At 44.8% G+C, this 126,508-nt stretch overlaps 2 protein-coding genes across 3 annotated transcripts; both read right to left on the reverse strand.

The window, feature by feature from the left end:
- Window positions 1-5,432: 5,432 nt before the first annotated feature.
- On the reverse strand, window positions 5,433-6,461 carry LOC148535480 (uncharacterized). Its single transcript, XM_088462616.1, has one exon. It carries the CDS (start codon window positions 6,459-6,461, stop codon window positions 5,433-5,435), a length of 1,029 nt encoding a protein of 342 aa, XP_088318742.1.
- Window positions 6,462-38,672: 32,211 nt separating this feature from the next.
- RIC8A (RIC8 guanine nucleotide exchange factor A) lies at window positions 38,673-109,146 on the reverse strand. 2 transcript variants are annotated; one of them, XM_088462655.1, is made up of 12 exons: window positions 108,903-109,086; window positions 90,572-90,619; window positions 79,263-79,280; window positions 72,052-72,144; window positions 67,443-68,057; window positions 57,602-57,696; window positions 55,669-55,819; window positions 54,990-55,085; window positions 53,451-53,595; window positions 45,793-45,937; window positions 42,020-42,139; window positions 38,673-39,829 (listed from the first exon to the last, which is right to left on the reverse strand). In XM_088462655.1, the coding sequence occupies exons 1-12, from the start codon at window positions 108,984-108,986 to the stop codon at window positions 39,709-39,711; spliced, it is 1,731 nt and encodes a 576-aa protein (XP_088318781.1). In that variant the 5' UTR covers window positions 108,987-109,086; the 3' UTR covers window positions 38,673-39,708. The 2 variants fall into 2 exon arrangements, with proteins under 2 accessions (XP_088318781.1, XP_088318780.1); XM_088462654.1 differs by lacking the exons at window positions 72,052-72,144; window positions 79,263-79,280 and having other exon boundaries at window positions 108,903-109,146.
- Between the last annotated feature and the right edge of the window lie 17,362 nt (window positions 109,147-126,508).

Below are 126,508 nucleotides of genomic sequence, written 5' to 3' on the forward strand. Positions count from 1 at the left end.
CACTTTCAATTTTACCTTGCTAACTATCTACTAGTAGTAGAGATAACAATAAGATACCAATAAGATAACAATGAATATTTCTAACTCAACTTATCGTTAACTTTAAACCTTAGTCCGGACTAATGTAACTCTCCCTTAAAGTCTACACTTATTGGCCAATTTGCTGTCGGTGGTGCACAGTTGAGGTAATGGACAGTTTGACAAACTGAAGAATATTAACTGAATCCTGAGCTTCCTGACAGCTGATATCGTGCTTAATAATAATGTCAAGTTATTACGGTTCTAACAATCCTGAGCTCAACTTAATGTTATTAAATCTTTCCGGTGTGAATTTGATCACTGTGTGTGTGTGGCTTGTTAAACAGTTCTCTCCTGCTATGAAGATATTTCACAGTAACTCTCTACCTTCTGGCTAACAAGGGGTTATCCGAGCACTACTATCCTGGCTTTGTTCAGTGAAGAAGTTTTCTGTTACTTTTGGGGCTCATATATGCGGAGAAGTGATTATAAAATAGTCTCTATATCACTGCCTAATAATTTCTAGTCTGCTTTTGCCTAGGTAATTATTTCTCAGTCTCTGAATGTTATCTCCTGTATCTTCTAACAAATGCTGCAGTAGGAGGAGTAAAGTAATTCGTCCCCTAGTACTCACAGATCAGAGCCTGTTATCTCCCCTTCAATCAGCAGGGATTCCATGCAGAAGCAGTGACAGCTCCTGCTGTCACTCACTAGAAGCTAGACACTCCCCTCCAGCTCTATTGGAGTCCGGAGTCCGCCTCCTCTCACCAGGCCACGCCCGTCAGTCCCCTCCGGTCGCTGATAGACAGCTGTGCTTCCACCCCCGGCTGTTAGTGATCGATCGGGAGGCGGATCAACAAGCCTGGTTCCACCCACCTAATGGCCGCCGAGATGCAGGGTGAACCACCGCACTGAGATCTCCAGCACAGCTCCGCTTTCCGCACCCCAGCCGCACAGTCACCTCCAGAGGATCTCCCCAACTGACCCCACCAACGGTCAGTCCACCTATTTAACTCCGGTGCTCTTGTACCCGGATGTTTACCGCTGGGCCCGCGGGACACTGTGCAACTGAGCACGTGTTGCTCCAGCATCCCCACACTCATGCCGGCTCCCGCACCCGCCACTCCAGTGCCCACTGACACCAATACACCCCAACGCAAGGCTGCATATGTTTAATAAAATCAATAGGGCATACATGCTCCCATGGGAATGCACCAATCCCAACACCCAACCCTCTAGTGGGGTATCACATACTTCCTTGCTTGAATTTTGCGTGTCCTCACGCAACTATCAATTGTCAAAGTTCATTAAAGAATAGTTTGTTCACATATTTTTCATGAAACATATTTACAAGGAATACATATAATCATATCATACAATTTGTATCAGAATGTTACCATTAAAAGTAGGAATTTTAGCATCTGTATCTGAGAGGTAGAATTCCTTTGGTAGTTCGTTCTGACCTTCTCATCACAGATGTAGGATCTGAGATAACATGACTCTCTATTGACACATCACACTCTGAAACATCTGACATGGGAGTAAATTCCTTACTAGCAGGACTTAGAATATTCCCCACAACAGGCCACAACATATGCATGGGGTTAATTAGGGTAACATCAAGGGGTTGTCCAGTTATTAACGTCAACCTCTCTGCCTCATTGTACTCATTGTCTTTCTCATCTTCTTGTAAAGGGGCCGAATGGATGCATTTCTTAAGTTGGTTTCGATGGACCACCAGAGAGTAACGTCCATCATTCTTGGTGATTCGGTATACAGCAATATCAGGTCTTGGTATCTCAGTTACAACGTAAGGGTTTTTTCCCAATGACTATCCAGTTTGCTACATCGTTGGTTGTTTTTCTTCAAAACAGTATCACCAATAACCAAAGGTGTGGCCAAAGCGTTTTCATTATAATGTTCAGCTTGTCTCTGTCGCACCTGGTCCATTCTTCGGCCTACAATAGTTTGCGCCGCTTTCAATCTTCGTCTGTGCTCTTTTACCCAGTCAGTCTGTGGAATTATTTCCTGAGCAACCTCTTGAGGTACTTCTAATCTTACATCCACTGGCAATTTGCCTTCCCGTCCGAACAGTAAAAAGAACGGCGTGTATCCAGTCGAACTGTGCTCTGTATTATTGTAGAGAAAGGTGATCTCTGTCAGTAGTGTAGGCCACTCCTGTCGTTCCGGCGATGGGATAACTCTCAGCATATTTATCAAGGACTGATTCATCCTTTCACATAGGCCATTACACTGCGGGTGGTAGGCAGTAGTCCTCAATTTTCTGCATCCGTATAAGTCACACAATTCTTTGAACAATTTTGACTCGAATGCGGGTCCCTGATCTGTTAAGATATTTTCCGGATATCCGTAGGGGCGCACCAATGCCCTCCAAAATATCTCAGCTGTTGTTTTGGCTGATAAATCTCGAACAGGGAGAGCCACTGCAAATTTGGAAAAATGATCTATCATTGTTAGCGCATACTGATATCCGGTTCGACTGGCCTCCAATTTCACATGATCAATGCATACTAATTCCAGAGGATGACTGCTGACGATGGGATGTAATGATGCTTTCTGGTTAATCCGTGATTGCCTTCGAATGGCACAGTTGAGACAATTTTTGCACCATCTTTCGATATCTTCACGCATGCCAATCCAGAAGTACCGCTTACGTAAGTGGGCTTCCAATTTTTGGGTACCGAAATGACCCGACTGGTTATGATATGCCTGAAGAAGGAAGTGGGTCTTTTCACGAGGTATGATAATCTGAGTGGTAGGACAGTGTGTTTTAGGGTTGACACTACGGCGGATTAAGAGACCCCTTTGAATCCGAAGGCGCTCTCTCTGTCTCCACAGCTTCATAAGTTCAGGATCCGTGTCCAGTCTCTCTTGTTTTGTTAAAATCCTTCTAGAGTGTAAGAGAGTCTTTAGTTGAGAAAGTAGTGGACTCTCTTCCTGTAGCTGTCTCCACTCCACAGGAGGTTCTTTTTTAGCCATTTCTTGACATTTACCCTTAGATGGGGAATTAACTTTTGCTGACACTGATTGCTGATGGGTGAATAATGCGTAGAAGGCTGGCATCTCCACTTCCTCCCACTGATCTTTCTCCTCTTCTCTTTTGCCCTCGTGAGGAAGTCGTGACAACGCGTCTGCATTAAGATTACTTTGCCCACTTCTATATTTAATGGTAAATTGGTAGTTGGCCAATCGCGATGCCCACCGTTGTTCCAGTGCTCCCAGATGGGCAGTTGGCCGATGGGACAGCGGGTTGTTGTCTGTAAAAGCTATAAAAGGGGTGGCCGTCAAGTAATATTTAAATTTCTCGGTGACGGCCCAGACCAAAGCCAGAAATTCTAGCTTAAAAGCGCTATAATTGGAGTCATTACGTTCAGTCCTTCTTAAGCTTCTACTGGCATAAGCGATGACACGCTCTTGTCCATTCTGCATCTGAGATAGAACAGCTCCTAATCCCTGGTTACTGGCATCGGTGTGTAGAAGGAAGGGCTGACTATAATCAGGGTAGGCCAACACTGGCGTTTCAGTCAACAGATGTTTTAGTTGATCGAATGCGGCCTGCTGCACCTCTGTCCAAACCACTGGGGCATTTTTACTGTGCTTAATATTAGAGATTCCACGGAGTAGTTCATGCAGAGGGGCTGCAATCTCAGCAAACTTCTTCACGAACCTCCTATAATATCCGACAAACCCCAGGAATCTGCATACTTCTTTATGAGTCCTTGGAACTGGCCAATCTCGAACGGCTGAAATTTTCTCTGGATCCGGGGTAACTCCTTCTTCGCTCACAACATGCCCAAGGTATTGTACACTGGTCTTCAAGAGATGACATTTGGAAGGCTTTACTTTGAGGCCGTATTCTGCCAGCCTGATGAAAACCTCCCGGAGGTGCTGTAGATGTTCATGGTAAGTCTTTGAGTAGATTATGATGTCATCTAAATACAATAAGACCATTTCGAAGTTCTTGTGGCCCAAACAGTGTTCCATCAGTCTTTGAAAAGTTCCCGGGGCATTACATAGGCCGAAGGGCATCCGATCAAATTCATACAATCCCATTGGAGTAATGAATGCTGTTTTTTTCCTATCTTCAGGTGCCATTGGGATTTGCCAGTATCCACTTGTTAAATCGAGTGTCGAGAAATAGGTTGCTGATTTCAGTGCTGTTAAAGACTCCTCTATTCTGGGCAATGGATAGGCATCTTTATGGGTAATTTGATTCAATTTCCGGTAATCTACACAAAAACGTAGACTCCCATCTTTCTTTTTCACAAGGACCATAGGTGCTGCCCACGGGCTATGGCTTTCTCGTATAACTCCCGTGGCTTTCATCTCTTCTAACATTTTACGGACCGGCTGATACAATGCTGGTGCCAGAGGTCGGTGTCGCTCCCTAATGGGAGGGGCGTCTTCCGTCGGAATATGATGTTGAATATGGACGACTCTCCCAAAATCGGATGGGTTCTTGCTGAAAGTGACGGAATTCTCCTTCACTACACGCAAAACACCTTGTTTCAGTTCTTCTATTGTGTCGTGGTCCCCGACTTCAATCTCCTCCCACCATGCAAACTCTTTTTCACTTCCTTGGTTCTTCTCAGCTGTTAAGCTCATTTGAATTGTGTCTGGAACAGGGTCAATTACATCTTGGAATGTAGTCCAGGTCAATTTTGCCACTGCATGGTTACGATATAACTTCACTGTATAATCATGAGGATTGAGAATCCTCATCGGAACTCTTCCTTTCTCTACAGTGACTAGAGCACGGGCTACTACCACATCATCTCTGGAAGAAATAATACAAGGTTCCACTAAAGCATAATAGCTTCTTCCTTGAGGGCCACAACGAGCTTTTCCCCAAACTATGGTTTCTGTGTTAGGATGTAAGATCACTGGTCTTCGGTCTGTAATTCTTACTTTTCCAACATCTCCTGTGGGGCTGACAAACTGCTTCTGATTTTTAAGAACTTTAATGGTCTTTTGCATAACCTGTCGAGCTACAGGGGATGCATTGGACAGCTCCGTTGTCAGAGCAGTGATTAGTTCCTCTAAACAATTTTGTAGTACGTTCATCCCTATTATAATAGGCGGCATAGTATCATCATCTACTTTTGTGATAATACAACCTTGCCGTGATAGATTAACTTTTCCGATCTTGATATTGGCTTCACAGTACCCTTGGTAGGCAATACTCATCCCATTGCTGGCCATTAATTGCATCCAAGCAGGTGGTGGGGGAATCACTTCTTTCTCACCCCACAGTTGTTGAAAGGTCTTTAATTGAATGGTTGTTACTTGAGATCCGGTGTCAAGGATGGCAGGAACTTCAATCCCATCAATTTGGATTCTGATAACGGGGCATTGTCCCACATAACGGGGCCACCAATCTTCTCGACGCGGACCTATTCCATCTGTTCCCCCCGAGGAGTGGTCTCCGGCCTCGGGGTGCTGGCGTTTAAAGTCTCTCGGTTACACACCCGCTCCACATGGCCACTTCGGTTACATCTCCGACAAATAGGCCTTCCCTGCGAATCAAAGCGGTCAGTTGGTCTACGCCCTCTCCCTTGAGGTGGTTCCCACCAGTCATTCTGAGATCTACGTCTCTCTGTTCGCCAGCTGGATTCAAATTGCTCTTGAGGTTGACGTTGGATTAACTTCTGTAGTCCTTTACTAATTTCAGTCACGCCCAAGGTAAGTTCCTCCATCTGTCCCTTTAGTGCATTAATAGGGTCTGGTGCTTGAGTCTGTGCGCTTTGGACTATAGCATTTTTTATCTGGTGTAAGTCTCCTGAAGTACAATAATTAGTTGCAGAATCGAAGTTTCGTTCTTGGTATCCCGGCATTTCAGGGAAAGATGTTTCTTTAACATGAGTATGGCCGACCATCTTAATGGCTGCTTCCTTAAAATCCAGAAATTCACTATTAGGCATTTGCATCTGCAAGAGACGTAACTGAGCTCTAACAGTTTCACAGCTGGTCCCTTCTATAAACTGATTTACTAGTGTTTCGTTTACTCTTCTCATTTCCGTATCGTCAATTTCTTGAATAGATCGTAAAGCTTCTTGTAGACTTAACGCAAAGTCTCGAAGTGATTCTCTGGGCTGTTGTTTTCGAGCATAGAACCGAGACTTTAACTCTGCTATTGTATTAACATCAAATGTTGTTGCTAATCTCTGAAATATTTTATCTACAGTATCTTTTTCTTCTGGAGGCCAAGAGGTCACCTCCCTTAATGCTGATCCTTTAAGTTGACCGATTACGATCTCTACTTTCTGCTGCTCAGATAGTGGGTACAGGCGGAACATAGACTGAATCTTCGTTTTAAATTCTCTATATACATTCGAATTTATCCCGCCTATATCTCCCGAGAACGTGGGGAGCCATGGGGCCCCAAAATAATAGGGCAATGTAATGGGGTTAATATTAGCCATGGCTGGACGCACGTTTGATGAATCTCCTATCGACATGCTATATTAAGCTTTTCCTTCACCTTCTGTTCTGCTAATCCTGTTCGGGGACGCCAATTTTTTGTCACTCACCGAGGGTTGTACTAATCTCTTCTTCTGGACAGAGAGGTGAATTACAAAATTCTCTAACACTGTAAATAACACTTTACACTTCCAACAATGAATATATTTTAAACAATATACACACAAGTAAAGTAGGTAACGCTTTACAATAATCAGTTTTATTAGACAGGAACTCCGGAACTGGAGCTATGAATGGAAAAGTTATCATGTGACAGAATTAACAATAACAATACATGTCATTTCCAAATAACATTGCTTCATAAATAAACATTCTTCCACTTTCAATTTTACCTTGCTAACTATCTACTAGTAGTAGAGATAACAATAAGATACCAATAAGATAACAATGAATATTTCTAACTCAACTTATCGTTAACTTTAAACCTTAGTCCGGACTAATGTAACTCTCCCTTAAAGTCTACACTTATTGGCCAATTTGCTGTCGGTGGTGCACAGTTGAGGTAATGGACAGTTTGACAAACTGAAGAATATTAACTGAACCCTGAGCTTCCTGACAGCTGATATCGTGCTTAATAATAATGTCAAGTTATTACGGTTCTAACAATCCTGAGCTCAACTTAATGTTATTAAATCTTTCCGGTGTGAATTTGATCACTGTGTGTGTGTGGCTTGTTAAACAGTTCTCTCCTGCTATGAAGATATTTCACAGTAACTCTCTACCTTCTGGCTAACAAGGGGTTATCCGAGCACTACTATCCTGGCTTTGTTCAGTGAAGAAGTTTTCTGTTACTTTTGGGGCTCATATATGCGGAGAAGTGATTATAAAATAGTCTCTATATCACTGCCTAATAATTTCTAGTCTGCTTTTGCCTAGGTAATTATTTCTCAGTCTCTGAATGTTATCTCCTGTATCTTCTAACAAATGCTGCAGTAGGAGGAGTAAAGTAATTCGTCCCCTAGTACTCACAGATCAGAGCCTGTTATCTCCCCTTCAATCAGCAGGGATTCCATGCAGAAGCAGTGACAGCTCCTGCTGTCACTCACTAGAAGCTAGACACTCCCCTCCAGCTCTATTGGAGTCCGGAGTCCGCCTCCTCTCACCAGGCCACGCCCGTCAGTCCCCTCCGGTCGCTGATAGACAGCTGTGCTTCCACCCCCGGCTGTTAGTGATCGATCGGGAGGCGGATCAACAAGCCTGGTTCCACCCCACCTAATGGCCGCCGAGATGCAGGGTGAACCACCGCACTGAGATCTCCAGCACAGCTCCGCTTTCCGCACCCCAGCCGCACAGTCACCTCCAGAGGATCTCCCCAACTGACCCCACCAACGGTCAGTCCACCTATTTAACTCCGGTGCTCTTGTACCCGGATGTTTACCGCTGGGCCCGCGGGACACTGTGCAACTGAGCACGTGTTGCTCCAGCATCCCCACACTCATGCCGGCTCCCGCACCCGCCACTCCTGTGCCCACTGACCCAATACACCCCAACGCAAGGCTGCATATGTTTAATAAAATCAATAGGGCATACATGCTCCCATGGGAATGCACCAATCCCAACACCCAACCCTCTAGTGGGGTATCACATATTTAAGATTATAATTGTGCAATTCATCAATAGTCGAAAATGGGGACATTACCAGGGCCAAAAGTTTAAAATGGGAGACCGTCCCTGGAACCTGTGCACAGTCGGCCTGATTCAGAGACGGACAAATATCACACACAAATTTGTACGCAGCGACTGCGATATGCTAATGCCGCAAGAGGCGTCTTGTGTAAATAGAAGGAGCATCAGATCGTCTGCATAAACCCTCAGATTACTCAGGACAACCCGGAAATGACGCAGCTGAAGCCAGTGAAGCTGTGTCCAAGGATGCAGCCAGCTTGCCTAGAAAATGGGGCCGACATTTCCCCGTTTTCTGTAACGCTGCCTGACATCACCCCATTGCCGCTCCCAAACACCAGCAGCATGTCAGTCATGTTGCGGTGTTTGGGGCATTGCGAGCGTTTTCACAGCTCCAGATCATTTGCAGAGCCAAAAACATGGGAAATGTACATAAAACATAGGGGACGGGATGTACTAAAGGTAAAAAATGTGGTAAACCCTCCAAAAATTCAGTTTTCAGGGGTTTTACCGCATTTCCCGAATGTACTAAGCACCTGGAATGCGGTACATTTCAGTGCTTCGTTCCGATGGGTAACTCCACTTTCAGGTGATGTTACCCAATAGAAGCCTATGGATCCCTCCCATCACCGCGCCGCAGCTTTCTGGGCATGCGCAGAAGGACACCAGAGGGACTTCTGGGTGTTAATCCCGGAAGTTCGTCTGCCCGGCAGCATCGCAAAGGACAGCTCTTATCGGCAGCGATGTCCTTTGTGAAATTCTTGATACCGCGTTAATGAACCGTGGTATGTACCTGAAGTCAGGGGGGATGTACCATATCGCTAATGCGCTGCTTAGTACATCACGCCCAGGGTTTGACTTTCCATACATCTCCGAATTAGGCCCAGTGATTGTTGGCAAGGTTACTGCTGTATGTCTGTAGGGAGCAGCCATTTTGCTGTACTGTAGACACCCCTTAGCTATATTGTTATTTTAACCTGAGGCAATTGCAAGAAATACATAATAAATCCTAGTTAAAGGCATGACCATAACAATGTGATTAGTAGGTGCTATAACATGATCTCATGAATAAGGTGGAATCCATGTTGGCTTATGATTGCAACAACAACAACAACAACAACAACACAGTGAAGGACGTTTTTCCTAGAAATTAAATGTTTTCTTGATTTTTAACTAGAAGTGGTGACAGATTTAAGCCTCAAATAGCTTCACTTTATCTAGGGATAATTATAATAGAGGAATACTAAAATCCGTCAAGCCTGACATGAGCAGTCCCATTACAATCCATGTTTAGGTAATCATTATAAGCAGCAGACTCAGTGTCAATGGATTAAGTAAACTAAAAGATATAATTATGTCTGAGAGTTGTCCTGATTTCACACTTCGGAGCTGGTGACATGTCTATGGCTCTGCAGCATAAGAGTGATTGCGGAACGCTGGGAGAGACACGGTACATTACCCTGAATGCTCTGACTCAGCATCCTGATAAATAATATACTCTTACCGATAAATCATAGCTTTTACTCGCACTACATATTTCTGATCTGAACATTACAATGGCTAAAGTCCTTTTTTGTATAACCTAAACAGTCCAAAGCATACCTATCACTTGTACTCAGCTGAGGTCCTTTTATGAAGCACACCTAAATATGCACTGCACTCCGGTGATCCTGGATGTTCCGCCTGCAATCTAAGCTGAGTGCCTGGAGGTGCGCGGAGTGGCAGGAACTTTGAAGAGGCGCATGGTGCAAATGTCACAAAACTGCCACCTTTTCCATTAATGATTTTTATTCTCCTAAAATGCTGCATGGATATGGCTCATTCCTGGCTTACATTAATCACGGGAGTAAGGGGGCACATGGGTGAGGTCCATGCGGGTGTGATACTTTTTTCCACCCCTCATTGGCGTACAACTAACAACTTGACAAGCAGCTACATAGAGAATAGTTGCCTATACGCCTGGAATGTCCAGAAGATTCCCGATTCTCGGGTGGCTTTCCCAGAAAAGTGGGCAGTGGCGTAACTAGGGTATTTGGAGCCCAGGGCAAGATGAAAAATGGAGCCCCCCTATGTGTGCGCATGCCAAAAAGTGTGTGTGACCACATGCCACAAGGGGCGTGACCACTGAAAAATGGGGGCGTGTCAACATGACACATCACTGTTTTCGTCACTCTGGGAACATTCCTTACCATTCCATATGCACCTTAATGCCCCCAGTAGTAGTGCCCCTCTTGCAATGCCCACTGTAGTAGTGCCCCTTATGCAATGTCCCCAGTAGCAGTGCCCTATGTCGTAGTGCCCTAATAGTGTCCTTTACACATTGCCCCCAGTAGTGCACCCTTATACAGTGCCCCCAGTAGTGCCCGTTATACAGTGCCCCCAGTAGTGGTACCCCTTATACAGTGCCCCTTATACAGGGCCCCTAGTAATCCCCCTTATACAGTGCCCCCAGTAGTAGTCCCCCTTATGCAGTGCCCTCAGTAGTGCCCCTTATACATTCCCCCTTATGCAGTGCCCCCAACAGAGCCCCTTATACAGTGCCCCCAGTAGTGGTCCCCCTGTGCAGTGCCCCCAGTAGTGCACCCTTATACAATGCCCCCAGTAGTGCCCCATATACAGTGCCCCTAGTAGTGGTCCCCCCTATGCAGTGCCCCTAATAATGCCCATAATACAGTGCCCCCACTAGTGGTCATTAAATATTACCTACTAAATAAAAAAAGAAAAGAATATTGTGCAATAATAATAAAGAAAAATAATGAACAATAACTGATAAATGTCACACCTATATTGGGTCTAGAACCCAAGACCTTCTAGCTCCTAACTCGTGATCTTACCATTACACTATCTCTAAATGTATATAGCAATCAATACATAAACAGTCTCTATAATCCTCATATGAGAAATTAGGCATACAGAAAATAGAGCTATTCACAATCGTCCGCTACACTGTCGAGTTACTAGACAGCGCAGCTGACGAACACGGACAGTTCCATAAACTGGGACTTAGGACCTCATTCAGAGTCGGTCGAAGCGGCCGCACGGTCGTACGGGAAAAGGGGCCGGATATGCAAATGATTCCCTCGCAAGTTGCTTCCCTAAGTTCGGATCGGTAGCTGGCCGACCAAGGGGAGGAAGCGGACGGAATTAAAAAAAATACGCCCCCTTCTCGTACGCATTGCACGTCATCTCCGGGCATATAAGGAATAATTGAGACCATCGGGAACCATCGGAACTGGTCGTAGAGTTTAAGGTTGACCATACCCTCTCTTAAACTCTACAATCATGTCAGTGTAAAAACCTCCCATGTCACATGTGCTATGACACTACTTTGTTAATTATGCACTCCCATAAACCGTATGCACTCCCATAAAACGCTGTTCGCATAATTAGGTACGCCTGCGTTCGGATCTCCACTCCCCCGTTTTCAAGCACCTTCCCCTGTTACCACCCACAAACGCCTTAATCTGTCACTCAAACTACCGACCTGGCTGTGTTCAAGAAGAGAGAAATTTCTGATCGTAGCGGCTAGTTTGCGCACGCGCATTGCGAACTTTACGCATTCGCAGTATAGCGAACATCGGTGGCGTACGACCGTGCGGCCGCTTCGACCGACTCTGAAAGAGGTCCTTAGTGTAATTGGAGAAGAGGTGTTGGTAATTTATTCATGTAAAAATAGATATCCTGCACATAAAATAATGGTAGAGTAAATTAGATCAGCATACCACTTCTTAATACTAAAAGTAAGTGACCTATCTAAAAGGCTGAAACCTATTGCATGGCTATAAGAAAAAAGTGTATAATTAATTATCTAATGTATATTGATGATCTGATCTAAGACTCAAAACCTCTACATCCATAAATGTTCAATAGATCTATACCTCATAATGAAGTAACCTAACAAGAGTTCTGTTATATATCCCATAAATAACTGAAAATTTTTCGGCTACAGATATTTGAGTCCTTTGCCCAATAACGATTTTTATGTATTTTTTATTTGTTACGCAGATCTAGTCAAATGTCAGAAAAGGGGGTAGTGGGAAAAAGGCATCGGGGCACAATTTGTGAAAGATGGATTTCAGAATATAAATAATTAAAAAATACACAATTTAATATATAAAACGTGCAGATAAAAAATACATAACAATTCCAATATCAAAGTGACATAGTGCAATACAGGGATATCATTCCCATATAAGCCACAAATGATCTGAATAAAAGTGACAACGTGCAAATGGAAAGAAACTTCCTTTTTAAAAGAGAAGTTCCAATGGATAGATGGACTATAAATCTCACCCCTCGTTGGTGCTGCGGTGGGCTAGCCCTAGGAAGGCAAATGGGTACCGGGCTGGAAAGCTCGGCAACACCGCAGAAGATTTTCCAACCACAAGTCCTGGGGGGAGTTCAAAGTCCTCAAAGTATGCTCCGTACAACGCGTTTCGGTTATTGAACCTTTTTCAAGAACGGATGATCGGGGTATTTATACCCCTCTTCTAATTACTTCCTGTCCGGCTTATGCGTTCCACGTGCGGTCCACAATGAGTGTCTGCCGGATGTGACGCATTCATTCTCTAATGTCACTTCCGGTTTCGATCGTTCCAGGTGGCCGCCGGATATCCCGCGTCTCGTGCATGACGCCTCCTCCGGTTCCAGTCGCCATTTTATTGGTTCCCTGACTTCATACACCAGCGCGCTCATGTGACCTTAAGTCACGTGTATCTTTAAAGCAGAAGTTATTCAATGACATAAAAACATAAATAATTAATACAATATATAAAATCATTCTAAAAACCATTTGATCTCAAAATCAAAATTATGTCCCATTGGTTTAAGTGAGTTTAGTTCAAAGATCCACCTCATTTCTTTCTGGGCCAAGATTTTTTCTGCACTTTTATTTTTCCAATTAGTTTTTATCTGTTCTATTCCTATGAAGCGTTTGATATGACCCTCACATTTGGCATGTTTTAAAGCAAAATGTTCTGATAGAGGGTGTGATACTAACCCTTTTCTGATATTATATACGGTACATGTTCTGCAGATCTAAAATTTAAGGGTCTGGAAGTTTTTCCTACATAGAGGAGACCACAATCACATTCTAATATGTATATTACATTCTGCGAATGGCAGCTGATAAAACCAGATATTTTATATTTTTTTCCATTCACTTCAAAATCTACCATTTTCCTTTCTATATTAGGTTTAGCCGTAGTTTTGCACATCAAACATGCTCCACATCTGTGGAATCCCTTGCTGCAAAACATTCTCGTAGTATTTTCTTGTAGACTACTCCTTACTAAATGATTTTTTAATGATTCTGCCTTTTTGTATATGAAGATTTATCTAAATCTAAAATGAAAATGGGTGAAACTCCATACGAATGGGCTTTTCTGACTAAGGGGCCTATTCATTAAACCTAAAAATTCTCTGGAGATAATTAGCTTTAGAACCATCATGGAGTTCTAGCTAATTATAGGTGGAATTCATCATTCCACCTCTCCATAAGTATCTATTCCGAAAAGCTGTCATTTTTGCGATGACAGCTTTTCGGGAAATAGATACTAAACCTAATATAGAAAGGAAAATGGTAGATTTTGAAGTGAATGGAAAAAAATATAAAATATCTGGTTTTATCAGCTGCCATTCGCAGAATGTAATATACATATTAGAATGTGATTGTGGTCTCCTCTATGTAGGAAAAACTTCCAGACCCTTAAATTTTAGATCTGCAGAACATGTACCGTATATAATATCAGAAAAGGGTTAGTATCACACCCTCTATCAGAACATGTTGTTTTAAAACATGCCAAATGTGAGGGTCATATCAAACGCTTCATAGGAATAGAACAGATAAAAACTAATTGGAAAAATAAAAGTGCAGAAAAAATCTTGGCCCAGAAAGAAATGAGGTGGATCTTTGAACTAAACTCACTTAAACCAATGGGACATAATGTTGATTTTGAGATCAAATGGTTTTTAGAATGATTTTATATATTGTATTAATTATTTATGTTTTATCTTATTTTTCATGTATCTATGGATCCTTATAGAGTATGGAAAACCTCTCCTCTGGTATAGGGTAAGACTCTGTGGGAATACCAAGTACGACAGTAGATGAAATGGTTAGAGGAGAGGAGAGTACTACTCATGTTAAAAGATGAAATAAATGTTTGGAAATACCACTTCAGAAAGAAATATATGAGTATGAAGTTTTTTGCCAGATTCCAAGATGGCGACAAAAGATACTGGGTACTATGAAAATGGAGTCATTGAATAACTTCTGCTTTAAAGATACACGTGAGTTAAGGTCACATGAGCGCGCTGGTGTATGAAGTCAGGGAACCAATAAAATGGCGACTGGAACCGGAGGAGGCGTCATGCACGAGACGCGGGATATCCGGCGGCCACCTGGAACGATCGAAACCGGAAGTGACGTTAGAGAATGAATGCGTCACATCCGGCAGACACTCATTGTGGACCGCACGTGGAACGCATAAGCCGGACAGGAAGTAATTAGAAGAGGGGTATAAATACCCCGATCAATGTGAGGTATGCCATCCGTTCTTGAAAAAGGTTCAATAACCGAAACGCGTTGTACGGAGCATACTTTGAGGACTTTGAACTCCCCCCAGGACTTGTGGTTGGAAAATCTTCTGCGGTGTTGCCACGCTTTCCAGCCCGGTACCCATTTGCCTTCCTAGGGCTAGCCCACCGCAGCACCAACGAGGGGTGAGATTTATAGTCCATCTATCCATTGGAACTTCTCTTTTAAAAAGGAAGTTTCTTTCCATTTGCACGTTGTCACTTTTATTCAGATCATTTGTGGCTTATATGGGAATGATATCCCTGTATTGCACTATGTCACTTTGATATTGGAATTGTTATGTATTTTTTATCTGCACGTTTTATATATTAAATTGTGTATTTTTTAATTATTTATATTCTGAAATCCATCTTTCACAAATTGTGCCCCGATGCCTTTTTCCCACTACCCCCTTTTCTGTCTTATGATTGAAGATTTGTGTTTATCTTCTTGGAATTAGGACCAGCTGCCATATTTGTGTTTACTGCGCATCTATTGTGATATTCCGTTTCAGATCTAGTCAAATGTGCCAATATCTGTAGCCGAAAGATTTTCAGTAATTTATGGGATATTTGTGCAACCAAACACGCTTTGTTAATGTTAATGGTCCTTTAAAGGGACCAATAAAACTAAAATACAAGTCATCTTGTATAACTAAACATGCACCTATTATATATATATATATATATATATATATATACACATATATATATACATATATACATACACAGTACATGTTTCAGGAACAATTGTATTTGTATTCAATAATGTTCTGGTAGCAGTTTAAGCTGCATCAGAAAATAGTTTCATGATCACTTCCAACCTGGTTTTCTTCTTTTCCTGTTGAATTTTCATGTTTGATCAGTGCCAGCTACCAGCGTATGGGGCACCCACATGTCCATCACTTTTTAGGACGAGATACTGTAAGTAAAGTGAAGACAGATTTAATTCATTTGCCACCCAAAGGAGGAGAATTAGGTGAATTCCTTCACAGGCAAATCTAATGCCATCTGGGTGTTCTGGTTTATTTCATCCAGTTGTCCAATCAACAGGGAGGGGAGACACAATATATAAGTGAAGATGTGTTATCAAGGCCGGAGTAGGGGGGGGGGGCGATAGGGGCGGTCGTCCCTGGGCCCCCACACACGGAGGGGTCCCCACACAGGGTTGGTGTGACCCTGCCAGTAGCACCTGTTCCCGGATTGAGGCTCACCCCCATGATCCGGTGTTACTGTATGCAGCAGTACAGTCAGTGCTGCTGCATACAGCGCAGAGCGGCTCCCGAGTCCTCTCATTGGCGTCACGTGACACATTACGTTCGTGACGCTGATGAGGGAACTAGGGAGAAGATCTGCCGGGAGGTCACGGCGTCACTCAGGTGAGTAAGCAGCGGTGGAGCAATAGGCTCCATGTGATTTGGGGGTAGGGGGGACGGTAGGCTCAGGGTATCTAGGTGGGGGTAGGCTCCATGTGACTAAGGGGGGTGTGTGCCTATGTAGGCTCCATGTGACTAAGGGGGTGTGTGCCTATGTAGGCTCCATGTGACTAAGGGGGGTGTGTGCCTATGTAGGCTCCATGTGACTAAGGGGGCTGCGTGCCTATGTAGGCTCCATGTGACTAAGGGGGGTGTGTGCCTATGTAGGCTCTGTGTGGTTTGAAGGGGGCTCCCGCAATATAGTTGCCCTGGGGCCCCCACAAGCCTTAATCCGGCCCTGTGTGTTATGCCTTTCTGTCACATCAACAGACCTTTCAAGACGCTCTTGATCTTCATTTAAGGTAATGGTCCATGCCAGGGTAGTAATGATCAATCTTTAAATCCCACAACAAATTTTAGGAGATGGGCCCACAGTTGCTGGTCCATTTGCTCTCTGTTCTAACCATGAATGGGAACAGGCCCATACGCAATGAACCCTGACCTGGGTTTCTGGACCTGTAGTGGGACACCTGATTTAGAGTTGGACGCAGCTGCTGTATTTAAATATGCTAATGCTGCAGTAGGAGTCTTGGCCAAATAGTCACCTCCAGCCGGCTTCTGTGATAGGCATCAGATCATCGACAAAAACATTAGCCATCTGAGTAAGCCACAGGTCGCGCAGGACGGTCAGAGTTTCCACTCTGCGGGGCCAGGAAATCTGAGTAGGACCTAGCCTCTACACGCCTTGAAAACAGGGTCAACACGCTCCCGTTTTCAAGAACGCTGGCCATCAACGCCCCTTCCCCACCCCCAATTATGTCACTCATCATGTGGCTTAGGGGTGACTGCAATCGTCATTGCAGTCAGTGATTGCCACATGCGCAGTACAGATCCTGCCCACGTGCCAATCAGTAAACATTGGAAATGTGCGCAAAATAAGTGCAACTCTGAATCAGGCCCATAAAAAACAATTACAATGCCCTTGCCTTAACAATCGACTCTCTGCTACATGCCCTATTGCTGAAGTCACATCTACCCACAGAGATCTGCTAAATCATAAAACATTAACCAACATTTAAGTTACTCAGTTTTTTTATAGGCATTTTTATTAAATATCTTTCTGAGTACAATAGTCTGGAGCCATCTCGCCATCACTACTATTATAGCAATGTAAGTGTGGTGTAGAGCCGTTTCCAGGGTTGGACTGTTCCACAGGGGTAAAGGGGAATCCCCCGGTGGGCACCACTGCCTGTGGGCCCACCCCCTCCTCCAGGGATCAGGTTCAAGACTGTGCACTTGAACTATACATTAACATTATACATATGTTACATTATACTGCTCATGACTATGGTGTATTTTCTACAATGCACTGCTGTTATTAATCTGGTACATTATCATGCATGCACCAGCAGTATTCACTAGTATATATACATTTTTAAGGAGCCCAGTCCATGCACTCTCTAATGGATAGCCAAGCCTATGTGGAGGCTGGCCACATCCCCTCTAGAGGCTGGCCATACCCCTAAATATGGGCCAGTCTGACACTGGCCGTGTCTTACACTGCATCCACCTTAAAACTCCCAATGCTTTGTGATGGCCCATTACCTGCAGCCATTTAGTGGACTGATCTAATATTCAGTTCTCCATTCCCTAGGAGCGATTGACATTACTGAGGCACGAGGCACAATGATGCACTGTATTCTCATGAATATTGGTACAGCCCACAAAATGGCTGCCACCCCTGTGTGTGACATATGATGTGCTTTTATTTTCCTATTAACCTGCAGACCTCCTTAGAGCTGCAAGTGTTAAATATCTGTGGAACAACTCACAGGATTGACTGCCATGTTTAGCTTCAGTTTTTCAAAAACTGACAGGGAACAAATACTTTTATGATAAGGTGTGATAAAGATCTTGTCTTCCCAGTCATCATGATAAACATTTTAATTAACCCCTTCCAGTCTCTTGTTACCAGTTAGACAACAGCATCATTTTACATAAATAACACATTTTTAAAGCACTATGGTAAGATGCCCTCAAGTGGTTACTCATGGTATGACAGGTTAAAAAAAGTTGGTACAACCAACCCTGAAGACAAGTCTGGGGTATGACAGCCCCTGCAAAATAGACAATTAGGTAGCTATACTATATGTATGGGCCACCACAATTGGGCTAGATAATTAATTCATTACTCAGTAGGCCAGAGGCTAGTAGTGTAGTTCAGGAACCAGCATCTGAGTTGAAAATACATAATTGTTGCATTGCTTGTTGTATTAGACTGTGGTGGAAAAGCTCTTGATGGAGTGGGGGCGTGAGGTTGAAGGGCATGAAGCCCAGCCCAGGTATCCTTTAAAATTTTGTGTGGCAAAGTTACTTCTAGTTATGCTAATGCACTACTGTATTTCACTGAGTTACAAACATGACTGACAGGTTGTTAAACTTTATATAATGTTGTATTATTATGATTTAGATATTGAAATTAATGCTGCGTTATCTCCCAATCCACCTTATAAATGGCATATATTCCAAAAAGAACTGACATGGGGGCTTATTCCATTATTTGTGGAAACCTCTAGCCCAGGGGTTCCCAACCACGGTCCTCAAGGCACACTAAAGCTGGCCACACATCTAAAGATTATCTGTCCAACCAGCCAACTAGTTGATTGGTTGGAATGAAAATCTGGTAAGGTATGGGAGTAACTGATGATCAGCAATTTGCTCCTAAATGCCAGAAAACAGATGAAAATGGTCAGTCAGACAAGTTTGTTAATTGTTTGATCTAAACAATTTGTTCAAACAACAGTTTTTGTCCATTTTCTGGCGTTTAGGAGCAAATTGCTGATTGTCATTTGCTTTCATACCTTACCAGATTTTCATTCCAACCAATCAGCTAGTTGGATGGTTGGATGTAAGTTGGTCTAGTGTGTGGCCAGCTTAATTAACAGTCCAGGTTTTAAAGATAGCCATACTTGAGCACAGGTGACAATTAGTACTTCAGTTATTTGATTTAACCATCTGTGCTCAATCATGGATATCACTAAAACCTGGAGGCAGATCAGTAAAAATGACAAATAGAATAGATGAACATTTGTATGCAATTAAAATTACATATACTGTATTTACGACAACTAAAGAGCACAACTGACTAGTTGACCCATAAAAATTCTATTCACTGAATTCACACTATGACCCATTATTTTTACATTCACAACCCTGACGATAAGAGGACTGGCATGCTATAATGATCACTGTGCAAACTGCGTAATATGCTGGTGGTATGTAAAGAATACATAACAATGCTGAAATTAAAGCAGAAATAAAATTAGTTTCTAACTAATTAACATAAATAGGGATTTTGGTGCCTATATAAAGGGCGCACACATAGACATTCTGGGCAACATGAATAAAGGCTAGGCCAGGGAAGGGGCACATACTTAGGTTACCGTTAGTCCAATTAAATCCAGATTTGTCCTCTTATTAGTGATGAATCTAGTGTCCGTGTGGGACTTCTCAGCTGTCCCTGCTCCAGTCTATTATTGTAGCCATTACATACTACACATTACCACCATAATGGTCTCTATATTGTACAATAGCCACCACGGTGGTCTCTTTATTCTATAACTGCCCCCAGTACATACCTCGGACTGTACAAGCCACCAGGCTTTGTATATTGGTCACCAGATCTATAATATATAGTAGTCTTTGTTGTACATTGGACATCAGATGGATACTGATATAATTGTAGAAACATCCTCATTCAGTTAGGAATTATGAAGTTCCTTAAGGTAACATTGTTTTATTTTTCTTACTATTTCCTATGCTTAATTACACAGACATGTAGTAAGTTGTTATCTTTTGGCTAAAATGCCATATTTGGCAGATGGCGTAGTAAACGGGGGTGACATGTAAACATTTACTGTGTTGCACCCTATGTGACCAATTTTTTCTTATATTCCCAGATATGGCAACCCTATCCCTTCATTGCCCCAAAAGAGTACTGCTCGGACGTTCTTCACGGGAACCCCTATCTGACATGTTTTCTGAGTGCTTCGGTGCTATTTGATTGTATCCCAGCTCAGATGTCTTACAAAAGATATGAATGGTGACAGAGAGCAGAGCTCCAAAATCATCCGCAGAACAGACTTCCTGCATCTCATCTTATTTGGTCTGAAGTTTCTATCCAACCAGAATTGTACACGCAAGCTCAGCGTTGTCATGGATTGTTCAGAGGAACTTACCTTCTCATTGGTTACTCTTACAAAATGGTATGGAGTCAGCATGTTGTGCTTTTCCATCATTTATCAGATTTGTATGTTAAAAGCATAACCCCATTGCCTCTTCACTGAGGAAGCTGCCATTTTATGGGCTGGACCACAGCTTCACTAAACACCTCTAGAGATAAATGGAGTCACTGAGGCATTAGGACTGCACAGCTATGGACTTCCCAGAGTCCTCTTGGGGGATAATGAAATTCTCGGCTATGTGGCACCACAATGTCCGTCTTCCTCGATCCCTGAGGATTACTGTAGCCCCACATCACTAATATTCTCACTCACCTTTATGGGAGGCAATGGAAAATCAGTGATGAAGATGGCGGCAAGTTGCTTGCATTCCGACTACTTCTTGGACATAACCTGAAATTCATTTGGGCACGAGAGTCACCTTGACCCGCACAATACGTTATTGTGGAGAAAGAGTTGAATATAGGCATTGCTCATTTTACTGGCTTCAAGGAAATAGATTTAAGAAATTGTGCCATTACACACTTACACATTCCTCACCAATAGAAGGATAATTGTGTTCCATCATTGGAATCATTGCAGTAACAGAAGCGTTTATCCCCTAACTGACCCCTGAAACTGCAACACTTGCAACATACGCTGTTGTTCTCCTAGGCAATTTTTTGTTTTCCTGTGAGGCTTCAGTGTGGCGTGTTACATTCCACAGCAAAGGAACGGACAGTGAGGAGGAAGCACAGTGAGGATAACCAGTACAGACCTGCCCTCACCTATCCTCTCTGCACATACAAACCTGACACGGGTCATAGGATTGCCTTACATGCAGTCGTCATTGGAACTTCACCACTGACCAGTTCTTAAAATGTTTCACTCCTGAGACATTTTTGCCCCCATGTCTACCACTGGTTTGACAAACACAGATACACCTGCCTAGTAGTAAACAACATATAGATAGTCATGTGACAAGTACATCCTCTTTGAAATGGGTGTTTTTAATAACAATCAGGACATCATTGACGATTAAATAATCCTCCCCAATTCCTAAAATTGGATACATCTGACCTCAAGTGACAAGGAAAACAGAACACATAGGGCGGGATGCAGCAACCTGAGAAATGCGGTCAGACCCCCAAAATGTGGGTTTGAGAGCATTTCTCATAAGCGCCAAGCCCTGGAATGTGATGCTCTCCGGGGATTGGTTGCGGTGAGTGACGCCATCTTCCTGATGGAGTTACCCATAGAAGCTTATGGGTTTCTATCGGGAAAGTGATGTGAGAGAGATCCAATCGGATTCCTCCCAGCACCCAATGGCGCATGCGTCGTTCTGCGCATGCGCAGAAGAGAGCCAGAGGGGCTTCTGGGTCATAGACACAGAAGTCCCTCCGTCGCAAAGGGCCGCTCTTACCAAAAGAGTGGTCATTTGCATTGCTGGTTATGCATACTGGCGTTACCAATGCAGGGATGCATGCGAAGGTTGGCGGGATGCATCGCATCCCGCCTGCGATGTGTCATGCATCCCGCCCATTGTCATTATTTATGCAACAAATATAAGCCATGTACTATATATCTATATATAAATCATGTAGTACTATATATCTATATATAAATCATGTAGTACTATATATCTGTACATTTATATATCTTATCAATGAATCTGGTGAGCTGTAAGTGTGGCTATTGTGAAGTGTAAACATCTATACTATGTAGACAAAAGTGATTGGACACTGACAGCTAATAGATCAACAAGATGTTATTGATGTCAGTACTTTGTAGGTCCACCACGTGCAGTGATTACTGCAGACACCCTTCTTGGCAAACTGTCCACAAGTTGCTGGATAACAGCAGGCGCTATGTTTTGTCATTCCACCTTACGTACACTGACAAACTATGACACTGAAGAAGGTCAAGTTCGCCTAGAACGTACCCGTTACTCCAATTCATCTCAGAGATTCTCAATGGGGTTAAGATCTGGACTCTGAGCTGGCCAGTCTATCCGGGTTAGCGAATTTTCTGTATACCAGTTCAGCATCGCCCTGGAAACATGACAGGGGGCATCGCTGTACTGATAAGAGCCCGTAGAACTGCCACAATGTAGGGAGTACAGAGTTATCAAGAACATCTCTATACTTCTCGCTTTATACCTTCACGAACACATGTCTGCTGCAGGAGCAACCAATTAGCTTGTGCGGGGGTGTCCAATAATTTTTGTCTACATAGTGAAGGAGCAACAACTTAGCCATGAAGCGTTAGGCCAGACAAGCTCACAACACAAGACCTCCAAGATGTGAAGCGTTTAGCGCGTAAAAAACATCTGTCCTCAGTTGCAACACCCTCTACCAAATTCAAAACAGTCTCTGGAAGCATTGTCTGCACAAGAACAGGTCGCTGGGAGCTTCATTGATCGGGTTCCATAACCGAGCAGCTGCACACAAGCCTCAGATCACCATGTGGTCTATATCGGCTGGAATGGGGCAATGCACACCAAAACTCTGGAGTAGCAGAAAGTCTTTTTCTGGAGTGACAAAATCCAGGTATGTCAGAAGCCACGAGAATGCATCCTGCCCAATTGCATACCGCCCACTCTAATGTTTGGTGAAGGAGGAATAATGGTCTGAGTCTATTTCTCATGGTGTGGCCTGTACCCCTTAGAGCAGGCAAATGTTAATCCTACAACACACAATGACATCCTAGAGAAAATGTTTTTGAGCTTGGCATGGGAAAACCTGATTGGCCTGCACAGAGCCCTGACGTCATCCTCAGCAAATGCATTTAGGATGAGTTGGAATGTGTACTTACACCATATCAGTGCTGGACCTCACTAATGCTTTTGTGGTTGAATGGATGCAAATCCCTGCAGCCACTGTCCAATATCTTTAGTGGAAATCCTTCCAAGAATAGTGGAGGGTTGTTATAGCAAAAAAGGGGTCCAACTCCACATTAATGCCCATGGGTTTGGAATGAGATGTTCAAAAAGCAAATAATGTTTTTTTTTTTTCATAGACTATTGGTTATGGGGAAAGAGAAAAAGAAAGACAGAAAGCATGCACGCACGCACGTACATATACTCACACTCAAAACATTTCACCACAGTCTGACATTTCTCCCTGCAGCCTGCTCTTTTTTTTTTTGCTGTTCTTGCACTGTCTACATATTAAAATGTATGTCAAGCACGTCTTCAATAGCACACACATCACAAATCCCCCTCCCTCTGCACACACAAATACATGAGCTATTTTGATGAATTTTAGGAACTAAACAGCAGAGCACACACAGAATATGACAGACAGTCACCCTACCCAATAATCTCCTAATTTCCCACACATCAGGCACAGTAACACACTATAGAGCGGATTTATAGATTTCATGCATTTCGATGTGCACCTAGTAAATGGCAGCTTATCAGTGTCAAAACGGCACAATTTCAAACTACAATGTTTGTCTCGAGACCAAGCAGCCATACTGGAGACCAGGGAGCCATACTGGAGAACAGGAAGCCATACTGGAGACCAGGGAGCCATACTGGAGACCAGGGAGCCTTACTGGAGACCAGGAAGCCATACTCAGACCATGCCAGACCGCAGAAAAATCATAGATTTCAGATATAGTTCTAATTTCGGTGTGATGTTAGCATGATACCTATGAAGAGTCAATAAGGAAATGATTGGTGAATATTGCGGCAAGTGAAATGTTGACTTTACAATATATGGGGGAGGATCAGCTTGCGCTGGGTACACATTTTGTTGATAATATCATTTGTTTGATCGACGCACGATATATTGTGAGTGCATCAGTGAGCGTGTACACCCAATATGTCTGTGAACGACGTAGCTCACAGACAAATCATGTCGGCCCTGCAGCACAGCCGATGACAATATACTGTATCTGAAAGATATATCAGTGCATCTGCATGTGTGTACAGACGACCCGCCGACCGCCTGTACTCTGACATCTGAACTGGGCGAACATATTTAAATGCCCGCCCAGTTGTGATGTCAGGCCAGACATATCGAGCAACCGATTGGTAAGTGTGTATAGCGTGTGTATAGCTTACCAATCGGCGGCTCTGATGGCGGATTGGTTTGCTGACCGATCTGTCGTCTCAGTGTGTACCCAGCATTAGAAGGAGAGAGAAAGTTGTGTTGCGGGTGTACTGCAGGCTTATAGTCCCTGAAATCCACCTCTGAGGAGGCGGCAGTATTTCAGAGGTTAAGATGGTTTTCAAAAATCCATTTTTGTCTATTAAAATATACTGTATATATATATATATATATATATCTCCGGGTCTCCTGTCTCCACTCTCCTCCAGCCTTTAACAATGATAATGAGCCAGTCTGAGGCCACAATCACACATTAACCGACTGAAAACCGCACAGTAAAAGTGCATGTTTGCTTAACATCCCGTTTGACCCTACAGATGGGATAAAAACTGGAAGCGATTTGGTTTTTTTTAAAACTGCCACAAATCTGATGCAGTGTCATGCAAACTACAGGTTTGTATTTTTACACTGCATCCCATGTTAGAGAACCACATAGTTCACTTGATGATCAAGGTCAGCAAATTCACTTGATCAAAGTCAGCAAATTTATACTGGAACAGCCACTAAGGTCAGGATCACAACTGTGAGCATCAATCACTGCCCTTAATTGCTGAGAAAAATACGTACATTTTATACAGTCATACATGAACATGCTTCAAAAATAAATAAATTACTAAAATGGTCATGATGAAGTGTGTTTTGAAGACATTACTGCCCCCGGTGAAGTTAGGTGATGACAGAGGAGGAGACGCCACAGGCCCAGTCACCTGGAACAGACCTTACAATAATACAAATCACAACAAAGGAAGCTGCAGAAGTGTTTTTACTCATAGTGATCTTTCAATGACCAGTCAGAGCAGTCTGCTAGTTCCTCAGCGGAGTCTGAAAGCTATAGAGGCAGATCAGTTTCATATCCGGATGAGAGCTAATAAGATTAATGTCTTGGTCACTAGTGGAACAATCCAATGTGCTCAGGAAGGAAGACTCCAGTCACTTACTGTAGGTCAGTCCCAACATTCCACAAGAAAATGGAGTAACAGTTGCAATTGTGCCCCAATTATCTCATATAATGATATTATGGAAGTATAAAGCACATTATCGCGGCACAGGGCATAGTTACACAATCTTTATTAAAGTGCACTTGTCACCTTGGGGGCATGGGAAAGGCAGCTGTTTTGGGACAGCACTAGATGCCACAGACTAGTGTGCGTGTTTTTATATATAGTTCCACAAAGCTTGCACTTACAGACTGCTTCCTCAAAGGTCCAGGAGCCATGAACACTCCAAGTGAAACAGTATATAGAAACAAAAAAGAGGACACTCCCTGATTTAAGGTAATAAAAAAAGATGTGTTTTATACCATCTCACGTTTACAGCAATAGGTCATTGTTTCTGACCCTTAATGGGCCCTTAATCAAAATAACAACCACACCACAATTATACTTCATTTCTCCACAATACTGTAACTGTAGTTTATGTGAAGTGACTGAGAAGTGCATTCTATATTGATGGAAACCAGGGACAGACTGGGGCATTAAATACGCCAACATTATTTCTGTGAGGATGCCATAGGGGCTAGTGCACTGGAGAAAGGATCATGCATCATGTGGGTGTGGCCACACATCACGGGGGTGTGGTAACACATCATGGGTGTGCTACAAGTCATGGAGGCGTGGCCTCACATCACGCCCAGTCTAAACATGCCGACTTATCAGAGCGCCGGGAGGCTGTGCTGCTCGGTCAGGCCTCCAGATAGTTAGACTGGCCCATCAGCCCTTCTGGCATTTGACAGAATTGCCAGATGTACAGTCCAGCCATGATGGAAACTTAGAATAATTAAGGGTATAACCTAACATTTGTTAAGAGGTTCGGAATGATTAGTAGCTGTATACAAAAGAGTCCTATACAGAGCAAGGCCAGACCTCTGACATAGTCAAACTGACCAAATGCATTTGGGATGTTACTTGTCATCCCTTTAAGCTTCCAGAAGCTGTTGATCCAATGAAGGGTTTCTTATGTCCATGGCTAGAGGTAGATCGATGTGAAGTTCCCTCTGAGTGGTGTTGAGAAATAGTATGAAATAGTGATGTTTTGCTATATTGTAAGAAACAATGTAATTATAGATGGTTTGGCCCCTCATAGAACTATAAAATGCTGTAATAATGATATTTTATGTATCTTGGAAAACAATTACACCGAAGATATATTTTATAGAAAGGTTTTCAGACAATAGGTACACTGGGTGTATAATATCTGTGCAAGGGCTAGATTTGTTGTTCCACAGAGCTTACAATCAATTTATTGCCTAGATTGCATTTATATCAAAGAACTGACTTGGATGACATCACAAAACAACCAAAACCTGCTATTGAATCCAGGATTCACCTGCTCTCGAGGCAATAGTAGAAATCTCATTAAGCAGAGAGAACTATTTTGGTGACACTGTAGTTGCTATTGACAGTCCTTTGTTTAGTGTCCTGACAGAGTCCAATAATCAAAGCAAGACGTCCTTCAACCTTTGGTATCACACAAAACAATGGGAATCATATCACTCTGAACCTGCAAGTGAATCCACAAGCAGTGTTGTTGCTCAAGACAGCTCCCAAGCCTGAGGGGACATAATTAATGAACAGCTCACACAGCTGACACTGCAAAACTACCTCTAACGGAAAAAGCAATAGAGAAATTCCACTTGCTTGATATATTGTAGCACTGCTACAGCCCTAACTAATCTGCAAGGAATATATACAGCCATGGCCAAAAGTTTTGAGAATTACACAAGTATTGGTTCTCACAAAGTTTGCTGCTTCAGTGTTTTTAGACCTTTTTGTCAGATGTTACTATGGTATACTGAAGTAAAATTACAAGCATTTCATAAGTGTCAAAGGCTTTTATTGACAATTGCATTAAGTTTATGCAAAGAGTCAATATTTGCAGTGTTGAACCTTCTTTTTCAAGACCTCTGCAATTCGCCCTGGCATGCTATCAATCAACTTCTGGGCCACATACTGACTTGATAACCGCCCATTCTTGCCTAATCAATACTTGGAGTTTGTGGGTTTTTGTTTGTCCCCCGCCTCTTGAGGATTGACTACAAGTTCTCAATGGGATTAAGGTCTGGGGAGTTTCCTGGCCATGGACCCAAAATTTCGATGTTTTGTTCCCCAAGCCACTTAGTTATCACTTTTGCCTTATGGCAAGGTACTCTATCATGCTGGAAAATGCATTGTTCATCACCAAAAAGTTCTTGGATGGTTGGGAGAAGTTGCTCTTGGAAGATGTTTTGGTACCATTCTTTATTCATGGCTGTGTTCTTAGACAAAATTGTGAGTGAGTCCACTCCCTTGGCTGAGAAGCAACCCCACACATGAATGGTCTCAGGATGCTTTACTGTTGGCATGACACAGGACTGATGGTAGCACTCACCTTTTCTTCTCCGGACAAGCGTTTTTCCAGATGCACCAAACAATCTGAATGGGGATTTATCAGAGAAAATAACTTTACCCCAGTACTCAGCAGTCCAAACCCTGTACCTCTTGCAGAATATCAGTCTGTCCCTGATTTTTTTCCTGGAGAGAAGTGGCTTCTTTGCTGCCCTTCTTGACACCAGGCCATCCTCCAAAAGTCTTTGTCCTGTAATGGAACAGATAGGAGACTGGCCAAGGAACAAGCCAGAGGTCAATAGCTGAAATTTCATATGAATAGTTGCAGGGTGTGTTCAAGGGAATGTGTATGAAGTCCCGGTGGCTGCCCGAAAGGAGAAGATCCCGACAGGGGAGGCAAGTACCAAATCCCTACCCCTCTCCCCCCCTAACCCTCCCTTAGTGGTGCCGAACTTTAACCTCCCCCCGGGATGCCTAAATGTAACCCTCCCCCCACAAAACCTAACCCACCTACGCTCCCTAAACCTACCCCCCCCCCGCGGCTAACGCTAAGGGTACCCTGGACTTAGCTCGTTCAGGCTGGCGTTCTTTGGCATTCCGGCGTTGGGATTAAGATAGGCGTCGGTATTTCGACGCCTGTCTTAAGTCCCTTGTCAGGATTTCCTTGTCGGCATCGCGGCCGCTAGTCTCATAACTACATCCCTGTTCAAGTGCAGGTTCACAGAACAATCACCTAGCACTGACTTCTAAGTGAAGCCTTATTATATTTGTTAGGGGGTGGAGATCCAATCACAGATTGGACAGGTTAGCAGGCAGCACATGTGCAGACACTTTTAAGCAGCATCGGGATCTGGAGACATGTCTCAGTCTATGGGCAATATCTCCAAACGTCTTGGAGCCTTAGGCTTGCTATAGTAAGTGGCACAAATTTTAAATGACTACTGAGATTATTCTGGGTTCATAACGAGACCCATGTCTCAGGTAATGCAATATATTTGTCATTAAATATACTCACTGATTTCAGGTTGTCAATTTTCAGTATCTCAGCAACGTACACTATCATTATTTTTTCTAATTTGAGAGATGGGTTATTCCAGAGAGAGCAATTAGGTTTGGGCTTCCTGAAGAGAAATTGGTTTCTTTTTTGTCAGGGTAGTCTCAAATAGTAACTGAAACTGGTAGAATGGGAGGAATTATTTTTGTAGCAATGGTCTGAGTTCAGAGGAAAGTATGGAAAAAGTTCCAGGCCTCGAATTCAATCCTACGGATACACCTAATGCAAGATTATAAATAGATAATCCCATTCTTTTAATTGTCTTGACAAATGTAATAATGTTGTCTTTTTAAAGATCGTATTGTTAAGAAAATCCCCAGATATTTTATTATAGTATCACTAATTAAATCTATAATTTTCTTTCTAAATTTCAATCCATCCATTAGGTTTGGCACTGCTGGATTCTTGATGAATTTCTCACCTTGAGGGATCCAATTGAAAAGTACTTGCAGTAAAGGAATTTAGTGTGATGGAAAAGTTTCATAAAATATTGTTGCGAAACCATCAGGCCCATAAGCCGAGGAGTTTCTGAAAAATATAATAGCTGGCATTGGGTCATCTAGCAATATCTCCTTGTTTAAGTGAGCTGAAGGCGTTTGCATGACATTAAAAACTCCTTCACTTTATCTTTATGTTGGGCAAGATTTAAAAGTTTAGGTTTTAAATAATAAAGAATTTTATTTATACTCTGATATTTTTATTTGCAGGTGATGAATACGTTTAATTGTGTTTTACAATCTAATTCTTTTTTTCTAGATAATTTTGTTTTTTATTAATTTATTTATTTGCAAGAAAGCTATCAGTACAAAATGCAAGCACAAAGTCTCCTGTAGAGGAAACACGAGTTAGCTTTTATGTGCAAGTTTTTGTACCTTTTATACAGATTTTTTAAAATATTGATCGGATTTAGATTTCCCTTCTGTTCATTTACTTTGCATTTTGTTAATTGATAAAAAATAAACTATTAACACTTCTATTTTTGAAAGCATTCTTACTTTGAAGGAATTTTTCCACACCTGCCTAAAACTTTTGCACAGTATTGCATATATATACACAGTAGTGGCCAAAATTGTGGAAACCTTTTTGGAAAATGTGTGTTTTTAGGATTTAATTGTGCATAACTGCATTATTTTTAAAGAAAATCCTATGAATGTATATATCACTGGAAAGATAATTTTATACACAATACAATGCAGTTCACTCCAAAGAATTCTTTATTACATAAACAGTTATAGCTAAATAAAGATAAGGAGCACATTTGTTGCTACCAGAATTGATAGTAGAACATCTTGTTTGATTGTTCGAGGTTTTTTATGCGTTTTTATACTTTCATTTCTTGAAGTAAGCTGTGTAACTTATTTAGGTGACAAGCAACGTAAAAGGAGTTGGCTGGCCACCTAGAAAGAGATGCAAAATAATTACTTTATGTGAAGAAGGTAACCAAAGGAGGCATTTAGAAACTGTGGAATAAGTATCAACAGACTCAGTCGATTCAAAACCAAACTAGTAAAAGGTAGAAAAGATCCACAACACCATGCTGTGATAGAATGAAAAAACTGTGCTTGAGTGTCAGAAGAAATCATCTGAGACATTTTAAAATGATTTACGTGAATGTGCTGTAAACATCAGTGCCAGGACTGTTCGACGCAGACTTCAATATATTGGATTAAACACCAGAATTTCAAGGAAAAAGCAGCTTTTATCTCTCAAACAAAAACAGAAAAGATTAGAATGAGCTAAAAAGCACATTAATTGGTCAGAAGAACAATGGAACAGTGTCATCTGGAGTGACAAAAGCAGAATATCCATATTTGGTAGTGACGGGATGAAATATGTCGGCAGACATTCACCATACAACACGTTTCTGACCTAATGGGTCCTTGCTCAGGGTGTATCTTTAGGTCGGAAACGCGTTAGTGTAAGGAAAGGGGGATACTACATTGGAGGACTCACCCTTTTTTTCCATCTTTTGGGCTGGTCGTTGTGCTACTCATTCTGGGTGAGATGCATATATATGACTGTGAGATCACTCCTCTTCGATGAAGTGTATAACCGGAGAGAACACCCAGCTTTTTGTTTTTTGAACATTTGTAACCATTTTAAACCTTTTATTGTGCAATAAATATACATGAAGAATATCGCTTTGTATGTTGAATTCTCCTTGTATAGACGTTGAAGTCTAAAGAAACCTTTTGATGAACGCCCGTACTTACATTCAGGTGAGCTTGGTCCCAATATGGAAATTATCTAGGTCGATAAAAGCATGCTAAACTACAGGAGCTAAACACAAAAAAAGATACCTTTCAGGGAACGCATTTCTTTGTGATTAGGTGAGTGGAGAACAATACTGTACCTCCACCTATAATACGGAATATAGACAGCTTGTGATTAATAGTGTCTTTTTTCTATGGGGATGATGTAACTCAACAGCTACATTCAGACGTGATTCCCCAAAGGACAGCGCCATTGGAACCGCTCATATTTCTGTTACTATCTACTGTGAAGCATTCAGTTAGTGTTATGCTGTGGGGATGTATGACAGCAAATGGTGTGGGACGAATTTGTGTGATCAATGACACTTTAAATAGCAGCAAATACATCAGTGTCCCGCAGTGTGGGGGTGCAGTTGGGGTTAGCACTCAACATTGCTCTGCATACCAAAGCGGCAGGTAAGCAGTGGGTGAATAGATGCTATGCACATGCGCACAGCATCTATTCACAGTGCAGAGATAGCCTGGGGGCAGCCCAGCATCTCAGAAAGAGCTGGGCACACCCCCACAGTGACTGAAACGGGGGTGCTGCGAGGCTCTGCCTCTTTTCCCTAGGCTCCACCCCTGCTCCTTAGATGCGCCAAGGGTCCCGACCCGCTGCCCACCAATGTTGGGAGGTATGTAATGGCAGCAAAAGGCTTTCAAACGAAGTACAAATTAATATTTTGCAAAGCTAAGAAATGTACTTTCCTATAGTTCAGGGTGTATAACGGTTTCCAAAATGTAAAATTTTGTTATAATGTTCATTGCATTATGTTGTAAATGAATTTGCCATTGTAATGATGTATGCTTTGTGGTATAATACTAAAATATATTAGTGTTATAAGCTGTTAAACTTCAAAAATGCACATTTTCCAAAAGATTTCCACAATTTTGGCTACTACTGTGTATATATACATATAAAGATATATATATATATCTATACACACACACTCACACATACTATATATATATATATATATATATATATTGTGATAGGATCACTGGTAAAGTGGTCTGTGGCAGGTACATTTGTCCCAGATTCCTGTCTTATGTGTTCTAAACCCCCAGGAGAAAGTCTGCAGTGTAGCAGGCTTGAGTCTCGGCTTTTTGAAAAGCCGGTTTGGGACCTGGGGGTTGTGGGTGAGAGGAGAGGGAGGGCTCCACCCACGGCCACTCCAGGTTTTGGTTCTCGCAGCCTGGTAACAGGCTTGTTAGGGTTTCCACCTGAGAGTGGCCAATATAAGCCTAGTGTGTTTAGGGCTGATTGTCTCACCTGGGAGAGCAGACAGGGAGTTTGCTCAGAGACACTTGAAAACCTAACTGTAAGTGTTGTGCTGTGCCCTTGTTGCTGGTGAGGGCATTAGGCCCTGCCAGGTTCTGGTAGTGAGGGAACCACCTGTGAAGTTAGTGCCCCGACAGGGCTAGGATTTATGTTTATGTTTCTTTATGTTATTTCTGACACTGTACAATAAAGACTGGCGCCGACCAGCTTGTACTCGCATCCAGACTGGTGTGCTGCTTCCCTGCTGCTGTGTGTGTGTGTAAGGAAGGAGACCTCTACCCAGGAGAGGGACCCCTAATCTGACTGTGTCACAATATGGTGGAGAATGCGGGCACCCACACACACTGAAGTTGCAGCAAGAGGAAAACTTTCCGTTTAAAAATTAAAGGGACAGACATCCAATTTGTGAGTGTGGAAATAACGCTGTGTCCTTGGAGTCCCATAGAGGAGGCGTCAGCCCATGCTCAGAGAGGCAAGGTTCAGCTTCCAACCTACACCCCAGGACAAAATGGAGGACATTATTAAAGCCCTGCTCCAAGCTACAGCAGCTCAGCAGGAATCTACCAGGGCTCTGCAGGAATCCACCAGGGTGCAACTGTCGGCCTTGGAGACAGCCCAGGGGCAACAACAGGTTGCCATCGAGGAAACCGGCCGGGCCTTAGCGGAAAACAGCCGGGCCATAAAAGAGGTGGTACAGCACCTGATCGCCCGGCCCAGTGATGTTGGTACTGGTCCTCCCACCACCAGTAACTCCGTACGAGCCAGTCACTTCCTCCAGAAGATGACTTCGGGCGATGATGTGGAGGCCTATCTCACCGCATTTGAAAGAACGACCGAAAGGGAGAGTTGGCCCAAGGAGCAGTGGGCAAGTCTGGTGGCACCTTTTTTGTCTGGGGAGCCACAAAAGGCCTATTTTGACTTATGCCTGGCTGATGCCAAGGACTATAAAAAACTAAAACAGGAGATCCTAACTCGCTTGGGAGTCACCACCTTTGTTCGTGCCCAACGGGTCCACCGCTGGGAGTTCCATATGGACAAGCCTCCACGTTCACAGATGCATGACCTCGTCCATCTGTCCTCAAAATGGCTACAGCCCGAGACGCTGACGGGACCACAGATCGTGGAAAGGGTCGTGATGGACCGGTACCTGCGATCATTACCTGCGACTCTGCGCAAATGGGTGAGCCATGCAGACCCTAAGTCCGCGGACCAGTTGGTCGAGCTGGTGGAGAGGTACGAGGCGGCTGAGGAGCTGATGGCGCACCGGCGAACTCCCACAGACACTGGTAAGACTGTTCCAGGGGAGAAGGGTGCTGGGTGGTGGAATGTACCTAAGACTGAGGGTGTAGAACCAGGAGACAGGCCTGCCAGGCACGTAAGGTTCTTGCCCCGTAAATGACTAGACATTAATATGACTCAGTGTTTCCGATGTGGTGGCTTCGGCCATATTGCCGCTAATTGTTCACTTACAACTGAACCTATGCAATGTGATACTGCTCATGTCTACCGCAGGGGGTCTTTCTTTGCACAGACAGCCTGTATGGCTGACCGGCAGGCTGAGACTGATAAGCACATGTGTGTACTCACTGTAGATGGCAACCGAGTAGAGGCACTGTTAGACTATGGTAGCTTGGTGACACTTATAAAAGCTGAGCTGGTGAACCCCTTGAGGCATACAGGGAAAACTGTTGGTGTGACCTGCATACATGGGGATACTCGATATTATGTTACGGCCGAGGTGAACATCGAGACACCATGTGGCTCTGCTATAGTTTCTGTGGGTTTGGTGCATGGTCTGGGGTACGATGCAATATTGGGGAGAGACTTTGCTCACTTCTGGAAGTTGTGGGAAAGCCGTTTTGTTCCAGAGGTGAACAACCCCGATCCATTTGAGAAGGTTGTCGATGTAGTGGAGGAGGGAGTTTCTTCTGAGTCAGAGTTATTCCCTTTTTCTACTATGGTTGGCGAACTAGAGAATGCGGAGCGTGACGGTGGCCCGCCAACTGATGTGCCTCCCATTGAGGTGGGAAGTGTTGTTGGGCCAGGTGATCGTCTGCCTGATTTAGAGGTCAGAAGAGAGGTCTTTGCCGTGGAGCAGTTTAATGACTCTACTTTGGTAAAAGCCAGGGAGAATGTAAAAGTAGTTGATGGTAAACCCGTAGACCCTGATAGTCCTTTGTCCTATACCCACATGGCAATGTGTCAGGATTTGTTATATCAGGTGACTAAGAAGGGGGAAGATATTGTGGAACAACTAATAGTTCCCAAAGCTTACAGAAGAACAGTGTTGGATCTGGCCCATGGTCATATAACGGCAGGCCATCTAGGGGTAGAGAAAACCACTGAGCGAATAATGCAGAGGTTTTTCTGGCCCGGGCTTCATAAAGAGGTATCTGACTTTTGCGCATCCTGCCCTGAGTGTCAGTATCATGCTCCCAGGCCACATTTTAAGGGTCCACTAGTTCCATTGCCTATTATAGAGGTGCCGTTTGAAAGAATAGCGATGGATTTGGTTGGACCCTTAATGAAGTCTGCCAGGGGACACCAGTATATTCTGGTCATAATGGATTACGCTACCAGGTACCCGGAAGCGATCCCGTTGCGCAATACGTCAACCAAGACCATTGCCAGAGAGCTAGTTCATGTCTTTAGCAGGCTGGGTATACCCAAGGAGATACTAACTGACCAGGGTACACTGTTTATGTCAAAAGTCATGAAAGAGTTATGCCGCCTGTTCAAAATTGAACAGTTAAGATCTTCGGTTTATCACCCCCAAACCGATGGGCTGGTCGAGAGGTTTAACAAGACGTTAAAACACATGCTTAGGAAAGTGGTCTACAAGGATGGTAGGGATTGGGATTACTTATTGCCGTATTTATTGTTGGCCATAAGAGAGGTTCCCCAGTCCTCCACCGGGTTTTCACCCTTCGACTTGTTGTATGGGAAACACCCAAGGGGGTTACTAGACATTGCCAAAGAGACATGGGAGGGGCAGTCTAGTTCTTACAAAACGGTGATTGAGTATGTTTCTCAAATGCAGGAGAGAATTGCTGCGGTAGTGCCGATAGTGAGAGAGCACCACGAACAGGCTCAACAGAGGGTATACAACCGCAATGCCCGGTTACGCAGCTTTGCTCCTGGGGACAGAGTGTTAGTGTTGGTTCCCACTGTGGAAAATAAACTTTTGGCTAAATGGCAAGGGCCCTTTGAAATCTTAGAAAGAGTGGGACAGGTCAATTACAAAGTTTACCAGCCGGGGAAAAGAAAGCCGGAACAGATATACCATATAAATCTGTTAAAGCCCTGGAAAGATAGAACGGTACTGTCGGCCGTCCGAGCCCCTCCAGTAAATCCAGGGCCCTTAGTTCCCGAAGTGACAGTGGCAAAAACCCTGTCGGCAATTCAACAACAAGAGGTCAAGGAGTTTCTGATCAGAAATAGGGTGCTGTTCTCTGACGTACCTGGGAAAACCTCGGTCATTAAACATGACATAATCACTGACCCAGGGGTTAAAGTTAATCTAAAGCCCTATAGGTTACCAGAAGCACAAAGAGAGTCGTTGTCGAAAGAAATTAAAAATATGCTAGAGTTAGGGGTTATTGAAGAATCACATAGTGAATGGTCAAGTCCCATTGTGTTGATTCCAAAGCCCGACGGGAGTGTGCGTTTCTGCAATGACTTCCAAAAGTTGAATAGTGTTTCAAAATTCGATGCCTACCCGATGCCAAGAGTGGATGAACTGATTGAGAGACTAGGGACGGCAAGGTATTTAACCACTCTTGACCTAACCAAAGGGCATTGGCAAGTATCGTTAACCGAGAGCGCCAAACAAAAGACAGCTTTTTCAGCGCCAGAGGGCTTGTTTCAGTACAAGATGTTGCCCTTCGGGGTACATGGGGCACCTGCTACCTTCCAAAGAATGATGGACAGGATTCTAAGGCCCCATAGACGGTATCGGCTGCTTATCTGGATGACGTGGTCGTTCATAGTCCTGATTGGCAGTCTCACTTACCCACGGTACAAGCAGTGTTGGACTCCATCTATAAGGCAGGTTTGACAGCCAACCCAAAAAAGTGTTGTCTAGGCATGGAGGAAGTAAAATATCTGGGATACACCATTGGCAGAGGCCTGATAAAGCCTCAGCTCAATAAGGTTGATGCCATACAAAACTGGCCACGGCCTCTGAATAAGAAGCAGGTGAGAGCCTTCTTGGGAATTACGGGGTACTACAGGAGGTTTATACCCAACTTTGCCACCATGGCAGTCCCACTGACTGACCTGACCAAAGGCAAACAAAAAGTCATGGTAGAATGGAGTCCTGAGGCAGAGAAAGCTTTTCAGGAGTTGAAAGTAGCGTTGTGTTCCCAACCAGTCCTGATGACTCCTAATTTTGAAAGGGAATTCATAGTACAAACCAATGCATCAGAAGTAGGTATAGCAGCGGTCCTGTCCCAGAACAAGGAGGGTGAGGAAAACCCTATTTTCTATCTTAGCAGAAAGTTGAATGTACATGAGAGAAACTATGCCACAGTGGAGAAGGAGGCGTTGGCCATAAAGTGGGCGTTAGAGGCTCTCAGGTACTACTTGGTTGGAAGAAAGTTCAAATTGATCACTGACCATGCCCCTTTGAAGTGGATGTCCGAAAATAAGGACAGTAATGCGAGAATTACGAGACGGTTCTTGGCGTTACAAACTTTTAAATTTGCAGTGGAACACAGGCCAGGAAGCCAGCTGGCCAATGCAGTTGAATTGTCACGCGTTCATTGTTTGGGGGCTTCAGTTGTTCCGCCCCACAGGTCGAAACAAAGGGGGGGGGATATGTGATAGGATCACTGGTAAAGTGGTCTGTGGCAGGTACATTTGTCCCAGATTCCTGTCTTATGTGTTCTAAACCCCCAGGAGAAAGTCTGCAGGGTAGCAGGCTTGAGTCTCGGCTTTTTGAAAAGCCGGTTTGGGACCTGGGGGTTGTGGGTGAGAGGAGAGGGAGGGCTCCACCCACGGCCACTCCAGGTTTTGGTTCTCGCAGCCTGGTAACAGGCTTGTTAGGGTTTCCACCTGAGAGTGGCCAATATAAGCCTAGTGTGTTTAGGGCTTAGTGTCTCACCTGGGAGAGCAGGCAGGGAGTTTGCTCAGAGACACTTGAAAACCTAACTGTGAGTGTTGTGCTGTGCCTTTGTTGCTGGTGAGGGCATTAGGCCCTGCCTGGTTCTGGTAGTGAGGGAACCACCTGTGAAGTTAGTGCCCCGACAGGGCTAGGATTTATGTTTATGTTTCTTTATGTTATTTCTGACACTGTACAATAAAGACTGGCGCCGACCAGCTTGTACTCGCATCCAGACTGGTGTGTTGCTTCCCTGCTGCTGTGTGTGTGTGTGTAAGGAAGGAGTCCTCTACCCAGGAGAGGGACCCCTAATCTGACTGTGTCACAATATATATATATATATAAAAATAAATATACACACACACACTCAGTGAGCCACTTAAAACTAGCCCGTATCAAGCATGACTTTGCAGCAAAATGTAAGGTACAATTAATACGATAAAGAAAGAAATAAGAAACTACTGTAGTACTTACTTATATTTTCATAATATTAAATGCTTGGTTCTGAATTTGAAGACACGCACCATTAGAGAATGCACTAACCACCAACAGTTGTGTGTACGAGGTTGAGACAGGCACGCCCTGTAATATTAAATTAGGGACATGCTACCCAAATGTTATAGGGTTCAGAGATTTCGCAGATTTAGCACAAAGCACTCTGATTTAGCAAACCAGAGTGGTTTTGCATTGTAAAAAAAAATTGATGTTTTAAGTCTTGCTGCAAAGTCAGCGATAACGTTTTCAGGGGTCTATTTACTAAGCAGTGTTAGGAGACAGAGTGAAAAGTGATAAGGTGCCAGCCAATCAGCTCCCAACTGTCATTTTTCAAACACAGCCTGTGAGATGACAGTTGGGAGCTGATTGGCTGGCACCTTATCACTTTTCACTCTGTCTCCTAACACTGCTTAGTAAATACACCCCTTAGTCTTGCTGCGAAGTCAGCAATATCTGGGCACCCTACCACACTTGTCCATAGAAGTCCAATACCACTGATCGCTGCACTAGTATAGCCATCATGCCAACCCTAATGAAGGTCCTTCACATGTGGCCAAATCAGACCGACACTTGGTACAAGCGACCAGTTCAATCCCTTTAGGTACAGCATGCCCCTGTCCATTGACACATACTCACATAAAAAAAACCAAAAACAAAAATACTTTGAAATAGTTGCCTATTTTTATAAAATAGATCATTGACAATTTGCTACAAGTTTTTATTCAGTGTTTAGAGCATGTTCAGTGTGGCAGGTCTTTCTCTTTGTTCATAGTCTGATCATTCGGAGACAAGTCTAGCGAGACAAGGAAAAAGTGATACACCAGAGACATTGCTAATCTGTCACAGACATGAAATATTGCGGTTCTGAAGCCGTACATCCGTTGTGATTGGAACATTCTGTGGGCGCCCAGCTGCAACAGCTTTCTCATGATCCAGAGCCTGGAGATGACCGCTGCTACTTACATTTTAGATTAATCACCAGTTCATGTCCCTTTGAAGTGAAGACCACCTTGTGTTTCTCCCGACAACGTGTAAAGGAATTGAGTCTAGACAACATCTTTGTGACTAAGTTGCCCGGCATAGGAACTGGATATAAAACTGCGCTGAAAGCTTTTAATATAAAGTATATTTTTAGCTGTGATGTGGTTCAATTGTGTACACGGTGTAAGCAAGAACAATTGCCTCCCCCCCTTCTGTTGTGTGCTATCTTCCTGGTGGAGAAAGTTTGACAGTCTACAACTACCGTAATGGCAAACCATTAAATACACTTCTGGGGCATTTTAAAGTTTAACATCAAAACAATCACTGTGTCTTCTGGAGACAGTGTACAAACGAATCTCTTTCATTGTGCAAAAGCACTGCCCTCTAGTGGGGAATGCTTGTTTTGTGCTAACATCCTTGGACTTCTGAGAAGAGGACAACACTCACGAGCTGGAAGAAAGACACATCTACGTAAGCAGAGCAGCTAGCACTCAGTGCCAAGTCCCACGGGCAGCTGAGTTTCACATCTTCATGTCCTCGATGGCTGAAGGTGCTCCTAGAAGGAACGTGTTACACTACAAGTGTCAAAGTGACCGATCTACAGCCGAGGCCTCAGAGATACATCTACAGTAATCTAGGTTTGGTTTCCCTTGTGGTTTATGGGATCTGAATAACTGTCTGCGGTTCTTATTCTCCGGCTCGGCTTCTGCGTGGCTCGGAATCTAGACCGTGCGCTTCTCTTGTGAGATGGATCAGTCGGAGTCCGTCTCCAGGTCAGAGGACTCCTGCTGCTGTAGCATCTTCTGTGCAGCTTCATCTAAAGGCTCCAACCTACCATCAGATGTCACCCCCATTGGCTGGATGATCTGTTCCCTGTTCCGATAATAAAAAAAATATCTGGTTGTTTATGGGAATACCTTGGATTCATTTATATTGTCCAGCATTGTGTCTATATCTTATTATTTTGCCATAACTCTTTTAGATGGCAGTCAATCTACAATGAAAAGGTTGACAGTGTCTAGGTAGACACCAAATGGTTGACAAGTACAAAAGGTCAACAGGGATATATTATCGACGGGTGCACAATGTCAACATGATCAAAAGGTCAACATTAAAATGGTCAACACAAAAATGGTCGACATGTTTTTGGTTTTCTTTTTAGGCTAATGGAGCATACACACGGTCAGATTTGTCAGATGAACGATTTTACCACAGTTTTGAACGATTTAACGATTTTTGACTGCATTAAAATGAATGGAATCGTCCAAGTCTGACTGCAAACACATCAGATGTCAGATATCGTTATCTGACAAACGGGAACGCGCATCGTTCATCGTCCATCGTTCAGGCATGTCAGATATGTCAGATTTTCCTTCAGATATGAACGACTGAACGATTTTTAAATCGTTATCGTTCAGATCTGAAGGAAAAATCTGACAGTGTGTATGCACCATTAGGCACTGACCAACCGGTTAGGGTTAGACTCTAGCAGGGATACTTAGGTACTTACCCCGACGGTTTGGGTTAGGCACTAGGATGGACGGTTAGGCTTAGGTACTTACCGGTTAGGAACTAGGAGGAATGGTTAGAGTTGGGCACTTACCCAGACAGTTAGGGTTAGGAACTAGGAGCGATGGTTAGGCACTTACCGAAGGGTTAGGCACTAGGAGGGACTGTTAGGGTTAGGCACTTACCCCTATGGTTAGGCACAGTGGCGGTTCTAGGGGTGGGCTAACAGGGCCGTCGCCCGGGGCGCCGGCCCCTAGAGGGCGCCACTGAGTCCCCAGAAGGTAAAAAAATAAAAAAAAATCCCATAATAATAAAAAAAAAACAGCGCCGGTCTCCCCCGCGTTGCCGGGCGCCCGCTGATATTTGTTATCAGCGGACACCCGGCTCCCTCCCTGCAAAGGCAGCCGAAGCTCACTCCAGAGCTCCGGCTCCAGCAGAGAGCACCATGGGAGGGACGTCATGATGTCTCTCCCATAGATCCGTGGTGGAGCCGTGGTCGGACCGGACGGCAGCGGACGCAGGAGCGGGGCCTAAGGTAAGTATTGTGTTTGTATTTTTTATTTTTCAGAAGGGAGGCATGGGGGCATTACTACTGGGAGAATGTCTATAAGGGGGCATTACTACTGGGGGAATGTCTATAAGGGGGCATTACTACTGGGGGCATGTCTATAAGGGGTGCATTACTACTGGGAGCATGTCTATAAGGGGTATTACTACTGGGGCATGTCTATAAGGGGCACTACTACTGGCGGCATGTCTATAAGGGGTATTACTACTGGGGGCATGTCTATAAGGGGCATTACTACTGGGGACATGTCTATAGGGGGGCATTACTACTGGCAGCATGTCTATAAGGGGTATTACTACTGGGGGCATGTCTATAAGGGGCATTACTACTGGGGACATGTCTATAGGGGGGCATTACTACTGGCAGCATGTCTATAAGGGGTATTACTACTGGGGCATGTCTATAAAGGGGCACTACTACTGGGGGCATGTCTATAAGGGGTATTACTACTGGGGGCATGTCTATAAGGGGCATTACTACAGGGGACATTACTACTGGGAGCATGTCTATAAGGGGCATTACTACTGGGGGCATGTCTACAAGGGGCATTACTACTGGGGGCAACTGTGAACTCTCGACCTGAGCTCCACAATGTCTAGAACCGGCCCTGGTTAGGCACCAGGAGGAAGGGTTAGGGTTAGGTAAAAATGGGAGGGGTAGGGTGAAGATTATGGTTGGAAAACAAAAAACCCATGTGTCGACCATTTTTTTGTGTCGATTGTTCCAACGTCAACATTTTGACCATGTAGATGTACCTGTTGATCTTCATACATGTCGACCTTTTGTACCTGTGAACCTTTAGTACCTTTCGACCTATTGCTTGTCTACCATTTGGTGTAGATTTTTTGACTATCTAAAAACTGTTGAAAGTTTAATCCACACCCAACTCCTACATATTAAAGTCACTGTACTTACTTACATTAATATGCATTCATTAAAGTTTTGGAGACACGTTCTATGGACACTATATTACACAGATCTCTCACCTAGATAACTTGTCAAACATGCTGACCAGCTTCATAGCCTCATATTCCTTCTGCTCATCCGTCATCCCATCCATAGGGTTGGGCTGTTTCTCTTCTACACGTCCCGTCACGGGGTTGATGCTACATAAGTAGGCAAAAAAGAAAACACGGTCTTCAAGATGTACAAACAATACCATGGAATCAGCAGCAACATATCGCCGCTATCTAAAAAGCATTAATAATAAAGCATTAATAATTCACAACAGCTACTCCCGAAATAACCACCGTGTTCCAAATAGTGGGATTTATTGCTGCAAAGCGTGAACTGATGCTTATTACAGCATAAAGCAGAGTTCTTGTCTAAGAGGCTGATTCAGCAGAGAACACTGCAAGTGCACAGCTGATCGCAGATTCCTGATTATCGGTAATCTGCGCATGTGCAGGACCCATTCTGCAAGTGTGCAGAATGGGTCCTGCATAATCACACGCAGACCCTTCAATGCTTCTGCCTTACTGACAGAGGCATTTAAGGGGTAGTGCGAGGGCAGGGTCGGCCGGTGTTCCCAGAAATGGGGGTGTATCCTCCCCGTTTTCCGGGAGTGGCAAGCCTACGCTCTGCGTCGATCAGAGTCCTGGGCTCGCAAGCCGGCCAACCTGAGTAAGTTGGCTGGAGGTCCGGTGCCATCCACGAACGCGACCATCAATGGTCGCGATGGTGATCCCAGCCTGCAACCTCCATCGCAGTGCTGAGATCGCAAATGCAGCAGCTAGTGTCGTACACCTCCTGCTGCATTTGCATTTTTGCCGGGATGTAATTGCAAAGCTGCCTGCGTGCATACATCATATCTATAGCCTGCGTGCATACACCATATCTATAGCCTGCGTGCATACATCATATCTTTAGCTTGCGTGCAGCTTTGCAATTGCGATCCTTGCTGAATCAGGAAAAAATGATGTTACAACTTGACGGTTTCCCGACCGCTGAAATCCTTGCGCTACACTCAATAAATAAATATAGTTTTCCCACTCACAGCTGCTAATCCAATCAGCCAGTACCAGCTGCCTAGTTAATTCTCAAAACCAAATAAACCCAAAAGATTTTTGGATTGCGCTTCAGACTGATGCTTATTAAAAATGACTACAATATAATAACCACTTGACTTTGAAACAAAATATTTAGACAAGGGTTCTCTTAGTAAAATAGAACAAATGTAATATACATATTCAAAGTTAGCAATTTTGACACACATGAGATATAACAAATCTACCACATAGTAAAACATACATGTATAAAATAGTGGGCCTCATTCAGAGGCGGTCGTGGGATGCAAGCGGTTGTTCTGAAACAGGGCGGACGCTTGCATCCTGAACGGCCGCCTCCATGTCGGTCGTTAGGCTGTGACTTAACACCCACAGCTCTAACGACCGCTAAGGGTGATGGTCGCGATGGTCAAGACCATCGCGACCATCGGGGCTTACGACGAGACCCTAAGGTAGGGACTCGTTAACCTTAAGCCCCAGGGAGCTTCCTGCTCTGTTTGAGCAGGAAGCTCCCCACTGACATCACTGATGATGTCAGTGGGGCCGCCCCCAAACGGCAAGCGTTCCGACAGGAATGCCTCCGTTTGGCCGGGCATGCCCCCGGCCCGCCCAGCAAACGGAGCGAGCGGTCAATCAACATCAACAGCTTGCCCCGTCTGCTACGAGACCCCTAACGACGGGTCTCGTGCATGCGCACGACGGAGCCGGCTCCCTCGTGCGCATGCGCACTGAGAGAACATCGACCCGGTTGCGAGCTCGTAGAGCTAACGACCGGGTCTGAATAAGCTCCAGTGTCCCTTGGACTTCAATCAGTCCTTGTATAAAACGATGTGAAATATGAAACAAGGTAACTTTTGAGTATAAATCCTCACTAATTTATACTCAAAATCCTCAACTAAACTATCACAGTCTCTGTACATATAGTATGTACATATAGTGTGTACATATAGTGTGTACATATAGTGTGTACATATAGTGTGTACATATAGTGTGTACATATAGTGTGTACATATAGTGTGTACATATAGTGTGTACATATAGTGTGTACATATAGTGTGTACATATAGTGTGTACATATGGTGTGCACTGCTCACTGGCAAGCTGAAAAAGCACAAACTGAGATTCCTTTAGCTTAAGTGCACGGGATCAAGAGGAAATGCTTTCACTCAATGGCCCTAATCCTGATATGTCTCTGATTCAGCATTTATCTATATGCTGCTTATACGCACCGCAGTTGCTAATATCAGTGGTGATATGTAAAGGTGTGCATTCACATTGCGATCGCAGCCTAACATAAGGACACCCACTTCCCCTTTCTCACATCCGTATACTTTGGCAACATAGCAAAACAATCGGTAACATCGGACCCATACGAACAGTTAAGGCAGGTCAGACCTCACTCAGGAATTGCAACTATGAGGCCTCAGGCTGCGTATGGTATCGCAGTGGCAAATTTATGCACGCCCCTGCAACGCCATCCCAACGCACTGGCATGCCTGCGTTCAGCCAACCACCCCCGTCACCCCCCTCAAACGGAACTTCCTATCAATCACTCTGCCATGGAACTGCGTACACATTGCAATCTCATTCCCGCTCGCAGTGGCTAGTTCGCGCATGCACAGACCGTGAAAAATTGGCTGACTGCGCGCGTCTTCGCACTAGCAATCCGCTGAATCAGGCCCCCAGTGATTACTTTCCTCAGTCATTACTGACCAGAGCACCCGCACTCCTGAAATGTGCTTCACATGAGAAAATCAGTTATTGGGATGGGAGATAAACACTGTGGAGCGTAGCAACGAAATCCAAGGCAAAAAGTACTCAGGAAAAAGGTCAAAGGCTACTCTGAGGGCTATTGAATGAACTTGTGGTTAGCAGGGGTTCCATTACAATGGGGGAAATTCAATTCAGCCAGATGCTGAAGAGCTCCGGGAGAGGGGATGTAGTTCGGAAGCCGACGGTCTAAATCCCGACCGCCGGCTTCCAGACGTTCTAATCCCGGCGTGGTACTATTGACAGGCATCTAAATATAACCAGACGCCGGAAGACCGACACCCGGCATCCCAATCGAAGGGATGCCGGGCGCGGGGGGGGTTTAGGTTAGGTTTAGGTCTTTCGGGGGGGACTTAGGGTTAGGCTAGGGGGGGGGGGGGGGTAGGGTTAGGCACCCCCCGGGGGACTTAGGCGCCTGTGTCCTGGTCTGCATGTGTTCGCATCTACACGACTATACGCCCTATCTGTACTCGTCCTATATTAAAGCAGCCCTTCTGTGCCCCAAGGTGCCTCTATAGGCATACGTGGGTGTAAGTATCATGCAAACCTGCATAGGAGCTTATATATGCACCATTTGTTCTTAGCGAGTGCAGAGTGATTTCCTGCATGATATGCGATGCTGATATAATGCTCTGCACCCTGTCCCTTGTGTGATTTCATGAAAGAAACACAAAGCATATAGAAAATAAAGTCTATAATGCATGAGACTAATCAGTCTTATGTAGCGTAACTTTGGAATATGTAACGAACATTTATTTGTTTTAATTTTGTTTAATTCACCCTCTAAGATATGGGACACTGCAAAAACTAAACATATTTCACACGTTCCCTGCTATGCGAACCTGCCAACTCTTCTTCTGAACCAGTGGTCGCCAATGTGTTGCTTACTCTATGTGTTGTTAAATTACAGCTATTACCGTCATCATTCACACTCGCCCCACATGGTACTCTGTTGGACACAATGAGTCGGGAGCTGCACTCACTTAGGTTTGGCTTCTCTGTATTCTTCTGTATCTGTGTCTTCATCCTCAGAATATCGCCCTTCTCCGCGTCCGCCTGCCAACAGTCCGCGAGCAGCAAGTAGCCCAGCGGCATTGCCATATCCTGTGTATTTCACAAAACGGGACACTGTGCACCAAGACAGAAAAAAAATCAGCCATGTGAAATAATGCCAGAAGTCATATATAGCAAATGGTTTTAGAAAAAATGCGATCAACAATTAAATAGTCCCTGTTTAGAGATAGTGAATCAGTATGATTTACCGCCGGACTAACCTAACCCTCCCCCCTTGCGGCTGTCCGCGCCCGGCTTACCTTCGATCGGTAAGCCGGGTGTCGGGCTCCCGGCGTAGGTCTAATGACAGGCGTCGGGATCTCGACGCCTATCATTTGACACTTGCCGGGATTAGACAGTCGGGAAGCCGGCGGTCGGCATTGCGTCCGCCAGCTTCCCGACTGCTTCCCAGAGATAGAGATACAAAATGGATCATGAACTTCTTCTGTGAAAGGTCCTCAATGCTAGCTAGAGGTTTGTCCTTTTTCATGTTGTTTTACTTATGCAACTAGGATATTCCTTTCTGATGCTATAAGAAAACACAAGGGATCGCTAATGCAACTATGTAAGCAGATCGAGCGATTGTTAGCCATTGCGCATGCGTTTAAATCTGCACTGCGCTTGCGATCGCACTGCCATTACGCACGCACAGAGGAATCCTTCGCAGAGTGACAGGCTGTGAGCGTTTGGGGGTGGGATTGACCGGGGAGTGGTCGGAAAAACGCAGGCGTCCCTATCCGGTTGAACGCTGTTGCTTGGGCATGCATAAATTAGCCACAGCAATTGCATACGCAGCTTAAGAACCAACTACGTGCAAGGAGACTTGCAGTGTCTGCAGCTGGTCATACTTGGTGTAAATGCTGCTTGCCTGTGTGATGTGCATCGATGGTACCGTTGTTTACACAGAAGAGCGACATGGGACGGATATGAGAAAGCAGCAGTGGGCGTTTTTATGCCGGCTGCTTTGGCAAGCATTAGCATATTTTCGCCGCTGCGTTCCGTGCGATTTCGCAGCTGCAAACGCAATAGCGGTCTTTACTGAATCAGACCATAATCACATAGTGGTAGTAGATGTTTGATAAGGTAGCTTGCACATATTAAAGGACTGCTAGGGAAAAGTGCAAAATGACTTCTTTACACAATATTTTCTGCTGGATATAAATCCTCAATCTTTGTAAAAAATCTTCAGTTCTTGCAGAATAACTGACTGAGGAAACCAGTGGTGAAACGCGTTGTTACTCCTCTTACCCCTTTATTTCTTTTACTATTTCTATCTTATTTACTACTTAAACCACTAGCAGTATAATCACTATATAAGGATACTTATACTTCTATTGCTGCTATTTTATTGCCAGATGTATGTACTCACAAATCTATGTACTTGTGCCACACTCTTGCATGTTACCTTTGTCTAACCTCCAGCCCAAACCAGATGTCCACCCTACCTATATATTGACCCCCAATTTGTTACCTCCATTCATTTCCTCTGCATAGTATCCTTACCTAGCACCTTTACCTGTCTTACCCCCATCACCTACACTTTCCACAATTGTACCAACCAGTCTCCCAGGAAGATACTAAGGGGTCAATTTACTGAAGGTCGATGTTGATCCATTTAAAATCGATCTAAATTGAACAACATCGATGGGCTTTCCGAATGCAAATTCTGCATATTTATCATCCATAGGGTTTCAACTTCAATTGATAAATATGCTGAACTAGCGTTCGGAAAGCCCATCGATGTTGGTCGATATAGATTGATTTTATATTAATATCGACCTTTAGAACATTAACCCCTAATAGTCTGACTTTCTGCTACATTTACCTCCTTCCATTTCCCTATACCATCTACACACAATCAATCTATCCTGCTCTAATCTTCCTCACACATAATCAATATATACAAACCAGTATTCATACTAAACAACTGTGTCGTCGTTTGTAGTTGGTAGGTTAGGGATCTAGGTATACCTGGTTGAGATGGGTAGAGAGGGTGGGGGCTGGGGGTATTTTTGGGGTTATTGTATGGGATTTTATTTTGTGTTTTTATTTTTTGTCATTGCCATGTTTTACTCACAACTGTTATGCCTCTATTTCCTGTATTCTCAATTCCTATTGTGCCTTTTTTCTGCTGTGCCTGCCATGTCTTGCTGGGTGCCTCAACCTGTGCTGTTTCAGGTGTCTGTATCTCCTCTTCCCTCTGGTGTATGGCTGACCCCATGATGTGTACTAGCTTAGGTCTCCCTCTCCAAATTCTCTCCTGGAATGTCCGAGGCCTCAATGATCGGGTCAAGCGCTTCTTAGTTTTGAATCAGATGAAGGCAGCTCAGGCTGATATTATTTGTTTGATGGAAACACACTTAGTGGGAGGGAAAGTAAACCTTGGATAGGCTGGGCCTATCACTCCACACACTCCTCGTATTCCAGAGGAGTGTCAGTCCTTGTCCGTAGATCCCTCGGTTTTGTGCTTGATGAAGTTAGGGTTGACCCCTTGGGTTGATATGTTTTCATACGGACATCTATTCTCTCCTCCCCACTCCATTTGTTTGCTGTTTATATTCCCCCTACTTATAGTAGTGAGGTCCTGAAAAAGTCTGCCGAATTTCTTTCTTTCTCCCGATACCCCGGTTATTTGTGTGGGGGATTTTAATAATGTGTTACACCCTGCCCTGGATAGGTGGTGTGAGTGTTCAGTTGTGTCTGGTCCCTCCCCGCACTCTTTTGCCAATTTAGTGGATGAGCTTGGTTTGGTGGATATTTGGAGGGTTCGGCATCCTCACCTGGCTCGGTACTCTTGCTTTTCGGCCTCTCATCATTCCTTTTCTAGGATTGATCTCGCTCTGATATCGGGGAGGCTGGTCCCGCAGGTTGTAGAGGTGGAGTACCGGTCCTGTGTGTGTCGGATCATGCCCCTTTGCTATTGACTATTGATGTTGCTGCTCCACAACGTCACTCTTTTTGGAAGCTCAACCCTTTCTGGCTTACATTAATGGGTGCTGGCTCGGAACTGGAGTCCGAATGGTGTGATTTTTTTTCTCTGAGAATACTGGTTGCGTTTCCTTTGATATTTTGTAGGATGCCGACTGTCCTTCGCGGTTCTTTAATTGGGAGGGTGATAGGTATCAAAACTTTTCATAGGAAAAAGGAAGCGGAACTGGAAATCTTGAACAGCAATATTTGTCCTCTGGCTCTACTATTACTAGATCCTCCTATATGGAGGCCGCTAAAGTATTATATGATTTCATCTTAGATAAGTCCAGGAGACGCTTGTTATTTGTACTCCTCTACACCTGCTATTATGAATGTGTTTTATGAGCATTTTGTTAGTCTTTATTGTTCCCAGGCTCACTATACTTTAGAAGAATTATTTGAATATTTGGGACATATACCCCTCCCATCCATTTCCCCGGACAGTAGAGCATTCCTTGACTCCCCGTTTACTTAAGAGGAAATTGGGGTGGCTGTTTCTTCATTTCCGAAGGGTAAGGCCCCAGGGGTGGACGGGATTCCTATTGAGTTTTATAAGAAACATGCCCTTTTCTTTTTCCCTAGACTCCTTGACCTTTTTAATGAACTGTGTGACCTAGGTTCTCTTCCCCATTCTATGACAGAGGCCATTATTTTTATGATCCCCAAGTCCGGCAAGGACCCTCTTGATCCTGGCTCTTATCGCCGATCTCCCGAATTTCCGCAGATGTTAAAACTCTGGCTAAAATGCTTGCACTTAGGCTTAATAGGGTAATTGGTGAGGTGTACATTCCGATCAGATGGGTTTTATGCCGGGGAAGTCTACCTCACAGAATCTTAGGAGATTGTATTAGATTTTGCAGCTGGCAGACTCTGTGGATGATGGGGCACTGGTGGTATCCTTGGATGCCGGCAGGGCCTTTGATTCTGTGGAGTGGCACTATCTATGGGAGATCCTGCATCGTTTTGGGATGGGATCTATATTTATAGCCTACGTTAAATTACTATATTCTTCCTCTCTGGGGCGGGTCTGTATTAATGGGTATGTTTCTCCTTCTTTTCGCCTCTCTAGAGGTACTAGACGGGTTGTCCTCTTTCTCCGACCCTTTTTGCCCTGGCCATTGAACCTTTAGCATGTCTTATTAGAAGTCACCCTGGCATACTGGGGATTCAGATACAGCAAAGGGTTGACAAGGTGGCTCTCTATGCAGACGACATGCTGTTGTTCTTGCCTGATGCATCAGAGTCTTTGTTCGCCCTTCTCTCGGTGGTGGATTCTTTTGGACAGTTTTCTGGGCTGCACATTAACTGGAATAAATCATGCATTCTTCCTGTTCATGGCCCTTCCTCTCCTGCTGGGGCTGCAAATATTCCTTTGGAATGGACCTCCAGGTTTAAATATTGGGTAACGTCATCTATGTCGGATTTTGTCCCACTTAATGTCCAGCCACAAATGGACTTCCTGAAGAACAGCGTTACACGTGATCATCACTTCCGGGTATTATAGGAGTGATGGGACGCGGATGGAGTGTGCGCGCCATTGAATGGAACGCAGGCAAGGTATTTGCATGGAAGGAAGGGAATACTAATGGTGTGCGTCACTTCCGGGCACAGAGAGGAATGACGCAAACCGGAAGGAACGTGCGTTCCACTGGATGGAACGCACGCCGTTTATTTATATACTTTTTACGGCTTTCCACAAGCTGGGAAGTGGAGATTATATATTATAAGTATTACTTGGACACTTAATTGAAGGAGGAAAATAAAACGGAAAGTAAGTAAATTTGTTATTTGTTTTTTTGGGGGTTAATGAAGAATCCACCAATGGAAATAAATTTAAGGGTATATAAGGAAGTAGGAGTCATTACAGTAGTTACACCTTGATAAAGGCTCCTTTAGAGCAGAAACGCATTGGTGAGCTAGCAGAGACTGATAAGGATACCAGGCGAAGGGGCTAGAGGACATCCACACAAAAGACCAAGGGTTACACGGACCCATCCCGGGAGGTGACTGTTTATACCCTATACCTGCTTTATTGGGTGTGTGCTGTCCTACACCCCATTATATCTGGTACGCTGCTTCTCTGTTGGATGTTTTCTTTTTGGATATGTTTTAAAAATAATAAAGCTGTACTTCACTATATATACCTTTATATACCCTTTTTTTGAGGAAAATATCATTGCCCCTGTGAAAGGAGGGTTTTCACCTTTAATAGGAATACTTTTTAAGAACAAGAGGAATACGAGATTGTCTATCAAGAGGAATTTCCTGATCAATTAACCATTCGAACAGTTGTTATTTACTCCAGAGGAGCGCATGTGACCGCAAGTACTGTGTTATAATGCATTCTTCCTGTTCATGGCCCTTCCTCACCTGCTGGGGCTGCAAATATTCCTTTGGAATGGACTTCCAGGTTTAAATATTGGTTAATGTCATATATGTCGGATTTTGTCCCACTTAATGTCCAGCCACAAATGGACTTCCTGAAATCTAAGTTGCATGTCTGGAATAAACTTCCCTTGACCGTTACAGGTCGGGTGAATTTGATTAAAATTATTGTTCTCCACAAATTTTTGTATGTTTTTCAGCAGGCTCCTATTTATATTTCTCCTCGTATATTCCGACTGATCGATAGTTATCTTTACTCTTTAGTTTGGGTAGAAAAACAACCTCGCATTAAACTTAAGACCCTATGTGGGCCAAGAGTGTTGGGTGGCCTAGCACTGCCGAATTTCCGCCTTTATTATTTGGCCTCTCAGTTTGTACATTTGCGGGGGTGGGTTTTGGGGCGAGGGGGGCCAGGATTTGCCTACTTTCTTGGTACATACTGTTTCTAGAAGATGTTCCTCTTTGCAGCTCTTACTTGACAACAGATGTCCTAGGGGGGGAGCTCTACTGGTCACACAGGCTCATACATTGTGGAAACAGGCCTGTGCTTTAGTGGGGGCAGAAGGTATTGATCCTGATTTGTCTTTACGGCATTCTACCGCTCTTGGAGAACTGGCCCTACTTGATGGCAGCTCTCTATGGTCCAGGACGGGGGTCTTCTCCCTTGGACATTTGTATAGTGATGGGGTTTTTAAAACCTTTGACACTGTTAAGACTGAATTTGGGGTCCCGAATTCTATGTTTTTCCGCTATTTACAGCTACGTCATGCCCTATCCGTCCAGTTTTCTTCTGGCCCTACACAGTTTGCCCCTGATCCTGTTAGGGCTTTGTTGCAGGCGACTAGTGGAAGGAGAGTGACTTCCCGAATTTACTCTTATCTCCTTACTGTTAATTCAGATGACGCCCTAGCATCGCTTAGACTTAAATGGGTGGATGATTTGGGTCCTTTAGAGGATGAAGAGTGGTCTTTAATGATGAATAGACCTCTGTCTGTCACCTCTGCAGTGCGATTTCAACAGATTCAGTTCTTTTTATTACACTGGGTGTATCTTACCCCCTTGCTACTGAGTAGATTTGGGTCTGGTGCATCTGATAGGTACCCTAAATGTTCTGCTCCTCAATGCTCATTTTGGCATCTCCTCTGGGAGTATTCTGCTTTCCGGGTGTTTTGGTCCCAAGTCACCATCTGTGTCACCAACATGGGTGGTGGTATTCCCCTTCTATTCCCTAAAATGTGTATTTTTGGTTTGGGTCTCATGGTACAGGGTTCATCGTTTAACGGGTCAATATATAATAAATGCTATGACTCTTGCCAAGGTTTGTATTGCCCGCACTTGGATGGCATCTAGGGGCCCTACGTTTGCTGAGTGGTGTGGGCTGATGAATGAAGTAGTGGGGCATGAACTATTTTTATATAGTAAGCGTAATTGTATTCTCAAATATGATCGGATTTGGGGCTCATGGACTGCTTCTTCCTATTATGTTGCTGGGGGGGGGTACCGGACGCTGAAGGGTTGGCACCCAGCGGGGCGGCTCAATAATGTTTTGGTATTCTGAGTTTTTCTTTGTGATTATTCTGTTTTTTTTTTTTTTTAGGAAGGCTGAGAATTATTTTGGGCAGAAAATTCTAATTTGTTGTATTTATTATATATTGGATATGATCCTGTATTTGTATTAATGTATCGATATGGTATTGGTTGTATATTATGATTTTTGGCTGATATATATATATATATATATATATATATTTATATATACAAATTTTTTTTATTTTTTTTGGGGGGGGGGTTTATTGGGGGTGGGGGGGATTTTGTTTCTTGTATTGTATTTTCTCTCTGTTTTGGAAAGTTTTATAAATAAACTCAATTTAAAACTGTGTCGTCCACCGTTCACATTACCTTCTGTCACAGCCCATAGCAGCTCAGATCTGCCACCACCTATTCCGTTCTCCTAGCCATGGAACCAGATGGCATACCTCGCCCCCACTATCAATGTACCCCTGCCCCCATGCTCCAAAAACCACAACCATCACCCAGAGGCAGCAGACAGCTACACATGGCTTATTGTTCAGGTCTACAAGGTGGAGGAACCCGTGTTACTGGCAGTACACACACAATCTCCAACAACAGCCTAGCGCATTAACGCCCTCTAACAATTTTGTACAGATGACGGGTACAAACCTTTACTTTCCAGTATTAACCCATCGGCCAAAGCTCCTCTAGTGTCACTCACCGTTTTCTTTGCAAAGGACAAAGAGGAATTCGGCAGCGCAGTGTTTCACATCCGTGTCTACGTGGGTCATTAGACGAACCAGCTTGTTGCGCAGGGTGTTCCCCACCTCGGGGCGGTTCTTTACATCTCTCAGAGGGGGTAAAACCTGTAAGTAAGAAACACCTTAACATAACTAGCCCTCGGATTAACATGGATTTGTGATCACTTGGTGGGGCTCCCCTATTAGAATTTTGGATTGTGCTGCAGCCCCACCCCTGGAGCCGCTACTGATCACAACTAAACATTAGCCTTTCCAGGCTTTAAATATCCAGATTCTATAACACCAAGGGGTCGATTCACAGGCGAATGCAGAACCGCCCGCATCTGCTTCTATTGGCGACCACTCGTCTGCTACTGTATGCAAAGTCCTTCCCTTGTGTACATCTGTGCGTCCATATGTGCAAGGACTAAGGCCCCCACTGTCCATGTCCGCAGTAATACCGATTGGTGCATCCTTAGATGCCACCATCAGTCGCACCATTGGAGCTTGCGCTAGTCCCATGGCAGGTGCAGCTTCTCATCTGTGTATGGCCTCCTAAGCGAGTGGTTGAGCGTCTGTGAACGCAACCCCTTTCACCGTAATGCCCGGGACACCCCATAAGTCGCCCATAAGACGGACCTTCTCCATGCGTGTGCTAAGCCACCTCCGTCACTGCCCGCTACATTCTCAAAACACTTCTCCCTGCGCCCACTTACAATTAGATCTGCGACCGCACGGGCATTATTGAGACGCATGCGCGACAGCAAGAAACCACTCCACTACACCAGCAGTGTGCCACCTCTGAATCAGGTGACTTTCCAAACTGCGGGCAATAGACTTAAGGTTCGTGATGCACGGTTTACTTTGCTATTTGACCAGATAGTCACTGAAGGGGGGAACACTGACATGGGCATTAGCGGTGGTGGGAAGTCCGTGCATTGGCCAGCAAAGGATTAGGACCCAACTCTGTCCTTGGCAAATTAAAGTAAAATAACTAATTAACGGCACACACAGCAACTTATTAATATTGATGATCTGATCCGAATCCCCCCATACTCTCCTAACGCTCTTTGGTTGGGGGACTTCCCCTCTAGAGGCACAAATGTAATTGGGGTGTTCTTAGGTAAATCTATTATTTGTTTATATTTGTAATTATATGTATTTGTATTATATGTTTTGATGATTTGTCCTTTGGGGGGCTGTCCCGAGTCGTTTACACCCCAAAATGACGATTTTGCACTTTTTTTTCACCTGCTATTCATAGGAGATACTTTTCCGCCTATTACATTGCATCGAGTTTCCGCTTAGGCGAAATCGTCCTGGAATTGAATATGGAGATACTTGAAAACAGGCAGAAAGTCTGAGTCTGCGGAAACTTATCTCCAAACGGCACTTTTCGCCTCTAATTGAATCCGGCCCTTAGATGGGAATTTAGAACCATTGATCTGGAGTGAAATTAGGGTATCTATAGTTATTTAGCTATATGAAGCTACTGACCGCCTGACTGGCTATTGTCTCACCTTAGTGCGGAGGAACTTTCGTGTCTCACGATGGACACGTGAACTTTCCGTCAGGAGATTCAAGACCGGGGTCAGCGTCTCTCGTAACTTGTGGCCCTGCAGCGGCAAAATGTAAATAGACGATTATTGCAGGAACTAAATGTGTCCTCGTTATAGTTAAATCAGTTAAACTCTAAAACGGTCATTTTTAAATGCGAAGCGTAGCTTAAAAATTCACTATTGTCACTATTATCTTCTCCCCGTCCACCATGCCTCTGTTTAGTTCATCTGTGCTCACTAAAAGACCGCAAGCTGATCACTCAGGCTTCTGCGCTGCTCCACAGAGATTAGATAGAAGTATAAAGGATTACTATTCTATTTACTATAGGCTCATTTATGTCGGCATTACGTATGCTTTGATATATACTAATGTTTGCATTAAATCTCCTCAATAAATACGTTTTGAAAAACTCCATTCAATGATGCTGCTACGCGGCACTGATAGAACAATATGGGGAAGCCAAAGGTTGAGTGGTTGCAGCACACAATATTTCACCCATGTTATTACACAAACATCCAAGATGAATGGGTCCTATGTATGTATGTATGTATGTATGTATGTATGTATGTATGTATGTAGCAGTGCTGAGACCCCGCCCCCCTGCACACACACATTTATGGTTCTCTCCTCCTCACTGACCCTGTCCAATCGCCTGTCCAGGAACTTGAGCAGAACCTCCACTGTGTCCATATTCATTCCCATGTATTCCACAGAGCCCAGGTCCACCTTGGGGGTCAGGAGCACATCCAGACACATTAGCGGCAGGTTCACTAGCAGGTTCACCGTGTGCCTGTATATAGTAACAGAAATAACGAGGTTACCAGCTCTGGATTAGCAGCCCGAACATCAGCCCCCGTAAAGGAACACTATCATGTAATAGCATCTTATTTTATTATTATTATTATTATAATAATTATATCAGTGCCACAGTAATAAACAATTTTATTTTATTACCATCATTTATTTCTATAAAGCCACCAATTTATGCAGCCCTGTACAGAGACTATATGTCATGCATATCATTACCTGTACCGTTGGGAGTTTACGGTCTAAATTCCCTGACATACAATTGCACACATACACCCTAGGGAGATTATTGTAGCCAGCTAACCTGCCAGTATGTTTCTCTGCAGTGTGGGAGGATTTACACCAACGCAAACTCGGGAGAACATACAAACTCCACACAGATTGGGCACCTGGTCAGAAAGGCATCCTGTGTAAATAGACCCCTCCTGCTGGCTTCCCCGATCCATTGCTGTGTCTGAGGGCGCAGTATCGGAATAATCTGCATGACCATCGGATCATCTGTATGACCATCGGATCATCTGAGTAACCCTCAGGATGGTCAGGAAATTCATGCAGCTGAAACCAATGAAGTTGGGTCCGCCACTTGCTTCAGCACGCCCAGAAAAAGGGTCTGTCACACCCCCTTTCGCCACACTCAACTGCAAGCAGCATATCAATTTTTCTCCAGCGTTTGGGGCACTGCGAGGACCCCGGATCTGCACTTGCGCAGTGCGGCTTATGCGTAGATCACAAAACATCGGAGAAGTACATATACACCCGAATTACGTATATCTATGAAGCAGGCCGACTATCCGACCATTAGCGATAATGCTCAGGAAGTAATGTCAGCGGCTCAGGGAAAACTACAGGTCATATAAATTAAGGTAAAGAAGAAACCGTAAAAGAGAAACTGCAGAAGCAATAGCCACAATGACTGGGCATTTATGTGTGCACACAAAGAGAAGAGAATCTAGCAACTATTAGCTTCTAAAGGTTAGGGCTCATCGTACATTCTAAATATACAAGTCTATTTGTTAGATTGTCTCCCACTAATAACTAGACATAGTATTAGTAGGCTATCACCAAGTATAGTCACTTAGGGGTCTATTTACTAAGCAGTGTTAGGAGACAGAGTGAAAAGTGATAAGAAAGTGATAAGGTGCCAGCCAATCAGCTCCCAACTGTTATCTCACAGGCTGTGTTTGAAAAATGACAGTTGGGAGCTGATTGGCTGGCACCTTATCACTTTCCACTCTTGACTCCTAACACTGTTTAGTAAATAGACCCCTATGTGCCTCAGTGGTGCCACTGATTCTAGTGAATCCACACCCGTAAGCTACACACCCCGCGCATGCTATACACCCCGCCGGCTACACACCCCGCATGCCTCCGCTCTTCCGGGAGGAAGCACGAGACTGCCACCTTAAATTAATGGAGGGGTACATACACATTGGCATTTTTAGTGTGGTTCTCCGCTGGTGGTATTACTGTTCGTCACTGATCTCTATGGTAAAGTGCCATCAGACATAAATCGACAGTTGCTGAAGTGCTGACTGGATCATTAACACTTGGGGGGGAAAAAAAAAGTATTTTTAATTATCCCGCTCTTTAGAAAAAAAACCAAATATACAAGAGGACATTTACCATACAGAACGGTGATCCCTATAATTAGATCAGCTCAAGTCCGGTTCACAATGCCTTGGGACACACCTGAATGCCACCAGAAGGAAACTGCACTGAAAACTCTAGTGTGTACATACTCACTGTGTCAGCTCTGGAATCTCACCCATGGAATTCCTCCGTTCGCTCTTCTCCGTCACTTTGCCTGAGCAGGCAGTGCCTGAGGATGGCCGCCAGGTGGCGATAGAGAGCTGCATCTTCCTGCAATCAGGGAGAGGAGCAGAGTTAATAAATGTATGTTACAGACCTGACAGGCTACTAGGTATATAAAGTTAGTGCAGTCACTGAATTACTGTTTTCTAAACCCCACTTATAAAAGGACTCCACAGTTTTGGGACACTTCCATAAAATTGAACTGAGATGTCGGACATCATATTTAGGTTTGCTATAAGCCAGTGACAATCTACTTGCTTTCTGTCATTACAGTGACCCTTCATAGGTATCCAACAGGAAGCCAGGTGTGCACAGGAAAAAAAAAGCTTCCCCGTGATAAAGACTCATTGCCAAAAATCAGCAGCTCTAAAAACTTTTGCATGTACACCAAACTAAGATGTAAGAAACCGTTACAGTGCATCCAGAAAGTATTCACAGCGCTTCACTTTTTCCACATTTTATTATGTTATAGCCTTATACCAAAATAGAATAATTCATTTTTGTCTTCAAAATTCTACACACAATACCCCATAATGACAACGTGTAAAAAGTTTTTTTTGCAATTTTTGCAAATTTTACTTTAAAAAAACCTAAGAAATCACATGTACAGTGGTGGCCAAAATTGCGGACACTTTTTGAAATGTGAATGTTTTTCAACTTCGAATGCTTATAAAAACTGTTACACTTCATGCAGTGCAATGATTCATATATCAAATGAAAGGAAATTTAATGCTGAATTCAACACAATAAACAGAGGTCAAATATTTGCATTACAAGGAAAGTTATGCAGTGAAATCAACACTTATAGGGGTATTCAATATGGGAGCGATAACATCGTTTTTGCGTTAAAATCGCACTTTTGACGTCATTATCGCAGGTTTGACTTTTACACCATATTCAATTTCAAAGAATTATCGCAGTTTTGAAAAGTCTTTGATAAAAAATGGGGATAACTTTTCACCATTGAATAGGTGTCAAAAAAAAGTGCAGAATTGGGGTTTAGGGGTGCAGGCTTAAAAAAAATAGCCTGCACCCCTGAGAATGACATTTAAGAAAGAACTGTGTCAAAAAAAAGTAAAAAAAAAAAAACAGGGACACCCCAAAAAATTAATTTAAAAATTGGGGTGAAAAAAAAAAATGGGAAAAAATTGTTTAACAATAGGGAAATAGGTTCAGGGCTATTCTGCAAGTATGCGGCAGATGTTTTCTAGAATAGAATTATAGCGGCAGGTGCACAATTGCAGAATTTTTTAAAACTTACTTTAGGGACATCAAAATATGCTAGTACCCATTTTCATGTACCCCAAATTTGATGGGATCACTTAAAAAAACGAAAAAAATAACCTAAGTGCTCTTCTGCATCACTTCTTCAATGTCGGGAAAAAACACCTGCTGCGGCTATTTAAATCCCCAACTTTCAATTAAAGGCTAAAACGGGGGTACCCATAGTGTTCCCACATGTTTTTATGACTTTAGGGGGGGTCTTACAATTTAACGTAACTTTACGCAAATCCAACTTCGGAGTTTCCCGTTTTCGTTAATTTTATATTGAATACGGGTATAAGCGGGAGCGCGCCCGATACTTTAACGCAGGTAAAAACTCCGATATGAAACGTTAACTTCGACAGTGAAGTTAACGCTTCATATTGAATACCCCTATTCGAGTGAAAATCCCTATGTACTTATGATGTTACTGTCCTGTCAGTATTTTGTTGGGTATCCTTTATTTTTCAAGACAGCAGCCCTGCGATGTGGCATTGAGCCAACCAATGTTTGGAGCTCTTCCTTCTTTAATATGTGGTACCATGAGACAACTATAGCCTCAATTAATTGTCTTTTATTGGATGGACGCCTCAGATGTACCAGTTTTTTCAAACGGAACCACAAATGTTCTATGGGGTTCAGGTCTGGGCTGTCTCCTGGCCATCCCAGCACCTGTATGTCATTCTCCGTGAACCACTGTTTGCATATCCATGCAGTGTGACAGGGAGCTGAATCCTGCTGGAAAAAAAATTGGGCATTATCTGGAAAAAGATCCCTGATAGAAGGTAGAAGTTTTGGTTGTAGGATGGTGTCAATGTACTTTCTGCTGTTCAGTGTGCCATCTATGACATAAAGGCGGCCTACAGCATCTGCTGTCATACATGCCCAGATCATAACACTTGTAGGATTCTTTGTTGTTGCTTGAATAAAATCTGGATGTACCTCTTACCCAATGCGACGTCTCACACATTTTCTCCCATCACTACCAAATATCGATATCTTAGTTTCGTCACTCCATATCACTTGTTTCCACTGACCTTCTTTCCACGCAATGTGTTCTTTTGCCCACTGTATTTGTTTCTGCTGCTGCTTTTTATTCAGCAATGGCTTTTTTCGGGGAATCCTACCTTTTAGGCCAACCTCCGTTAGTCTTCTCCGTACCGTTCTTGCACTGACAAAAACACCAGTTGCACTCAGGTCACTGCTAATGGCCGCAGATGTCATCCATCTGTCCCTGACGCTAACAGCTGTTATGCACTTTTTCCGGCCTTTTCCTCCTTTGTTTTGTATAGATTGAGTTTCCCGATAGCGTAAACAAAACTTTCGTACTCCTGATGTTGTCACATTCCCACCAACTTCTCTCACAATTGCTGCATACGAAAGACCATTTACACGTAACACCACAATCCTGGATCTCTTCCTGGGTGACCACTCACCACTTTGCCTGTACGACATTGTTGTATTTATTTTTTACACCATCAATAGCAGTAAACAATACACACAAACATCCAACCGTAATTGCACTTGAGTAACCAACTTTATTCTGTAAAATGAAACAGCCAAACTGACCTTTCCCACCTTTGAACATGACCTCGCACCTGCTCATAAACGACAGCTGATTGGTCCTCAGAGCGACGATTCCGATTGGCTGGTAGTAGCTGTTACTACAATGCACTTGTTGAATCTCACGCATCTGTGCTTCTTTATCTGACTGAAAGTAGCATAACTTCCCTTTTAATGCAAATATTTGACCTCTGTGTATTGTGTTGAATTCAGCATTAAGTTTCCTTTCATTTGATATATGAATCATTGCACTGCGTGAAGTGAAACTGTTTTTAGAAGCATACAAAGTTGAAAAACATTAACATTTCAAAATGTGTCCGCAATTTTGGACACCACTGTACACAAGTATTCACAGTCTTTGCTCAATACTTTGTTGATGCACCTTTGGCAGCAATTACAGCCTCAAGTATTTTTGAATATGATGCCACAAGCTTGGCACACCTATCTTTGGGCAGTTTTGCCCATTCCTCTTTGCAGCACCTCTCAAGCTCCATCAGGTTGGATGGGAAGCGTCGGTGCACAGCCATTTTCAGATCTCTCCAGAGATGTTCAATCGAATTCAAGTCTGGGCTCTGGATGGGCCACTCAAGGACATTCACAGAGTTGTCCTGAAGCCACTCCTTTGATATCTTGGCTGTGTGCTTAGGGTCGTTGTCCTGCTGAAAGATGAACCGTCGTCCCAGTCTGAGGTCAAGAGTGCTCTGGAGCAGGTTTTCATCCAGGATGTCTCTGTGCATTGCTGCATTCATCTTTCCCTCTATCCTGACTAGTCTCCCAGTTCCTGCCGCTGAAAAACATCCCCACAGCATGATGCTGCCACCACCATGCTTCACTGTAGGGATGGTATTGGCCTGGTGATGAGCGGTGCCTAGTTTCCTCCAAACATAACGCCTGGCATTCACGCCAAAGAGTTCAATCTTTGTCTCATCAGGCCAGAGAGTCCTTCAGGTGCATTTTGGCAAACTCCAGGTGGGCTGCCATGTGCTTTTTACTAAGGAGTGGCTTGCGTCTGTCCACTCTACCATACGCCTGATTGGTGGATTGCTGCAGAAAAGGTTGTCCTTTTGGAAGGTTCTCCTCTCTCCACAGAGGAATGCTGTCTCTGACAGAGTGACCATCGGGTTCTTGGTCACCTCCCTGACTAGGGCCCTTCTCCCCCGATCGCTCAGTTTGGACGCCAGGCTAATTCTAAGAAGAGTCCTGGTGGTTCTGAACCTCTTCCATTCACGGATGATGGAGGCCACTGTGCTCACTGGGACCTTTGAAGCAGCAGATATTTTTCTGTACCCTTACCCAGATTTGTGCATCGAGACAATCCTGTCTCGGAGCCCTACAGACAATTTTTTGGACTTCATGCTTGGTTTGTGCTCTGACATGCACTGTCAAGTGTGGGACCTTATATAGACAGGTTTATGCCTTTCAAAATCATGTCCAATCAACTGAATTTACCACAGGTGGACTCCAATTAAGTTGTAGGAAAATCTCAAGGATGATCAGTGGAAACAGGATGCACCTGAGCTCAATTTTAGCTTCATGGCAAAGGCTGTGAATACTTATTTACATGTGATTTCTTAAGGCCCCCATACATCAGAGATTGATTGCAGCAATCGTGCAATTTGCCATCGATTGTGTATAAAAATCTTTCCCTTTTTCAATCGATTGCAGAATTGCCACAATTGATTGAAAAAGGGAAAGATTTTTATACACAATCGATTGCAAATTGTACGATTGCTGCAATCAATCACTGATGTATGGGGGCCTTTAGTTGTTGTTTTTTTTTTTTAATTAAATTTGCAAAAATCTCAAAAAAAAACTTTTTACACGTTGTCATTATGGGGTATTGTGTGTTTTGAGGACAAAAATGAATTTATTACATTTTGGAATATAGCTGTAACATAACAAAATCTGGAAAAAGTGAAACGCTGTGAATACTTTCCGGATGCACTGTATCTCATAACCATAGTGACCCGGGACTGGTGACTCTGCCCTCGTGAGTAACCGCGTGGAACAGTTACAGCCACGCAATACAGATGCTTCATTCTTTCTTGGGACAGCAATGTGATGTTCGGAAAAAACCTAACCCAAACACATCAGTCGAGAAAGTCTATTTATAGCCATAACTTCCTACTTAAGTAATGAAACTTATAAAGAGCAAATTGAAACAGTATTGCTAAACAAGCCTCTACTTTCATAACAGAGTTTAGAAAACATTTGGGTTTGTGGTTAGTGAGTTTTTTATGCTTCAGACTTGCATTAAAAATTAAACATTTTTGGGATTTTTTTTTGTTTTTAAACATGCATAAAAGACACAAAGGGGTATATTTACTAAAGTGTGAGTTTTTTAGAAGTGGAGTTATTGCCCATAGCAACCAATTCTACTTATCATTTGCCTAGCACCTTCTATAAGATAACAGCTAGAATCCAACTCCACTTTTAAAAACCTGCACTTTAGTAAATATACCCCAAAAGAGCCCAATTTAAAGTTGGATGCAATTCCATTTTGAAAATAAGCTTTCACACACTGCATCCGAATTTAGGGTCTGATTCAGAGCCGGACGCTATTTGCACTCGCTCGTTCAGAAAAAGGGGCCGGCTATTTATATTGAGCACCCGCTCTTTGCGGTCTGTTGACGCCTCTATGTCTGAGCGAGCGAACGAAACATGTGTTCGCTATTTTGTAAAGACGCCCCCTGGCCGCTCGCATCCTACGTCATCTCCGCTATTTATTAGATTAATCGAGTACATCAAAATGCGTCTGAACTGCTCGCAGTGCTTGTGGTAGGATTTTCCTACCGCAATCATGCGAACAGTTCAGGCTAAGAAACAACCAAGTGACGTGGTCGATGACGCTGCTTTGTTAATTATGCACACCCTTAAAACGCCCGTTTTGACCATTTGGCACGCCTGCGTTCGGATCTCCACTCCCCGTTTTCAAGCACCTTCCCCTGTTACCACCCACAAACGCCTCATCCTGTCACTCAAATTAGCAGGCACTCGCTTTTTTGCGAACACACGATTTCCGACCGCACTGACTGGTTGGCGCATGCGCATTACGACCCATACGCATGCGCAGATGTGCGAACATCGCTCAGAGCGAACGAGCGACCGCTTACGAGCGGCTCTGAATCAGGCCCTTAGAGTTAAGGGGTCCATACATCTGCCGACGGCTGGCTCGGGGGATTTAGAGAAATTCAACATGTTGGATTTCCTGACTCGCCAATTCCAAACAAAAAATGGTAGGGATCGGCAGGTCGGGGAATTTTAACTTGCTGCATCTCCCCGATCATAAATGGGCTGCGATTGGCGTCCGGGAGTCGGGATGCTAACATATGGCCCGCAATACATGTAGGTTGCACAGACACCCGAAGAGGTGGATCAACAGCGCTCACATGTGACGGTGGGGCTCTTATTTAAAGCAAGGCCAATAATCATTAGGATGACTTGAGTCTCTAGTATGTTTGCGACGATAAGGCACCATGTTCTAAAAATGATGTCAAGCTTATTTGAAATTGCTATTTCAATGTACTCAAAGGGGTCAATCCAATCATCTGCGAAGGGTTTGAGTTGCCGATGACATGGCGTTAAATCGCCAGCAAAGGCACCGCATCTCGCACCCCTTGTGGCCCACTCTCAGCCCAAACTCACTCATAGGGCTGCGAGCAGTTTTGAGCAAGTTCAGGCTGCAGTAAAGTGCGTTTCTTGACTCGTTAAATCACCTGCGGTGCATTCGCGGGTAATTGGAGAAGTGCGTCCATATATGTGTTATACCAGAGTCATCGTCATAGCGTATGAATTCCCTTCCTCTCCCACCAGGGAAGACAGGCATGATGCCACACTGTTGGCTTGGCATGTCTGCATAGACAGTGAGTACGCCTAGCTCCCATTGTGATGCATACATTAGAATAACTGATTTATGAGAGATATACTCTGCTTGTTAGTGCATTGAGCGATTAAACGTTACGGGGCCAATTCAGTTACCTGAGAGATGGCGCCGAATTGGCTTCCTCTGGCTTCACTAACCAATTTCTGCTTACAGCCTATGGAGGTGGGAGAAATCAGCCAACGTAATTGTGCTTATATGGGCAGCATGACCTGACAGCGGCATCTAGCGTGCAATTAGTAGTTCACTAGTCACCTAAAGCAGTGCTTTCAAATGCTGTGCCGCGAGCGGTCCTCAAGTGTGCTGCCTGGAGAAGTGCCGCCGGAGATTGGTCAGTGCGCAGCCGCTGCCAATTTAACTTTGCGCCCGGACCTATGAGATGGGGTGACGTAACACCATAGGTCACGCACTTCGTGCCCCGTCCTGCCGCACTCACTGCTCTATCCCCTGCCCTGATTGTGTGACTGAGCTACACCACTGACTGCTGGGTGCCGTGCCACCCATGGCGAAGGGACAGGGATGGCTGGGAGCTCCCATCTCTGTTAACTTCATGTCAGGTATATCTTTTGTGGGGGACTGGGGCAATAATTGGAGTTTTATTTTTTGTTTTCTGTGGGGCTAATTTCCTTGATTTTTTACTGAGAGAGACAATGTCTTTGATTTTTTTATTCAGTGGGGACCAATTTTTGTGTGTCCTTTTCCTGTGGGGACCTATGACTGTGCTCTTTTCCCGTGGGGACCTATGACTGTGCTCTTTTCCCGTGGGGACCTATGACTGTGCTCTTTTCCCGTGGGGACCTATGACTGTGCTCTTTTCCCGTGGGGACCTATGACTGTGCTCTTTTCCCGTGGGGACCTATGACTGTGCTCTTTTCCCGTGGGGACCTATGACTGTGCTCTTTTCCCGTGGGGACCTATGACTGTGCTCTTTTCCCGTGGGGACCTATGACTGTGCTCTTTTCCCGTGGGGACCTATGACTGTGCTCTTTTCCCGTGGGCACCTATGACTGTGCTCTTTTCCCGTGGGCACCTATGACTGTGCTCTTTTCCCGTGGCGACCTATGACTGTGCTCTTTTCCCGTGGGGACCTATGACTGTGCTCTTTTCCCGTGGGGACCTATGACTGTGCTCTTTTCCCGTGGGGACCTATGACTGTGCTCTTTTCCCGTGGGGACCTATGACTGTGCTCTTTTCCCGTGGGTACCTATGACTGTGCTCTTTTCCCGTGGGGACCTATGACTGTGCTCTTTTCCCGTGGGGACCTATGACTGTGCTCTTTTCCCGTGGCGACCTATGACTGTGTTCTTTTCCCGTGGGGACCTATGAATGTGTTCTTTTCCCGTGGGGACCTAAGACTGTGTTCTTTTCCCGTGGGGACCTATGACTGTGCTCTTTTCCCGTGGGGACCTATGACTGTGATCTTTTCCCGTGGGGACCTATGACTGTGATCTTTTCCCGTGGGGACCTATGACTGTGCTCTTTTCCCGTGGGGACCTATGACTGTGCTCTTTTCCCGTGGGGGACTGATGGTTTACCTTGGCAATTTTAAAACCATGATCGGTGTGCCGTGAGCTGAAAAAGGTTAAAAATCACTGACCTAAGGGATGGACCCGCCAATAGGCTTACACCATACAGAGGGGTCAGTTAGGAGTGAGATTACATCATGAACATCACATACATAACATGAAGGTGCGCACCTGAGAAATGCAAGATCCAATTAGAAATGTCAATTTTCTGTAGGCGCAGCGAGGTTGCGCGACTTTTTTACAAAATGTGACCTGGGAGAAGTGCATGAAAAAGTGGGTAAACCATCCTGTACCCCAAAAAGGTGGCAATTGAGATGGCAGGAGAGTATAGAAGGCTGTTAGTGGCCATAAGGAAAGAACTGGAGGGTCTTAAAAGGTGTCAAATGACTAAAAATGTGCCGATATATCGCTAGTGCATCGGCGTGTGTTTACACCAGAACGACGTCTTTCACAGACATATTAGATTGGCCCTGTAGCACAGCCAATGCCGATATATCTGAAAGATATGTCAGCGCATCTGCCTGTGTGTACGGATGACCAACCGACCAACCGTACTCTGGCTGCAGGGACTCCCGACACTGAAATCACAACTGGTGCCCGCCCATTTGTGAAGCCATCTAAGACACATCGAGCAGACGATTGGGAAGTGTGTATAGCTTTCCAATCAGCCCCTCGGACGGCCGTCGTCTAAATGTGTACCTAGTATAAGAGAGAACAGTAGATAACTATAAACATAAATAAATTTAGTCTAAGTACCAACACCAAAAAGCTAAATAGCATACAACCAGAATAATATAGCCACTGCCGCAGGTTTATACATGGGCGTCATCAACAAAACAAGCATCCTAATTCAGTAATGGTAAAATATAAGTAACATTTAAGGATATAAAAGAAAGAACAGGGGGAAAGGAGGAGGATCTGGCATAGAGATTATTTTTAACCATGTAATTTCTACGGTTGTGTTAAAAATCGCTGCTGCCTTTCACAATTAATTAACTGTAAATGATGCTATGCAATTTACATTAGTGCCATAATCACTCATTAATGATAGCAGTGCAGTGGAGTAATTAGAATAATATGAAAACCTCTTCTGAGAGGTCAGCATAATTCTACTCAATTCAAGTATGACTTACTGATGGGGCACACTCAGAAGAGTATGGATTATTAAGCGATTATCCATCACGCCAGAGATTAGCGTGAGTTTATCCTTAATTATAAAAGGTACCAACATGTTCATGCAGTGTTGTGCAACACAGGGAAGAAATAGACTGATAAAAAAGTGACTATATTTGTGTGTTGTTATTTTATGTTTTACGCTTTGCAACATGAAACCAATAAACTTTTTTTTTACGGTAAGTTACAAAAACATCCAGACCTGCATATGACAGCTGAAGAAATCCATTGGTTCTTCTACACTGGTTGTATACTGACATGTGAAATAATCATAGCTAATAGGCAGCCAAAAACTGACCCCGTCTAACCAAAAACACATGTTCTAAGCATTAAAAAACATTTTGGCTAATCCATAGGGGTCAATTTATTGTGTTTTGCCCAAAGCTTACCTCATCAACTTCCCTGCGGCTGATGTCAAAGGTGATGTTGAAGAGGGTCTTCAGAATCTCCATCACTCTTTCAGTTTCTTCTTTGCCTAAAGGTGCGGCAAGATGATCCGTCACCACCTCATAGATATCCGACCACTTCAGTGCCAGAGTGCTCTCTAGAGCATCGGTTAGAAGACTAACCCCTCTCAACTCTCGGGCAAGCTGCCGCCGCACATCTACCCTCAGAGCTGTGAGGAGGAAAAGCAAGCGGAGGTCGAAGAACTTGCTTTCGTGAGAAGACCGCGTTTCATTGTAGAGCTTGAGCCGGCGAGCTAGGCCGCACACCAGGTGTAGCTCTGTGGCCACCTCTTGGGCCTCGACACTGTTGTAAACAATATTACACAGACCCTTAAGAGCTTCTACCACACTCTCACTGTCCGGGATGCGAGGCACCTCCATCTCGTCGAAGTAGTCCAACCCTGCATACTGGGCCAGGATTTGCATCGCTGAGCGGCTGGTGAATGGGGATAATCCATACTTGTCCCGAGAAAGGATGCGGATGGTCTCTAGACAGGCCATCTGACAGGAGGGCTGCAGGTCTCGTTCCAAGAACTTAATCACCACCTCTCCCAGTTTCTAGTGGGACACAAAGACCAAGAAGACAGTAAGCAACTGAGAAAAAGAAATACTAGAGAATTTATGGCAGAATCTATCACAGATTTAAATTTTATCAATATTTCATATTTTTTGAGTTACTAAGCAATGTGATGTTAGCAGAGGCATGGCAAAAAGAATTATGCTCAATACCATCAACTTCTGATTGGCTCAGAAAGTTCAGAGTATCTGGAGAGAGCACGAAAAAGAATTACTTTCCTCTACAAGAATAAAAAGATGTGACCTTTTGTAAACAATTTGGAAACATTCACACAAAAAAGATGGAGAATAATACAACACTTATGTAGTTAAAAAGCTAAGGGGTCTATTTACTAAGCAGTGTTAGGAGACAGAGTGAAAAGTGATAAGAAAGTGATAAGGTGCCAGCCAATCAGCTCCCAACTGTCATTTTTTAAACACAGCCTGTGAGATGACAGTTGGGAGCTGATTCGCTGGCACCTTATCACTTTCTTATCACTTTTCACTCTGTCTCCTTACACTGCTTAGTAAATAGACCCCCAAGTGATTAAAGTAATGCAATTTACCCACCGTTAGTTGGACAGACCCACTCTATAGATGGTACCCCATGCAGTACTTCTATAACATCCTTTCCCACTTGAGCTACTACCATATCCCGACCACAGTGGCCAATCAGCAGCATTGGATAGTAGGAGCTTGTAAGACTGCATAGTTGACGAGATTGAGGTTTGATCCCACCAGAACAAGGAGATGTGTGATGAATAAGGAACTTCATTAGACAGGTACTATGATTACAACTAAAGAGGACAAGAGGAGGTATTGGCCATAGCCACCAATCAGATTCCAGATGTCATTTTATAGAATGTAATACATAACAGATAGCTAGAATCTGATCGGTTGCTCTGGAAACACCTCCACCTGCCCTGTTTAGAAGCTTTGATAAATATCTAGTAAGGGTTTATAGTCCATAATCAATAAAAGCTCCCTGCTCCTCCTCCAGTCCAATTATGGGGACCAACCAGTGGGAAATTATGTCTAGAACATGGGTAGATTAGTCACCTGCCCAGAGTGAAATGTGAGGGGGGAGTTTCGTTATCACATTGTTCTATGCAAGAAGAATCTTTTTGTACACAAACTATTCATCACACCAACAGTTCTTGTGTAATACTTCCAAAATTAGATTTGCCAATAAACTGGGATTGTAGAAGGCTGTAAATAAACTGAATCATACTCTATATTTATCAGACTGTTTACAATTAATGTTGGACTACGAGCACTATGTGAGATTGTATCCAAAACAGAAAGATCCTGTGCTCAGGCATATGAAAGCTTAGTACGGAGTTCACATAAATATTGGTTCATCCTACAAAATGGCTGGCTCCACTGTGGGCACATTAACAATATCATAGACAAAGGATAGCATATAAATACAGCATCCTACGCATTACTGATATTTGCCTGTCGACATACAGAAACCTGACTCTAAACAATTTTCTTTTTTTGCGAGTGGTCATATTCTTTCCTAGCCCGTTATTTTACATATGTAGGATATGATATTATTACCACACTTGCGGAGCACGGGTGTAACCTTTTTGGCCGCTGAAGTCAAAATAAAATAAACCCGCATTGCGAGGAGCCTATGTATTCATTCCTTGTGCTTTGTCACATAGGGCTCGATTCAAAGATGTACGAAGATGCTGCCGCTGCTGCTGCGTCCGTGTGTGCAGCTGCTACTGTGCGAAAACATGCAAATGTTGCAGAAGCTGGTATTTGTATTAAGATGCCTATCGGTACATAGATGCAGCGCTGGTCGCAGATGATTCGATTTTACAGTTCCACAGTAACCCAATGGATACTCAGAATGGCGCGGGAACGGAGACGCCGGAGCCACCTTCACTGCGTATGGGATCGCACATGTAGGCTGTGACACACACCGAACACAGGGCCTGATTCAGACCCGCTCGCGAGCGCTGAGCGCTCGCAAGCGGGTCGATGTTGCCCAAGTGCGCATGCGTACGTCGGAGGCTGCTCCGTCGTGCGCATGTGCGAGACCCGAATAACGACGGCCAAGCCGTCGTTATGGGTCTCTTACCAAAGGGGGCGTGCTGTTGATGGTGATAGAGCCAAAAGCACTCCAGGGCTTGCGGCAGCGAGACCCTACAGCAGGGTCTCGTCGCAAGCCCGATGGTCGCGATGGTCTTGACCATCGCGACCATCATTTTGGCCGCTTGCAATAGCTGTGGGTGGTCACCCACAGCTATGCGAGCGGTCAGGAGGCCGCTCCAAAAAGGAGCAGGGACGGCCCCGATTCAGAGCAAGCGCTCTGTCAGAGCGTCCGGCTCTGAATCAGGGCCACAGTCTCTACACACCGGTGTTCTTTGCCGAATTACCTCGCACAAACGATCCCTCGCTGTTATTCGTACTGCAAATAAAGAGTCACTGCAAGCAACTTTGGTAAAGTAACCGGGCGCATGAGCATTGGGGATTAAACGCCTGCACAAATTACCGATAATCGCTCAACTTCGAAAATAATGTCATTAAGTAAATCTCTAAATCAGGCCCATAGTTCCACTTATCGTGTTCTGTATGCTGGTATATGCGTCAATGTTATATTATGAATGAACGTTTTCATGGCAAATATGTAATATGTTCACCTGCACTGGGATAGTCTCAGAAATATTCATGTTTTTAGTATTATACTAAATACGCTCATGTTTTTAGTATTATACTAAATACGATCATGTTTTTAGTATTATACTAAATACGATCATGTTTTTAGTATTATACTAAATACGCTCATGTTTTTAGTATTATACTAAATACGCTCATGTTTTTAGTATTATACTAAATACGATCATGTTTTTAGTATTATACTAAATACGCTCATGTTTTTAGTATTATACTAGTTCTTCCTTAAAAAAAACATAACTTGTTGTGCTTACACCAAATTAATATTTTAATATGTAGTACTTATTTGTAATAAATAAAGTCTTGAATACATCTACAATGTCATTGGTTATTGACTGGATGATGCTAAGGGGTGTATTTACTAAAGTGAAAGTTTTTAGAAGTGGAGATGTTGCCCATAGCAACCAATCAGATTGTAGCTACAGGTTGAGTCTCCCATATCCAAAATGTTTGGGACCAGGGGTATTTTGGATATCGGAATATTCTGTATTTTGGAATATTTGCATATCATAATGAGATATCTTGGGAATGGGACCCAAATCTAAACACAGAATGCATTTATGTTTACATACACCTTATACACACAGCCTGCAAGTTATTTTATACAATATTTTTTATAATTTTGTGGCCCAAACAAAGTTTGTGTACATACATGAAATTCATTTATGTTTCATATACACCTTATAAACACAGCCTGAAGGTAATTTTATACTATATTTTTAATAATTGTGTGCTTTAAACAAAGTTTGTGTACATTGAACCATCAAAAAACAAAGGTTTCACAATCTCAGTCATGCTCCAAAAATTCCATATTTCGGAATATTTGGATATGGGAGACTCAACCTGCATTATCTTCTAGAAGGTGCTAGTTAAATGTTAAGTAGAATCTGATTGGTTGCTATGGGCAACATCTCAATTTCTAAAAACTCTCAATTTAGTAAATATACCAATAACCCTCAGTTACTGTTTTTTCTTATTCTTTTTTTTTTTTTTTGCAGAGACCAAAAATAAAATGTAGAACACCATTGTTTTTCTTCTGAAATTCTGCATCTGTTTGATATGTCACATGACTACCTTCCCAATTAAAAAATTAAGAGTTGCATCCAAGATGACCAACTTCAAGATGGCCACCATACTGGTGACATACCCTAAAACGTTTTCCCCCACTCCTATTTCATAGGTGTAGACACTGGATTAATATTTCCTTACTCATTTCCTTTTTATAACGGCGTTTCCACACTTAAGGACCACCCTCTACTCTGACTGGATCATTGCACCATCAGTTTTCCGATATTCCTCCATGGCTCACCTGTCGCAGTTTGACATCCTGATCCTCCGAATAATCAATATCATAGTCTGAGTCGGACTTGGGGACCCAGTCCCGGAATTTCTTTTTCTTGAACTACAGGCATGAATGGAGTGAAAATGAAGATGGAAAGTAAAGGTGGAATCAGGACCCGGTGACAAAGGACAACAGAGAGCAGGAGAAAGATCTACAATAGGAGGAAGGAATTCTGAAGCAATCTGAGCACTTGTACTGCCATTTCTTGCGCCTATACCAACCACCCATCGCACTTCAAGGTATGTGCCTACAGATGTAAATACAGTATATAAAATGAGTGTAAACCTTTGGTGCCTAGACACTAAACTCTAGCAGCAGATAGGTTATAAACAGTTATATCCAACAATAACAAAGATAGACAGAAAAAAAGAATAATAACCCCTCAACGCTTGTGTCATAAACTTTATGTAGAATATATAGAACTACCCTTAGATTTTAGTAGCAAGAAGAAAGATTTTATTATCAAAAGTGTTGATTTTATTCTCACTAATAATTATTTTTATTTTAATGGAGACTATTATATGCAAATAAACGGAACTGCCATGGGCACAAAATTCGCTCCCAGTTATGCAAATTTGTTAATGGCGTACTGGGAGGAAGAACATATTGAAAGATGGAAAAATAAAGAATTAAAGTATTGGTATAGATATACTGATGATGTGATTTTTATCTGAGAAGGCACCAAAGAAAACTTGGAGACATTTTATACAGATCTTAATAATAATGATTTTAATGTTCGTTTATCCTTCCAATCAAGTCAATATGAAATACATTTTTTGGATCTCACAATTTATATAAAGAACAATAAACTAGAAACGAAAAGCTACAGTACACCGACAGACGCTAATAACTATATTTCAAATACCAGTGAACATCATAGGAACTGGCTTAGAAGTGTTCCCAAAAGCCAGTTCTTAAGACTCAGACAGAACTGTAGTAAGGATGATATATGTACTGAACAAATTTCTAAGATGCAGAAGAGATTTTATGATAAAGGTTATGATAAAGAAGTTTATGAGGTCCTAGAAAAAGATAGAAATCTGTCGATTCATCAGGAAAAAGAAAATGCTAAGAAAGATGACGAGATTCAATATGCTTTCATCACCGAATACACAGGACATCATAAGAAGATAGAATCTATATTTTGGAAACACTGGCATTTATTATTGAAAGATCCTACCCTCAAAAAAATTATCCCGAAACAACCTTGTTTCATTTACAGGAGGGCACCTAATCTAAAAAAAATATTGATTAAAAGTGCCTTAATATCAGAATCTACACATCCGGTGAGGAATAAAGGATTCTACAGATGTGGGAGTTGTGCTGCATGCAGAGAAATCAAGGCAGGAAAAACGAAATATCTCGACTTTGAAAGAAATGGTAAAAAATTTGACCTACAACAATTTATGACCTGCCATACCACTAATGTGGTTTACGATATAGAATGTAATTGCAATTTAGTTTACATTGGAAGGACAAGTCGAGCTTTAAAAACAAGAATGGGGGAACACCTTAGAAATATAAGGAAAGGTGTGACTACACACTCCCTTTCTAATCATTTTAAAGAGGTGCATAACTGTTCTACAAAAGATATCAAGTGTTTTATGGCTATAGAAAACGTAAAGAATACATGGAAAAATAGGGACTTAGAAACACGTTTAGAAAAGAGAGAGCTGAACTGGATTTTTAAATTGAAAACTTTAGCCCCTAGAGGCTTGAATCTAGATTTCAAACTCGAGTGGTTCCTCTAAAAAATTCCAGATTTTTAAGATTTTTTATTCATTGATTTCATTGACATGGTATATTTGAGTGTTTACATGCAATATTTTGCTTTATTAATGTCTAATATTTATTATTTTTAATGACGATAACGCAAAGAAATCATTTTAAAGTTTAGGGTTTATATGTAATATTTTGCCCCTTTTTATAACAATATTAATTTTAGATTTAATATAATATGAAGAAACTATTTAAAGAAAACTACAAGTGATTTTTGCCTACCTGATGCCCACAAGCTAATGTTTATATTGTCCTTCATTAAGATGGCCGCAAATTTGAAAAAAAAAACCTTGATGGATGGGTGATGCAAAAAGAAGTCAGGTGACGTGGATCAGATTAAGCCTTTCAGAGGAGATCACCGGAGCGTCTGTTTATAGGACGACAGGAAGGATGAGTGACGCACTTCCGGTGGTCGCGGAGGCGGAAGCCTTTGCGTCTCAGAGTGCGGCTCATAGGAGGGAAGGACAAGTCCCCTCTGATACTAGTCCCCCGTGAGAAACCTTAGTTGGCGGATGTGTGCAAGAGGTGTTGGCCCCCGCCGTGTGTGAGAAGAGAGTCCGACCGGAAGTAGTGAGGACGTACTTCCGGTACGGCGAAAAGAAAAGTTTTTAATTAACTTTAAAACTTTGCCTTTGGATCCCTTATGAGATTAACAATTATGGACAATAAAGAGAACCTAGAATTTACTATTGTGTAAAAGGAATACCTTACTTTGATATCCCCATTTCTTCTTTTTTTTTTTCCTTTTTGATTCCATTAACCTTTGACTTGGAAATAGTTCCGAGACAGGGCATAAAAGACCATGTCTAAAGGAACAGAGTCACACTACCATGAAGAACAGAGGTTGAGCCTCTCGAAACGCGTTGGATAGTGGGACTGCTAAAAAGAACCTTGGAAGTTTCCAGATCTTATTACCTCAGATAGAAGGTGTCCATACGGGGTTTCCGGAGACCTCCAATTTATACCAACTACGGACCCTTTTAAAGAGGAGAATCTGGTAATTCCCTATCCTGAGTTCTGACAGGACATTAGATTTTATACTTTCAGCATTTTTGCACATGGATGTTTTAATACAGGAGTTTTATATTCTTGAAGAATAAACATGTTAACCTTATTGCAGTATGGTTTTATGTTCTATTTTATGTTTTTCATAATATTGAATGAAAAAACTTCTAAAGAGAATAAAACTAAGGGAAGTACTATGTATTCTACATAAAGTTTATGACACAAGCGCTGAGGGGTTATTATTCTATTTTGCTGCCTACAGATGTGTCCACATACATCTAGTCTCCTTGCACATTAAACAGCCGCTCTTCAGTCCAGTTACGCTCTACCTGCTGTATGGTATAGGTGCAGGCGTGGGAGAAGCTTCTCTACTCTCTTTCATGTTTATTTTCTCTTTTTCTTCTTTTTTTTATTACTTATATTATTAAGTAACAATGCGATAAAAGGTGGATTTGTTCACAGTGTGGTATGTTTAGTATTATTGTGGAATCGATGTCCTAATTAAGATATATTGTTAGTATATTTCTGTGCTTAAGACTGAGATATACCTGAAAAGTTATGGTTTATATTATGTGGAGTATCTCTATATAGTTGGGACGTTATTCATTAATATAATGTTAACATAGGGATAAATATGTATTGTTTAAATGTGTACCACATTATTTTGTGTCTATTTATTACAATTCTTCTGCATTGTATTATGCTAATATTATTGTTTTTTTATTGGGTGTTAGTATTATGTAAATTCCAATAACAATTAATCAATTTAAAAAAAAAGCCGTTTTAGTCGCACCATGCCGTGGAGTGACTTGGTAGCGCCAAGCATCTTTTCGTGCAACTTTTTCCCCTCATATGCGTCTTATGCGAATAGGACACAAGGCAACTTCTGCTGATTAAAATGATATGCAGCATGCCTATATTCTATGTGTGACTGCGGCTGTATCTGCATGCGAAATGCTACATTACAGAGTCACAGCCACTGACACTGTAACGTAGCATTTTGTATGCAGATACAGCCACAGTCACACATAGAATATAGGCATGCCGCATATCAATTTAGGGCCTGATTCAGCATGGATCGCAAGTCTGCAATCGCACACACCCGGCGAAAATATGCTAATGAATGCATACGCACCAGAATATGAAGATGTCCATCACTTCATAAAGACACCCCCTTACCTTCACTCACATCCGTAATAATGTGCAAGATAGAGTAAACATCGGTACAATCGAGAACCATCGGACCAATACGCAGAACAGTGGTTGACATGACCTTCCCGCAGAAGTTGCTAAACTTCCTGTACGCAGTGAGTACTCAGTCTGCGTATGGGTTCGCTGTGGATAATTTATGCACGCCCCCACAATGGTGTTCGAACGCACTGGCACGCCTGCATTCGCACGCGCACCCTCCCAGTCACCACCCCCAGACGGCACTTCCTGTCAATCACTGAGTAATGTGTCTTCGTACTGCCTGCGATCGCATTCCCGATCTCAACGCCTGCTTCACGCACGTGTACCGCGTCTTATACGCATGCGCCTTAGCACTTGCGATCAGGCCCTCAATCGGCAGAAACTTCGTGTGCGCCCTATTCACATCACTGTGCAAACAAGACGCATTTGAAGGGAAAAATTTGCAAGAAAAGACGCTGGGTGCTACAGAGTCGCGCGTTGCTCTCGCATTATGTGTAATGCGACTTGTAGCTCACGAAGGATTGGATAGATGTATGTGGACACATCTGTACTTTTCAGTCTCTGTAGACCCCAATACCAACTAAACATGCGCTAGAATTACAGGTAGGTGGAATGATCTGAAAAAAAAAAAAAATTCAATTGTCACACCAAGCCCAACCTACTACCGCCATAGGGCCACAACCTCCTACCGCCATAGGGCCGCAACCTCCTACCGGCATAGGGCCGCAACCTACTGCCGCCATACGGCCACAACCTACTGCCGCCATAGGGCCCCAACCTACTGCCGCCATAGGGCCGCAACCTACTGCCGCCATAGGGCCGCAACCTACTGCCGCCATAGGGCCGCAACCTACTGCCGCCATAGGGCCGCAACCTACTGCCGCCATAGGGCCGCAACCTACTGCCGCCATAGGGCCGCAACCTACTGCCGCCATAGGGCCGCAACCTACTGCCGCCATAGGGCCGCAACCTCCTACCGCCATAGGGCCACAACCTCCTACCGCCACGTCTCTCATTTAGGAAAACTTGTGATTTTCTCCTAAAAAAAAGCTATTTAGTTTAGTACAATTTATACCGTACCTTAAGCTAACCATGACAATGAGGGGGCATCAGGTCTGATCACATGAGGCACTTGTGTGTGTTTGAAGGTTTAATATTGTGCAAAGGGGACATACACCTGTGCTATCCTGCTGACAGAACTGTAGGTGACCAGCGCCCATACAGGGGATCCATGTGAAACTCTCAGCCATTCTGCACGTAGTAAAGGAGATCTACTTATTACAGGATAAAGGGCAGGGGCAGCAGGAACAGACATCAATAGCAAAGTAGTCACGTGATTCTATAAAAACGTTTGTGGTGCTTGTATGGAGTTCGCGAGCATCATTGTCTTTAGCCATCCTGACAAGTTTTTTATTTGCAACCAATCATAAACTCTGGATATAGTTTATTGCATGGCTTATAACACACTATACCTACAATTAAAACATAGCTGTGAATGTCAGGAGGGTAACGCTCTTCCTAGCCCTTTGCAACGTGGAAGGTTGATGGATAAACGCCTCCTTTCCTTAGGACTAGCAGTGAAGAAACAGAACTTCCTCAGACCCTTCCCTTTGGCCTATTTGAGGTATCAATCTGACTCGAGTGGCACAATCCCCTAGAGGTAACCATGTCCTCCACATTATTAGGCTATTACTAAACACAAGTCCCTTTCTTATGTGACATTCCAGATTAGGAGTAAATGTTTGAGCCAATGGTTATCTCACTTCACTGTCAATGTCTTGCTCAAGGCTGCAGCAGATACGAGTGGCCTAATTCCTGCAAGCAGGCTGGCCCCTTATGCAGTGCCCTAAGTTTAAATAGTGTCCCTTATGCAGTGTCCCCAGGCTGGCCCCTTATGCAGTGCCCCCAGGTTTAAATAGTGTCCCTTATGCAGTGCCCCCAGGCTTAAATAGTGCCCCTAGACTGGTCCTGGCCCCGGTCCCAGCCCAGAACTTACCTTTTCCCATTGCCTCGCGCTGACTGGATCTAACTAGATCCAGCAGGCGCGCGGGTAGGCTCCTCACGTCGCAGGTGATGTCATGACGTCACCCGCGCAGTGCATCACTGGGAACGCTTGCCTCTGAAGCGATCGGAGGCTTCTTTAGCGTCCGGTCACTTCAGAGGCCAGCGTTCCATAGCGGGGGTCAGCGGAGGTCAGGGGGGTGGCGGGGGAAAGTGCCGGGCGGTAGGCTGTTTCTGCCGGGTGATGCGCCCACAGAAAACAGCCTTGAGAGAACACGGATACTGTAGGTATATTCCAATGCCACAAGTGCCCATGATACGTGAAGGGAGAGGTGGATCCTATTGAATCCCTCTCGGGGACAACTCAGAGGCTTCTATTAGGTGGGACTAAGCTCTTTCCAGAGCTTGGTGCATTCGGGAAATGCAGCCAAACCTCAGAAAACAGCATTTTTGGAGGTCTGACCGCATTATTTTGCATAGTGCATCCCTCCCCATTTCACATGGCGCACAGTTACTGCATTCAGCCGATGGCACACAGTTAGTGCATTCAGCCTGTGGCGCTCTCAATGGCAGATCGCAGTCACAGCTTAGCTGTATCTGGATATACGGGTAGCCCCAATCAACAGCAGATCAATCCTGAACTGACATTTATAGGACTGTCAGGATATTTTGGACCCCAGACATCAATAGTGTGCAAATTACTCTATAACTCATATTGCTGCATGTGTGGGAATTCAAATAGACTTCGTCCTTAATCTTTACCGCAATAAGAACAGAAGTTATTTAAATTTCTGAAGCTTTTATACGTGTATTTGTGAATAATATTTATAGTTCTTTTATAGAAGGCAACTTGTATTTTAGGTTTAAATGCCATTTAAGCGAAAATAACACAATACTGCTGTGATTCAGATCAACCAACCAGATGTCTGCTTTCATTAATATTTACACTAAACAGATAGAAGCCAGTATCTCATTTGCAGCTTGTCCTGGGTTGTAGCGCGCTGTATTTCAAATAAGAGGAAAAAAAAACATACAAGATAGGGAGCACTCTGTTGAAATATAGAGCATATATCCTGTGTATCCGCTATGCCCAATATTCTAGATCCTTTATCAACATATTTACTACTGCATCCACACAAGGGCAGGCATAGCGCTAAGGGAGGGTGCGCTCTACACCTAGAGATACTATTGCTCTGTGTTACCTCTTCCAGCTCCTGGCGCTGCATTTCAGAAATAAGAAATAAAATATAGTAAAAAGGACAGTTTATGAAGAGGGGAGAGTGCAGTAGAGACAGATACAATAGCAGATAGTACAAACTATGTGGCACAATAATGCTGTAATCCATATCAACCTGACATTTTATTAGGTTTTCTTGCACTGGGATAATAAAATATTGATGACTATTGGTGCGCTAATTGCATTATATATATTAAATAGCATTTACACAGGCTAGCCAATTTCCAAGTTTTTCTTTAATCGGCCTTGATTGTACAATTGTACCAGTGTTATAATTTAGAATGAACACAAATATAGTTCAGCATAGCAAAATTTCCCGATCCAATATCCTCCCATTTTACTGAGCATCCTTCATTGCAGAGCTCTGACGTTTTCTGCAAACACCTGTGTTTGGCATAATACGAAAGTGCCTACAAGCAGGTTTGGTTGTAAGCTATAATTATTTTCTATGAAGCAGAGCTCTGGAAATGGTCACTAGAGATGACATTATACAGACATCTTGTGTCAGCAGGTGAGGGTGCCATTTTGTTGCGGATAGATCTAGCTGGTAAGTAAAGCTAGGGATTGAAGAAAATGGGAGCTAGGTGTTACCCCCTATTAGTTTTCAAAAGGGATATTATGTTGGATATCGATTGTGTGGTTGTGCCTCCACCCAAGCTATTTAAGGTTTGCCTGGGAAAACCTACTGACTAAGGCCCTCATTCAGAGGCGCTCGCAAGAAGCGAGCGCTTGTTCTGAATGTGGGAGGCCGCTTCAATTTTGGAGTGTGGCCTCCTGGTCGTTAGGTAAGCTGTGGGTTACCACCCACAGCTTAACAACTGACCAGGTTTATTGGTCGCGATGGTGTTCACCATCGCGACCATCGGGGCTTGCGATGAGACCCTAAGGTTGGGTCTCAGCAGCTGCAAGCCCCAGGGAGCTTCTTGCTCTGAAATAGCAGGAAACTCCCCACTGACATCACTGATGTTGTCAGTGCGGCCGCCCACAAAACGGTAGGCGTTCCTTAAGGAACGCCTCCATTTTGGAAACCACCCCCGGCCCGCCTACAAAACAGGGCGAGCTGTTGATCAACATCGACAGCCGCCCCTTTTGTAGAGAGCTCCGGAGCGAGAGAGCTTCTCTCTCGCTCCGGGGCTTGCGCACGCGCAGTGCAGCCGCTGCGCGTGTGCAGGGCTAACTATAGACCCGTTTGCAAGCACATCGGTGCTTGCGACCGGGTCTGAATGATACCCTAAGTGTTTAGTGTTCAGATGTTTTAATATACCACCTGGTTCTTTTTCTCCTTCCACAGGATGTTTTCGTACTGGAACTCCCACAAAATTCAGCTCCAGGTAAGTACAACACAAGAATAACTGTCAATTGTTCCTTTTATAAAATGAATAGGTAAATAACATGCAGGGCAATTACTTATACATTACATTACACACATTTGCGGAATACAATATTATACGTGGACTTTAAATATGTCTCCTGGTATCCTAACTTTACAAGTTTTTCCCTTTGAACACTACAAGCTCCGGAATAATGTATATAAATGGCTTTAGTTCATGAGTTGCAGAAAATGTCCCTGTTAGCAGTTCCATTGCCTATCCTTTTTGTATCCTGTGTCATGGAGCTTCTCCACCATAAATAAATATTAGTCACAGTTATGCTCAGATTTAATTTAAGTATATATTATGCTGCCTCCATGTCCAGTTCCTGTATTATACTTAGCAGAAACCTTGATGAATGATGACCATCACACTTCAATAGACAATCTCCTGTAGGATTAGGCTAAAGCCAGAGCATAAGGCTGTGTGCGGTTTAAAATATTAAATTCACATAATCGGCTAGGGAATAGGCTGTAGTATTGGATAATATTCCCCTCCTGAGTCTCTGCTATGCACAATGTGTCCCTATAATTTACTGCTGCTCTCATACTCTATACTTTGTTATGATGCAGCTTATTCCTGGTTTCCCTAGCTCTGTATAGTTCCCTTATCAGGTGCCTGTCTCTGGAAGCTCTCTGTAGACAAGCAGTTCCTCTAAAAGAAGTCTATTGTGCTTCTGCAATGCCCTAGTATGGGGTATTATATAATTATATATGCAATATCCCAAAACTGTAGATTTCTGTAATTGACTGTCCTGAGGATTCTTTTACTTAGGGAATACGTTTTTTGTGTCCTCATAAATTCCCTGTATCAGAACAGAAAGTGTCTATGTGGATTCATGTGCAACTTGCAGACTGTCATCTATGTTAATATCCCCTAAGCAGCAGATTACTGTATTAGCCTGTCCAGAAGATTCCTGTACATCCTGGAATATCATCCTTATATAATCCCCTGTTGTAGCAGTGAAACTTCTGTGTGGGTGCCAAGTATAGCTTACTCACAGTCCCCTCAGCGCTGCCGCTGTATTCTCCTTGACACCGCTGTACTTCAGCGCTGCTCCTCGTATAAACTCTGCAGCTTCTGCCTGTCAGTCACTGGGTCAACCCCGCCTCCCGAATCTCTATCTCCTGTAGGCAGCTGGCCGCTCCCCTAAGAGCAGCCGGAAGAGGATTGACTGTGACAACTTCTGCTGTCCTGATGTCGGAGGCGCCGCTCCATATTGCTGGGAACCACCCGGCTCTTGCACCTGCACCTCCGGAGCCCCACACTGGCACCACGATCGCAGACCTGAGCTCTGCGCCCCGCATAAGGTCAGTGCGATGTGGTCACTGGAGGGGGGGGAACTGCAGCCTGGACAACAGCGCTAGCGCAGCCCTTAAATACCCTAACTACCGGCGCGCGACCTACCCTCCTTCCCCGCTGACTGCACGAGCTCCCTCTTCACTGAAAGCTTGTGCTGCTTCTGGCACCTTCTAGTCCTCGAGCCCCCTGTCTTCTCACTAGTACAATGATCTGGCTTTGCCCCCCCACTCACAGTCTTTACATGAAAATACAATAACACCATAAATAAAGATTACTTAACCCTATACATCCCTATATACATATATCACATTTTCAACATTTATTTTATTAAAAATGTTTATTGGTAAACTGCACGATTGTACCATACTTACCTACCCTCCCAATTCGGCCGGGGGCCTCTCGAAAATCGGGAGCCGCTCCCGGCCCCCCGGAAAGGCAGGCAAGCCTCCCAGGCTCCAGCGAGCCGCCTGCTCCTCCTGCACTTTTCAGATGAAATCCCGGCAGCGGAGAGGCCGGTGACGCGATTCGAGCCGAAAATGGACCAAAACTGTTAAATGTTTGATCTAAACTATTTGTTCAAACAACAAACTTGTCTAACGACCATTTTCATCTGTTTTCTGGCATTTAGGAGAAAATTGCTGATAATCATTTATTCCCATACGTTACCAGGTTTTCATTCCAACCAATCAACAAGTTGGCTGGTTGGATGTAAGTTGATCTAGTGTGTGGCCAGCTTTAGGCCCTCATTCAGAGGCGCTCGCAAGAAGCGAGCGCTTGTTCTGAATGTGGGAGGCCGCTTCAATTTTGGAGTGTGGCCTCCTGGTCGTTAGGTAAGCTGTGGGTTACCACCCACAGCTTAACAACTGACCAGGTTGATGGTCGCGATGGTGTTCACCATCGTGACCATCGGGGCTTGCGATGAGACCCTAAGGTTGGGTCTCGGCAGCTGCAAGCCCCAGGGAGCTTCCTGCTCTGAAATAGCCCTGCCCTGCCACCTGCCTCGTGAAGAGGGGGCGGAGCCACAATGATGCATTTGTGATGTCACGCCCCATGCTCCACCCACAAATTCACATCATCTGGCCACGCCCCCTTTTTGCCACAGCCCGCCCCCCCCCGCCAAGAATGCCCGACAGCTCCCTCCCGGAAGGAGGGAGTGAAATGTCGGTAAGTATGATTTGTACATATAACATGGTACAATCATTTGTGTACAAAAATTTGTATCCATTACAATATTAATGTAATTTGTGTACAATGTATAATACAATAAATAATAACACATATGAAGTGAGAGAACTACGCGCTGCTCAGCTAAGCATCTGAGAACATAGGAGCATACATTCTAGAAAGGTGGACCTCCTCTGGAAATAACCTCTGTACCAGGATGTCCATATCACTGCACATCTAAGTTTGTCCCTAATATTAGAAGGTAGAGTATGAATATAGGGTAACCATATATCAAAGAATTTCTGAGCCCTCTTTTCTTTATTAATTGACATTTCTAGCCAATCCATATGAAATAAATATGAAATGCGTGACATAAGTAAAGGTAATGTTAAAGAGTCTGAGGATATCCATTGGGATAGAATGGTTTTCTTCCCAGCAGAAGCAATTTTAGCTATTAAAATACATTGTCCCAGCGGGGGTTTGGTTTGGTCAGAAGTTAGGTATATGGCCCACAGTGCCCTTTCAGAAGAAACAGTAATCGATATACCCAAAACATCTCTAATATATATGTGAATTATGGACCAAAACTTTCTAACCTCTGAACAGTTCCACATACAATGATAGAGGCCCGCTTCAGGTGCATGGCATTTAAAACAGTTAGAATCAGTGGAAACCCCCATCAAGAAACATAACTTAGATGTGTAATACGCACGATGTAAGAGTTTGTAGTGCATTTCTGTGTAGGAGGCAGAAACCAAGATCTTATTAAGGTGAGTAAAGGCAGTGAGAATGGTTTTAAGTGTAATGTTGGGAAAATCCTTTGTCCACTTAACAATCCCTGATTACACTTTTTCTAAATCTATAGAGCATTTGATATGTGATACAATAATGAAGAAGAACCGCCTCCCCTGGGGCAGAGGCGCAGCACACCATCCAGCACGTGTTTTATCGTTCTCTGTCAGTAGGCTAGCCACATAACTCCGAATTTGATAATATAGAAATAAGGGAATGGTTATCTGAGGAAATGTTTCCCTTAACCGTTCATAGGGAAGAATTTTGAGCGTTTGATCATTGAACACTTGATGTATCAAACTGGGACCTCTCAGACCTCAAGAACGTACTGAAGTTGTATGAAAAATAGAGAACCTTTGGGACCCTGTGTTGTGATATACTGGAAGAAAACGAGTGTTATGAGCCGATACACCCATTTTATATCTGGATAAACGCCAGACTGTGCATGTAGTAATTAATAATAGATTGTTAGCAGTTGAGGACGGGAAAGTTGTTGGTCTCATATGCAGGAGACTAGGGAGTGGAATGTCAGGACAAAAAACTTGTTCTAATTTAATATTGGCAAATCCATCCGAGCCCTGCAGCCAGTCAACTGCATAACGATAGTTTGCAGCTAAAACATAACTTTTAATACAAGGAAGATGAATACCCCCCAAAGCTGGGGACTGGCTAAGCTTAAATAAAGCTATTCTAGGCTTTTTATCCGCCCAGATGAATCTGCCAATGGCCTTAACTAATAATTTCAGATCTGAGGGCCTGATTCAGACCCGGTCGCAAGCGCTGTGCACTCGCAACTGGGTCGATAGTGGGCCAGTGTGCAAAAAGCGCTCGCTCCGGGACTCACTACAAAAGGGGCGGCTGTCGATGTTGATCGACAGCTCGACCCCTTTTGTAGGCGTGGCCGAGGAGTGGCTTCACAAATGGAAGCGTTCCCAAGCGAACGCCGGCCGTTTGTGGGCGGCCTCACTGACATCACTGGATCACTGGTGATGTCAGTGAGAGAGCTTCCGGCATTGACCATCACGATCATCATGGCCGCTCGCATAAGCTGTGGGTGGTAACCCACAGCTATGCGAGCGGCCAAGAGGCTGCAACTTAAAAACCAGGCGCCCGCCTGATTCAGAGCGAGCGCTCGCTTTTTGCGAGCGCCTCTGAATCAGGCCCAGTATTTTAATAATAAAGGTAACATTTGGATTGGGTATAGCAATCTAGGAAAATAAATCATTTTTATTAAATGACATCTTCCTATGTAAGACAATGGCAAGTGTCTCCAGGCTTGAAAGTCATTTATTATGCGAGAAATAGTATAAGCAAAATTAGCCGCATAAAGGTCTGAGGGATTAACTGGTATGTGCAATCCTAAATATGTCAGTGATACATCCGCCCATCTGAAAAAAAAATTGCATAAAACCCGGACCAAAATTTTGAAATTGTAGGACCCTTAGTAGAAGTGACCATGACACCCGGTCGAATGCTTTATCAGCATCACAACTAACCAGAAGATATTTACCTAGTGGAGTTTCTTGTGAATGGGTTATGGCTGCTATAACCCTAAGGATGTTATGTACCGACGACCGACCCTTCACAAAACCAGTCTGTGAAGTATGATGTAGTTTTGGGAGCAAACTCTAATCTTTGTGCCATGATAGAAGACCATTTCAAATCCTGATTTAATAGAAATATAGGGCGATAAGATTGTACCAATGTGGGGTCCTTACCTGATTTAGGTAACATTACTATACGAGCTTCATTAAAGGCAGGGGGAGTGGGGGGGGGGGCGGCTGTACACAAAAGAATAGCATTAAACAGGTTTATTAAGTGAGGGACCAGGGACGAGGACAATAATTTATAATATTCTGCGCTGAGCCAATCTGGGCCCGGGGTTTTGCCAGTAGCAGAGTGTCCAATGGCAGCTAGGATTTCTTGCTCAGAAATCGATTCTATTAATAAATCTCGTCTGTCAATATTGGAGAACCAGCTGATCTGAGAAAATCTATACCCAAGGTCGGGTTATCTGGTGGGAAAGTATATAGGTTTGTAATGTATTCCAAAAAAGAGGTTGCTACTGTATATCAGGGGTAGAGGTTAAGACATGAGTATCTGAGATAATTTTTAGAATATTGACCGTAGGACGTTGATTCCTGATAACATTAGCTAATAGTTTCCCTGCTTTGTTACCCCATCTGAAGTAGCTGTGTTTTTTATAATCTAAAGAACATTGGGCCTTTTCTGTGCAAAGAGTGTCATATAAGTTCTTGCTATTAATGTAAATCTGGCGGGTTTCTGGGGTAACAATCCTCAATAAGTCCGTGTAAGATTTAGAGAGTACTAGACTAAGATCTTGAAAAATGTTCAAAAGTTTCTTGCGGTTCCCAGCTCCGTATGCTATGATGTGACCCCGTAATACTGGTTTTGATGCCGCCCAGAATAAATTAATATCTGTTGTGTGCTGAGAGTTATCCTAAACATAGTTTTGAAACTGTTGTTCCAAATATAGGGGGTCATTCAGACCTGCTCGCGAGCGCAGGACACTCGCAAGCGGGTCGATGTCCTCCCACTGCGCATGCGCACGACGGGGGGAGCTCCGTCGTGCGCATGAGCGAGACCCGGCGAGCGACGGGCTCTCCATCGCTCCGGGTCTCGCACCAAAGGGGGCGTGCTGTCGATGTTGATTGACAGCATGCCCCCTTTGGTGGGCGTGCCTGCCAGACGGAGGCTGGCATCACTAGTGATGTCAGTGGGAGTGATTTTGGCTCTGATAGAGCCAAAATCACTCCAGGGCTCTCGGCAGGGAGACCCTACCGCAGGGTCTCCGTCGCAAGCCCGATGGTCGCGATGGTCAAGACCATCGCGACCATCATCATGGACGCTCGCATATGCTGTGGGTGGTCACCCACAGCTATGCGAGCGGCCAGGAGGCCGCTCCATTTTCATGGAGGAGGGCACTGATTCAGAGCGAGCGCTCTGGTCAGAGCGTTCGGCTCTGAATCAGGCCCATAGTTTGAAATCAGGGCAATCATATAAATAGGAGGGGAATCTCCAATTAAAGGAGGTAGGTTTTGGAGTGGAGAGGGATAAGGAGAACCAAGTTGGGGCATGATCAGAAATGGCGATGTTTTCCACCTTAGATTTATATGCGCCAGAAAGGAGGTTTGTGGGGAGAAGCCAATAATCAATCCTGAAGGATGTGTGATGTGGATATGAATAAAACGTATAATCTCGTTCTACAGGATGTTGATACCTCCAAGGATCAGAGAGTTGAAGGGAGGATATAAGAAGATTAAGAGCTGACTGTGTGCTACCCCGCCCCCCATCACCTGACCTATCCAACAGTGTATTAAGAGTAGCATTGAAGTCTCCCCCTAAAATAAGAGTCCCTTCAACCCATTCTTGTAAACGGACATATAAATTAGTAAAGAAAACATTATTTGGACCTGTTGATGCATATACAGTAGCGATAGTATATAATGACCCTTCTAATTGGATTTTAACAAATTATAAACTACCTTCGGGATCACACAATTTGTCAATTATGGTGTAACTCAAAGACTTTCTAAGAAGTAGACCTACCCCCCTTCTTTTGGTTGTGAACGAAGCTGCAATATACTCATTCAGCCAAGGGCTGCCAAGCGTATTTGGGGTCTCCCTTTCTCCAGTGTGGTTCTTGCAGTACAGCCACGTCTGGTTTAAGCCTCTGTACATGTTGTAAAACTTTCCGCCGTTTAAGCGGTGTATTTAGCCCCTCTACGTTTTATACGCTCCTTATAGTTAACAGATGCAGAAGACCTATCTGGGTTGTTAGCCAATACCCTTTCTTCCGAAGATGCCTAATTGCTGCCTGACACACAGAGTAGCACCCCCTATCCCAGCGAGTAGGGGCACCACAACTCATACATGCCTACCCTCCCCGTTTTCGCGGGAGGCTCATGATTTTTCGGGTAACCCCCCACACCCCCGGAAGGGTAGGCATTTCTCCCGCATTCTGCCCACTTCCTAGTGAAGTGGGCAGAATGAGAAGAATACCCGCTGTGATCGCGGGTCTCCGTGAAGGGGGCGGGGCTTAAGATGTGATTATGCATGAATCACAGCATTTGGCCCCGCCCCCTATGTAAATTTTACCCAATCGCAGCAGTTTTGCCGCGAGGGGGTGGGGCTTAATGACGCGATTCGTTAGGCTCCCCCTGCTGCTTCTCTTACCCGGGCTTCTCCCGGGAAGAGATTATAAAAGGTAGGCAACTATGCCACAACTAACACAAACGCGCAGACTCTCAAATAGGGATCCTAGTGGTGTGAAGAGAGATTAGAGGGTAGCTGGTGTTTATGTAGCTGCAACAGGGTGTGGCTGGTCATTGGCAACTTCATAACATACAGATGTATCCTTATTCACCTAGTGTCTTTGCGTTATATATGGCACAAGAGGCTTGGTGCCACGAAACGAATAGCCAGTTTTTTTATTTTTGCAGTATTTTTTGCATCGTAGCCGCATACCCACAGACTTGTAATGTACTGGAGACTTAGGATTTGTACTCTTCTCACAATCATTGCAGTGTAAATTCGGACGATGTTGCATGGCGGGGGATGCAAGTCGCGTATCCATCATATTGGCTGTAGTCCATTTTTCAAAGATTAAAGTTTTTGTCGCACTGCTATAGTGCACAATTCCAATACTGGTGTATAAGTGTATATGGGCACACTACAGAAATGCAAAAGAGGCATAAACTCAGAAAAAAATACTGGGTGATAAGACGCATGGCGCAGCTTAGTCACACTTTTCATGGAGCGCCAAAGGGGGCTATTTGGTGCTATATAAGGATAGGTTAGTGAGTACATTGTTATATTGGCCATTGATAAGATGGTGCTAGGAAGTGAATGCCCATAAATGTTTAATTTGGATAAGTTTAGAAGTTTGGAGGGGTTAAATGTAATAGCCTTATTTTTAATTTAGTATATATGAATGGTTTGCATGAATTATGTGTTCTTAAAGATTCATTTTCATCTTTATACATTATTTGTTAATTAAGAATATATAAAATAATATAATAATATCAATATTCCTTATTCAGATGACATTAGTCAAATTGGTCTAAAAGCCTGATTCAAACTTGTACCCAAGCCCGATGGTGGGGTGTCTGCAAATGCTCAGGACCCGTTCTGCGCATGTGTGGAACAGGTCCCATCGTCAGACGCAGCCTGATTGATAGACTACGGCCTTTTGGGGGCGGGGAGTGGACGGCGCTGTGCAATGTTCCCGAAAACGTTAGTGTTCCGGCCCAGTTTTCTGGGGTGCCAAGGATAATGTGATTTACAGGCCTCAGCAGCACAGATTAGGCGGGCAATCTGAGTAGTCTCACTCAGATGGCGGATGCTGCAAACATTGCGACCGACCAATATAGCACAATGTCGCAGATATTTTAACGTCTTTCTGGCATGCCACATCCATTTTAGCTGTCAGTCTCATAATACAGTAAGCCGCCACTGCCCAATATACAGTATGCCGCCACTGCCCAGTATGCCATGCAGTGTTAGTATACAGTATACCCCAGTGTCAGTATACCACACAGCGTCATTATACAGTATACCCCATTGTCAGTATACCACGCAGTGTCATTATACAGTATGCCCCAGTGTCAGTATACCATGCAGTGTCATTATACAGTATGCCCCAGTGTCAATATACCGTGCAGTGTCATTATACAGTATGCCCCAGTGTTAGTATGCCATGCCGTGTCAGTATACAGTATGCAGCACAGTGTCAGTATGCCATGCAGTGCCAGTATACAGTATGCCCTACAGTGCAGGTATACAATGCAGTGTCAGGAAACGCCACTGAATGCCTCACTGTGCCAGTATACAGTAAGCAGCACAGTATCAGTATAAAGAATGCCCCACAGTGCCAGTATATAGTATGCAGCACAGTATCAGTATACAGAATGCCTCACAGTGCCAGTATACCATGTAGTGTCAGGGAGCCCCCTGAATGCCTCACATGCCAGTATACAACACAGTGTCAGTATGCCATGCAGTGCCAGTATACAGTATGTCCTACAATGCCAGTATGCCATGCAGTGTCAGAAAGCGCCACACTGCCAGTATATTGTATGTCCTGCAGTGCCAGCATGTGCCAATTACAAATACAATTTATGACAGAACTTAAGCTGTCCACACACAACAACATCAAACTGTGATACAACCCTATTTAATATAATACAATTATTTCTGCAGATATGGAACATGAATGAAAGAAACCAATGTCATATAACTGAAGAGAGCCTTCAGGAATGTGATAATCCAGGATTGACCGCATAAACCTACATTACTTCAAAACTATTTGATTGTTGTGCCTCTTACTTCTACACACGTTCAAGAACTCAGGCTTCCGAGTTTACCAAGTGATTTTACAGAAATCTAAACATGTAGCAAGAAATTCCCATTCTAAGAACAGCCCATCCTTTCCTGCTCAGCACCACGGGGGAGCACACGGAACCTTCTGTTCTGCTGGAAGCTATTATACAGTTACTCAGGTAACGAGCCACCTGCTCTGCAGATCCATGAAACAGGGACTAAAATAAAAGCAGTTACATAAAAGGCATCATAGAACATAAGACACAGTGAGAAATAGCTCAACCCCAGCACAGACTGTCCTCACCTTCCGCTGTTCTCTCTGCTCCGTATTGAAGAAGAAACACTGGGAATTCTGTAAGAGAAGATACAGCAGTGTTATAGCCGGAAGATTGCTATATTGAAGATACATGGCTTAAGTGATTAAGGAATACACTGCTATGATGCCTCACTAAACGCATCCTTATACAGATGTGTCCTCATATACCAGGGGTCTTCAACCTTGGCCCTCCAGCTGCTGTGGAACTACACATCCCAGCATGCACTGCCACCTTTTTGATATAACAGCATGCTAAAACTATGGCAGTGCATACAGGGATGTGAAGTTCCACAGCAGCTGGAGGGCCAAGGTTGAAGACCCATCAAACACCTTGCCTCAATTCGGGGCACGAGACGCCTGGCACCAGTGAACTGTGTAGTGTAGCCTCTTTTTTGGACCAAAAATGCATTTTAGTCGCAATCGGATGCAACAAACGGCTTCACTAGACTGCACTGATTCATTTCATATGCGACACTTGTATATCTGTGTGAGTAGGAGTCTGTATACGAAGCACAATGGAACGTGGCGTGGTAAAAACCCGTGGCAATTGCATCGTAACACTTCGTATACTGATTCAGACTCAGTGGCACACCGATATACAAGTGTTGCATATGAAATGAATCAGTGCAGTCTCATGAAGAGGTTCTGTCGCATTGCATGCGATTAAGACGCGTTTTTGGGTGGAAAAGACGCTTTGTCGAGTCGCACGGGACCCGTCGTGCCAAGAAGGGCTGCTTGGCGTAACTGTAGGAATACTGTACGAGGACACCCCCATATTAGAATGTATGCTCTTTGCATCAAGATCTTTATCCAAAACATCCCAAAATTGGCTTGATCTGTATCTGAGAACAACCCCAGCTATTTAGCCAACCCTAGAGGAGGTGCCCCAGAGGATGCCCAATATTCCAGGTCATGCAGTGCCAGCTAGGAGAGTTATGTGCAGTCAATGCTGGGAGTGAAAACGGGGAGAAAGTTTTAAACATTTACTAGGTAGCTATAAACTTTCTATCGTCAGATGATAGATGCGACTCATAAACTTTAACTAAACAAAATAAAAACACGAGACCAAGTTATGGCGTTTAAAAATAATTGGTCAGCTTTATTTTTGTTACAATGGTAGGTATGGTGGCAGAAGAAAGAACGGTAAACAAGCAGCATCCACTTGTCTTAGGCCAAAAGGATATCACAACTTGTGAGGGCCAACTATCCCAGACAAGGGTAAGTGTGAACTTAATTTAACTTGCAAGGGCCAACTATCCCTTTCAAAGCAAGTGATGCGGCCTCCGACACCCATGCCAATGCACCATTCATCCTGCTCGGTCGAGAGATGACGCTGACCCCAATAGGGTGAAATCAGCCTAACCAGTGCATTAAAGGGGTGCGCACCGCTCATCCTGCTGCAAGATGGACGCTTCAATATTGCCAGTCTTTGCCGCCACAGCGGTTCTCAGTAAAGAACCAGCCCGCAACCATACTAACTAAACCTCCTAAGACCGAAAATATGCCTTCCAGAAACAAAAATTACCCTACTCAGTAAGATGAACCTGATCCCTACGAAAAAAATTGGCATCCTGGATCCCAATTAAAAGGATGATGCGCCACCAGCCCCCTCCAGCACATGCCTGTCCACCCATTTGCTCACTTTCCTCCTGGACATGTCCAAAGCCACACTACTATAACAATAGCGCCAGGACAACCTGGCGATGATAGAGACCACACTACCACGCAGTTAGGCCATAGCCGCACAATCTCCCTCAAGTCGCAAACTATCGCATGGCGCATCTCTAAAGAAGTTTGCTGACCCAAATAATTGCCCCGAGATGGATAATTAACACTAAGGGGGGTTCGAACTCAGCCGCTGACCTGTGTAAGCTGCGCAGCAAAGCTTCCCACAACATACCCCTTTGTCCCAACCACCTAACACAACGCAGGAACACAGAGGCATCCGTTGCGAAGCGCGACTGCCCTCCCCAAAAAATAAAAAAGAGTGGCCAATACACCAAATGGGACTAGAATCCTGGAAACCTGCAAATATACAGAAATAATAATAGGTGAGTATATATGCAACATGTCCAATCATAAAGGAGGATGGGAGGAAGACTTGACCCGAGGTAAAAACCTACAAAAAACCTGCTGGATATTTTCTTTGTAAACATTTTCCTTTCATGTGTTTCTTTTATTTTATTTATTCATTTATTTAAATTTTTTTTAAGGTGGACAAGGGTTGAACTAGCCGCCCAGGGAACTGATCAGAAAGGACGCGTGTAGGCTGCGTCACCTCCATCCACACCTCAACATCCTTACAACCTAGGTCCATGACCATGACACGCTCCTGTTTACGACAAAACTCCTCATCGTACAGATGCCACGCTGTACCCCGTGGCGACTTGAATAGGCTGTGTATCAGGTGCAAATATCGAATCACATTAAGGTACTCGGACGGCCTCGTTTTAAGGTAGCAAGCCGAAAACACAAAACCCCGATATCCAATTAGTGTAGGACTTATACGCCTCCAGCCCAATAGCTCCTTTAGCCTTTGCAGCCGCAAAAGCTTTTTTCGCCGTAGCTGTAAGGGTGAACATGTCCACGTAGCACCCTTTTGTGATTCGCTGCTTAACTCTGGTACGCATACCTCGAGTGACTGCCGTATTAGCGCAGTGTACCACATCATCAGGACCTGCTCCTCGATCTACACTGGTACTACTGCCGGAGGACCGTTCACTAAAATACCTTTGACGACGTGAGCGACGTCTACGAGACTTCTGGGCCCGTTTACGTCTAGCCCTACGCGAACTATCACTCGAAGAGGAGGAGGAAATGGAACTAGACCCGCAGTCATATGAACGGACAGACTCACCGGAAGGACCGACAATGGCATTGGTGACTGTGCTGGCTGCGATGTCAGCTGCTCAGCCTCTGGTCGGGGCCCCGACCACTGGTACCTCCTCCAAACCGTCGTCTGTAAAAGAAGAGCCTGAGGCAGCATCGTGTGCACTGACCATGTCCGCAGCCTGATAGGGCTGAGGAAGGGGAACAGGAGAGTGAGCGATAGAGACTGAGGGAGCTGCGGGCATAGGAGAGAGGGCGAGGTCACAAATCCTGCCTAACTGCTGCACCAGAGGGCCAAGATGCATTTGTACGGCGGACTCCGCCGACGCAGAAGGAACTCCAGTGATAACGCTTTTGACGCAGCAGCCCGGAAACGCTGCTATCAGTGCACCTACCACAGACACCAGCAGTCGGGCAATGGCCCCAGCGTCCAGCAAGGTAGCACTCCCAGGTACCACAGACCCTGTAGGGCGCAGTTGCCACCCCCCCAGGCCTGGAGGAGCTGACAGCCACAGATATGGGGGACTCAATGTCTGAATCACTGCTATCATTATCAACAGAGGGCAGCACGAGAGGGGGAGGATTAACCTGCCTGTCATGAGCAGGCGTTGGCTTCGCCCCGGTCGTCTCCGCCCCCCATCTTCCCCCTGCTGAGACACAATGGCCTGCATGCAAGCCGGCGCCATGACAGGCGTCCAGCCCGCTGGAAAGACAGGCTCAGCTGTGAAAGGGGACCTACATATAGTGCACCGGACCCGGCACTGTCGGAGAGACGGGTCCCGAGCATGCACGTTGGTGGTGCTGCATATTAGATCAGAGTAAGGAAAGAGATAGAGTAGGGAAAGAAGGATACAATAAAGAAAGAGTGAAGACAGGAGAGAATAAGAAAAGATGATAAAGAAAGTGTCAGAATACAATCAAAGAACAGATCTGCCAAGAAACTGCACTTCCCTTGTCGCAGATAAAATTGAGAGAGGCAGAGCTGAAACCACACCCTCTCACATAACACGCCCCCTAACCTCTCAACCTATCACTGCTGCCGACCCATTGTCAAACACAAACACCCTTAACTTTATTAACCCCTCTATCCCTGACTAGAAGTTTATGTGCCCTTGGTTCTAGCCCAAACCTCCGTTATATATTGCTAAGTTTCTAATATGACAGAAGCCAGGGTCAATTCAGGCTCTACGTTTACGCCAAATCCTAACCCTTTGTACAGCTAGGAGAGCTTGAGTTTAAGTCCGTCGCCACCAGGGGCTGGCTGGCAACTTTTAGCCTGGTGGGCAAATGCATGCAGGCGGCCCTGGCAGAGGAGTAGCGTGTAGCCAGGGTGCCTGAAGAACGTGCGTGCTACGGCGCCCCCCCCCTCAAGTGTTCCAGGGAGGAGGCGGGTCCATGTGGAATTAATGTAAAGTAAAAATAAAAATTAGGGACAGCCCTGTCGTGGTGCCCATATGCAGTGCCCCCTGTGCCCCAGGAGAGGACCCCCTTATGCAGGCCTCCAGTAGTGCCCCCAGTAGTGGTCCCCCCTGTGCAGTGCCCCTTGTGCCCCCAGTAGTAAGCCCCTTATATAGTGCCCCCAGAAGTGGTACCCCCTATGCAGTGCTCCATATATAGTGCCCCCAGTAGCAGTCCACACTCCATGCAGTGCCCCCAATAGTGGTAACCCTTATGCAGTGCCCCTTAAATAGTGGCCCCAGTTGTAGTCTCCCCCCTATGCAGTACCCCCAGTATTGCCCTTTTTATAGAGCCCCCAGCAGTGGTCCCTCGATGCAGTGCCCCCAGTGGTAGTCCCCTCCCCCCTATGTAGTGCCCCTAGTAGTAGTCCCCTCCCCCTATGCAGTGCCCCTAGTAGTTGTCCCCTCCCCTTGTAGTGCCCATAGTAGTAGTAGTCCCCTCTCCTTGTAGTGCCCCAGTAGTAGTCCCCCCCTTGTAGTCCCCCCCTTGAAGTGCCCCCAGTTATAATCCCCAGTAGTGGTCCCCCCTTGTAGTACCCCCAGTAGTGGTTCCCCCCTTGTAGTGCCCCCAGTAGTGGTTCCCCCCTTGTAGTGCCCCCAGTAGTGATCTCCCCCTTGTAGTACCCCCAGTAGTGGTTCCCCCCTTGTAGTGCCCCCAGTAGTGGTTCCCCCTTTGTAGCGCCCCCAGTAGTCCCCCCCCTTGTAGTGCCCCCAGTAGTCCCCCCCCTTGTAGTGCCCCCAGTAGTGGTTCCCCCTTTGTAGCGCCCCCAGTAGTCCCCCCCCTTGTAGTGCCCCCAGTAGTAGTAGTCCCCCCTTGTATTGCCCCCATTAGTAGTACTCCCCCCCTTGCAGTGCCTCCAGTAGTGGTTGCCCCCTTGTGGTGCCCCCAGTAGTGGTCTCCCCCTTGTAGTGCCAGCCCCCCCCCCCCAGTAGACACACGTAGTAAAAAAAAAAACACTTACCTGAATCCCCGCTCCCGCCGTCGCCATCCGCTCCTCCGTCTGTCCTTCCCGGGCCGGGCCGCTCTGCATTCTGGGAGAGACGTCATATGACGTTATGACGCCTCTCCCATTGCCCACTGCGGGAGCCGGAAGATGGAGCAGCTACCGCAGTGGGCGCAGCATCAGCTAATGAGAGTCTAACAGACTCTCATTGGCTGCTGCTTACAACAAACACACAGCTGCCGGAGCCGGCGGCTGTGTGTTTGTCACTTGTGTAGCACTCACTGAACTCCGTCCGGTCAGCGCTACACACGCGGTGCAGTCTGTGTCACAGTGACACAGACTGCCCACTGCCCGCGGCCCGCATGACACTGCGGCCCGGGGGGCACATGGCACCCTGCCCCCACGGCCCAGCCCGCCACTGGTCGCCACCAACAACTCTCTTCTTTCCCAGGAGTTGAACACCACCGGTGCACAGCTGGCCGCATAGACACTCATTTCAGCCTTATCTTTACATTCCATGGTCTTCCACAAACGCTGATATCAAATAAATACCTCTTCCATTTGTACTGTGCAGCTCCGGAATGAAATTATCCAAAAATTATACTTAGATTTAGTTCTCTCTGATCCAAGGTACCCGAATGAGCCCAACATTAACCAGATAATGTCGATACTATCCATCTTTTTTTAATATTCAGCATAACATATTCCTCTGCAGTGTCTAAAGATTACAGTTAGACTGGTACCTGTGCTTTTTTTCAAGCTTTATCAAGCAAACAACATTTTTAAATGTTGCCTTGAGCAATAGCGCAGATAACTGCAGCGATACCTCTTACACCAGGGGTCAGGGAACTTTTTTACCTTTTACCCCAAAATATATTTAGATACGCCGATGTTACCCCCTTGATTTGAAAGGAAGGAAATCCTATAGTAATGCCCCCATATAATGCCCCTGTAGCAGTGCCCCCATAGTTATGCCCCTGTAGCAGTGCTCCCATAGTTATACCCCTGTAGTAGTGCCCTCATAATTATGCCGCTGTAGCATTGCCCCCATAGTTATGCCCCTGTAGTAGTGCCCTCATAATTATGCCTCTGTAGTAGTGCCCTCAGTTATGCCCCTGTAGCAGTGCCCCCATAGTTATGCCCCTGTAGTGCCCTCATAGTTATGCCCCTGTAGCAGTGCCCCCATAGTTCTGCCCCTGTAGCAGTGCCCCAGTAGCGCCGCTTGTACAAAAATAACATCTCAGCGGGCGCCCGGCTGAGAGCCTCCCTACGGCGCCGTGCTGGAGGTCACTGACGCCGGGTGCAGCAGGTGCGCCGCTGCACCCGGCGGCAGTGACCTCCATTCCTGGGGGTAATGGACGGACAGCCCGGGAATGCAATGATTCATATGCAGGCCCGGCTGTACGTGCATTACCCCCAGGAATTTCAGTTTTACCCCAAATCGGGTAATTTACCCCTGTTCCCCGACCACTGTCTTACACTGACCGCATGAATGTTATTTATTTTATTGCAAACGAACAACTGCTTTTCTGTAAACACCAATGTACTACGGATGGATCTTTCTTTAAATTATATCCGTTTTAATCAGATCAAGATGATCGCCACAGAAAGGGGAAGGCTGGCACAGAAGTTTCACATTGAGATGGTATTCGTACCAACCTTCATATAACAGAGGGATAGCTGGGATAGGCACACAGTGATGAGACGATAATCACCATTATTACATATTCTCCATACAGAACTGCGTAATATGAAGGCACTGTGTACATAATACCATAATAAATAATTTGGTAGCAACAATGATGGAAGACTTTGCAGTAAGCACAAAAGCTGGTTTGGGGTTACTCTGAAGGCAGAAGACACAGCACACAGAAGGTAAACACTTACATAATCACAGGGTATCACATTACCAGGAGCACACCTTGGGGAACATTTAAAACTTGCGTATGACAAACCAGATGTATCTATTCACAGCAGGAAAAAAATACCAGCATACTGGCCGTGCACACTGCGATATAATACAGGGAGCTACAGCAAGACAACCTGCTTCAGTCTACAGGGTTTCCCAAGCTCGGTCCTCAAGGCATCCTAACAGCTCAGGATTTACGGATATCCATGCATGTGAGCAGGTGGTATAATCAAACTGACTGAGGTACTAAGTAAGTCACCTGTGCTTAAGCATGGATGTCCTTGTAACCTGGACTGTTAGGGTGTCTTGAGGACCGAGTTTGGGAACCACTGTGCTAAAAAAGCTAACCTTGGAACAGGGGCGGATTTAGGAGTCAGGGCACGGCTAGGCACAACAGTAATGGCCTCCCCCCTCTGCCTAATTTTATTATTTTAATTGTTTGGTTATAAGCACTCATTTGATGATTGGCAATGTAATATTATTATCATCATCATCATCATAATAATAATAAAAAAAAGCCACAAACTATGACATTTCATTTTATTTTTAATAATGTATTCATATTTACTAAGAAGGGCAGTTTACAGGGGCAGTATGTGCATGTCCTACACTCCACTCATGATGGCGGTATGGTAGAGTGGAAATATTTTGCACAGTTAAGGGGCGTATCCACTAATAGACATAAAAAAAGCGCACGATTCCGACACTGTAATCGTGCAGTCGTTTCACAGTCTGTGATGTGCATACACTGAATGTTCAGTCGTTCAGTGTAGGCTCATCAATCAACCCCGAACATGGGCAACCTGACAGCATCGTCAGGGTGACCAGCATGTTCGGGCGATGATAGATGTAAAAAATGGCTAGCGAGCAATTAGCAAACGATTCAACGATAACGATGTCGTTATCGTTCAATCGGCCTGTTCAATCGCTAAGTGGATACGCACCTTAACTTGGACTGACAGTACAAAAACACAGACAGATGAGATATATTAAGCCGATATGTCGTCCACGTGTTGCTGTGTGCACGTACAACCAAACGTACGCACAATATATTGGATGCTGGAACCTTAGAAAACCGTCATCAAATCTGGGCGGGCCTATTTAAATGGGTTCTTTTGAACAGACATATCGTGTAAACAAATATTAAGTATGTATGCAAATTACTGATGGTGTGCAGAGCTTCCCAAATCAGTTGATCGCTCCTCACATGTTTTAAGTGTGTACTCAACATTACCCCAACAGATTTAAAGCTGCTATTGCAGCAAAAAGTGGTTCTGTAGGGGTTGAATACTTATACACATAATTTTTCACAGTTAAAAAAAAAAAGTAAGTATATATAGATTTTTTTTACACCCTAAAATAACCATCATATATTGCATACACTACACATAATTGGTAAACCTATAATTTTATTTCTAAGCTTCCAAGTGAAAGCCCTGTCTGCATGAAAAAGAACTGCTCTAATATAAAGAGTATATAAATAGTAAATACCAAATTAATCTCAGTTTGACGGACACAGGATAAATATGCAACGCAGTCTGGTTCAGATGGCAGAATTTAATGCCGAGGTACCAGGTCACAGTAAAAGTAATTTGATATCCTGACAACCAGGGCCTCTACATCAGATAATAATTGTTTACCCAGGGTGAAAAAGAAACAGGTTTCACTTGAAATAAAAAATGTAAATAAGGCCTGATTACGATCTATGAATGTCATTGTCATTGGTTACTGTGCCATAAAAATATCTTCTAATGCCAGACCTCAGGCGGGTCTACTGCAGGCCAGGAAAGTGTAGAGCCAAGTTACATGTAGCTAGAAGATAACGATCACATATGAGGGACTAAGATAACTTCTGGGAGTACCATCATTCTATAGATAGCCGAGAAATATTTCCTTGATCTTGTCACAGCAAGTAGATTAGGGCTGTCCAACTACACAACCACTATAGACTGCCGTATGAGAATGTAATACTAGATTTTTTAATATGGGTGCACAGGGCACTCACAGGCAATACGGATGTTCACGTATATGAACAATTATTTTTAACTGCACATGCGCAAAAGGTTCAGAAAACCGCTATGACGCAGGCGTTACACAGAGGTAAACACAAAGCTGGTGCAATCGGGACAGACGGTATCAGATATCGGGAGACAAAGTCACTCTCATGGACGTGTCAGTGACTGCGTTCTCAGGTGCACACCCACAGAGGCCATGTTTATACAGAGAGACTGCGCCTGCCATAAGACTGGTTAAAGTGTTGATATTACGCCAATGGTGGCGTGACAACAATCACCGGCGTGGGCATCTCAGTGCTTGCATAGTCAGCCGAAGGCTACTACACCAGGGGGCAGGCTGACAGGAGCATTTGCATATTATCGCAGCCGCAAAAAAGTCAACAGACGCAAGAATGGACGCCGCAGCGCCCATCTCTGAAACAAGCCCATAGTCTTAACACATACGTAGCTCTCTATTTGTATCAATATAATCATTCAGCCCCGGCCGAAACAAGCAGATGCCACCCTGTAAGATGTGTAGAGTACAGACATGGTAACATACACTTTTCAAATAAACATACTAGAATCAGTCTTCAGATATAGCACTAAATATAACTTCACCACAACCAATCCCTGTAGCAGCTCAGATTATGCTGTTGGAAGGCTCAGTGTATGGTTAGATGTGACCCATTTTTCAGTGGCTATTCCTGACACTACTAGATATTTGTGCAGTCCTGAAATCCCACATTACCCAATAACCTAGATTACTTATTGCAGGGGCTCTGAGGGGATTCAGAGGGATACCTCTGTCACACTCTTACCGAATACCAAGATAGATTACAGTCACAATTACTCTAAGGAACAAATTATAAGCACAGTACTGTAGCCTTGATGTGTGCCCAGGCCTCAGCAGCAGCTGTGGAAAGTCTGGTCGGCATCAGTTTACTACAGAGAGATTCTTTATTAGGAAAACCCATACCCACTGCCATCCCTGTGTTTGGTCCCCACTACTGCTCCACGGGGTTTGGTATATTTGTTAGAATGAGGACACACTGTTTTTGTTGTCATTCTGTCCCCAACGCTAATCCTGGAAATGTCGACATTATGGCACTGTCTACACACATTATGGGAACCGCACACACAGGGGGCGACTGACATCAGTGTGACCCTGTAATTGCCAAGAACAAGCGGTGTGACCCTGAAATTGCCGGAACAGGTGCCCGCCTGTTCCCGGGTCAGGGGGCGGCCGCGGCTCTGTGTTCTGCATGCAGTCAGTGCTGCATAGAGCACAGAGTGGTTCCCGAGTACCCTCATCAGCGTCAAGTGACACATCACGCCCATGCCACTGATGAGGGGACTCAGGAGCCGCTCTGCGCTGTATGCACTGTGCATGCAGAACACGGAGCCAGACACATCCTAGAGGAGCCGGCCATGGAAGGTGAAGACACTGGGGGATCACTGTATACCATACAGGGGGGCACTGTGGGACATCTTTGACTTGGGGGTGGCACATAGGTGGAGGGGGCACCATGTGGCATATAGTGGAGGACACTGTGGGGCAGTTCGTCAATTTTATTGGAGGGGGCCAACAACTTAGTTGCCCCGGGGCCCCCACAAGCCTTAAGGTGCGTACACACAAGACAATTTTTTGTAACGATTTGCCTGATTCCGACGCCACGGAACCACAAAACGTGCAGTGTGTACGCACTATGTCGTGTTGCGTGCGTGCTACATGCAGGCCAACCTGACAATGCGGCTGATGACCCCATGCAGCGGGATGCAGCAGGGGCCGACATATCGGGCGGTCGGGCACCGGATGGTATAGTGTGCCTGCCTTTATGTTGGCCCGTTGGCGGGGAGGTCGCCAGTCGCATAACTGGGTACACACGTCGTTTAGTGTGTACACATCTTAAATTCGGCACTGACCCAGCATGATGATGATAACTATAAGGGGCAGAATTTAATACAACACACGTTATGTCTCACACCCTACAGAGGTGTACAGAAAAACTTACAATGCCGGTGTGCCCGTAACTGGTCGGTATGGCGTGGCAGCGATGCCCAGCAGAACATTGCCAGCAGCTAACTTCTACCATTGATGTCTCCATTACCCGTGCAGTCACTTTAAGTTTTGTAAAAGGACCCAGTAAATAGAACCCATCAGCACTGTACACACAGCTTAGAGAACAAAGGGACCCATGACGTATTTGCTGTGTTATTTACAGTTTTCGCTCACTACGTTTTTTTTTCTTTTTTACTTGTATTTATCAATGATGCGCTCGGGGTAGGGTGTCTGACATAGGCGCTATCATATGCATGCATGTATTCATATCCATTTAGTGTAAGTGTAATTGGGTAGTGTAGGCTCTTATATAAACTTCCATTTTGTGATCTATTACTCTATATAATATACCACTATATGCACAGGTGACACTCCCTTCTGTGATCTGTGTGTATGTATAGAAGCTGCTATGTACATCCCTTAGTAAGAGGTGTCCCGAGCACAGAGCCTGCAGAGCTGGACTGAGCAGTAAGTAGAGGGGCTGAGAGCAGCCATGTTCTATGGCCATGGGAATTAGAGGTATAGACCTGGATGCCAGTGAAGGTCACCTGGACCACATCGCTGCTGATATTATATTATTATTATATACCAAAAGTGTTCCGCAGCGCCTTACATAGTACATAGAACTAATAGGTGAACAAGAAACAAGTAACTTACAGTACATTACAGTGCAGGACAAGGACACAATTTATATACATTGCTGCAATAGCAGTTAGACACTCACAATAAGCAGCAGGGAGTTGGCAGTCATGTGTTAGGTGCCCTTATGGGGAGAAAAGAGTCGAAGAAAATGTAAAGAGAAGCACATGAGGGAAGAGGTCCCTGCTCGTGAGAGCTTACATTCTAAAGGGGAGGGGCAGACAGACAGGCGTGACACAGAAGGGGAAGATAGTGAGGAAAGAGCATGAAGTGGGTTAGGATGAGAGCTGGAAGGCCTTGATGAAGTAGTGGGTCTTGAGAGCCCGTTTGAAGACTGGGAGGCCAGCTAGGAGAAGGTTGCAGTAGTCCAATCTGGAGATGACCAGTGGGTGGATGAGGGTTTTATTGGCATCCTGGGTGAGGAAGGGTCTAATCCTGGAGATATTTTTTAGGCGAAGACGGCAGGACTGCGAGAGGTGCTGAATGTGTGGTTTAAATGAGAGGGAGGAGTCTAGGATAACTACAAGGCAGCACACTTTCGGGCTAGAGGAGATAGTTGTGCCATCAATAGATAATGAAATTGTGGGAAGTGAGGTAGTGGACGAGGGTGGGAAGATGATCAGCTCAGTCTTAGACATGTTAAGTTTAAGAAAGCGCTGGGACATCCATGAAGAGACAGCAGAGAGACAATTGGAGATACGGGTAAGGAGCGAGGGGGAGAGCTCAGGGGTGGAAAGGTAAATTTGAGTATCATCAGTATAGAGATGATATTGGAGGTCAAAGATGTTAATGAGTTCACTTAAAGAGGATGTGTATAGGGAGAAAAGGAGAGGTCCAAGAACAGAACCTTGGGGAACTCCTACTGTTAGTGGAAGTGGGGGGGAGGAGGAGTCATGAGAGGACACAGAGAAGGAACGATCAAGGAGGTAGGAGGAAAGCCAGGAGAGGGCAGTGCCACGTAAACCAAGAGAGTGAAGGATTTGCAGGAGGAGAGGGTGGTCTATAGTGTCAAATGCAGCAGAGAGGTCAAGGAGAATGAGCAGAGAGTAGTGGCCCTTGGATTTGGCAGCAAGGAGGTCATTGCTGACTTTCGTGAGGGCAGTTTCAGTGGAGTAGAGAGAACGGAAGCCAGATTGAAATGAGTCAAGGAGGGAGTGGGAGGAAAGGAAGGTGGTAAGGCGGTTGTAAACAATACGCTCAAGTAGTTTGGAAGCAAAAGGGAGAAGAGAGATGGGTCGGTAGTTGGAAAGTATGTTAGGATCAAGGGTAGGTTTTTTAAGAATGGGGGAGACAAGGGCATGTTTGAATGCAGAAGGGACAGTGCCAGATGATAGGGAGCGATTAAGTAGGTGAGCAAGATGGGAACAGGCAGAAGGAGACATGTAACAGAGGAGACGGGAAGGGATAGGGTCAAGAGGGGAGGTGGAAGGAGGGGAAAACCTTATTAGGGCCATGACTTCCTCTCCAGAAACAGGGGAGAAGGATGTCAGGGTTGGTGAGGCAGAAATGGAAGGGTGGTTAGGGAAAGGAGGGGGAGGAGTGCTGAGGGTCTGATGGGATATGATGTCCTTACGTATGGAGTCAATTTTAGATGTAAAGTAGGTGGCAAAGTCAAGGGCGGAGAGTGAGGAGGGGAGGCGAGGAGGGGAAGGGCAGAGGAGGGAGTTGAAAGTGGCAAAGAGACACCGGGGGTTTGAGGACTGGGAGGAGATGAGGTTCTTGAAATATGTTTGTTTGGAGAGGGACAGGGCAGCACTGTAGGATGAGAGAATAAATTTGAAATGGAGGAAGTCAGCCTTAGAGCGTGATTTTCTCCACTGACGCTCGGCAATTCTTGAACACTTTTGCAGGTACCTGATAACAAGTGTTATGTTGTCATTGCCAAATGTGAGACACTATTCTGCATGGTGTGTTGTGGGTATATTGTGTCACAGCTGCCATAGTACATAAGTCCCTCTCTTTGTTACAAAACTGCTGCCACCCAATTTCTTGGGGTCAATTCAATTCTTATCTACAGTAAAGCTGGGTACACACTGATAGATATATCGCCCGTTCCACTGAATGGGCGATATATCTATAGGGATATAGTTATGTGACCGGCGGCCCGAGGCCGGAATGCCGATTAGGGATTTATGACAGGCGTCAAGGTGCCAACGCCTGTCATAATCCCGATGCCGGAATGCAGAGCGACCTGGGGCCAAAGGAGGCAAGTACGGGCACCCGTCCTCTTAGGGGGAAGGTTAGGTTTAGAGCACCAAGGGGGGGGGGGAATTAGGGTTAGGCTAGAAGAACGGGGGTTCAGGCACCCCCCACGGGAGTATTAGGTTTGGGCACTAACAGGGGGAGGTTGGGGTTAGACACGAGGGGGAGGTTAGGGTTAGACACTAGGGGGAGGTTAGGGTTAGACACGAGGGGGAGGTTAGGGTCAGGCACGAGGGGGAGGTTAGGGTTAGGCACCCCTAAAGGAGGGTTTGAGTCAGGGAGGGGAGGGCCAGCCGCTGTCGGGATTTGAACCAGCGGCTGTACAGCCGCCAGCAATACAATTCCATTCATATCTATAGTACATCGCCGGGTGTGTACAGCTCATCTGTCTGTGAACGATGTTGCTCACAGACATATCCTATCTGCTGTGCAACACAGCCTAGATGGCGATATATCTGAAAGAGATATCATCTGCTGGTGTGTACTGATGACCCACTGATCGCCCCTTCCCAATGCTACAGGGAGCCGGAGGTGATTGACAGCTCTATTGGGCGGGTCATTTAAATGCCAATCGTCAGATAGCTCGGCTGAACAGGCAACCCATCAACTAGTGTGTACCCAGCTTTAGTGCTGCAGGACAGGAGATTACAAATATAAAGCATGGCATATACAACAGTAATATATATATATATGTGTGTAACTATAGCAACTCTGATAATGACCCCTGAGATAACTGTACTGAACACACCAGATAATGAGAGGAATAGCTGGAAGCCACTGCTGATGTAGGAAATATTTCTGTGCCTTCATAGTACTGATAAAGGGGTGTGAATAAGTTTTGGTTAAGTAAAAATCGGGTGCTGTAGAGATATACGTTTTGATACTTTCGCAAAGAGTTAGCTGTTGTTACACTATTTTTAGTTATTGCACTATAATGTTTGATCACCCCTCCCCCCTCTCTTCATCCCGTAGGGGACAATTTGCCAAATGTCAACAGCTAAATAAGACATCAACGGCTTATTAAAATGTGCCATGCTGGGAACATATAATATTCAGAGATCAAGTGGTACACAAGCTGTAGCCCAAATAATTAGCCTTTGTACAGAATATATATATATCTGTGTGAAGTTGTCAACAACCAATGCGAGCATAAGGCAGTGTTATTTATCAGCAGAAATAAGCAGGAACTCAGGACCCAATTCAGACCCTCTCGCTAGGGTGCATACGATTGTAACTGGCAATGGTTCGCATGTGTATGCATCGCAGTGCGCAAAACAGTGCGAGAGATCGGGAAACGGCGTTCGCTGCGCATAGACTACCCAGCAGAGTGACAGGAGAAGCCGTTTGTGGGTGGTGACAGGGGCTGGGCGCTAGAAACTGGGAAGTGGAGATGCGAATGCAGGCGTGCCTGATCGTCTTAACGCCGTTTCAGTGGCGTGCATAATTAAGAGGCAGCGTCATAGCACACGTCACTTTGTTGTATTTCTCACTGAAGAACTCGCAGTGCTTGAAGTAGGGTATGGTCAGCCACAAGTGCTGCGTTCGCTTCAGATGGTCCTCAATGTACCGATGGTTGCATATACTTCCTGGAGATGACGTGCGCAAGTGGGCGTCTGCATACACAGGGCGATCGCACGCCAAGACATAGTGAGTGTGCTTATGCCTTGCCGTACGATCGCCTGCCTTGCCGTCACTTAGCCGAACTATGACGTAATGTCCTGGGCCAAAATGTATTTTACATTAGATAAGTTTTATTTTGAAGTCCCTCCTGAGTGCCTTCTTTTCTACATACTATTATATATATATATATATATATATATATATATATATAGTCAGGTGCATAAATATTGGGACATTGACAGAATTTTCATATTTTGGCCTCTATTCACCACCACAATGGCTTTGAAATGAAACAAACAAGATGTGCTTTATCTGCAGACTTTCAGATTTAATTTGAGGGCAATTACATCCAAATCAGGTGAACGGTGTATGAATTACAACGGTTTCTATATGTGCCTCCCACTTTTTAAGGGGCAAAAGTAATGGCCCCTTAAAAACGTATACGCATGAGGCAATGCATATTCCCAAATTAGCATAAGGGGCGGTATGTATGACGTTTCGCACTCACGATGCACTCTGCAGGTCATCGCATGCATGCCAGCGTTGGTAACGCCAGTATGCATGACGATCAACGCAAAAGACAGCTCTGTCGGTAAGAGCGGCCCTTTGCGATGTAGGGACGTCCAGGTCTATGACCCAGAAGCCCGTCCAGCGTTGCTCATGCACAGAAGGACGCACGCACCGCGGGGGTTGCTGGGAGGGATCCGATTGGATCCCTCTCAAAGCACTCTGTGGAGAGAAGCCCGTAGGCTTCTATGGGTAACGCCAACAGGAAGATGGCGTTACCCACCGCAACTAAGCTCCGGAGTGCATCACATTCAGGGGCTTGATGCATATGAGATACGGGGTAATATCTTCCCTTGCTGCATCCTGCCCAGGGTTCTAAATCTGCCTGCAGCGGCCACCCAGACTTCCACCCGCTGTGCTTACAACTCAGAATTAGGCCCATTATATTCATCTTGTTTCTTCTGACAACCGCTACATCAGTGATAGGCAAGCTCATACACTACCGGGGCTGCATGGGCAGCTCTCTTAGGGCCTGATTCAGAGCCGGACGCTCTGACCAGAGCACTCGCTCTGAATCAGGGCCCTCCTCCATGAAAATGGAGCGGCCTCCTGGCCGCTGGTATAGCTGTGGGTGACCACCCACAGCATATGCCAGCGGCCAAAAAGATGGTCGCGATGGTCTTGACCATCGCGACCGTCGGACTTGCGACGGAGACCCTGCGGTAGGGTCTCCCTGCCACAAGCCCTGGAGTGATTTTGGCTCTATCAGAGCCAAAATCACTCCCACTAACATCACTAGTGATGTCAGTGGGGCCGGCTCCATGGGAACGCCTCCGTCTGACAGGCACGCCCCCGACACGCCCACCAAAGGGGGCGTGCTGTCAATCAACATCGACAGCACGCCCCCTTTGGTGCGAGACCCGGAGCGATGGAAAGCCCATCGCTCCCCGGGTCTCGCACATGCGCACGACGGAGCTCCCTCCGTCGTGCGCATGCGCAGTGGGGAACATCGACCCGCTTGCGAGCGTACTGCTGCTCGCGAGCGGGTCTGAATGACCCCCTAAGTTTCAAACGGGCAACCAATTACTGTGTGTGCTATGTCACTTTGTAACATGAGTTACCATGGGATGACAATTCAGTAATAAGTTAAAACACTACATTCTAAATAAATGTTACAAGCTATAACAAACAAACCTGGCAATATAGTAGGAAGTAGCCAGGGGTCGCAGGATAAGACTTGATGGGCCACCTGTGGCCCTAGAGCCGCCCGTTATACATCAATGCAATACACAGAGCTAGAGAAAGGGCTCAGTGCTCATCAAAAATGTAAAAACAAAAACACAGCCACCGCCAGCACTAGAGTTACTAGTCATATTTATACCATTAAAAAACCTACAATAACTGTGGGTATAATGTTGTATGTATCTATAAAGCCTAACGAAATACTCCGATCAGGTGGGCTAGCTCGTGTAACAGTATTAGCCCCTGGTCTTTTCCAATGGGATTCCCTCTACCTACGCCTTTTCTCCTGACACCCAATAAATCTAGGGCCACGTCAATTCACCTACCAGTTCTAACAGTGAGCACATTCATTATAAAAGCCAATAACATCAATCTTACTGCTAAATTACCAGACATGCCAGTGATGAAACAGCAGTCTCAAGACAGTCAGGAGGAACATATTGACTAATATTTTACGTGCTATAATATATGGCTAGAACCTGCTTTATCTGTACAAAGTGCTAGATCCGCAACAGCTGGTGACCCACATTGTGACCTGCTGGAGACCCAAGCATAACAATCACACCCATAGAAGGGTATCAGTACTATAGTTCAGTGCCCTGCCTGGCAAAGAGTGGCATGTATAGTGATTCTATTAATGTGCACCTTGGTTGAGGGGGCAATTGTAGCTTATCCAGCAGTCCTGTACATACAGTGTCAACAGCAAGCTGCAGCCCTGGAGCTTTACAATACACAGACTATGCAAATCATTACACCCACATGTATCAACAGAACTCTGCATTATCAATCTTTACTCATGCATGCATGCCCACCCCATTACATGGTGAGAGTGAGAAGCAGAAAATCCCCTACTCATCCCTCCTAATCTCCTCCCACCATTGTAACACTCAGACATTACTCTGGAGCATCCTTACCTCCTTATTATACTCCATCAGTGCTTTATGCACCAGCTCCTGTTCCCCAGTCTCCAGCTGGTCTAGGATGGCATCCAGGTCCATGACTGGCAGAGGGTGAGGTGCAATGTGTATGAATGCCCTGTGCTTTGCAGGAAGTGGACCAAGGCTGTGCTGCTGGCGGCTCTCTTCCCTCTGCTCCCCACTGACACAGTGACGACACTGGGGGCGGGGCCGGCCCGGGGCCTGGCTGTCACTCACTGGAGGCTTGGCCGGGCTGCAGATCACATCCTAGGGAACGTGTCAGGGTCACAGGGAGATCAGTGTGATTTACATTACTGATGTCAATTCATAGCTGTCCTAATCATGCATTAGCCTGGTTTGTCATTCAGACGTGCAGAGCTGTGTTATTACTGACAGTTTAATATATTACTGACAACCAGCATTTTTACTGAATTTTTTTCAATACTGAGAAGTAGAACTAGCTTAATTTAGGGCCATATTCAATTAGAGGTGAAAAGTCTGAGGTCGGACTTTTCGCCGTCATCGCAGGTTTGAAGGGGGATAAAGTATCGGGCGCGTGCCCACGTATCCCTGTACTCAATTAGGAATCAGTGAAAATGGGACCGAGCGGAAAGGTAAGCATCGAAAAGTCCTGTCACTTTTGGGGAAATCAGTCTGTCACCTCCCAAAAGATGGTCTGACATGGAGGATCACTATGGGTATGGCCTGCTAAAGGTATTTGGGGTTTTTAAATGGCCGCGACAGGTGCTTTAATGCGGCTTTAAAGAAGTGGTGAAGAATATCATTTAGCGTCATTTAAAAAAAAAAAAATTGGGGGTACATGAAAATGGGTGCAGGTATATTTTTTAGACCCTAAAGTGATTTTTTTAAATCCACCTGCCGCAACCAAGCGCATTCTAAAAAACACCTGTCGCATACTTGCGGACCCCCCCTGAGTCTATTTCGCTAGTTTTTTTAGTTTGTCCCCTAACTTATTTTTTCGTCCACAAAACGAAACCACTTTTTTGGGGGTGTCCTATGGAACTTTTTTTTAAAAAAAATTGACACAGATTACTTTTAGGGGACATTCCAAGCGGTGTATACTACTTTTTGCACCCCAAACGCCCAATTCTGCACTTTTTTCGCCACCTATTCAGTGGTGAAAACTTATCCTGCGAAAAGTCTTTGAAATTGAATATGGGGATAAGTGAAAATGGTGAAAATAACGTCATCGGTGATAAATTATCACAGATAACCCGTTTTCACAGCCTAATTGAATACGGCCCATAGTAGGAAAAGCGTCACAGTGAGCAGTCCAGAACACCATGGTGTCTTTGATGATCTGCGTTTTGTGTTAGGTGGATGGTATATTTTTACTGGCCTGTACACTTTTTAAATATTTTTTTTCACTTAATTGTTAAGGACTGTCCAAAAATATAACCATCTTTGTCACGCTGTTGTGGAGGAGTGGCTATAGGGGTGAAGAGCCCGCTGCGGGGCAGGTGTAGTTAGCCGCTTACCTCCCGCCACTCGCTCTCACTTTCAGGCCGCCGGTGATGCATCGGTTGACAGTCCCGGAACACTGGGCCTGATTCAGAGCCGCTCGTAAGCTCCGAACGATGTTCGCACATCTGCGCATGCGTATGGGTTGTAATGCGCATACGCCAACCAGTCAATGTGGTCGGAAATCGTGTGCTCGCAAAATAGCGAGTGCCTGTTAATTTGAGTGACAGGATGAGGCATTTGTGGGTGGTAACAGGGGAAGGTGCTTGAAAACGGGGAGTGGAGATCCGAACGCATGTGTGCCAAACGGTCAAAACAGGCATTTTAAGGGTGTGCATAATTAACAAAGCAGCGTCATCGGCCACGTCACTTGGTTGTCTTTTAGACTGAACTGCTCGCATGATTTCGGTAGGAAAATGCTACCACAAGAACAGCGAGCAGTTCATACGCCTTTCGATGCACTCGATTAATCAAATAAATAGTGGAGATGACGTATGATGCGAGCGGCCAAGGGGCGTCTTTACAAAATAGCCCTTTATGTCCTCCGGGTCTAATGCCTGTCTATAATGCAACAGGCCTAATGCATTGGCATACCCCCCGGGACTGGTGCCCGAACCCTGGTGGTCTAGGGGGCACAAAAATACAAAATGGACTCAACAGTCCAGCAGTCTTCAGCAAAACCAAGCCTTGTTCAGCCAGTGGGTGGTCCTGCCTCTGGGCCTCCCGAAGGGTTAATACCGTCCAGACTTCTGGAATGCTTTACCTGGGGTGCTGCAACCTCCACAGCTCCAAGGCTTCTTGCACAGAAACCTGGCACTAGGGATGACCATCAAAGAGCTCACCATCAATAGTCTCCATCGATGGTGCCATTGGCACGTAACATCAATAGAATGAAACCACTGACAGAAAGCCATCGATAGGCATCCTTGCCTGTGGAACACGGCCAATCAGGGGAGGGGATGTGCGTTGAGCGAAATGATGGGGGTGTGGCTAAGTGGCGGGCCTGAGTGGCACATCAGCAGTGGGGCTGATGACGAACAAGACAACATAGTGAAAAGGTGTAAAAATAGCGCAATCTATAATGTTGAAAATGAAACTCTTACAACAATATAATAAGTGATAATGCAATAAACAATGGCAGATGAAATATAAAATAGTACATTTATTCATATATTATGATAAAACGATAGGTCTATATTGAAGAGACCATTATATGTATCAGTGAAAAATATCATGCATAAATAAAAATCTCAACAAAAATAAAATGACAGTAAATGGATATTTCAATGTATGGTAAATCCAAGTGAAAAAAAAGTGCACGTGTCCAAGACTGAACAGATTGATAAAGCACACTGGAACACTATGATACTGATGACCTAACCTGCAGGTAGGTGATGCCGTAAGATCCCTTTTTACAGGTGTTATCCCTCGGTGTCATTTTCTGTGTGCAAGAGGTGCCTAATGCGTTTCCCTGTATCCTACAGCTTCGTCTTAGCCTCTGACAAAGCTGTAGGATACAGGGAAACGCGTTAGCCACCTATTGCACACAGAACTTGAAAACTTCTTCAACTAGCACTTTATGGAATACTGGGTAAACCACTGAATGAGCCGTTTCAAAAGGACACAGGATTTATAGGAACACCCCAGTGGATTACACTAAGGACCTCATTCAGACCCGCTTGCGAGCGCTATGCGCTCGTAAGCGGGTCGATGGTGAGGGCCCTGCGCACGCGCTGCGCTCGCACTACGCGTGCGCAAGCCCTGGAGCGAGTGACAAATGCACTCGCTCTGGGGCTCGCTACAAAAGGGGCAGCTGTCGATGTTGATCGACAGCTCGCCCCGTTTTGTCGGCGGGGTGGGGGGGGTGGCCGGACAAACGGAGGCATTCCTGAAGGAACGCCTGCCGTTTGTAGGCGGCCCTACTGACATCACCAGTGATGTCAGTAGGGAGCTTCCTGCTCTGTTAGAGCAGGAAGCTACCTGGGGCTTGCGATAGACGAGACGCTACTGCAAGGGTCTCGTCGCAAGCCCCGATGGTCTCGACCATCACCTAGTCACTCGCTAAAGCTTAGCGAGCGGCCAGAAGGCCGCCTTTGAAAAGAAAAGCGGCCGCCTTCATTCAGAGCGAGCGCTCGCTTTTTTCGAGCGGCTCTGAATGAGGTCCTAAGTTGCTATATTTTCCGGACACCGAGGGATACCACCTGTAAAAAGGGATCTTATCTACTGATTGGACATCACTTACGGCATCACTTACCTCCAGGTTAGGTCATCAGTATCATAGTGTTCCAGTGTGCTTTATCAATCTGTTCAGTCTTAGACACGTTCACTTTTTTCACTTGGACTTACCATCCATTGAAATATCCATTTACTGACAATTTGTTTTTGTTGAGATTTATATTTATGCATGATATTCATCACTTATACATATGATGGTCTCTTCAATATAGACCTATCGTTTTATCATAATATATGAATAAATGTACTATTTTATATTTCATCTGCCATTGTTTATTGCATTATCACTTATTATATTGTTGTAAGAGTTTCATTTTAAACATTATAGATTGCGCAATTTTCACACCTTTTCATTATACGTACATCAGATGACCTCTGATTTTTCAGATAGCTGCATCTACAATCATTTGTCCACATCATTACATTGTATATTTTGTATCCTGCACATTTCCAAGTGACTCAGATAGCGCAGTTCCCCCTTTTCCTTGTTATTTAGAACAAGACAACATCACTGTCTCTCTGTCATCAATGGCGGAGAACCGTCAGACCTCCGACATTTATGGCAAATCCAGAGACCATTGGTGACCATTCCTACCTGACACTTGCACTATACATTGGTGAGCTGGATACATGTAGCACACAGACGCACTATGAATAGTAGTCAGGTCACTTAGAATTGTCTTCTATAACACAATTGTTAGTCCCTCATTGCAAATATTTGCATTACTCATGTATAAAGTGTTCAGCTGTATAGGGGAGTTTCAGCTCTATACATAGGTTGTCCCAGCTGTATATTATACACAGAGCCCAGGCACTCCCCAGGTGTGTGACTACATGACCCAGCATGCCATTACGCGCCGATGATGCTAAGGACATGCTGCCCTCTCTGTACCTAGCCCTCTGACAACACACCTGCCGCTGCTGGGTCCCGCATCTGTCAGCAGCCTCACAACATGAAGTAAACATCTGGCTCCAGGGGGAAACTACACCTCCCTGAAGCCACTGTGCCCAGGAGTGCCATCAACAGGGGGGCCCCCGGGGAAGGTATCAGGGCAGGGGACTGACAGTGGGAGGGTTGTGGTTGCTATGGCGACCTGGTTTCCCTTGATGCCCGGGACCCGGATGCCTGTGCTTAGCCAGTTGCGGCACTGGGGTTAGGCTAGGGGTACTTACCTGTAGGCGTTGTGATTCTGACTGACGGGATGGCGTTGTTGGTATTGTGATCGCGCCGGTATCCGCACCATCAGCATATCCCGTACCTAGCCCGGGTGAAAACTTGCCATCCCGAGTTACCCGAGGGTTACTTAGATGGCCGATGTTCATGCAAGTGATCTGATGCTGCAGCGGTTAACAGTAGCCGGCATGACGCGTCTATTTACACAAGATGCCGTCTGCAACATTAGTATATTTTAGCATCGCTGCTGTGTCCAAAGATTCTGAATCAGGGCGAAAGTGTCTATAATAAGCTACAGTATACATTTTAGTTTTGTAAGGAGGGACAGGTCGCATGTGTAGGCGCACGCGGCCGAAAAGGGAGTGGGGCTTAGCACAAAGGGGCGGGGCTTTGGAAAAACAGGGCGGGGCCTCGCTGCACCCCCGTTTACATCACTGTGGGGGTGTGCCCAGCACTCTCCAAGACGCTGGGCAGCCCCCAATCTCTCCCTATACTAGAGAACAGATGCTGTGCTTAACCACTGCTCTGCTATGCTTCCCCCAACTCTGCACCCCCCCCACCGCGGGACACTGCGGTCCGCGGGCGTGACAGTCCCAGAAAAACGGGACTGACAGTTGGGAGGTATGAGTATATCACCACAACGTTTCCTCACTGTAATTAGCTTTTTGTTAATAGGATGGTATATGTTTTTAATGATTAAGTGACATATTGCAGTAATGATAGATACGTGTTTCCTCTGTTCTGTAGTGTCTTGAAATTGCTTTATTTAGAAAATACTATATCTCTGCCCACCATATTTACCTATCATTTGCCTGATTCTGCGTCGCACGCAATTCACCCCCGCAATGCTGATGTTTATGTAGATGAGCGTCTGTTTGCAGCTGTGCATGCACATACAAAATGTGTTATCATGACCATAATTTGAAGTGTATGCTGTGATTCCTGGGAATACATAGCAAGAACGGGGCCAAGATGATGCAAATAATATTCAGCTGTGGTTATTTCTAGTTCACACACTAATCTTCAGAGGCTAAAGTGTATTTGTCACTTATGCCAGGGGTGGACAAAATAATGTAGAATTCAGGAGCTAGCCGTCAAGTCTAGGACCCTGCGTGACACTTTCAGTAGTCAGGGAAAATCTCCATCTATTGACATCAATAATAATAATAACGCAAAGGCCAGGTCCCCAGTGAAGAGCCAGCCATTTTGTTAACTGAATTAATATTAATGAAAAAGCCGCCTGTCAATTCATTAGAAACTAGTGACAGCACTTATACATAAGGCACTTTTCATGGCATTAATGTCACCATGAGATGATAGGCTGAATATTGGTTTAGCCCAAAACATGGCTTCTTTTCCTCTATGTGTAAGCCATGGGTGACCAATTGCATTTCGCATGAAAGGAACATGAATCAAAACACTGAAAAAAACTACAATATGCAATAAATCCTTATGTAGCATGCTTTGTCTTTACAGATGAGCATATGGGAAATTTGATGTTTCCCAAATCTACACATACCTACTTTTCATATCTTGCTTATAGGAGGTGTGGTAAAAAGAGGTAGATGATATATGATGTCATCAAGTGGGCTGGGCAAGGTATATTAGTCTGTCATGATGTCACTGCACGCTCAGCGGCAGATTCAATTATCCACAAAGTTCCAGCGGAACTTCACACCATGGCACTTTTTGGGATATTGCATAGGTAAAAATAAACAAGCTTGTCCCTACTGTAATAACCTTAAAGGCAGGGGTGAATTTAGGGTTCAGGTCCCCCCATGAGCACAACATTATTGCCTTCGGACAGCCAACGCAGCCTCAACCTCACTCCACCTTCCACGCCACATTATGTCGTAACGGCAAAGAAAAAAAAAAAGAATCACCTGGCTTCCAGTTGAGCCATCACGATAGCAGACTGTGGGCGGCTCTGATGCATGGGGGCCAGCTGTGCCAGCAAGTGGCACCCCTAAGCACGTGCCTCATGGAAAATTTACCACTGCATAAATGCCAACAGTGAACACTACATGAAGGCAATATTTTTATTAGGGGTGTGCACCGGCCACTTTTCGTGTTTTGTGTTTTGGTTTTGGATCTGGATCTTTCTTCGTGTTTTGGATCTGGATTGGTTTTGCCAAAACCACCCTTCCGTGTTTTGGGTTCTGGGTTTTGTGTTTTGGATCTGTATTTTTTTTTAAAAAAGCATAAAAACAGCTAAAATCACAGAATTTGTAGGTTTTCTGCTCCTATGCTATTATTAACCTCAATAACCTTAATTTCCACTCATTTCCAGTCTATTCTGAACACCTCACACCTCACAATAGTGTTTTTATGTCCAAAACGTTGCACCGAGGTAGCTGGATGACTATGCTAAGCGACACGAGTGGGCGGCACAAACACGTGACCCATCTAGGCGTGAAACTGCAGTGGCAGACAGGATGGCAGTTTGAAAAACTAGGCCCCAAACTGTACATAATGCAAAGAAAAAAAAGAGGTGCAAGATGGAATTGTCCTTGGGCCCTCCCACCCACCCTTATGTTGTATAAACAGGACATGCACACTTTAACAAACCAATCATTTCAGCGCCAGGGTCTGCCACACAACTGTGGCTGAAATGATTGGTTCGTTTGGGCCCCCACAAAACAAGCTGGCAATTAATGTGTCCCTGCACAAACTGGCTCTATGGAGGCAAGATGTCATCCTCATCCTCCTCATCCACCGATTCCTCACCCTCTTCAGTGTGTACATCCTCATCCTCACAAAGTATTAACTCGTCCCCACTTGAATCCACCACCACAGGTCCCTCTGTACCTTCTGGAGGCTGGTCTCCCTGGAAGAGCTGATAATTCATTTTGATGAACATCATCTTCTCCACATTCTGTGGAAGCAACCTCCTACGCCTTTCGCTGACAAGGTTCCCGGCTGCACTAAACACTCTTTCGGAGTACACACTGGAGGGGGGGCAACTCAGGTAAAATAGAGCCAGTTTGTACAGGGGCCTCCAAATTGCCTCTTTTTCCTGCCAGTACAGGTATGGACTGTCTGCCATGCCTACTTGGATGCTGTCACCGATGTAATCCTCCACCATTCTGTCAATGGTGACAGTATCATATGCAGTGACAGTAGACATGTCAGAAATTGTTGCCAGGTCCTTCAGTCCGGACCAGATGTCCAAACTTGGTCCTGCCTGCCCTGCATCACCGCCAGCGGGTTGCTTAGGATACCTAAGTTTTTTCCTGGCAGCCCCAGTTGCAGGAGAAAATGAAGAAGGAGCCGTTGACGTGTCACGTTCCGCTTCAGCTGACAGTGTGTTCACCAGCAGGTCTTTGCACCTCTGCAGGCTTGTGTCGGCCGGAAAGAGAGACACCACATAGGCTTTAAACCTAGGATCGAGCACGGTGGCCAAAACGTAGTGGTCTGATTTCAACAGATTGACCACCCTGGAATCCTGGCAAAGCGAATGAAGGGCTTCATCCACAAGTCCCACATGCCGAGCGGAATCGCTCCGTCTTAGCTCCTCCTTCACTTTCTCCAGCTGCTTCTGCAAAAGCCTGATGAGGGGAATGACCTGACTCAAGCTGGCAGTGTCTGAACTGACTTCACGTGTGGCAAGTTCGAAGGGCTGGAGAACCTTGCACAACACGGAAATCATTCTCCACTGCGCTTGAGTCAGGTGCATACCCCCTCCTTTGCCTATGTCATAGGTGGATGTATAGGCTTGTATGGCCTTTTGCTGCTCCTCCATCCTCTGAAGCATATAGAGGGTTGAGTTCCACCGCGTCACAACCTCTTGCTTCAGGTGATGGCGGGGCAGGTTCAAGAGTGTTTGCTGGCGCTCCAGTCTTCGGGACGCAGTCGCTGAATGGCGAAAGTGGCCAGAAATTTTTCGGGCCACCCAAAGCGTCTCCTGCACGCCCCTGTCGCTTTTCAGAAAATTCTGCACCACCAAGTTTATTGTGTGAGCAAAACATGGGACGTGCTGGAATTTGCCCAGATGTAATGCCCGCACAATATTGGTGGCGTTGTCAGATATCACAAATCCCCAGGAGAGTCTAAGTGGGGTAAGCCACTGGGCGATGATTTCCCTCAGTTTCTCTAAGAGGTTGTCGGCGGTGTGCCTCTTACTGAAACCGGTGATACACAGCGTAGCCTGCCTTGTAACGAGCTGGCATTTCTGAGATGCTGCTACTGGTGACGCTGCTGCTGTTGCTGCGTAAGGTGATACATCTACCCAGTGGGCTGTCACAGTCATATAGTCCTTAGTCTGCCCTGTTCCACTTGTCCACATGTCCGTGGTTAAGTGGACATTGTGTACAACGGCATTTTTCAGGACACTGAGGACACTTTTTCTGACGTTTCTGTACAGTCTTGGTATCGCCTGCCTAGTGAAGTGGAATCTAGACGGGATTTGGAACCGGGGACACACTACCTCCATCAATTGTCTAAATCCCACTGCACTAATGGCGGATACCGGACGCACGTCTAACACCAACATAGCAGTCAAGGCCTCAGTTATACGTTTTGCTTCAGGATGACTGCTGTCGTACTTCATCCTCCTCGCTAAGGACTGTTGGAGGGTCAATTGTTTAGTAAAAGTAGTGGTGTTCCTACTTCCTCTCTGGGATGATGAACGACTCCCAGCAGCAGCAACAGCAGCAGCGGCAGCAGTAGGCGTAGCAATGCAGGATCCTCCAGAGGAATCCCGGATAGGAGAGTCAGTCATGCCAGTGACATGGCCTGCAGGACTACTTCCGATCCTGACTAAGGAGGAAATTGACGAGGAGGGAGTTGACGGTGTGGTTTGCAGGCGCTTGGATACAACAGGACAACGGGATTTAGGTGTCCCTGGACTGCTTACGGTCTTAGCCAAAGTTTCTGAACTTGACAGTAACTTTTTATGAACGCGCTGCAGGTGCCGTATAAGGGAGGATGTTCCTAGGTGGTTGACGTCCCTACCCCTACTTATTTCACCTTTACATATGGTACATATGGCAAGACAGTTGTTGTCCGGATTTGGATAGAAATATTGCCAGACCAAAGAGGTGGAATGTTTGGTCTTCTGCCCAGGCATGACCGTGATGGGCTTTTTCATCCCACGGACAACAACTGTCTCCCCCGGAGCCTGATTTAAACAAACCACATCACCATCAGAATCCTCCTCGCCAACTTCCTCCTCAGCGCCAGCTACACCAGTATCCTCATCCTGTTGTACTTCAACAGTGACATCTTCAATTTGCATATCAGCAAGTGGACTGTGGGTGCTCCTTTCAGCACTTGCAGGGGGCGTGCAAATGGTGGAAAGAGCCACCTCTTCCCGTCCAGTGCTGGGAAGGTCAGGCATCGCAACCACCACCACACTTGGACTCTCCTTGGGGATTTGTGATATCTTCTTAGAAAGCACAGTTCTTCGCTGTGCTTTTGCCAGCTTAACTCTTTTGATTTTTTTAGTGGGAGGAGGGCTTCCATCGTCATGTGAAGCTGAACCACTAGTCATGAACATACTAGGGATCGACCTTAGCCGTTCCTTGCCACTCCGTGTCGTAAATGGCATATTGGCAAGTTTACGTTTCTCTTCAGCTGATTTAAATGTCTTTTTCAAGGTCATTTTCCTGAACTTTGCCATTTGGGATTGTATGTGCCCTCTACTATGACATTGGGCATCGGCCTTGGCAGACGACGTTGATGGCATGTTATCGTCTATGTCATGACTAGTGGCAGCAGCTTCAGCACTAGGAGGAAGTGGTTCTTGATCTTTCTCTATTTTATTTTTATCGGAGAAAGTTTGGTCCTCCATTTATGTTATATCGATTTGATATATACGTGCGGCTAAACACAGAAAATAATTTTTTTTTTGGTTTGGACTGGAGTGTACTTTGTGGGTTACAGCACCCTTTAACGGTCAAGCCAGCCGGCCCTTTACTTATGACACAGGCGCACGCTTGGCACTACTTTGTTGATGCACGTGCGGCTACTGCGCACACAATTCACAAACACAGAAAATAATTTTTTTTTTGGTCTGGACTGGAGTGTACTTTGGGGGTTACAGCACCCTTTAACGGTCAAGCCAGCCGGCCCTTTACTTATGACACAGGCGCACGCTTGGCACTACTTTGTTGATGCACGTGCGGCTACTGCGCACACAATTCACAGACACAGAAAATAATTTTTTTTTTGGTTTGGACTGGAGTGTACTTTCGGGGGTTACAGCACCCTTAACGGTCAAGCCAGCCGGCCCTTTACTTATGACACAGGCGCACGCTTGGCACTACTTTGTTGATGCACGTGCGGCTACTGCGCACACAATTCACAAACACAGAAAATAATTTTTTTTTTGGTTTGGACTGGAGTGTACTTTCGGGGGTTACAGCACCCTTTAACGGTCAAGCCAGCCGGCCCTTTACTTATGACACAGGCGCACGCTTGGCACTACTTTGTTGATGCACGTGCGGCTACTGCGCACACAATTCACAAACACAGAAAATAATTTTTTTTTTGGTTTGGACTGGAGTGTACTTTGGGGGTTACAGCACCCTTTAACGGTCAAGCCAGCCGGCCCTTTACTTATGACACAGGCGCACGCTTGGCACTACTTTGTTGATGCACGTGCGGCTACTGCGCACACAATTCACAAACACAGAAAATAATTTTTTTTTTGGTTTGGACTGGAGTGTACTTTCGGGGGTTACAGCACCCTTAACGGTCAAGCCAGCCGGCCCTTTACTTATGACACAGGTGCACGCTTGGCACTACTTTGTTGATGCACGTGCGGCTACTGCGCACACAATTCACAAACACAGAAAATAATTTTTTTTTGGTTTGGACTGGAGTGTACTTTCGGGGGTTACAGCACCCTTTAACGGTCAAGCCAGCCGGCCCTTTACTTATGACACAGGCGCACGCTTGGCACTACTTTGTTGATGCACGTGCGGCTACTGCGCACACAATTCACAAACACAGAAAATAATTTTTTTTTTGGTTTGGACTGGAGTGTACTTTGGGGGTTACAGCACCCTTTAACGGTCAAGCCAGCCGGCCCTTTACTTATGACACAGGCGCACGCTTGGCACTACTTTGTTGATGCACGTGCGGCTACTGCGCACACAATTCACAAACACAGAAAATAATTTTTTTTTGGTTTGGACTGGAGTGTACTTTCGGGGGTTACAGCACCCTTTAACGGTCAAGCCAGCCGGCCCTTTACTTATGACACAGGCGCACGCTTGGCACTACTTTGTTGATGCACGTGCGGCTACTGCGCACACAATTCACAAACACAGAAAATAATTTTTTTTTTGGTTTGGACTGGAGTGTACTTTGGGGGTTACAGCACCCTTTAACGGTCAAGCCAGCCGGCCCTTTACTTATGACACAGGCGCACGCTTGGCACTACTTTGTTGATGCACGTGCGGCTACTGCGCACACAATTCACAAACACAGAAAATAATTTTTTTTTTGGTTTGGACTGGAGTGTACTTTCGGGGGTTACAGCACCCTTAACGGTCAAGCCAGCCGGCCCTTTACTTATGACACAGGTGCACGCTTGGCACTACTTTGTTGATGCACGTGCGGCTACTGCGCACACAATTCACAAACACAGAAAATAATTTTTTTTTGGTTTGGACTGGAGTGTACTTTCGGGGGTTACAGCACCCTTTAACGGTCAAGCCAGCCGGCCCTTTACTTATGACACAGGCGCACGCTTGGCACTACTTTGTTGATGCACGTGCGGCTACTGCGCACACAATTCACAAACACAGAAAATAATTTTTTTTTTGGTTTGGACTGGAGTGTACTTTGGGGGTTACAGCACCCTTTAACGGTCAAGCCAGCCGGCCCTTTACTTATGACACAGGCGCACGCTTGGCACTACTTTGTTGATGCACGTGCGGCTACTGCGCACACAATTCACAAACACAGAAAATAATTTTTTTTTTGGTTTGGACTGGAGTGTACTTTGGGGGTTACAGCACCCTTTAACGGTCAAGCCAGCCGGCCCTTTACTTATGACACAGGCGCACGCTTGGCACTACTTTGTTGATGCACGTGCCGCTACTGCGCACACAATTCACAAACACAGAAAATAATTTTTTTTTTGGTTTGGACTGGAGTGTACTTTCGGGGGTTACAGCACCCTTAACGGTCAAGCCAGCCGGCCCTTTACTTATGACACAGGTGCACGCTTGGCACTACTTTGTTGATGCACGTGCGGCTACTGCGCACACAATTCACAAACACAGAAAATAATTTTTTTTTGGTTTGGACTGGAGTGTACTTTCGGGGGTTACAGCACCCTTTAACGGTCAAGCCAGCCGGCCCTTTACTTATGACACAGGCGCACGCTTGGCACTACTTTGTTGATGCACGTGCGGCTACTGCGCACACAATTCACAAACACAGAAAATAATTTTTTTTTGGTTTGGACTGGAGTGTACTTTCGGGGGTTACAGCACCCTTTAACGGTCAAGCCAGCCGGCCCTTTACTTATGACACAGGCGCACGCTTGGCACTACTTTGTTGATGCACGTGCGGCTACTGCGCACACAATTCACAAACACAGAAAATAATTTTTTTTTTGGTTTGGACTGGAGTGTACTTTGGGGGTTACAGCACCCTTTAACGGTCAAGCCAGCCGGCCCTTTACTTATGACACAGGCGCACGCTTGGCACTACTTTGTTGATGCACGTGCGGCTACTGCGCACACAATTCACAAACACAGAAAATAATTTTTTTTTTGGTTTGGACTGGAGTGTACTTTCGGGGGTTACAGCACCCTTAACGGTCAAGCCAGCCGGCCCTTTACTTATGACACAGGTGCACGCTTGGCACTACTTTGTTGATGCACGTGCGGCTACTGCGCACACAATTCACAAACACAGAAAATACATTTTTTTTGGTTTGGACTGGAGTGTACTTTCGGGGGTTACAGCACCCTTTAACGGTCAAGCCAGCCGGCCCTTTACTTATGACACAGGCGCACGCTTGGCACTACTTTGTTGATGCACGTGCGGCTACTGCGCACACAATTCACAAACACAGAAAATAATTTTTTTTTTGGTTTGGACTGGAGTGTACTTTGGGGGTTACAGCACCCTTTAACGGTCAAGCCAGCCGGCCCTTTACTTATGACACAGGCGCACGCTTGGCACTACTTTGTTGATGCACGTGCGGCTACTGCGCACACAATTCACAAACACAGAAAATATTTTTTTTTTTGGTTTGGACTGGAGTGTACTTTCGGGGGTTACAGCACCCTTAACGGTCAAGCCAGCCGGCCCTTTACTTATGACACAGGTGCACGCTTGGCACTACTTTGTTGATGCACGTGCGGCTACTGCGCACACAATTCACAAACACAGAAAATAATTTTTTTTTTGGTTTGGACTGGAGTGTACTTTCGGGGGTTACAGCACCCTTAACGGTCAAGCCAGCCGGCCCTTTACTTATGACACAGGCGCACGCTTGGCACTACTTTGTTGATGCACGTGCGGCTACTGCGCACACAATTCACAAACACAGAAAATAATTTTTTTTTTGGTTTGGACTGGAGTGTACTTTCGGGGGTTACAGCACCCTTTAACGGTCAAGCCAGCCGGCCCTTTACTTATGACACAGGCGCACGCTTGGCACTACTTTGTTGATGCACGTGCGGCTACTGCGCACACAATTCACAAACACAGAAAATAATTTTTTTTTTGGTTTGGACTGGAGTGTACTTTGGGGGTTACAGCACCCTTTAACGGTCAAGCCAGCCGGCCCTTTACTTATGACACAGGCGCACGCTTGGCACTACTTTGTTGATGCACGTGCGGCTACTGCGCACACAATTCACAAACACAGAAAATAATTTTTTTTTTGGTTTGGACTGGAGTGTACTTTCGGGGGTTACAGCACCCTTAACGGTCAAGCCAGCCGGCCCTTTACTTATGACACAGGTGCACGCTTGGCACTACTTTGTTGATGCACGTGCGGCTACTGCGCACACAATTCACAAACACAGAAAATAATTTTTTTTTGGTTTGGACTGGAGTGTACTTTCGGGGGTTACAGCACCCTTAACGGTCAAGCCAGCCGGCCCTTTACTTATGACGCAGGCGCACGCTTGGCACTACTTTGTTGATGCACGTACGGCTACTGCGCACACAATTCACAAACACAGAAAATAATTTTTTTTTTGGTTTGGACTGGAGTGTACTTTCGGGGGTTACAGCACCCTTAACGGTCAAGCCAGCCGGCCCTTTACTTATGACACAGGCGCACGCTTGGCACTACTTTGTTGATGCACGTGCGGCTACTGCGCACACAATTCACAAACACAGAAAATAATTTTTTTTTGGTTTGGACTGGAGTGTACTTTCGGGGGTTACAGCACCCTTTAACGGTCAAGCCAGCCGGCCCTTTACTTATGACACAGGCGCACGCTTGGCACTACTTTGTTGATGCACGTGCGGCTACTGCGCACACAATTCACAAACACAGAAAATATATTATTTTTTTAGCACTTGGGGGGAGCACCCCTGATGGACAGAGCACCCCCTGGACAACACTACAGCACTCCTTTAGGACTGGGACACTGCACAGGACTTTGGAGTGGACACAGCCCCTATGGAGAACTGACTGCACAACACAGTCCAGCCAGCCCCTATGGACTTTGAAGTAGTGGACACAGCCCCTATTAACAACAGCAGCACAGCACAACACAGCCAGCCCCTATGGACTTTGAAGTAGTGGACAACAGCAGCACTACACTACACTACACTACACTACACAGCCCTAACTCCCACCCTCCCTCTTCACTGTCCACAGCCGAGTGAGAAAATGGCGCCGACGTGGGTACCTTATATAGGATCCAAAACCCGCGAGACTCGGAAGGCGGGATGATGACGTTTTGCCTCGATTTCAGATCCGAGTCAGGCGGGAAAAGTCGAGCCTGATTCGGATCGGACTCGGATCGGGGGGGCTCGGGGGGGTTCGGATTTCAGAAATCCGAACCCGCTCACCCCTAATTTTTATATATATTTATATAATATATATTTATATAATAAAGTGGGTGGGGCAAGTCATATAATGGTATGTTTGGTGCCATCAAGGCACTTCCCTATCCACCTTCCAGTAGAAGTGCATGCTCTCTTGGGAGTCTTACCTTAATCTGGGAATCTCATGGACATTCCTGGAGAGTAGACCACATAGCACCCCACATAAGGATCACTGATTTGTATGCACACTGAGGTTTCTCCTGTGTCTACTCTGTGTGTACTGCATGTGGAACCCAACAGACCAGAAAAACAACATCCTATCACCTATCTATCACCAGTGCTAGCCATCAAATCGTACTAATGGGGTCTTTCGTTGCCATTCAATAAATGGCCCCTATTACCCAGAAGGTATCTAGATTTTGCCACGGCTTAATTTAACTGTCCAGTAGGAGCCTAAACACATGGGAGCCCTATTTGGGGATATGTGTTTGTACCATCTCAGAGTTTATCCAATAATTTCATTAGTGTAAATAACACTTGCTTTCATAGACACCGGAAGCCTGAGTAACACAAACAGGCGCTGATAGCAGTACTAATGTTCTATAAATAATCAGGCGGGATTATGCTATATTTAGCACAGATAGGAGATACCTTAGGTTATTCCACAATGTTAAAGGGCCAGGACACCTTAAGGACATTTAGTTTGTGGAACATAAGTTTCTACACTGACCACTGTGGCTATTAATTTATCTACACAACATTTCATGTGAGTATTTGCTCATTACCTTATCTACAACAACCAACACCATTATTTTCCTGTGTCATGTCATGTAAATATTTCACACTATACACATACAATGAATTATCAATGATAATAAACCTTTTTAATTTACCTCTGCTTTGACATGATGTTTTGAGAGGGTATATTTAATATTTCCCTTCTCTTCTGGAATGTCTTGGGAATTTATGACTTTTGAGGAGTGTGTGAGCAGGCCCCCCTAATGGACTATGCTTCTATTTCTTGTGCAGGAGATAGGGGCATCAAGAAAGGAGTGGGTACAAAGTAACTGGACCTGTACCCATCTGGGGCTCAGTATTTCTGGGGAGGTGTAACCACGCTCCCAATATGGCACAGCCACGCCCCTTCAGCGCACACAGTCATATGGAACCCAAGGGGGCATGGCCATATCCCAATTTAGCCAGACACACTCCAGCATCAGGGGCCCATCTCAGCTCTTGGCAAACCTGAGCAGAGGGTAGGTCAGGGACAATGTAAATTGCCTCATTACACTTTCTCCGCACCCCTGAGATCTCCTGGATTGGAGGCAGAAAACTAGAAATAGAATATAATAAATGTATATAGCTGAAACTGGCTGTTTTAGGGGTCTATTTATTATTGGGGAGTCATTGGGAATGTCCCATATCGCTGCAAATCTTTGATGTCTCTGTGGCAGTCCTCTTGCTATATAAAGGACACAGCAATGATAACCCCTTTCTCTGGCAAAAAAAAAAAAGGATTATCAGTGGTTGATAAATATACCCCTTGTAAACTTGGGGCCTGATTCATTACGGATCGCAACTGCGAATGCAATAGCAATTACGCACGCAGTCCCACTGCGTTAGTATGCTAATCCATTGCAAATGCTATGCCGTCGCAGCACAACATAAGGACGCCCACTTTACCTTACCTTACACATATCCATAATACTTAGCAAGATGGCGAAACCATCGGTAACATCGA

This window comes from Taudactylus pleione, unplaced genomic scaffold (genome assembly GCF_031769625.1).
Source record: "Taudactylus pleione unplaced genomic scaffold, aTauple2 ptg000051l, whole genome shotgun sequence".
Lineage (NCBI taxonomy): Eukaryota > Metazoa > Chordata > Amphibia > Anura > Myobatrachidae > Taudactylus > Taudactylus pleione.

Coding starts and splice junctions, on each gene's coding strand:
- RIC8A (XM_088462655.1), bottom strand. CDS start 108,986: ATGGACCTGGATGCCATCCTAGACCAGCTGGAGACTGGGGAACAGGAG. Junction 68,058..72,051: donor AGGATGTCAAACTGCGACAG/GTGAGCCATGGA, acceptor GTGTCCCACTAG/AAACTGGGAGAGGTGGTGAT. Junction 42,140..45,792: donor TACAGAGAAGCCAAACCTAA/GTGAGTGCAGCT, acceptor CTACTTATGTAG/CATCAACCCCGTGACGGGAC.
- LOC148535480 (XM_088462616.1), bottom strand. CDS start 6,461: ATGGCTAATATTAACCCCATTACATTGCCCTATTATTTTGGGGCCCCA.